This window comes from Periplaneta americana, chromosome 1, assembly GCF_040183065.1.
Source record: "Periplaneta americana isolate PAMFEO1 chromosome 1, P.americana_PAMFEO1_priV1, whole genome shotgun sequence".
Lineage (NCBI taxonomy): Eukaryota > Metazoa > Arthropoda > Insecta > Blattodea > Blattidae > Periplaneta > Periplaneta americana.
The window spans coordinates 73203407-73347585 of NC_091117.1; positions in this window are offsets into that span (position 1 = coordinate 73203407).

Consider the following 144179-nt stretch of genomic DNA (forward strand, 5'->3'; position numbering starts at 1 on the left):
CCGGAATTATGTTTCGTGAAATGTGAGGTGTCCCAAACAAAATAAAAATGTATGTCAATCTCAACTGCGTTATTTCTATTATTCACCATACGTCATAATATGTTCCATTTCAACGTTGAGGAATATAAATTATATTTAGGGTAGGAGGAAATTAAACGTCAATTTTTTCTTCTTATACCCAAAGCAATCGTTGGGACAACTAAGAACACAATTTTAACACAAGTTATACGTTATCACGCGTACCTCATACAAAAGATTCTTTCTCTCATAATGATTCTTTGAAATTTCGGAAATAAGGAACTGTTAAATTATAGCTTTTTTTTTCCAAATTTTCGAACTAATTTACGATTTTAAATCTGCTGCTTGTTTACATTATGAAAGTGTATTTTCGTAGAATATGCAGAACGAAACTTTGTCTTTTTATTTGAGTGCAAAATAAATATATTATTCCTCTACAATAGCACTTCAAAACGTAAATCATAAACATGAATTATGAAATGCTCAGTATATTCTGTGACTGTAACGTCATAGAGGAGATATAAATGATAGTATAATAGTAACTAAACAAGATACAGATATGAGAGAACTATTAAATGATAGAATAACTCTCCAAGCTTTTACTCTACATTCGCTGAAGTTTGATGTTGACTCTTCTGGTAGCCTGACAGATATCAAAGCAGTACTTCAATTCTTGTTACACAGACAAAGAACATAAGTTAAAGATGTGATAATTTCTCTGATTTGCTCTTTCAAATGGTTAATTTCGCCGCCAGGTAAATTACACATCTGTTGCTTTACACACACCATAAGTGAAAGCCAAATTAGTTAAGTCCGAAGAGCGTGGTGGCAATGATTTCCCTCCGCTCCTTCCGATCCATCCCTATGGAACTGTTTCACTTAGGAATTCTTGTTGAATGTTTATATTGACGTTGGGGATTCGGGGTAGCATTCTACGAACAGTTCCAACATACCGGTATAATTTTTCAAGGTTATAAAAAAAGGGACGCATCATCTTATTTCTTGCAAGATTACATCACACCACAGGAGTACTGCGTCCATATTTTACAATAGCATATGAATTTTTGTGAGTAAAGTATAAAATGTTCTTATTTTGTTGACTGTAAACAAACGATAACAATCAATCGGTAAGTAACTCGTTATGCAATAAATTACGATAGGACGAAAACGTGGAGAGATATTCTTCGATAACAATTGATGACGATCGGTAGGCAACAATAGCAATCATGATTGTACAAAAATCTGGAGTGATTTCCTTTTATTTTGCTGGCTATTTTACGAATCTGTCCTGTTTTAATGTAATCATTTAAAACCTACGAAACTTTAAAACCACAATGTATTAATAGAAATAAAAAATCAACATTATAGAGATTGTTTATTCAGTGTTACCAGACGACGGAAAAAATCCCGCAGAAGGTGAATTTTAGGTACGATGCGGAATGGCGAATGTTTCTTTTATGCAATAAAGGGTCGAATTATGGATTTTTAGTATTATAATATAATAATATATTACTTATTATTTCTTAAACATTTGCCAGTTATAATGTTACTGCAGTATAAATTTCACTTTTAGATTTTTTAAAGTTATGTATACTTTTTGTATTAATAAATTTTCTCCTTTGATCGTTTATTACAGCGATTCTGCACTACAATATTAAATTCATCTATCAAGACATTCTGTACGCGTACACAAATGGATATCGTATTCACGCTTTGGTGCAAGTACATCTTACTCTCAAGGATCACATTACACTCGAATTTTCATTACAATTCAACCAAAACAATTGTCCCTCTATTGCAATTCATCATTAGCAATTATCTCTCTATTCCATAGATGTCCAATTGTAACTCGTACGAGATAACCCCTGGCGTAAGCAACCCGCAGCGCATTTTCTTTAAGATCGTTTTTCCTATTTTATATGGAAAGTTATTGACCTTAGCAGAGCATGCTTGACGTGCAATATCTCCTGGTTCTATAGGCGTTTGGACACCTATGCTCTATTTTATATCATTTCATAATTATAAACATCCAAAAACACTTGTTAAGACCCGCTTCTCATTACACCGAAAGATACAGAAACCTGCAGAAAAGTATATTCTATTATCCATGTGCTAAAAAGGATAAATGTTCATCTTCCCTCTATCTTAAAAAAGTCCCTTGTGCAGACGCTTGTATTTCCCTATTTTGTCTATGCTGACATTTTACTTACTGACCTTTCCAGCGACAACAAAACGAAACTTCAACGTGCTCATAACTTGTGTGTACGTTTTGTAAGCAATGTTCGTAAATATGATCATATTACCCCATCCCTGGAAACAATAGGTTGGCTTAAGAAAAGAAATTTACATTCACTTCTCCTTCTCTTCGAAATCTTGAACTCTTCTATTCCTTCGTACCTGTCGTCTCGCTTCACTTACCTTCCTTCCCACCACAATCTGAACACACGCTCTCGCCAAGAAACAATACTAACAATACCATCCTATCGCACCTCCTCATACTCATCCTCTTTCACAATAACCCTGCCAAGACTCTGGAATTCGTTACCTGCTAGCATCAGGGACTGTCGAAATAAAATTGAATTCAAACGCAAACTTACTAGGCACTTGGCCAGTAATTGAAACTCGTTCAGACATGGTTTCTTGTAAATAGTTCTCTTAATCCATCATAAAATATTTCAATATCCTGTAATTTCATTACTATAGATTTTTGTTATTGTAGGTTTAATTTTTAATTCAGTAAATACAAAAATATTCTTTGTTCTTAACTTCTATGATAAAATGTCTAGCTTTCATTAATCAGGTAATCTTGTCGTACTTTAAATTTTATTGTAATTGTAATTGTAAATTTAATGTTAATTGTAATTTTATTGCTCATATTATAGTTGTAATTCCCTGGTAGAGGGGCAGAGAAGACCTGACGGCCTTATCTCTACCAGGTTAAATAAATAAATACTAAAATACTTAATAAATATATAATGTGAAATACTTGCCGAGAATTGCGAGAAATCGAAAGCATTATTTAAAATGGAATGCCACACACTACAACGAGTTTCCCGCGCGAGGTAAACACATTTCTCGCTCTGATCGCTAGCCCAGCGAATTTTCAAGACACATTTGGCGTCTGACAACGATTACGATCACACACAGAATCGGTAAAACATTTTTCAGCTGCATGCTAAGATTTTTCAGCTGTTTTAAATTCATTATCATGAAAAAATTCAATAGTATCATTTCGTTTCGTGATAAAGTGAAATACAATTAAATTATATTATGCTGCATGCGGTTTAATATAGTGAGGGAATTATAGTACTTTTCCACAAAAGCTACACCAAAGAAGGCACAATTTTCTTTTGCTTCATTGGCTTTTGCGATATGTATGTAGCGATAAACATGTGGTTTTAGTTTGCAGTCACAAATGCAAAGTCAGCCAATGAAACGGGTTTTTTTTTAAACTTTAATAGGCCTAATTATTACACTTTGAAACGGAACTTTCACTTCACATTTAAAGTATAAACAATAGCATTTACCTGTACCTCATGAAATTCTTATTTTCTGAACACTACATCCCGCAGGTGGAACTCATTTCGTTGCACACATTCTTCAAGTCTTAAGTTGTATATTTCCCATTATACTACGCAATATGTCCACAGGAATTTCATCAACTTCATGGAGAAATTTATTCCTTGAGTTCTTCGATGTTCTGTGGAGGTGGAATTTTGAAGACTATGCTCTTCAGGTATCCCCATAAGAAAAAATCGCATTCTGTCAGATCTGGAGATCTCGCAGGTCATTAAATGTCTCCATATCTTGAGACAATGTGGTTTTAAAATAAACGTCTGACTGCATCCATGGAGCCTCTAGCCGTGTGACTGGTAGTAACATCCTGTTGAAACCACGTGTCTCTGTTGATGAGATGATTATTGGCAATTAGTGGAGACAAAAATTCTTTAATCATCCGAATATATCGCTGTGATGTTACAGTAACAGATATCTAATTATCGTCCTCAAAGAAATAAGGACCGATGATTCAAAATGATGCTATTCCATACCAAACTGTGACTTTGACACTGTGTAATGGTTCCTCATGCATTTCGTGAGGCTTAGTTGGTGACCAGCATCTAAAGTTTTGTTTATTGACGTATCCAGAGAGATGAAGATGAGCTTCATCACTCATCAGCATATTGTGGACAATGTCTTCGTTAACATTTAGATCCAAGAATTGTTGGCAAAATGTCATGAGGTTTACTTTATCAGCATCTTTTAATGTCTGTACTACTTGAATTTTATATGGATGCATGTGTAAGTTCTTATGAAGAATTCTTCGAATACTGGTGTTTGACAAGCCAAGTGAAATTGCATGACGACGGGCAGAACGTTTAGGACTACGGATCATAGCAACTCTTACGGCGTTGATGTTTTCCGGGGTACGTACAGATCTTTGCTTACCTGGAGATTTCTTTTAACGCAGAACCAGTTATTTCAAAGTTATAAATCTAGATTTTTATTGAATGGGCTGATGGTATCGGATCATTGCGATGGATATTGTAATTATGTCGAAATAGCCATTGTGTAGCAATGAAACTATCATTATTTTTGTAATATGTCGTTATAGCAAAAGCACGTTGATCACCCGTCCAACGATCCATTATAAACAAATGCTATGGAGTGAAGAATAGATTGTTGCATGTAACAATTAAAATACCGACAACAGCCAAAAAGACACGAATTTGAAAATTGCCCGTTTCATTGGCTGACCTTGTACTTTCAGGATGAAAACCTTTTAATACTTGTGTATTCCAATACACTGTTGTAGCCCCTCACTTGTCAAAAAAGTTCGTTTCAGGGATGGTAGAGAAGGTAAAAACTAATATAATTTTTATGTGACAAAAACTTCTCACACTGGTTATTTCGGCGCTTTGAGTTAACAAGTGGTGTGAAGGGTTTGTGTTCAGACTCTGTTACCTGACTGCAGTGATGTGAATAAATGTTGTTCAGAGATGTGCTTCAAACTGCCTTCCGTTTAACCGAATGCACAATATTTACGCACTACAGACTGTCTAAAAACTACGCTAAAAATGTGAGGAGTTCGATAACCTCTGCAGCTTCAACAACGCGAGCAACCAGTTCTTCTCCCGTATTTATCGGGGTCTTGTAAGCCAGACATTTCATATCCTCACACAAAGAAATCCAGGTGGCCATGATACTGCTAGCAGAGTGCAAACTTACCTTCCTTAGCAATCCAACCACTGCAGGCAAAACAGTCAAAACAGAACTGACTGGTAAATGGTTTGTCGGAAGTCAAGCGACCTACCCTTTTAGGACACCTACTGCCAAAATGTTGCATTTGCGAAATTTTTGCCACATAAAAAAGACGTTTGTTTTTACCTCTTCTATCATCCCTGAAACGTTGAAAATGAGCATTTTTCACACTCTATATAAATAATAAACACAATGCTATGCATGATTTAATATATTGATACTTAGACAATATGAAACTTACAATGAACAAAGAATATAATTTGGTGTGAGGAAGTAATGTAGCTAAACACGAAGAGTTTTTATAAATAAATATTCGTTAATTTCAATCTACTTCTATACAAGCTCAATTTCGTATATAATATATCAAAATTTCTACAAATAAACGCTATAGTAGCTTTTAAAAAAATGAATGGTCACCTAAACGCCAGCAATTTGCATAAATTAGGAAAATTAGATGGGTAAAGAAAGTCAAAGCTCTAACGGAGATGGAATTATAAATGTTGAGTAGTCACACGATAACAAACTACGAAGAGTAGTCATTGAAATTAACCGAATAATTCTTAAGAGATTGAGCATAAAATGAAAAAGCTAAGGTAGGAGTTTTAAATACAAGAGCTATACTTATTATTAGTTGTGTATTATTATTATTATTATTATTATTATTATTATTATTATTATTATTATTATTATTATTGTAAACAGAGGATGCTTATAGGTTCATTATGTATTAGTTTGTGTTATATTTGTATTGAGAGTGATGGTAGATTACGAACTGGAATACATCTAATCCGCCATGACGTGAATAATGATTGATGAAATAAATAAATAAATAAAATAAATATAATATACCAAACCAATAAGCATGAAACCCTTACGAAGTCTGAGCGTGTACAATGGGTTGTGGATCGTCTAATGTCCACACAGATGCTATGGTAGTGTTCAGCCACCAAACGACGGCAATGATCATCTCTGCTGCAAGTGTCGAAATTTTTATACCTAAATTAAACAATATTTCCAAAGTTACCACAGAAAATCTGAACAAAAATTGATATCACAATATCGTCAACGAACACAAGTGGAAGTCTGTCACCAAATTTTTATTCAAAGTTGAACTCCTTAATAAAACCCATGATTTTATTCGTAAAATTTATGGACACTGAAGAAGTAACATTGTTTTGTTATTACAATGAAATAATCCTACAAATTTCAAGGAACGATAGAATTTAATTAAATGAATAAAAAACATATTACGTTTTGCGATTAAATGCAAGGTTAATTAGAATAATAAGTCGGAAGTTTCAGCAAATCTGGCAGCAACACCGCTAACACACTTCTATTTCTTCTCGTACTACAGAAGTAAGAGGTCAACGAACTTAGATCTGTCTTTCTAGGTGAACTACAGCCTACCTCCCTCTTTGGCTAAAACGTTGCAATCTGCTCGCATTGTTCAGTGGCTTAAAATTAGTGGTATTAAATTAAATGGACATGAAAACGGTCCACACTATTGAAATGCGCCCGAGGGATAAATTATTCTTTATTAAATTTTGTATCGCTATGAAAAAAAAAACATGATCCTACCCGCAATAGTCCCCGAATAACAGGATGTTAAACGTTTGGGGAAAAAATATTTTTTCTGAGTGGAAACTATGGACTTTCCACCAATATGGTATTACTCTTTTTCGTTACCTAGCATATAAGCTATTTCCTATGAAAATCTGCAGAGCTATTTCACATCCACCTTGTGTATAGTGCGCAAAACTTCAGGTAGAACAAGAGAACTGGTTTACATCGCATCCGGTCCCCCAGCTTCAAGCTATATTGACATTTGAATGTGCTAGCAAGAAGCTGCATTAAGTCCATAACAGTTCGCTGTTGAGGGGAACTGGAATGGAACGGGTATCATCAGCCGCCGCTGACTCATTGTCGCCGGTTGAAATAAACCAGCTCAGTACTTAATAAAAAAAATTGACAATTACATCACCGATAAATTCACGGTTATTTAACATTATAAAGAACTCCCCACTGAAATCATGACATATTAACATTAGGCTTGAATGGATCTACAAAGGAAACTCAAAATTTTGAATAATCATTGTCAAAATTTAGAGTCAAACGAAGTCGGAGACGAATTTTAACAGTCATTCTGACCACCGAATCCTGGCTTCTAGCTCAACGTTATATTCCTCACATTCTTCTCATCACACATTTCTTCTTCACTTTAATTATTATAATTTCCAATGTTTTCATCCTCTTCGTGGTCTTCTCACACTGCTTATCTTTCGTTCTTTTTTTTATTATTCTACGTCATAATCTTCGTAGTTTTCTTGTTCTACATATTCTTCCAACCTTTCTTAGTCCTCGTGACCACCTCATTCTACTTGTCCTTTCTACTCTTCTTTGGCCTCATAGTCTTTTCCGTTTTCGTAGTATTCTCATTCTACTCCTCCCTACTCCTCCTAATTATCGTAGTCTTCTCATCTTAGATCTTCTCCATCTACTACTCCTTCCAACTCTTCTCATTCTTCTCAGTCTTGTCGTTCAACATATAATTCGTTCTCTTCTCTTTCTTCTTATTCTCCTACTTCCTCTTACATTCATCCTCTTCTCTTTCTTCTTAGTCTTCTCGTTTCACTTTTCGTCCTCTTCTCTTTGTTCTTAGAGTTCTCGTTCTACTTATCCTTCGTCCTCTTCTCTTTCTTCTTAGTCTTCTTGTTCCACTTATCCTTCGTCTTCATGCCTTAATTTTTAATCTTCTCTTTCCAATTCCCTTTCGTCCTCTTCCCTATCTTCTTACTGATCTCGTCCCACTTATCTTTCGTCCTCTTCTCTTTCTTCTTAGTCTTCTCATTCCACTACCCTTTCGTCCTCTTCCCTATCTTCTTAGTCTTCTCGTTCCACTTCCCTTTCGTCCTCTTCCCTATCTTCTTAGTCTTCTCGTTCCACTTATCTTTCTTCCTCTACTCTTTCTTCTTAGTCTTCTCGTTCCACTTTTCGCCCTCTTCTCTTTTTCCTTAGAGTTCTCGTTCAACTTACCTTTCGTCCCCTTCTCTTTCTTCTTACTCTTTTCGTTCTACTTATCCTTCGTCGTCCTCTTCTCTTTCTTCTTAGTCTTCTCGTTCCACTTCCCTTTCGTCCTCTTCCCTATCTTCTTAGTCTTCTCGTTCCACTTCCCTTTCGTCCTCTTCTCTTTATTCTTAGTTTTCTCGTTCCACTTATCTTTCGTCCTCTTCTCTTTCTTATTAGTCTTCTTGTCCCACTTACCTTTCGTCCTCTTCTCTTTCTTCTTAGTCTTCTCGTTCCACTTCCCATTCGTCCTCTTCCCTATCTTCTTAGTCTTCTCTTTCCACTTATCTTTCATCCTCTACTCTTTCTTCTTAGTCTTCCCATTCCACTTACCTTTCGTCGTCTTCTCTTTCTTCTTAGACTTCTCGTTCCACTTACCTTTCGTCCTCTTTTCTTTCTTCTTAGTCTTCTCGTTCCACTTCCCTTTCGTCCTCTTCCCTATCTTCTTAGTCTTCTCGTTCCACTTCCCTTTCCTCCTCTTCCCTATCTTCTTAGTCTTCTCGTTCCACTTACCTTTCGTCCTCTACTCTTTCTTCTTAATCTTCTCATTCCACTTACCTTTCGTCCTCTTCTCTTTCTTCTTAGTCTTCTCGTTCCACTTACCTTTCATCCCCTTCTCTTTCTTCTTAGTCTTCTCGTTCCACTTACCTTTCGTCGTCTTCTCTTTGTTCTTAGAGTTCTCGTTCCACTTACCTTTCGTCCTCTTCTCTTTCTTCTTAGTCTTCTCGTTCCACTTATCCTTCGTACTCTTTTCTTTCTTCTTAGTCTTCTCGTTCCACTTACCTTTCGTCCTCTTCTCCTTCTTAGTCTTCTTGTCCCACTTACTTTTCGTCCCCTTCTCTTTGGTCTTAGTCTTCTCGTTCCACTTACCTTCCGTCCTCATCTCCTTCTTCTTAGTCTTCTTGTCCCACTTACCTTTCGTCCCCTTCTCTTTCGTCTTAGTCTTCTCGCTCCACTTACCTTTCGTCCTCTTCTCTTTCTTCTTAGTCTTCGCGTTCCACTTCCCTTTCGTCCTCTTCCCTATCTTCTTAGTCTTCTCGTTCCACTTATTTTCATGCTTTTTTCTTTCTTCTTAGTCTTCTCGTTCCACTTATCTTTCGTCCTCTTCTCTTTATCTTAGTCTTCTCGTTTTACTTATCCTTCGTCCTCTTCTCTTTCTTCTCAGTCTGCTCTTTCAACTTACCTCTTGTCCACTTCTATTTCTTCTTAGTCTTCTCGTTCTACTCATCCTTCGTCCTCTTCTCATTCTTCTTAGTCTTCTCTTTCCACTTACCTTTTGTCCACTTCTCTTTCTTCTTAGTCTTCTCGTTATACTCATCCTTCGTCATCTTCTCTTTCTTCTTAGTCTTCTCGTACCACTTACCTTTCGTCCTCTTCTCTTTGTTCTTAGAGTTCTCGTTCCACTTACCTTTCGTCCTCTTCTCTTTCTTCTTAGTCTTCTCGTTCCACTTATCCTTCGTCCTCTTCTCTTTCTTCTTAGTCTTCTCGTTCCACTTACCTTTCGTCCTCTTCTCCTTCTTCTTAGTCTTCTTGTCCCACTTACCTTTCGTTCCCTTCTCTTTTGTCTTAGTCTTCTCGTTCCACTTACCTTTCGTCCTCTTCTCTTTCTTCTTAGTCTTCTCGTTCCATTTATCCTTCGTCCTCTTTTCTTTCTTCTTAGTCTTCTCGTTCCACTTACCTTTCGTCCTCTTCTCCTTCTTAGTCTTCTTGTCCCACTTACTTTTCGTCCCCTTCTCTTTGGTCTTAGTCTTCTCGTTCCACTTACCTTCCGTCCTCATCTCCTTCTTCTTAGTCTTCTTGTCCCACTTACCTTTCGTCCCCTTCTCTTTCGTCTTAGTCTTCTCGCTCCACTTACCTTTCGTCCTCTTCTCTTTCTTCTTAGTTTTCTCGCCCAACTTACCTTTCGTCCCCTTCTCATTCGTTTTAGTCTTCTCGTTCCATTTACCTTTCGTCCTCTTCTCTTTCTTCTTAGTCTTCTCGTTCCACTTACCTTTCGTCCTCTTCCCTATCTTCTTAGTCTTCTCGTTCCACTTACTTTCATCCTTTTTTCTTTCTTCTTAGTTTTCTCGTTCCACATATCATTCGTCCTCTTCTCTTTCTTCTTAGTCTTCTCGTTTTACTTATCCTTCGTCCTCTTCTCTTTCTTCTTAGTCTTCTCTTTCAACTTACCTTTTGTCCACTTCTATTTCTTCTTAGTCTTCTCGTTCTACTCATCCTTCGTCCTCTTCTCATTCTTCTTAGTCTTCTCTTTCCACTTACCTTTTGTCCACTTCTCTTTCTTCTTAGTCTTCTCGTTATACTCATCCTTCGTCATCTTCTCTTTCTTCTTAGTCTTCTCGTACCACTTACCTTTCGTCCTCTTCTCTTTGTTCTTAGAGTTCTCGTTCCACTTATCCTTCGTCCTCTTCTCTTTCTTCCTAGTCTTCTCGTTCCACTTACCTTTCGTCCTCTTCTCCTTCTTCTTAGTCTTCTTGTCCCACTTACCTTTCCTTCCCTTCTCTTTTGTCTTAGTCTTCTCGTTCCACTTACCTTTCATCCTCTTCTTCTTCTTAGTCTTCTTGTCCCACTTACTTTTCGTCCCCTTCTCTTTCGTCTTAGTCTTCTCATTCCACTTACCTTTCGTCCTCTTCTCTTTCTTCTTAGTCTTCTCGCCCCACTTACATTTCGTTCCCTTCTCTTTCGTCTTAGTCTTCTCGTTCCACTTACCTTTCGTCGTTCTTTCTCTTTCTTCTTCGTCTTCTCGTTCCATATCCCTTTCGTCCTCTTCCCTATCTTCTCAGTCTTCTCGTTCCACTTATCTTTCGTCCTCTTCTCTTTCTTCTTACTCTTCTCCTTCCACTTACCTTTCATCCTTTTTCCTTTCTTCTTAGTCTTCTCGTTCCACTTATTCTTCGTCCTCTTCTCTTTCTTCTTAGTCTTCTCGTTCCACTTATTCTTCGTCCTCTTCTCTTTCTTCTTAGTCTTCTCCTTTTACTTATCCTTCGTCCTCTTCTCTTTCTACTTACTCTTCTCTTTCCACTTACCTTTTGTCCTCTTCTCTTTCCTTCTTAGTCTTCTCGTTCTACTCATCCTTCGTCCTCTTCTCTTTCTTCTTAGACTTCTATTTCCACTTACCTTTCTTCCTCTTCTCTTTATTCTTAGTCTTCTCGTTCTACTTATCCGTCGTCCTCTTCTCTTTCTTCATAGTCTCTCGTTCCACTTATCCTTCCTCTTCTTGCCTTCCTTCTTAGTTTTCTCGTTCTACTTATCCTTCGTCCTCTTCTCTTTCTTCATAGTCTCTCGTTCCACTTATACTTTGTCTTCTTGCCTTTCTTCTTAGTCTTCTCGTTCCACTTACCTTTCGTCCTCTTCTCTTCTCCTCTTTGTCTTCTCGTTCCACTTACCTTCGTACTCCTCTCTTTCTTCTTAGTCTTCTCGTTCCACTTACCTTTCGTCCTCTTCTCTTTCTTCCTAATTTTCTCGTTCTACTTATCCTTCATCCTCTTCTCTTTCTTCTTAGTCTTCTCTTTCCACTTACCTTTCGTCCTCTTCTCTTTCTTCTTAGTCTTCTCGTTCTACTTATCCTCCGTCCTCTTCTCTTTCTTCTTAGTCTTCTCGTTCCACTTACATTTCGTCCTCTTCTCTTTCTTCTTAGTCTCCTCGTTCCACTTACCTTTCGTCCTCTTCTCTTTCTTCTTAGACTTCTCGGTCCACTTCCCTTTCGTCCTCTTCCCTATCTTCTTAGTCTTCTCGTTCCACTTATCTTTCGTCCTCTACTCTTTCTTCTTAGTCTTCTCGTTCCACTTACCTTTCGTCCTCTTCTCTTTCTCGTTAGTCTTCTCGTTCCACTTTACGTCCTCTTCTCTTTTTTCTTAGAGTTCTCGTTCCACTTACCTTTCGTCCTCTTCTCTTTCTTCTTAGTCTTCTCGTTTCACTTTTCTTTCGTCCTCTTTTCTTTCTTCTTAGTCTTCTCGTTCCACTTACCTTTCCTTCTCGTTCCACTTTTCGTCCTCTTCTCTTTGTTCTTAGAGTTCTCGTTCCACTTACCTTTCGTTCTCTTCTCTTTCTTCTTAGTCTTCTCGTTCCACTTATCCTTCTTCCTCTTCTATTTCTTCTTAGTCTTCTCGTTCCACTTACCTTTCGTCCTCTTCTCCTTCTTCTTAGTCTTCTTGTCCCACTTACCTTTCGTCCCCTTCTCTTTCGTCTTACTCTTCTCGTTCTACTTACCTTTCGTCCCCTTCTCCTTCGTCTTAGTCTTCTCGTTCCACTTACCTTTCGTCCTCTTCTCTTTCTTCTTAGTCTTCTCGTTCCACTTCCCTTTCGTCCTCTTTTCTTTCTTCTCAGTCTTCTCGTTCCACTTCCCTTTCGTCCTCTTTCCTATCTACTTAGTCTTCTCGTTCCACATCCCTTTCCTCCTCTTCCCTATCTTCTTAGTCTTCTCGTTCCACTTACGTTTCGTCCTCTACTCTTTCTTCTTAATCTTCTCGTTCCACTTACCTTTCGTCGTCCTCTCTTTGTTCTTAGAGTTCTCGTTCCACTTACCTTTCGTCCTCTTCTCTTTCTTCTTAGTCTTCTTGTTCTACTTATCCTTCATCCTCTTCTCTTTCTTCTTAGTCTTCTCTTTCCACTTACCTTTCGTCCTCTTCTCTTTCTTCTTAGTCTTCTCGTTCTACTTATCCTCCGTCCTCTTCTCTTTCTTCTTAGTCTTCTCGTTCCACTTACATTTCGTCCTCTTCTCTTTCTTCTTAGTCTCCTCGTTCCACTTACCTTTCGTCCCCTTCTCTTTCGTCTTAGTCTTCTCGCTCCACTTACCTTTCGTCCTCTTCTCTTTCTTCTTAGTTTTCTCGCCCCACTTACCTTTCGTCACCTTCTCATTCGTTTTAGTCTTCTCGTTCCATTTACCTTTCGTCCTCTTCTCTTTCTTCTTAGTCTTCTCGTTCCACTTCCCTTTCGTCCTCTTCCCTATCTTCTTAGTCTTCTCGTTCCACTTACTTTCATCTTTTTTTCTTTCTTCTTAGTTTTCTCGTTCCACTTATCTTTCGTCCTCTTCTCTTTCTTCTTAGTCTTCTCGTTTTACTTATCCTTCGCCCTCTTCTCTTTCTTCTTAGTCTTCTCTTTCAACTTGCCTTTTGTCCACTTCTATTTCTTCTTAGTCTTCTCGTTCTACTCATCCTTCGTCCTCTTCTCATTCTTCTTAGTCTTCTCTTTCCACTTACCTTTTGTCCACTTCTCTTTCTTCTTAGTCTTCTCGTTATACTCATCCTTCGTCATCTTCTCTTTCTTCTTAGTCTTCTCGTACCACTTACCTTTCGTCCTGTTCTCTTTGTTCTTAGAGTTCTCGTTCCACTTACCTTTCGTCCTCTTCTCTTTCTTCTTAGTCTTCTCGTTCCACCTATCCTTCGTCCTCTTCTCTTTCTTCCTAGTCTTCTCGTTCCACTTACCTTTCGTCCTCTTCTCCTTCTTCTTAGTCTTCTTGTCCCACTTACCTTTCGTTCCCTTCTCTTTTGTATTAGTCTTCTCGTTCCACTTACCTTTCATCCTCTTCTTCTTCTTAGTCTTCTTGTCCCACTTACCTTTCGTCCCCTTCTCTTTCGTCTTAGTCTTCTCATTCCACTTACCTTTCTTCCTCTTCTCTTTCTTCTTAGTCTTCTCGCCCCACTTATCCTTCGCCCTCTTCTCTTTCTTCTTAGTCTTCTCTTTCAACTTACCTTTTGTCCACTTCTATTTCTTCTTAGTCTTCTCGTTCTACTCATCCTTCGTCCTCTTCTCTTTCTTCTTAGACTTCTATTTCCACTTACCTTTCTTCCTCTTCTCTTTATTCTTAGTCTTCTCGTTCTACTTATCCGTCGTCCTCTTCTCTTTCTTCATAGTCTCTCGTTCCACTTATCCTTCCTCTTCTTGCCTTTGTTCTTAGTCTTCTCGTTCTACTTATCCTTCGTCCTCTTCTCTTTCTTCATAGTCTCTCGTTCCACTTATACTTTGTCTTCTTGCCTTTCTTCTTAGTCTTCTCGTTCCACTTACCTTTCGTCCTCTTCTCTTCTCCTCTTTGTCTTCTCGTTCCACTTACCTTCGTACTCCTCTCTTTCTTCTTAGTCTTCTCGTTCCACTTACCTTTCGTCCTCTTCTCTTTCTTCCTAATTTTCTCGTTCTACTTATCCTTTATCCTCTTCTCTTTCTTCTTAGTCTTCTCTTTCCACTTACCTTTCGTCCTCTTCTCTTTCTTCTTAGTCTTCTCGTTCTACTTATCCTCCGTCCTCTTCTCTTTCTTCTTAGTCTTCTCGTTCCACTTACATTTCGTCCTCTTCTCTTTCTTCTTATTCTCCTCGTTCCACTTACCTTTCGTCCTCTTCTCTTTCTTCTTAGACTTCTCGGTCCACTTCCCTTTCGTCCTCTTCCCTATCTTCTTAGTCTTCTCGTTCCTCTTATCTTTCGTCCTCTACTCTTTCTTCTTAGTCTTCTCGTTCCACTTACCTTTCGTCCTCTTCTCTTTCTCCTTAGTCTTCTCGTTCCACTTTTCGTCCTCTTCTCTTTTTTCTTAGAGTTCTCGTTCCACTTACCTTTCGTCCTCCTCTCTTTCTTCTTAGTCTTCTCGTTTCACTTTTCTTTCGTCCTCTTTTCTTTCTTCTTAGTCTTCTCGTTCCACTTACCTTTCGTTCTCGTTCCACTTTTCGTCCTCTTCTCTTTGTTCTTAGAGTTCTCGTTCCACTTACCTTTCGTTCTCTTCTCTTTCTTCTTAGTCTTCTCGTTCCACTTATCCTTCTTCCTCTTCTATTTCTTCTTAGTCTTCTCGTTCCACTTACCTTTCGTCTTCTTCTCCTTCTTCTTATTCTTCTTGTCCCACTTACCTTTCGTCCCCTTCTCTTTCGTCTTGCTCTTCTCGTTCTACTTACCTTTCGTCCCCTTCTCCTTCGTCTTAGTCTTCTCGTTCCACTTACCTTTCGTCCTCTTCTCTTTCTTCTTAGTCTTCTCGTTCCACTTCCCTTTCGTCCTCTTTCCTATCTTCTTAGTCTTCTCGTTCCACTTCCCTTTCGTCCTCTTCCCTATCTTCTTAGTCTTCTCGTTCCACTTCCCTTTCGTCCTCTTCTCTTTCTTCTTAGTCTTCTCGTTCCACTTCCCTTTCGTCCACTTCTCTTTCTTCTTAATCTTCTCGTTCCACTTATCCTTCATCCTCTTCTCTTTTTTCTTAATCTTCTCGTTTTACTTATCCTTCGTTCTCTTCTCTTTCTTCTTAGTCTTCTCTTTCCACTTACCTTTTGTCCTTTTCTATTTCTTCTTAGTCTTCTCGTTATTCTTATCCTTCATCCTCTTCTCTTTCTTCTTAGTCTTCTCGTTCTACTTATCCTTCGTCCTCCTCTCTTTCTTCATAGTCTTCTCGTTCCACTTATCCTTCGTCTTCTTGCCTTTCTTCTTAGTTTTCTCGTTCCACTTAACTTTCGCCCTCTTCTCTTCTCCTCTTTGTCTTCTCGTTCCACTTACCTTCGTCCTCCTCTCTTTCTTCTTAGTCTTCTTGTTCCACTTACCTTTCGTATTCTTCTCTTCTCATCTTTGTCTTCTCGTTCCACTTATCCTTCGTCCTCTTCTCTTTCTTCTTAGTCTTCTCGTTCCACTTACCTTTTGTCCTCTTCTCCTTCTTCTTAGTCTTCTTGTCCCACTTACCTTTCGTTCCCTTCTCTTTTGTCTTAGTCTTCTCGTTCCACTTACCTTTCATCGTCTTCTCCTTCTTCTTAGTCTTCTTGTCCCACTTTCCTTTCGTCCCCTTCTCTTTCGTCTTTGTCTTCTCATTCCACTTACCTTTCGTCCTCTTCTCTTTCTTCTTAGTCTTCTCGCCCCACTTACCTTTCGTTCCCTTCTCTTTCGTCTTAGTCTTCTCATTCCACTTACCTTTCGTCGTTCTTTCTCTTTCTTCTTAGTCTTCTCGTTCCACTTCCCTTTCGTCCTCTTCCCTATCTTCTTAGTCTTCTCGTTCCACTTCCCTTTCGTCCTCTTCCCTATCTTCTTAGTCTTCTCGTTCCACTTCCCTTTCCTCCTCTTCTCTTTCTTCTTAGTCTTCTCGTTCCACTTATCTTTCGTCCTGTTCTCTTTCTTCTTAGTCTTCTCGTTCCACTTACCTTTCACCCTTTTTCCTTTCTTCTTAGTCTTCTCGTTCCACTTATTCTTCGTCCTCTTCTCTTTCTTCTTAGTCTTCTCGTTCCACTTATTCTTCGTCCTCATCTCTTTCTTCTTAGTCTTCTCCTTTTACTTATCCTTCGTCCTCTTCTCTTTCTTCTTAGTCTTCTCTTTCCACTTACCTTTTGTCCTCTTCTCTTTCCTTCTTAGTCTTCTCGTTCTGCTCATCCTTCTTCCTCTTCTCTTTCTTCATAGTCTTCTATTTCCTCTTACCTTTATCCCTCTTCTCTTTCTTCTTAGTCTGCTCGTTCTACTTATCCGTCGTCCTCTTCTCTTTCTTCATAGTCTCTCGTTCCTCTTATCCTTCGTCTTCTTGCCTTTCTTCTTAGTCTTCTCGTTCTACTTATCCTTCGTCCTCTTCTCTTTCTTCATAGTCTCTCGTTCCACTTATCCTTCGTCTTCTTGCGTTTCTTCTTAGTCTTCTCGTTCCACTTACCTTTCGTCCTCTTCTCTTCTCCTCTTTGTCTTCTCGTTCCACTTACCTTCGTACTCCTCTCTTTTTTCTTATTCTTCTCGTCCACTTACCTTTCGTCTTCTTCTCTTTCTTCTTAATTTTCTCGTTCTACTTACCTTTCGTCCTCTTCTCTTTCTTCTTAGTCTTCTCTTTCTACTTACCTTTCGTCATCTTCTCTTTCTTCTTAGTCTTCTCGTTCTACTTATCCTTCGTCCTCTTCTCTTTCTTCTTAGTCTTCTCGTTCCAATTATATTTCGTCCTCTTCTCTTTCTTCTTAGTCTTCTCGTTCCACTTACCTTTCGTCCTCTTCTCTTTCTTCTTAGACTTCTCGTTCCAATTCCCTTTCGTCCTCTTCCCTATCTTCTTAGTCTTCTCGTTCCACTTATCTTTCGTCCTCTACTCTTTCTTCTTAGTCTTCTCGTTCCACTTACGTTTCGTCCTCTTCTCTTTCTTCTTAGTCTTCTCGTTCCACTTTTCGTCCTCTTCTCTTTTTTCTTAGAGTTCTCGTTCCACTTATATTTCGTCCTTTCTCTTTCTTCTTAGTCTTCTCGGTCCACTTTTCGTCCTCTTCTCTTTGTTCTTAGAGTTCTCGTTCCACTTACCTTTCGTCCTGTTCTCTTTCTTCTTAGTCTTCTCGTTCCACTTATCCTTCTTCCTCTTCTATTTCTTCTTAGTCTTCTCGTTCCACTTAACTTTCGTCCTCTTCTCCTTCTTCTTAGTCTTCTTGTCCCACTTACCTTTCGTCCCCTTCTCTTTCGTCTTAGTCTTCTCGTTCTACTTACCTTTATTCCCCTTCTCTTTCGTCTTAGTCTTCTTGTTCCACTTACCTTTCGTCCTCTTCTCTTTCTTCTTAGTCTTCTCGTTCCACTTCCCTTTCGTCCTCTTTCCTATCTTCTTAGTCTTCTCGTTCCACTTCCCTTTCGTCCTCTTCCCTATCTTCTTAGTCTTCTCGTTCCACTTCCCTTTCGTCCTCTTCTCTTTCTTCTTAGTCTTCTCGTTCCACTTACCTTTCGTCCTTTTCTCTTTCTTCTTAGTCTTCTCGTTCCACTTATCCTTCGTCCTCTTCTCTTTCTTCTTAATCTTCTCGTTCCACTTATCCTTCGTCCTCTTCTCTTTCTTCTTAATCTTCTCGTTCCACTTATCCTTCGTTCTCTTCTCTTTCTTCTTAGTCTTCTCTTTCCACTTACCTTTTGTCCTCTTCTCTTTGTTCTTAGTCTTCTCGTTATTCTTATCCTTCATCCTCTTCTCTTTCTTCTTAGTCTTCTCGTTATTCTTATCCTTCATCCTCTTCTCTTTCTTCTTAGTCTTCTCGTTCTACTTATCCTTCGTCCTCTTCTCTTTCTTCATAGTCTTCTCGTTCCACTTATCCTTCGTCTTCTTGCCTTTCTTCTTAGTTTTCTCGTTCCACTTACCTTTCGCCCTCTTCTCTTCTCCTCTTTGTCTTCTCGTTCCACTTACCTTCGTCCTCCTCTCTTTCTTCTTAGTCTTCTTGTTCCACTTACCTTTCGTATTCTTCTCTTCTCATCTTTGTTTTCTCGTTCCACTTACCTTCGTCCTCCTCTCTTTCTTCTTAGTCTTCTCGTTCCACTTATCTTCCGTCCTCTTTTTTTCTCACATTTGTCTTCTCGTTCCACTTACCTTTGTCCTCTTCTCTTTCTTCTTAGTCGTCTCGTTCTCTTCTCATTTTTATTGGTATTTTTGTAGCCTGCAAAAGGGGCTAAATTGTAAGTTTCTAAGGAAATGCTGTATTACATAACTGAATGCATATATATATATATATATATATATATATATATATATATATATAATTTACAATATATTCTTTTTATTATGTTTTAAGGAGAATCGAAACAGCAGACTCTTTGGCTAAAAATACACAGAAATTTTAGATCCATCTAGTAATGCACTTTCATTTTAACCTCTAAAACAACCAGTCAAAAGTAAGTTCAAATCTGATCAAATCTCTAAAATTATATTTGAGCAGGGGATAATAACTAGAAATGAATTTGACTGTCCCAGACGTATTTCCCTATTTGCAATATAAATCTGTTTTTCCGATGTTTAGTTTGATGACAGATAAGTTTTTTTTTACAAGCCGCCTACACGGAATAGGAATTTACCATACATCCTCTTGTGCAGAGGTCTCCAAAAAGCGTATCGTCATTCGTGCTCTCGATACTGCCCACCGAACACAGGGTGCTGTAAGGGGGAGAGACTCGTACATCAACAGATGGAAGTGATCAGTAGGGGATCGCGGCAACAGTCTGCTTATGTATACAAATAATAACATCAAAGAATAAGGAATATTATAGTTTGTATATTATTTTGACATACTATGAAGCTGGAGCCCCGTCTGTTGCTATTGACACAAGCCATTGCAAATTCAACCTCTTCTGTTCTATGGTGCCTTTCAGTACATGGAAAAGGTCTTCTCCATTTGCATTTTGTAATTATATCTAGAAGACATTCATTAACTCCTCGGATGAAAATGGCTAGGTGAGCTTTGACATTTCTATCTGTGCTTTCGTCCAATGCAAGTGAGTAAGCTACAAACTGGTTAATTGTGGTTTCAACTTCAGATTCAATTACATTTGCAATCTTGAAATTCCTTCTCAGAACTGTAATTGGAAACAATTTAATTTTCTTAAACTTTGACTTTGTTCTGGACACAGTATTTTAGTAACGTCCTGTATGCACGATTTTATATGATGCTTCTGGAAAGGGCTTCATTGTTTTTCCAATATTCCAAGCTAGAACATAGCTAGCAAGAAGCTTTTTTTGTTTAAGACTGAGGACCGTGTGTGATTTGTGTTTGTATTTTCTTGTTTTATATTTATCAAAATATTTGTAGGCCTACGCATTTCACATATAATTAAACGAAAAACTATATGTTTGTCATGCGGAACTGAGTGTAAACGTATTGTAATATACTGATTATTATGTATAACCAACAGTTATACAGATAGCCACAAATTAAATTATTTTCACATGTCCAGCATGCCTGTAATTGTATGATATTATTTCTGAAGAGTCGAGTATTGTCGTCGCATATTGAATTTTAAGACACCCTTAAGAATATTCGAACAAAATAAGCATTTCACATTCTCCCCACTAACACAAAAAAATTTCTCTTCCTATTCATCCTTGAATGTACTACGTCCATGATTAGAAGACATTGTGAAACGGTGGAACACTCCGACCAACACAGTGATAATGGCAGTCCGCCACTGCTCTTCGTTTGCGCGTAAACATTGAGTACAGTGCAGGTGGAGATGGGTGAGGCGGAGCGCGGTCATTACGTACTGGCTTTAGTTCCGTTCAGGGGCTTATTCGCGAGTACGCTTTTGGAGACGTCTGCTCTTGTGTATAGCTTGATGAAAATGAAGAGATGAACATGGAACAAAGTTTCACTGAATTTGTACAAGAAGATGGCATCGTACAAAAATTCTGGTTTGCAAGAGGCTAATAACTTCATTGTCAAGTGTCTGGACATTGAACCAACAACAAAAATGAAAAATTTCCCTTGAATCTAAACAGCTATAAAAAGACGCTGGGCTCCTTATATTTTGCAATCAACGTCGGTTCGGTTTGGATCAGTTATTGTATAAAAGCGCTCTGTACCCTGTTAGGGGCAGCCCTGCCCAGTCAATTCAGTCCAGTAAGGAAGTCTGCTCTTTAAAAGTCAAGATGCTTATTTTTTTAGCTACAGCTTGGAGAGTTCAGCTTGTCTTCCGAACAGGAACACGCGCATGAGACATGAATGCATGGCCGGCGTAGACTGTGTCATTATCGATTCATTATCTCGCACGTATTTTTACCCGTATAACTTTCATTAAACAATCCATTCAAGTATGTCAAAGGAAAATGCAGAGAAAGATACTGGGTATCTCACTCCAAGACAGGATCTCAAACGAAGAACTACGCAACCTCTCCAGAAACGCGGATGTCTTGGAAAGGGAAAAAAAGCTAAAATGGAAGTGGGGGGACACGTGGCAAGGCTAAATCCAGAAAATGGGCGTACGCAGCTACAATGTGGGATCCATACACGGGGAAGAGAAGACAAGGACGACCAATGCGCAGATGGGCAGACATACTCGTAGCGAGGGCCGGAAAACAGTGGTCAAGAATAGCAAGAGACAGGAAAAAGTGGAGAGAACTAGAGTAACACTTAAGTGAAGTGAACATTGTACAATCTAAAGTGTAAACAGCTTGTAAGAGGAAAGTTAGTGTCAGTGATGTGTATCATAGTGCCACAAGTCTTACTTGGAATGGCTCACCAAGTAAGTTACAACGAGCCACCCCTTTCTTAGGAGGCCTTTGCCCTATACGGGACATTACCAGGCTATTCATTCATTCATTCATTCATTTTATTCATTCAACTTTCATTATTAATAGCATGTACACATTTGATTTCTATTTGGTAACGAGTATTCACCTGTGTTACAGAAGTTGTTCGAAGTGGTTTCCGTCGCCGTTCACACATTCTCGACATCATTTGAGGAAATTATTATTCACATCTAAAAATAGAGTATACAGGAGTAACTTCTTCCATATTATAAAAGAATATTAAGAGAGAAAGTACAATCATTATTATGTAATTTTGAATAAAAAACGTTGTCGAAATTAAGTTTGAGAAACGTTAAAACGAGGATAGAGCAAGACCAAGAAACATCTAAAGAGTGAGTTTTCGGAACCTAGTCGTCCGCTATTTTTACGTCAATAGTGACGTATTTGGTGACGTATGTTCATGTTCGTAAAACTTTGAAAAGAATCTTAAGGGATCGGCGAACGTATTCCTGTAACGTAAGGCTCTATTATAGATTTCCCGCTCCGTTAAAAACATTCATCACGTTGTAGGTTCTACGATAGTCAATCGCGCTGTAAATTTCTAAATTGATAGCTGAATGTAAATTTAAGGAAATTATAGACAAAAATTCGAAATTAAAATCTTTTTGAAAAGTGAAAAAACTACCAACTTCGAAGTGATCTGTTCAGAATAGACATTTACACCTACCGAAGTTGGTACGCGACAAACTTTTTTTTTATTTTTACTTTAGATGGGAGATCAAAGCGAGAGAAATGTTGAGAAAGAATGAAAATTACTTTTAAAAGTGCTCGCTACTCAAATCTTTATTGATTTCCGAGTTTCGGCGAGTTAAACAAAGAAGCGTTTCCACTTGGCGGAGAACTCACGACTCAACCTTTTGTCTGTTGGAATCTCAAAGAAAAGTTATTTCCTGAGTCATCTTGTACTTCGGCCTGAATAATTTATCCATCTTTAGCTATTCTAAATAGACGAAAATCATCCACAGCGGTAATTCTCAAACGAATGCTTTAAAACCGAATTAGGCCTATGGTAAACTTTATTCACGTCTACGTTATCCGCCTAGAGCAGGGATGTCAAGGTCAGAGCACGCGAAAGACACTACATGCTCCCAAGCCCGCACGGGTTCCAATGAATCTGTTCTACAAGCAGTAGCGGTGAACAAGAAGGGGTGAGCAAAATGAACTATATTGGCCTATCACTGCAAGATGAATTAAACTGCTCTTAAGTAATAGATAATGCGTTACGCTCATACAAGAAAACAAAAAATAAAAAGCATATTTTGCAACATGTACCTCTCTAATAAATGCATTTAATTATAAAATAGTAGGATATAACAAATAATAAACATAGATTCTCTTTAACTTACAGTTTTACATAATGAGGCCTATAATTAGCCTAGGCATAATTATTTTTATTAAATGTTACATAATCATGTACTACTTATATGAGCATCATCAAACTTCTAGAAACAAATTTAAATTCCTGACTTCTCGCGTAATTCAGGAGTGTTTTTTTTTTTTCTGATTTTTGCCGACACAAATCCAACTTGAGCTGGAGTAAGTCAATATCTTTAAATCGTCTAAGGAACTCTTCCCAGAGATTTTTTAAAACATTGCAGTATTTTACACTGTTGAACAGGAGGTCAATGACTGAAGGCGTTGAAATTATAAAAATTGTGCTGTGAGATCTGCGACATTCAAAATGAAATCTTCATCTGAAAGCTTTTAATAATATCTGGCAACACAGATTAATTGATTCTTTCCTTGCGATCTCAAATTCAAAACGTTCAGATGCTCTAATACATCCTTGAAAAAGTTATGTTCCTCGATCCATGTAGAGGTCAACTAGTTCTGGACTGTCTCCGTTTTTCTATTATGAATTCTGATAATATTCACGTAATTCAAAATATCTGGACAGAACAATATCGTAATAGTAAGAAACATCGTTAAACTGAGAATTTATGTACGAAAATCTGGACAATTTATGGACACAACTCCTAACTGACATTTAACGAATTTACGCCATTAGCAGCACACACTTTTGTTTGTACTTTATTCTGAAAATATAAATACAACAATACTGTGAGGAAGAAGCTCTACAATACATATTTACATACATTTACTGGTACTATTTAATGTCAATAAAAACAAACTAATTTGAATATTATATCATTCTGCAGATGAACTAATAATTTCAGGCGTTCGACACTGCTTGTCTTTATAACTAAATAATTTCCACAAATCAACCTCATCTTTCACTTACACAAGAAGTTAAGAGTCTAGTCAGCCTGAAACTTACTGAACGACTTCTTCATCAATGTGTAATGTACAACCCTTGTGTTCACCAGTGACTTACGTGCTCTGATCAGCGCATACGGGCTATGAGCACGTTTGCGCTCTCGTTGACACCACTGGCCTGGAGATAATGGTCCGCTATTGAAATAACGTCAGATGAATAGCTCTGATTCGCTCTTTCACGTTAACGCTCTTTTATCAATGGCATCAACATAGCATTAACCGTTTAGTGGACCAGGAGGGTGCAAAAACTCTCTAACATTTGCATTGTGTTGTCCGTAACTTGAACCTACTTTTAAACTTTTCTGAATGCAAAATCCAACAAATCGACCTCTTATAAATCAATTGACGAACTGTACATTTGTAAAAGAACTCCTGCGGAACAAAATCCCGGCACACCGGCGACGCTAATATAACCTCAGCAGTTGCTAGTGTCGTTAAATAAAACATAACATTAACATTATCTGTACATTTTTGTAAAAAAAAAGAAGCGAAGTATAAAAAGTGGAAACATCTGTCTCTTCCTATTACTGAAAAGTCTGTCTAACACAGTGATGTCAACTGATACCCATAGGAGCAAGCGCGCGCTTTAGAGCCCAGGAGAGTCTGAGCGCTTTACAGTGGAAAGGAAAGAGACAGACGAAAGAGGTAGTATATGCCGCTTGGTCGAGCTATATACAGGGATGGCCAGCATTGATTCAATGGATAAAGGGAAGAGAACTTATTAAAACTGTATCCATATTAATTTTTTAATTTGTCTGAGAAGTATAAGTGCATTATAAGTTTTAATTTTAATGTACATTTTTCACAAGTTTGCTTTTTTATTCAAAAGGAATATTTTCTCAACTTTTTTACAGAAAAGTGAAATTTTCAGATATGTTTGTTTAGTAGCCTTACAGGTAGGCCTACTAAAACAATGTGTTCGTAAATCTAATATATCGTAAATACGTATTACTGAAGATAGTGTATTAAAATGTTTGAAAATATTCGCATGGGAAATGTTTGTATGGAAATGAATTAACAAAGCAAATAGCTTACTGTTACATCACAAACAAAAGATATGTGCCTATGTGTTGGTAAAACGTCAGCTCTATAGCTTCAGCAGATTTCGAGATAATTTAATATTCTGATAACAGAAAGTTGCGCACCAATATCCCCTAAAAGCATAATGCAATAGGAGTTTTATTATGCAATATTAGTTACAGTTAAAACTTATACCTTGACAACTTTGCTCTGTACTATAATACCGTTTTGATTACTTTTATAAGGCTAAAGATACCTTCAATATCAATTTCAACTTATCATGTCATATTCAATGTCTTTCTTTGGGATAACACTTTTTTTTATGAATGATGTGTTTAATTCACTTAGTATAGTATAGTTGTAGTTATTATGGAATTTGTGTGAATATTCCTTCTTTACTCTTTATGATGTTATTAACGTTTAAAACACAACTGCAATATTAGGCTAAGGAATAGGTGTTAGTGCTTTTGTTTTACAGACAATATAGAAAATAACGTCCCGCGCCGTGGCATCGCGGTCTAAGGCATCCTGCCTAGGACTCGCGTTACGGAATGCACGCTGGTTCGAGTCCTCGTGGGAGAAGAAATTTTCTCATGAAATTTCGGTCAGTGTATGGGACCGGTGCCCACCCAGCATCGTGATGCACTTGGGGAGCTACGATAGGTAGCAAAATCCGGTTGCAAATGCCAGCTATAACGGCTGGGGGGATCATCGTGCTAACCACACGATACCTCCATTCTGGTTGGATGATCGTCCACCTCTGCTTCGGCATGTGGGCGTGAGGCCAACAGCCGGCTGGTCGGTCTAGGCCCTTCACGGGCTGTAGCACCACGGATTATTATTATTATTATTATTATTATTATTATTATTATTATTATTATTATTATTATTATTATTATTATTATTATTATTATTGTAGAAAATAACAAACAGAAAGAAGCCATATAAAAAATAACGAAATAAATTTTCACGTTCCGTTTGAAGTTTGTGCATCACTGTTTTCTTAATCCAACAGGCTGCTTATTCCTCCTAGCATACCTAGCGCTTAATGCCCGCGCACGACGTCAAGGTCAGAAAAATGCGCATGCTTTGATATCACTGGTCTAACACGTCGGTCATGTATGTTTCAGTTGTCATGAAATTATGTAAGAAAATAAAAGTGGAATGAGAAAAAATGTGATGAAAGAGCATAAAACTAGGTTCTGCTTTAATAAAATGTGATTTGTTTTTCGTAATATATTCCAAACTATGTTTCTTGAAGTTGTAAAATGCGAGATTTTCAAAATGTTTTGGTTAATAAAATTACAGAAATAGTTTCCAAGGGACAAAATAGTCAGCTGTATCTTTCTGGTAAAAGGGAAATGGACCAAAATTTGAAAGTTGAAGACTTCCACGAGTAAAGGGCATTTTGGTGAAGTTTGTGAGGACAATCAGTAACTGATTCAGACAATAATTTCCAAAAACCTGTTCCGTACAAATTGATTGTTACAGGTTTGAGTGCTTCTGCTGTAGATCAATATGAGTTACGTTCTGGAAAATACATTGTAGCCATCTATGATAATTGAAGTCTAGTGTTAAGTCACACTTCACACAAGTTTACTTACTTCGTATCTATATGCGAGTACAGTGGGTTGACACGATAAATTCGGCTATACAGAGTGATTCACGAGGATTTACCGTCTCTTACGGAGCTTATTTCGGAAGACATTCTGCGCAAAAAAAGTCGTATAAACATTTGTCCTAATCTCAATATTTTCAGAGTTACACTAATTTGAAGTTGTTTATAAAATACCATTATTCTTGAGTTTTAAGGGTGAAAGAATATCTATACTAATAATAAATCTGTAGCCGAAATTTTTCTGGTAATTTTCGATTTTCCAAAAATAATTGGTCCTAACATATATAATTAACTACCCTGAAACCGAAAATCGCTTTTTTGAAATTTTTGTTTGTATGTCTGTCTGTCTGTCTGTCTGTCTGTCTGTCTGTCTGTCTGTCTGTATGTTTGTTACCTTTTCACGCGATAATGGCTGAACGGATTTCGATGAAAATTGGAATATAAATTAAGTTCGTTGTAACTTAGATTTTAGGCTATATGGCATTCAAAATACAGTATTTAAAAGGGGGGTTATAAGGGGGCCTGAATTAAATAAATCGAAATATCTCGCTTATTATTGAATTTTGTGAAAAATGTTACATAACAAACGATTCTTTAAAAATAATTTGCGATAAATTTTATTCCTTGAAAAATTTTGATAGGACTGATATTTAACGAAATAAATGAGTTTTAAAATTAAGATAACTGCCATCTAAGGCCGTGTAATGAATTAAAAAACAAATGACTTCGTCTATAAGGGGCCTTGGATAGCAACAATCGAAAGCTATGAAAGATAGCCTACAGATAATGTTTCTGTGTTTGTGTGAAGTAATATCGGAAGCTAAATTAACCGATTTGTATAATTAATTATTAATTCACCATTGGAAAGTGTAGTTTCTCTAGATGGACATAATGCTATAATGTTATTACAGTAACTTCTGAGTGAATCGAGGACAGGTAAGATTAAAATAGCTTCTCATGCACAGAAAACTTGATAGGCTATTTATACATTCGTTTCCTGTATTTCCTAAAATAATTTTTATGACCAAATGAGTGGTCTCTGGATCAAAATGATCGCATTTTAATTATGCAAATACAATTTAAATTAAGTAACATAATAAACTATTTATCCTTATATCAAACACGAATGTTCCCTGGATCAAATGTCCTATTTTAATTATGTAATTACTTTATATTTATTTCTAACTGGTGCAGCGGAGCGCACGGGTACGGCTAGTTACAAATAAAGAATGAACTATTCAGGAGTATCATTTCTTTAATTAGCTAGTATTCTGAAGCTAAAAATGTGTTGTGAATTCCATAGTTGCTTCATACAGATTTTTTTTCGACTCTTAATTACAAAATTACATTTTCTTAAGCATTTATCACAACAATTGTTACAAATCACGCCACTCTTGTAAAATCTTTAAATCTGTACAGTAGAATGCACAATTAAACTGTAAAAAATCAAGTTCCTAAAGTTGTATTTGTAACAATTTTTGTGATAAGTGCGTAAGAATGATGTTATTTTTAGTTGAAAATTGAAAAATAAAATCCATACAAAGCAATTAACAACACATTTTAGCATCAGAACACTAGCCAATTAAAGAAATGACACTTCTGACTAGTTCAGTCTCTATTTGTAATTTTTTTTTACCCGTAAAACTAAAGAAAACAAGTATTTTACAAACAACTTCAAATTAATGTAACTTTGGAAATATTGCGATTAGAACAAATGTTTATATGACATTTTTTTCTCAGAATGTCTTCGGAAATAAGCTCCGTGTCCACAACTGTGGAGTAATGGTTAGCGCGTCTGGCCGCGAAACCTGGTGGCCCGGGTTCGATTCCCGATAGGGACAAGCTACCTGGTTGAGGTTTTTTCCGGGGCTTTCCCTCAACCCAATATGAGCAAATGCTAGGTAACTTTCGGTGCTGGACCCCGGACTCATTTCACTGACATTATCACCTTCATCTCATTCAGACGCTAAATAACCTAAGATGTTGATAAAGCGTCGTAAAATAACCTACTAAAATAAAAATAATAAGCTCCGTAAGTGACGGTAAATCCTCGTGAATCACCCTGTATAAAATATTATAAACAGTGCTTTCATTATTTATATACAGTGTATAGAACATCTTGTTATTCATCATCTTTTACAATATCCACCTCGCATCAATGGAATTCCTTGTCACAAAGTATTAGGGGCTGCAAGACAATAAACACCTTTAAGAACAGCTTAAAAGATAACCTTATTAGCATTTCACTCCAATCATACTGATTTAAACAATCACTGACTACATTGTTACTTTTTTCTTTAGACATCATCCTGATTGTGCTGTATTTTAATTGTCTCGTAATAATCTCTTTCTATTATCTAATATTATTTGAAATATATTAACATTCTATGTATTTTAGTTTAATTCTGCTACACAGTTTATTTCAGTGTTTAATTAATAGTTCATAGTATTTTGTTGTTTAATTCGTAAATAACTCTTGTATACATGTAACTCTAATCTAAATCAAATTGTTGGATTCTTTGTAAGTTCATGCATATGTATATACACTTTTTGCTGGTTGAGTGGAAGAGAAGGCCTTACGGCCTTAACTCTGCCAGCTAAAATAAATCATTATTATTATTATTATTATTATTATTATTATTATACTATTTTTATAGACTAGATTAGTACAACGAATAAGAAGCTATAGCGAATAAAAATCCCCAAGAAAATTATATGGGGAATCAAAAACTCAAAATTAAATATAAAATAATGAGCAAACTGTATGGAAATGTAAATTATGCAACAATCAGATCATATAATTTTTATTTATTTATTTATTTATTTATTTATTTATTTATTTATTTATTTATTTATTTATTTATCTATTTATTTATTTATTTATTTATTTATTTATTTATTTATTTGCTCGTTTGTTCGTTTGCTGAATTTATATTTTTCCAATTACATTACAAAAAACCCCCCATGTTGTAATTTTCGTAATGTGTTAATTTTTATGAAGACATCCGATTCTTGTCAAAGTACTGTCTTCCATACAGTGTCATTAGTCTAGTTTTAAGTTTCTTTGCTTAAAAATGAATACTGCTTTATGGTATTTTCTAACACTTCTTATTATTAAAAACTTTCTATAATTTTATCGTGAAATAATTTGGAAGCAATCAAATAACCACTGTATGGATAACGTTGTTTTCCGTAAACTATGATGATGTCACAAACTTCTCTTGCGACAGCTTCGTTTTGAACTGTTAATCATTGCACAGTCATCCTTTTTTTTTTTTTTTTGTACTTTCTAATACCACCTATTGCTTTATCAATGAAGGCAATGTCGTGATTTGAATAAGATCAGTGCATCACTTTTGCATTTCGTCATACAATATATCCACGTTGGCATGGTTTAAATAAAAGGTCTAATAGAAACATGTAGCAATTAAACTTCAAATGAATCACTAATCCCATGCTTCATTCGGAGTGATATTGCCAAACACTCCAGACGTACGCAGCGCAGCGGTTAAATTGGTAGCATTCCTTCACAAAACACAAGAGACGTAAAAATATTGAATTTCTGACCAACGAAAAACGTAGTATTACGTTCGAGGTAATACAGTATTAATACAACATGCAGAAGCACCACCTTCTCTAATTTTCCTGAATATAATATTTACCTTTATAATTTCATGACAATAGGCCTAATTGCATTCAACTATTTTGTAAAAAAAACAACATTGAACAAATAACACACGACATGTCAAAAATGAAATAATACATAGACAGTAATATAAACAAAAAGTGTAAAAACATGAAGACAATTTATTTTTAGTCTTAATTTTAGACTGACATTTTATAATTTTAATCTTTTACAATAATTTTTATCAGTGTTTAACTTCAGGAAAATTGTGATTTAGTATAACTTTAAAGGCTGGTTCACAATAAACCGGGAACGAAAGCGGCAACGAGAACGAGAACGGAAAAAAATTTTAACATAAATGTATTTAAATGTGGAAATTCACAAGAGTTAATTGTGAATGCTCACATTTAAATACATTTATTTTAACAATATTTCCGTCTCGTTCTCGTTGTCGTTTTCATTCCCAGTGTATTGTGAACCAGCCTTAAGAGTTGTTATAATACTGTGTAAAACAAATTTAATAATTCACAACATAGATACAAATACTTAAGTTATGTAGTTAGCTTCAATGTTTGTTGCACAAAGTACGTGTTCATAATAGAAAACCAGTAGCGGCTGGTGGTCAAATTAATGAGTATGCTACAATCTCTATATCGGCCTACTGTATACACTTATATGTATTTATCTTAATTTGAGATTCGCCTAGTGACGAAATTTGAAGTCCATACGACGTTCCTCCCTACTGCAGAACTTGTCAATTACCCTGGAGTTACACCCCTCCATTTTGGACATCATACTCTTTTCTATTGACAGTATTGTAAGAGCAGTGAGGCGATCCTGGGACATAGCGTTCCTTAAAAACGTTTTTATGCGTTTAAAGAAAGAAATACATCTTTCTGGCTCAGCAGTGGTCATTGGTGTTGTAACCAAAATATTTAACAACTTCGTTACTTCACAGAATGGATCCTGTGAATTGTTGGAGGCTATGTTATGTATTGTAACAATTGAACAGCTCCATCTATATTTCGGAAGTCGGGTCTTCCATATAGAACTCCAAGTTGTGTCTTTAACACTCCTTTGTTCAGTACAGTATAGCTGTTGACAACAACTTTAAGTTCGCGTTCAGGAAAATTATGCAAAAAATTGTCAAAAAATTTGCTGTTTAACAATTTTGTTGCGTCTAGGTAGCTTAAAGACTGAAACGATAAGTAGTTTCCTGAATTATACTGTCACGTAATTCCTTGGCTTCAATTTTCTGGACTGACTGATTCAAGAGGAACCTCAAAAACCAGGTAGATGGCAGCAGTGGTTGGACACTTGAATTACCAAACACATTGTACATAGTTCCGAGTTCTTCCACAAACAAGCACTCTTTCGTTACGCTTTACTTTTGCAATCTCCAAGCTGTGTTGTGCTGAAGCTGACTACAGCACTTCCCCGCGTAAAAGTAGCCAATCAGGGCAGTGATTTTAGCTTCACACATGCGCATTAGTTGTCTACATTTTCATGTAGAGTTTTGAGTAGCACAACGTACGCCTGAGGCACCAAAGAGCGAAGAGCGAAGACTAAACACTCTATAACGCGTCGTGAACATAACCACGGGAAATTGTCAAATGGCAGATCAAATACTATGGTATTGCAAATACATTATTTGAGCAAAAATTATCATTGTGCTGTAGCACTGTAGCACATAAGGACGGGCCGCCCGTGTAGAAAACATATATTATGTTATATTAATTATATATGAAAAGACCTGAAGATGGCGCAAAGTCGAAAACGAGCACAATAAACCGAATTTAAATTATGACTACTTGTTAAGTCTTCCTACAAATATATAAGCTATAGACTCAATCTACTAGCAAATATACTTGAAATTTCATAACTTATCAAACCTTAAAGCATCTTTCTGCCAGTATTTATTCTAAGCATTCCATTAATGCACTCTTGTTTTCATACATGGTATAATCAAGTCTATTGATAAAGTTCCAAAAAATGAAGGAAAACCAGGCAAATTTGCCACAAACAGCCAAAATTAGTTAATTCAGTTAATCTTATATTTTATATTAACTTGGGTGATTTATATTCAATTAGATATATGTTAAATAAACAAATCCGATCTCCATTTACCCTCTGTTAGTCTCAATTGCTATGAGAATGGGGTATATTATTCATGCATTGCTGTTTTCATTGTACTGCCTAATTGTTTTAAGGCGATGGATTTTTGAAAATTTTAATTTCTCTATTTTCAGTGCCATGAAACTGAAAATAAAGTGTTTACGTTTTGCTGATGATATGGTGTTGTTAGCAGAAGAGAATATAATACTAAGGGATATGCTACTGGAGCTAAATGACAGCTGTGAGCAGTATTGGATGACGATAAAAGCAGATAAGACGAAAACTATGGTCATAGGGAGAAAAATAAAGAAGGTAAACCTGCGAATTCTAAACGAAACAGTAGAGCAAGTGGACAGCTTCAAATACTTGGGGTTTTACTATAAGCAGAAAATATGAGCTGCTGCCAGGAAGTCAAAAGGAGGATAGTAATGGCAAAGGAAACTTTTAATAGAAAAAGGATGATCTCCTGAGGACCTCTGTAAAAAGAACTAAGAAAGAGACTAGTGAAGTGCTTAATGTGGAGTGTGGCATTGTCTGAGGCACAAACATGGACATTACGAAGAAGTGAAGAGAAACGACTGGAAGCATTTGACATGTGGATATGGAGAAGAATAGAACGTGTGAAATGGACAGACAGACTAAGAAATGAAGCTTTGTTGGAAAGAGTGGGTGAAGAAAGAATGATGCTGAAGCCGATCAGGATGAGGAAAAGGAATTGATTGGGTCACTGACTGAGAAGAAACTGCCTATTGAAGAATACATTAGATAGAATGGTGAACTGAAGAAGCGTTCAGAGAGGACGAAGATAGATGATAGATGACATTAAGATATATGAATAATATGCGGAAACTGAGAGGAAGGCAGAAAATAGGAAAAATTGGAGAATGCTGGGTTAACAGTGAAAAACTTGCACTTGGGCAGAACACGTATGTATGTATGTATGTATGTATGTATGTATGTATGTATGTATGTATGTATGTATGTATGTATGTATGTATGTATGTATGTATGTATGTATGTACAGTATGTATGTATGTATGTATGTATGTATGTATGTATGTATGTATGTATGTATGTATGTATGGACAGCATGTTCCATTACAAGGTTAGTAATACTACATGCCTTGTTGATTGTTCAATACAATTCTAATTCTAATTCTAAATTACTATTAGATAGTGCGTGTGTGCGTGAGTGCGTGCGTGCGTGTATGTGTGTGTGTTTTTATCACATATTATAGGCTATATGGACATTCATCATACAAATTTTTGTTCTGATATCTCATTGTATAAATATTGCTCTAATTTTCATAATTCACATTATTTTTCTTTTAAAAAATTGCCTCTATTCCTAGTACATGAATTAGAAAAGTGACATGATGTTTGCATTTGTGAGAAAAAATATTTAACATTGTAGGGTGGTATTCATAGACATTTCGCAGCACGCGCTACGAGCGTACTAAGCTAGCCCCGGCTATCCACTGGTTACTAGTACAGAATTCAAATCATATCCTATCGCTAACACTGGTTTATGAATATGAAAAACGCTCATCATCCACCGGAAGCCCGAGCTAAAAATGTCTATGAATACGGCCCGTAATGTTTAATTTAATTTTTTTTACCCTTATAACTTCAACAATTAAGTATTACGTTTTAACTAGTACAAGAAAATGGATATCCCAGTTTATTTATGGCCTATTCATGAACTTCTGTGCAAACTTTCAAGCCATTTGAAAAAAAAAAAACTTCATTCACTTGAGTATTTTGAAATCTAAAATGTGCCGAAAACCATACAGTTAGAAAACGACCAAAAATAAAAAACACACATCATAATATGTATTCACTTTAAAACTATCCAGGGCCATATGTAGGGCCTTAAGTGACATGGGTGTGAACAAATTACAGATTATGAAAGGCGAATCATTAAGCTATTTTTTTGGAACAATCAACGAAATATTTACTTTTTGGATAATTTTTTTAGGTTTTCAACTATCCATCGCTCTAAAGCTTTGAAGGTCCGTGAGAAAAGATTCAGAAGAGAATTATAAAAATTTCTCTACAGTCATACTTTCTATTCAACTGAGGAATAATTGTTACTGCTTGTAAATTCATTTAATCTGCTTGCTGTGATTTATATATTTTTTATGTTCCACTTCTCAAGGCTACAATGCTGGTGTAATAGTTTATGGAATAAAATAAATTATATAAGAACTACTTAATAAATGAAATAACAATGCCCGCGAATTAAGCCATATAAACGGCAATGGCCCATTGTCAAAAACGTTTGGGAACGCCTGGACTAGACAATTAAATATGAAAATAAGAGTTAAGGTTAAGGCAAAGAAACTTACCGATTTACAAAACTTGGTGCAATTCATACCGACAGTAAACCATTTCTTTTCCACTGCACTGAAGTGTACTGGCGTGTAATCCATACAGCCTGAAAAATATTATAAACACATCTCATTAATATAAAGTAAACACAATGTCTGGTTGATAATTAAAAAACTTCAGTAGGATATATCATGAGTAGGAATTGAAATACTTCATCACAATTTTTAAAGTAAACTTTTCAATATGTATTCTGACGACAAAGCCAAAACCACTTAAAAAGCAACAAGTAAACCTTAGCGGCAAAATTTTAATCAGGCCAATATTAAATGCATGCGTTCGAGAGAGTCATTTCATATATTGCAAAGAATTCTTGTGTAATTATCTACATACTACCAAATTAATTAAACATCTGCTGATGAGGGGATGGTCTCTGGCGTGGATTCGATTCCCGCTTGGGCTTATTATCTGGTTGGGTTTTTTCTGAGGTTTTTCTCAAATGTAAGACGAATGTCAGGTAACCCGAAGGCAAATCTTAGGCCTCATCTCGCCAAATACTATCTCGCTATGGCCAATTCTATCAGTGGTAAATAACCAGTTGATACAGCATCGTTAAATAATGACTAAAATAATATATCTTATAACTACAGGACTGATCTGTGTGCGTTATCCCTGAAGTTGAGTTTGCATGGACTATGTTGCTACTGCTCGCGTCGCATCTAACTTGTTTCGTTTTCTAATCGCACATAGATCCGCTCTCTACTGATAATAAATATACTAGTGAAAAAAAAATACTAAAATGTGATTTATTATGCCGGTAATTTAACTTTAAGTAGATTTATTGTAGGAATATTAAAAATATGCATAATAAAATGTTATCTCGAATTTTTTATTGTTAAGGGGTTAGGTACAGCTTACGGTAGTAAAATATTTAGAAATATTCAACTTTTTTTTCCCCTCCATTACTGTATCTTGTACTATAATAAAAATTGGTATGTGTAAAACACTGTCCTTCTGCTACATGAAAAAAATATTTTTAGATTTAAGAAAGATTATTTACATTTTTTTTTTTTTTCAAAATTCAGTTCACTGTACAGTGATGAAGTGTTTCCCTCATAACTCATAAACTTGTTAACTTTTTCATGTTCTCTCTCTTTTATTTTATTGCTGAAACTCATATTTACAATACCATGCTCTTTCAACTACATTCCTTAATAAATAATATATTTTTATTTTTGTGTTAGAAGAAAATACTGATATTTGACATTTTTAAAAATGAATTTATTTTTTATCAGATAATCTATCAAAGGTAGAGAAGTGATCTTGCATCATATTGTAGATATCACATGCATAAATACACAACAAATTTCATCACTGAATATTGGATAGTTTTTTAGTTATATGGGAAACGCTTCATTACTGCACAGTGAACTGAACTTTGAAAAATAAAAATGTAAATATTTTTTTTTAATCGCAAAACAAAATTCATATAGCAGAAGGACAGTGCTTTACACATACTAATTTTCATTATTTTACAAGATATAATAATGGAGGAAAAAAATGTTGAATATTTTTACAATGCTGTAAGCTGTACCTAACCCCTTAAATCTAATGTAAACTTGCAATGCTTTAGGTAAAATATGTCACATAATATTATCGCACATAATCTTACACTAAACTTTGCATACTATTGATTTGTTTTTGTGGTGAAAATGAAATTGTCGACCATACAATTGTATTGGGAAAGTAATAATACAAGTACATAAGACAAAATATAAATGAAAATAAGTTTCCATTTCATTGTAATTCTGAATCATGTTGCAAGTTGATTATGTAAGTTGAGATGCTGAGATTCAGCGCTCTGAATAAAAATATTAATGCAACAGCTGTTATCAAACGAGACTTGTAATATAATTAAGGCATTGTTATGTAATAGTATTTTAAAGTTACCTTTCAGATTTCATTCCATTGAATGTTTTTTATATGGTACGATTATAATATGGTATTTTTCCATGTTTGTTATAAGTACTAAGAGAAACATCCTTGATATCCATAGAAATATCAACAATGAAGCTCTAAGACTTTGTTGTTGTTTCTCTGACGCACGGCCCACTGCATGCACATGAAGTGCAAAATCAGCGTGATCATGAAGCAATACTGATAAATATTTATTTCTCCATGGCATAACTTACTGTAGCCTATTGTATAAAAACCAAAACAGAACCTCTCATATTTAATACACTCTGCCTTAGTCCTGCGTATTATATCTGCCATAATACATATGCAGATCATAAAACGAATTTCAATTTGGCCTCATAAAACAATATGAGCAGAACATAACGTACACGTAAATGAATGATTAGTTCCAGCAAGTTCATGCCCTAAAAACCTACTAAATATGCATGATAATAATTATGCCTTCATAAACCTTAAAATATGCCAGCGAATATGTACTAATAAAATTCGATATTTCCGTATATCACTAATAAATAAATAAATAATAGTAATAATAATAATGATAATAATAATAATATTAATAATAATAATATTAATAATGTAATATTATTGGTCAAACTATATGAGATTAAACTTATATTTATTATTGAGAAGTTGAACCATGCAAATCGCTGTCCAAATTATTTCCCAACCGACAGATAACGCGATAAGCATTCCCATGCTCTACATCAACGGTTCTCAACCAGTGCGCCGTGCGATCCGCGAAACTTTCAATACTTTCCTAGTAAAAATAATTGTAATAATTTCATTCAGTAGCAGTTATCTTACATATAAAAGTCAATGTGGCTATGTGTGTATGTATGTATGTATGTATGTATGTATGTATGTATGTATGTATGTATGTATGTACTCAATACAAATCTACACGCTTTGACCGATATTTGCCAAAGTTAGCACATTTAACCTCCATAACCCGGCGAAGAACACAGGCTACTTTAAAATTGGACAAATGGACGTTAAATTAATAAAAAAAATAAAAATATATAGAAATAAATACGATCAAACATTCATGTGTAATATTAAAATTCTATCTTCCATAGTCAATTGTTTTTTTATTATTGTCTTTTGTATTCAACATAGACTTTCACAAGGTCAGGGAAATTATAACACGAATAACATTGTTGGTACACATCATGAAGTCTAAAACTAGATATAAGTATCTTTACGCAGTCCAGGACTGTATTATTAATTTCTTGATGCAGTTGTAGATAGTGAGCAGGTTGTGTTTTATCCAACTGAATTCTAGAATTCTTTCAAACTACAAGGATTGCTACCACATAATTTACTAAATATTGAATAACCAGAAGCACTATTGCGAAATATTAACCCACCAAAATTATGCACCAACAAGAATTGGTGTGAAGAACTCGTGCGAAACGTAACAGAAGTGGCAATATTAACTGTAAAAACGAAAGAAGATGTTTTTATCTCACGTATTGCTATGATACCCATTCTATTTAATGCAATTGTAATTTCAGTGCGACTAGCATTTGTAATGACCATATTAAAATGAAGATCAAGAACAGTAGCTCAAAGTTGCAGACATTGACTTAAAAACTGCGTGTTTTTCACGGACTATATTTTATACAAAGGAGTGGAAAAAAATTACACATATCAAAAAGCAATTCAATGATATTTCTGTCATGTTGCTAATGTAGTATGTGAATGTACGTAAGCCGACTGAAAATAGCATTGTATTAATTCTAAAATATACGTCTCTCAAAATATTGTTGTTCACGTCCGAAAATATGATACTGCGAAATTCTATCTGCATAATCAGTTGCAAATGTAGTATGTTACGCGTTGTGGAAATAACAATCTCTTAATTTCTAAAATACCGTTAAGCCTATACATCTCTTAGAATATTAGTCATGTAAAAAAATGACTTATTGCAAGTTTATATTGTATCAATATTCTGTGTATAAAATAAGAATTAACATAATATGTTCTGAATTTGTGAGATATAGTTTTCCAAGTCATATTAAAAAACTGGGTATGATATAAGTGGGTGTACAGCGGTCAAGGGTAAAAAATCTTCCAATATAAATTAAATTATATATGTACATATTGATTCGATGCTGAAACTGATCAGAAAGAGGAAAAGGAATCATATTTTCGTTGGGTTTTACTTTGTTCATAGCTTGATTTTTATATTATTTTATTTGTATTTCTGGCGGTGTGGAAGAGAAGACCTAGCCTAATGGCCTTAACTACACTAGAATAAATAAATAAAAACAAATAAATATAAGAATTAGAAAAAAAAAACCTTGAACGTCAGGCACATGATGACATGTTTTCTTTTCGGTGCCTGATTTACAACTGTTTTAAACTGAGTTAACGCTGGCAGGCATTTCGCTGAGAAGTTAATCAATTCATGTCAGTGACGTTAAGTAAAGATTCATCTTAGCTTAGTAAAGACAGTTAGTTTTGGTTGTCTATAATTAGGTTTCCGAGATTTCCTAAAATGTAATAAGCGTTTAATTAAAAACAGAAGCAGTCCACACCTGTGGAGTAACGGTCAGCGCGTCCGACCGCGAAACCAGGTGGCCCGGGTTCGATTCCCGATCGGGGCAAGTTACCTGGTTGAGGTTTTTTCTGGGGTTTTCCCTCAACCCAATATGAGCAAATGCTGGGTAACTTTCGGTGTTGGACCCCGGACTCATTTCACCGGCATTATCACCTTCATTTCATTCAGACGCTAAATAACCTCAGATGTTGATAAAGCGTCGTAAAATAACCTACTAAAATAAAAAATAAAAAAAACAGAAGCAGAAAGGAAAACCCGTGCAACGCCGGGTGCTTTCAGCTAGTATTGAATAACCAGAAGTACTATTGCGAAATATTGACCCATCAAAATTATGCACCAACATTAATTGGTGTGAAGAACTCATGCGAAACGTAATAGAAATGGCAATATTAACTGGAAAAAGAAAGGAGAAGAAGTTTTTATCTCACGTATTGCTATGATACCCATTCGATTTTAAGCAACTGCAATTTTCAGTGCGACTAGAATTTGTAATGACCATATTAAAATGAAGCTCAAGGACAGTAATCAAAGTTGCAGACATTGACTTAAAAACTGCGTATATTTCACATCCTAGGCTATATTTTATACAAAGGAGTGGAAAAAAAAAAAAGATTTTACACATATCAAAAAGCAATTCAATGACATTTCTGTCATGTTGCTAATGTAGTATGTGAATGTACGTAAGTCGACTGAAAATAGCACTGTATTAATTCTAAAATATAGGTACTCCTCTCAAAATATTGTTGTTCGCGTCCGAAAATATGTTATTGCGAAATGCTATCTGTGTAATCATGTTGCAAATGTAGTATGTTATGCGCTGTGGAAATAACAATCTCTTAATTTCTAAAATACCGTAAAGTGGGGATATTTCGGACGCAGGGGTAACATCAGACAGTAATTCAATTTATCATATTTTATGTTGGTAACACCAGTTCACTAATGGGTCTTTAAAAATGTGCAGAAACATACGAACATAGTAAAAAGCGCGGAAAAGATGCTAAGAACTGGTGTTACCAACATAAAATATGATACATTGAATTACCGTCCGATGTTACCCCTGCGTCCAAATTATGAACGGGAAATATGGGAGGGATCTAGAGGGACAGCTGACTTTCATAGGGGCGAACGGAGGGAGTGTGATAGATTACATACTGTGTAGCATGAACTTAATCGACAGGATTGCGGATTTCTGGGTGGGGGACAGGATTGAATCACAGCACTCACCTGTGGTTTTGCAGATTCATGTTCAGTCAAATAATACAAATAAGGAAGAGATAAGAGTTTGGACGGAAAACCGGGGCAGAACTGTTAACAGATATAAATGGAAGAGCGAGCTACAGGACACATTTATCACTAACTTAAATGAACAGCTTCAGGGGGGGGGGGGCGGGGGGAATCGGCGGAGACGCTGACAAATATTTTAAGAACAGCAGCGGGTAGTATGGTGGAACGAAGAAAGAATAAGGGGAGCAAACGGGATGACTGGTATGACGACGAATGTAGGGTGGCTAAGAAGGTGGCTGAAGAAGCCCTAAGGGTATTTAGACGCGTGGGGAATGATGAAAGTAGGATAAGGTATGTTCAATTGAGGAGAAATTACAAAGATATCATTCAGCTCAAAAAGATTAACTGGGAACTCAGGAAAGCAGGTGAGCTGAGTAGAGTGGTAGAGAACGGAGATATATCTGAAATGTGGCACACTATTAAAAGAATAAGAGGTGGGGGATGGGTAAGGAACGAAATTACACCAGAAGCATGGCGGGAATATTTTAGGGGATTATGGGGAAGGAGAGATGTGGGGGGGATTAGTGATAGGACCGGAAGAATTATTGGGGTTTCCGGAGGTTCCGGAGCTGGACGCAGATATTTCACGGGCAGAAATTAGAAAAGCGGTTTCCTCTTTGAAGAATAATAAAGCACCAGGCTGGGATGGTCTGCCATCAGAAATATTTAAGGCTGCTCTTGTCAATGATAAATTTGTACAAAGGGTGCAAATTGTGTTTAATGATTTATTTAAGTATGGGAAATACCCGGAAATTTGGGCTACATCCATCATTCATCCTATCTATAAAAGTAAGGGTTCGATTGGATCTCCAGACTCATATAGAGGCGTGGCCTTACTGCCTACTATGGGTAAAATCTATTGTAAAATCTTGTATGAAAGAATGAAGGGGTGGGTGTCTCGGCATGGCAACATTTCAAAATTTCAGACGGGTTTTATGGAAGGTCGTAGCACAGTTGACAACATATTTATTTTGGATTCACTGAAACAGAAACAAATGTCTAGAAAAGGGGGGAAATTGCACTGCGCTTTCGTGGATTTTCGAAAGGCTTTCGACACTGTGGAGAGAGAAGCGCTTTGGTATAAATTATGGATGAAAGGGATGTCGGGCAAGATGATTAGGGCGCTTCAGGGGATATATAATAAAGTGGAATTTTGTGTTAAGTACGACATGAACAGAGTGTCTGAAAGCTTTTGCAGTCGCAGAGGTGTGAAACAAGGTTGCATACTGTCCCCCTTACTTTTTAACCTGTTTATTGACGATATAACAGAGATTATGTTACGAGAGGACATCGACGCACCCGTCATAGGGGACGTGAATATTCCAGTACTATTATACGCTGACGATTTGACATTATGTTCTAAAAGTGTTAAGGGATTGCAGAAAGGACTTGACAAGCTTCAAATATACTCTAGGGACTGGGGATTAAAAGTAAATACTGAAAAGACGAAGACTATGACCTTTAAGAACGGATGTGTTTACAGTAAAACGGAGACTTGGACATACGAAGGCCGAGCACTGAACAACGTGAAAAGTTTTGTTTACTTAGGGGTAACAATGACGATGAACGGAAAATGGAATAAACATATAGACACTACAAAACATAGGGCATTGATAAAAGCGATGGAAACGCTGAAGATACGTAACAAAATCCCGGAAGTCTCTCTAAATTTATTAGATAAAGTATATAACGCGGTAGTTAGATCTACAATTACGTATGGGGCAGAAATTTGGGGTTGGGGAAGAACGGAAAAGCTTAACCAGGTACAAAGCGACTATTTAAAACGGATAGCGGGAGTGGGGAGGGGAACGGCTAACAGCGGAATCCTAAGAGAATTCGGACGCCATAGAGACTCAATAGAATGCAAGATAAAAGTTTTAAAGTACTACTTGAGGATTGTGCATGGAGATCAATCTCTTATTAGAGCGGTCTGTTATAGGGAGCAACTCGAGAGGAGAGACCAAGTAACCTGGGCAGGTAGATTACGCAGAGGGTTGGAGGAAATAGGCATGGGATTTATAATCGCGGAAGATTGCAGGAACAAGCGAAATGTCTGGCGGAAAGTCAAGAAACGCCTGAAGGATATAGACAGGCAAATAACAGAAGGGGAATGTAGGGATAAGGTTGCTCTGGAGATCCAATCGATGATCAAAACAAATTGGGGGGCCGAACTATATCTCTATGGAGGTAGCAAAGATGGTAGACTGGGTTTAATCTGGTTCCGTCTAGGAGCCTGGAGGGCACTTAAAATCGTCAACGAAGAGGGGGCGAGAATATGTCCTCTTTGCGGTAGAGGCGAGACATCACACCACATTTTGTCGGAGTGTGAAGCCACAGAAGCTCTGAGGAAACGATTCCTGCCAGAGTCCTTCATTACATCTAGCAGGGGGCACTTGGCGACATACGCTGTATTAAATAACGTTAAATCCTATGACAGTGTGGGAAAATTTTTGGCAAAAGTTCGACAGTTGAGGGTGGAATTGGCCGAGGGGGAGGGAGCCGAGGGATAAGGGAAAGATTTATTAGTGTTGCAATGAGTAATATTAACATTGAGCAAATGATAGAATTAGGGGATAATGTTTTTTTTTTACTGTGTCTTTTTATTTTATTGCGTGTGTGTGTTTTTATTTATATACTGTATTACCTTTATATTTATTATTTGGATTATTTGGTGCAGCTTCAACAAGAAACTGAATTGTTTATACTGTATGTATATATATACATACATATATACATACATATATATATATATATATATATATATATGTGTGTGTGTGTGTGTGTGTGTGTGTGTGTTTGTGTGTGTGACACTGTGCGTGTCTGTTTTTCATATCTCCCTTCTATTTTATTTGTATTGTTTTTGTGAAATTTGGTATAAAGTTAGATTAGTTATAATAGTGGTAATCAATGATAACGGTAGTAATAATAATAACTGTTGTTTCACTATTTTATTATTAGTAGGCATTATTTTCGTTTTGAAGATTCAAACTGTGCATAGTTACAGCACGGATGGCCGTATGAGCTCGTGCAAAGGATCTTGTGTACATGAGTTTGTATAATTTATTATGCATCAATAAATGCACTTATCTATCTATCTATCTATCTATCTATCTATCTATCTATCTATCTATCTATCTATCTATCTATCTATCTATCTATCTATCTATCTATCTATATAAAATAAGAATTAATATAATATGTTCTGAATTTGTGAGATATAGTTTTCCAAGTCATATGAAAAAAATTGGGTAGCCTATGATATAAGTGAGTGCACAGCGGTCAAGGGGTAATAAATCTTCCAATATAAATTAAATTATATATGTAGCCTACATATTGATTCGTTGCTGATACTGATCAGAAAGAGGAAAAGGAATCATATTTTCGTTGGGTTTTACTTTGTTCATGGTTTGATTTTTCTATTATTTTATTTGTATTTCTGGTGGTGTGGAAGAGAAGACCTAGCCTAATGGCCTTAACTACACCAGAATAAATAAATAAGCAAATAAATAAATAAAAACAAATAAATATATAAATTAAAAAACCACTGAACGTCAGGCACATGATGACATGTTTTGTTTTCGGTGCCTGATTTAAAACTGTTTTAAATTGAGTTAACGCTGGCAGGCATTTCGCTAAGGAGTTCATCAATTCATGTAAGTGACGTTAAGTAAAGATTAATCTTAGCTTAGTAAAGACAATTCTTTTTGGTTGTGTATAGTTAGGTTTCCGATATTTCCGAAAATGCAATAACCAGTTTAATTAAAAATAGAAGCAGAAAAATAACCCGTGCAGCGCCGGGTTTTTTCAGCTAGTAGATAATAATATGAAGTTAATAAAATAGTACCGGTAGCTATAATTTAAAAATATTTTACGAGAGTTCTATTCTGTAATACTCTAATGTAACAGGGTTTACATTGATTATAAAACATGTAATATTCATTTCTTTCTAAAAAAGTAGTTTGAAAGTGATTTCCAGTATAAAAACCTTTGGACTACTCGGATGATATCCACCAATTCTGAAAATTATTGATGAAAATCGGACCAAACTTTAAAAAATCAGTCACCAACATGCAAGAACCTATCTAAAATCAAAATAGGACAGTATGTATTGTACTAAACTCAATTCATCCTTGAAGAATGTTATTGTTTAATTAACAAAGTATATAAAGTACTATTTTTGGTTGATTGTATATGTCAGTATTCCAGGTTCGCAGTGACTTTACGACTCTTGGTGACAGGTAATTCGTTTACAAGCCTTCAGTACCTTTTGCAAATTTCAAAATAAGCTATCGGAGAAATAATCCCAGAAGTTTGCACAGTTATTGTCAGCGCATTAAAGGAAAATATCAAGATGAATTAAATAATAGTACCAATATAATATGCTTCTTTCATGGAGATATTTTAATTACAATACAAATAATGAAATTTTGAGAGAATTGCAATTAAAACATTCGAAATATCACACCAAGGAAAATCAATAATATTTCGAAGTCGCATTGTAATAAAGAAACACGTATAATAAAACTACAAACATTTTCTTTTTTCGAGTAACCAAATTTGATTGCCAAATGATGTTTTTAATTTAAGTGTACAGTCAAAACAAGTATTTTAAATCAGCCAAAGAAAATTATTTTAAAATAAAACATAGAAATGCAAAATATATACAACAAATACTACAAAAATTGTTATTCAGTTAATTAAAAATGATAGTAAAAAAAAAGCAGAAGATATTAAACGTGCTGGTTTTGACTATCGTAGTAGCTTATGTGTTGAACATTCTGAGGACGGAGTTTTGGTTGGATGATGTTGAAGAGAGCCAAGAGACTTTGATTCAAATTCGGAAGTGACAGAGTGTAGTGTAGTAAGAATGGAATTGGAGATTTTGTCATTCTAAAGTCGACTTAAGAAAACTCTTGAGGCGGAGGACGTTGTGGTGGTTCGGGAGCTGAACCATAGGAAGTTGAGAGAGTAATTGGTTGAGTAGGTTGTCTAGGAGAGCCCATTTGGGAAGAAGACATCAAATGAAGGTGCAGATGAATGAAAACGTTGTTGTCCATAGTAAGTTGGCATTTCAAAGAAGTTTCGTTTTGCTTTCATCTGAATGTCATAAATAGCTTGCTGAATACCTTTCCTAGTAGTCGCATGATATGCTATCATTTTCGATGAAAGGAAAGCACAAAATGATTTGACTTGACATTGTTCAATAGTGATCTTTAACCTCCCAGAAGCCATCGGCGTGGTTCAGCTGGTAGCACGTTTGCCTGCTGATCCGGAATTACGCTCAAGCATGGGTTCGATTCCCGCTTGGGCTGATTACCTGATTGTTCCTCCGAGGTTTTCCTCAGCCGTAAGACGAATGTCAGGTAATCTATGGCGAATTCTAGGCCTCATCTCGTCAATTGCCAACTCGCTATCACAAATTCCATCGACGCTAAATAACCTAGTAGTTCATAGAGCGTCGTAAAAATAACCAATTAAAACAATTAACGTCCCAGCAGTGGCTTGCATAATTCCAATAGCGGTTGCCAGTAATTCTGTACCTATCATCCTGCTTTTTCGCTTATCTTAATATATAAACGTGAATGTGGGTATGTAGGCCTATGTATGTGTGTAGGCCTATGTACTCAATACAATCCACACGCTTTGACCGATATGTCCGAAAGTTTGTACATTTAACCTTCTTAACCAGGAAAAAAAGCTACATTAAAATTGTCCAAATGGAAGTTAAATTAATTAAAAATATATAAATAAATAGGATCAAATATTCATGTATCATATTAAAATGCAAAATCTTCTACAGTCAATTGTTCTTTATTATTGTCTGTTGTATTCAACATCGACTTTCATGAGACCATGGAAATTATAATACGAAATTTAATTACATTGTTGATACATATTGAAGGCTAAAGTCTAGAAGACAATTTAATACAGAGTGATTTATATAGAACTGACACATTTCTTTCATTAATTGTTTCAAAACGAATTGTGCTAGCGACAACTTATTATACCTAAAATGTAGAGGAATTTTGGAAGATTATTTACCTCTATAGCAAATGTTGAAAATGTCCTCCATCCTGCATAAGGCACAACTCAACACGTCGTTCCATGTTACTGGCCACTCGTTGGAGGACTCTGTTGTTAGCTTGAATCTCCTGTGTAATGTTGTGCTTCAGATCGTCCAATGTCTTGGGACGTGTGGCGTAAACCCTGGCTTTTAAGTAACCCCATAGAAAGAAGTCCGGCGTTGTCAAATCTGGAGATCTCGGTGGCCACAGGTTCCTGGAAATTATTCGGTCGTCACATAACCGGATAAATGGAACCATGCTGCATCTGTGAACCATGTGATGGACAATATGGCAGGATTTTGCACAATGAACGTCTGAAACCAACGACAATAATTCAATCTTTTATTCTTATCTGGTTCCTGTAGTTGATGAACAACCGTAACCCTACATGGCTTTAGGCTCTCTGACACATTGAGTAGGTGTACCCTGTCTCCTGCGACAAACGTCTTAATGATTTTTTGGGTGACTGCTCCAGTCGTGCTCTTACGTCAACAACAACCGTGGGAAGCCTAGATGAACGATGCTTACCCTTTTCATTCACCAGAGATCCAGTTGTTTCCAATTTGTTTACCAGTCCCAGTATTGTGCTTCTTTTGGGAGGATTGCGAACACCAAATTCTCTCTGGTATGCCCTTTGAGTAGCTGTGGCCACCGAGATCTCCGGATTTGACAACGCCGGACTTCTTTCTATGGGGTTACTTAAAAGACAGGATTTACGCCACACGTCCCCAGACATTGGACGATCTGAAGCACAACATTACACAGGAGATTCAAGCTAACAACAGAGTCCTCCAACGAGTGGCCAGTAACATGGAACGACGTGTTGAGTTGTGCCTTATGCAGGATGGAGGACATTTTCAACATTTGCTATAGAGGTAAATAATCTCCCAAAATTCCTCTACATTTTAGGTATAATAAGTTGTCGCTAGCACAATTCGTTTTGAAACAATTAATGAAAGAAATGTGTCAGTTCTATATAAATCACTCTGTACAATAAGTACAGTATATTTACACAGTCCAGGGCCGTATTATGAATTTCTCGATTGCAGTTATACAAAGTGAGCAGGTTGTGTTTATCCAACTGAATTTTTTGAAACCACAAGGTTTACTATCACATAATTGAATACCTAATTTTGAATCACCAATAGTACTATTGCGAAAAATATTGACCCACCAAATTATGCAATGGATTGAGAATTAGTGAGAAAAAACTCATGAAAAACGTAATAGAAGTGACAATATTAACTGTCAAAACGAAAGAAGATGTTTTTATCCCATGTATTCCTATGATAAATACTAAAATGCCTTTCGATTTTAAGCAACTGCGATTTCAATGCGACTAGCATTTGAAGAGCCCACTTGCAAGAATGATGGATGTCATTTGGAATACATTTTGCAGGAGAAACAATTGAAAGTTTGAAATGCTTAGCGCTCAAAGCTTAACTGAGATTTTGCGATCATTACTGGACAATGATTATCAGTGTTAATGCCATATAACTCTCTATGTACATTCTATATGTCTTAAGCTATGCATTGACAGTCTTAGTTCATTTTGGACAAGAAAGTGACATCCATCATTCTTGCTTCATTTGTAATGGCCATCTATTAAAATGAAGCTCAAGGACATTAGCTCAAAGTTGCAAACACTAACTTAAAAACTGCGTGTTTTTCACATACTGTATCAAAAAGCATTTCTATGATGCTTTTGTCTTGTTCCTAATGTAGTATGTGACTGTACGTAAGCCCACTGAAAATAACACTGTATTAATTCTAAAATATACTTAGGCTATTGTTATTCATGTCCGAAAATTTATTACTGTGAAATTCTATCATTATAATCACGTTGCCAATGTAGTATGTTATGCGTTGTGGAAAGAACAATCTCTTAATTTCTAAAATACCGACATGCCTCTCTCAGAATATTAGTCTTTATGTTAAAAAATGACTTATTGTGAGTTTATATTGTATCTGTATTATGTGTATAAAATAATATAATTAATATGTTCTGAATTTTTGACATACAATTTCTCAAGTCATAATTAAAAAAAACTGGGTATTATATAAGCGGGCGTACAGCGATCAAGGGGTAAAAAAAAAATCTTCCAATATAAATTAAATTATATATGTATATATTCATTCTTTGCTACGACCGATACAGAGAGAAATTTTGGCTCACGATGGCACCCACGGGTTCAAACTGGGAACAAGGGAATTCCTTGTTAAAGTTTGTGGGGCTGTAGCCTGTATATATTTTAGTTTGGTTTTATTTTATTTATAGTTTGATTTTCTATTATTTTATTTGTATTTCTGGTGATGTAGAAGAGAATTCTGGCGGCCTTAACTACGCCACAATATATATATATATATATATATATATATATATATATATATATATATATATATACACACACACACACAGAGCATATCAAAAGTCCGGTAACACTTTAAATATTTTATTACACAAAACTACTAATGATAGCACTTCAAACACACGTCAGTTTAAAGTCAAACTCTCAAAGTTCTGTTTACACCTTACAGAGATTCAATGTGTGAACCACGAATTACTCGGCAGATGTCCAAACGATAATAATCAAACTCTTCACATACCCTTTTCAACATATCCTCTGTGACCGTGGCGGCAGCTTCTCGAATTCTGGTTTTTAGTTCCTCTAAATCACGTGGCAAAGGCGGTACAAACACACGGTCCTTTAGTTAACCCCATAGAAAAAAGTCACATGCAGTCATGGTGACCTTGGTGGCCATGTCATGAAACATCTGTCCCTTACTCCAGCACGTCCTATTGAAAGTGTTACCGGACATTTGATATGCCCTGTATATACATACATACACACATACATACATACATACATACATACATACATACATACATACATACATACATACATACATACATACATACATGCCTGACCTACAGTTGTTTTAAATTGAGTTAATCTTTCCCGGCATTTGGCTAAAAAGTTCATTAATTCATGTAAATGATACTATGTAAAGATTCAACTTTATGGATGAGAAAATCTTGGTAAAGACAATTCGTTTTGGTTGTCTGTAGTTCAGTTTCTGAGATTTCCGAAAAGTCTAACAACGAGTTTAATTTAGAAGAAGAAGAAGAAGAAGAAGAAGAAGAAGAAGAAGAAGAAGAAGAAGAAAAGGACAATCCGGGGAACGCCAGGTGCTTTCAACTAGTCAAAAATATAATATGATACTTTGATTTTAAAAATCCAAATTATGTATTTTTATGCAACATAAAATCAGCTGTAATGAGCTTAAACGCGAAAATATGCCAGAATCATATAAATATCGTGAAATAGTATGTACTTATATAAAAAAGCCAATATATTGAAATATATGCAACATAAAAATTTGGTTGATACAGACAGAATAAGAAATGAAGCTGTGTTGGAAAGAGTGGGTGAAGAAAGATTGATGCTGAAACTAACCAGGAAGAGGAAGGAATTGGTTGGGTCACTGCCTGAGAAGAAACAGCCTACTGAAGGATACACTGGAAGGAATGGTGAACGGGAGAAGAGTTCGGGGCAGAAGAAAATATCAGATGATAAACAGCATTAAGATAAATTCATCATATTAGGAGACAAAGAGGAAGACAGAAAATAGGAAAGATTGGAGAAAGTTGGGTTTGCAGTGAAAGAACTGCCCTTGGGCAGAACACTAAATGAATGAAGCTTTATGCCTTCTGAAGGATGCACTGGAAAGAATGGTGAAAGGGAAAAGAGTTCGGGGCAGAAGAAGATATCAGATGATAGATGACATTAAGAGATATGTGTCATAAGCGGAGACTAAGAGGAAGGTAGAAAATAAGAAATATTGTAGAATGCTGGGTTTGCAGTGAAAGACCTGCCCTTGGGCAGAACATTATTAATGAATGATAAGCTTCAATTTTGATGATTCGTGAAAATAATTTATTAATCAATAATTAATTACAGCCAAAGGAAAAAATATATGCAAATACATAAACTTCCTGGCTCTAGAAATGACATTAACGTTGAAGGAGTGTTGTACTTGGGACTTACTGGAATGAAAATAATTAATTAATTTAAAATGGCTGTGATTTCGCTCATTTAAAGATTGTCGGCGTTAACAGAAGGGAACATTTTTGTGAACTGAACGTTCAGTGTTGTTCACTGTGAGACACGGTAATCAAAATAATACGTCATGTGGTCTTATAATGCTTGTGCATACCTATAACGTCTTTGGTGTAGGCTTTTCATTCACAACTAAAAACGTGGAAGTGGAAGTTTTGTAGATGGATGCTTTCTCTTAACGTCTATTTTGTTTTCGCTGTAATAGAAGAGAAAAATTAAAATGAATCCTTGTTTATTTGTTTTACTGTTCCATTGTTTGCCAAAGACGCATTGATTTGACAATTCAAAATAAATTAAGTCCTCCATTATTTTATAGATATTTAAGTATGATAGAAGGGCGAGAATCTTTTTGCCAGAACAGGAATTAATGCTCATTTCGGGGAGAACATTAGGTTCAAAGTCTGACAACAATGAGTTGGCGACACTGCTATACCAGTGTTGTCAGATGGCGGGAAAAATTTCACAAAACGGAAATTTTATATACTTTTACTGATGGCGGTAGTTCTTTCTTTTTACAAAGATGGTCGAATTCGAGATCCTTTGAAGTATTGTAGACGTAGCGGTATTATTATTTGAGTTTTTAAAGGAATTATTTGAAATAAATATTTAAATATGATATACCGTTATAATATGAGATTGTTACATTAATGAGCTTATAAATTCACATAATTAAACTTTAGTTGCTTTATTTACCTTCAGGTAAAGATTTGGAAATAATGACGAACAATAGCATGGGTTAAATCCCAAATCTCTCCGCAGTGCATAATATGAAGTGAAGACATGTCACTGTTGATAGTGATTCGTCCGTCGGACGGGGACGAACGTTAAGCCTGGTGGCCCCTTTGATGCTATTCGACGGGAGTAGGCTAGTGCCGGCACCGGGTTTCTCATTCTCCCTTCCTCATCATCATCATCACCACCCATTCTATACACTACACTACACGAACATTTATACATACACTCACCCTAATACACGACGTAACTCTCAACAGATGCATACCATGTACAAACGTGGTCCGCCGAAGAGGTGTGCAACTAGAAAATGGATCACAGTCCTGCCTTCCATCCGCTATATCGTCCCCCCTCTGGCAAACTAGCGAAAGTGACAAATTAGCGAATCTTCACTTAAGGTCTACACTGTACAATCTACATAAGAACTACACTCTGGCAAAGTATCGTATCTGCAGCTCCTTCTTTATGGCTACAATAAGCTGTGCTTTTTTCACCGAACTACGATGCTAGTATATTAGACTATGCAGAAGTAGCGAATCTGCACTGTTGTTAGTTTACCATAGTCATTATTGTGGAAGTCGTCAATATTCACTACGGCAAATTAACGAAAGTGCCGGCTCAGCTGTGGGATTGTTAGAATTGTCCCGCGGTTTTTGTTTGTCGCGAGTTTTTTCTGGACACATTAAATATCACCGAAGGTTTAGTGAGGGGAGCACTATGTGAAGTCACTGAACAACGAATTTTACTTCCTGAGATGAGAGGGAGACATGAACCAAAGAACAAGCTTAATACAGAAGACGAAGCATTCATTAGGGAACACATACTGTCTTTCCCGAGCGTAGAATCACACTACTGCCGGAGGAAAAGTGAATACAGATATCTGGAACCATTCTAAACATTACAGAAATGTATGAACTGTACGAAAAGAAATGTCATGACTCAGAAACAAGATATTGTGCAAGTATTGAAAAGTACAGGAGAATTTTCCGTGAATACAAAATTACCTTCCATGTTCCTAAGAAGGATCACTGGAAAACTTGTTCAATATATATATTTTTAGTAGGTTATTTTACGGCGCTTTATTAACGTCTTAGGTTATTTAGCGTCTGAATGAGATGAAGGTGATAATGCCGGTGAAGTGAGTCCGGGATCTAGCACCGAAAGTTACACAGCATTTACTCGTATAGGATTGAGGGAAAACCCCGAAAAAAAACCTCAACCAGGTAACTTGCCCCGACCGGGAATCGAACCCGGGCCACCTGGTTTCACGGCTGTAGAAAAAAAGAAAACAAGGAAATTAACTGAAAATGAAAAAGAATCGTACAAAGAACATGTGGAGAGGAAAGAAGCTGCCCGTAATTTGAAAGACGTTGGTAAAGAGAAAACAAAGAATAACAAAACAATGTTGGCATTTGAATTCGATTTGCAGGCTGTTTTAAGTACCCCAAAAGGAGCTCAGGGTCCACTTTTCTATGTAAGGACGTTGGATGTGTATAATTTAACAGTTTACAATTTAGGTGATGTTTCAGTAGAATATTTTATATGAGATGAGACTGAAGGAAAGAGAGGAAGCATGGAAATTTCAACTTGCGTTTACTCTTACCTCATGAAATACCCTAATGCTGAGACTGTAATGATGATGTCAGACAGCTGCGGAGGACAGCAAAATAAAAACACAAATTTTGTATGTATGATCAGCAGATTGATCATATTTATTTTGAATCAGGACATAGTTTAATGGAGTGCGACTCTATACATCAAAACATATTTATGTCTGCAAAACAACTCCCAGTGTACACTCCAGAAGGGTAGGTTCAACAGATAAGGAGTGCACGAAAGAATCCATCACCCTGCAATGTATCTTCATTGGTACATGATGACTTCCTTGACTTCAACCAAAACAAGAATAATTTTACAGCTGAGGAAGAGAATACTTCTTTGCCCTTCCGACAAACTGTGTGGTTTCGTTACACAAAGGATGCACCGTGTACGGTTCAGATAAAGACTGGGTATGAAGATAGCTACTTCAAAAGGTTCACTTTCAAACAACGAAGGGGCCGCCCATTAAAGTCTGAACCAGTGAAACCTTACTGTGCAAGATTATGTATATCTGATGCCAAACGGAAGGATCTGCAAGAACTTTGTGATGATCTGCAAATCTCGAAGGCATATCATGGATTTTATGAAAGTCTTCCATCATCAGCAACTGTGAGAGATGCTTTAGCAGAGCCAAATATTTCAGAGGAGTCAGACCAAGAATAGATTGGAAAAGTATTATTAAAGAAAACAAAAGTTTTTTTTTTAATTATTACTGATCAAAAAAAAGTTGTTATTTCTTGAATGTGCCCTCAACTCGTGAAGCCCACACCTGTGGAGTAACAGTTAGCGCGTCTAGCCGCGAAACCAGATGGCCCGGGTTCGATTCCCGGTCGGGGCAAGTTACCTGGTTGAGGTTTTTTCCAGGGTTTTCCCTCAACCCAATATAAGCAAATGCTGGGTAACTTTCGGTGTTGAACCCCAGACTCATTTCACCGGCATTATCACCTTCATCTCATTCAGACGCTAAATAACCTAAGCTGTTGATAAAGCGTCTTAAAATAACCTAATAAAATAAAAAAAATCAACTCGTAAATAAAATGTCCTAATAAAATATTATATACACTTCTTATTTCCTTTCAATCCCTCTAATTTCTAAGTACAAATGTAACTACTTAAATCATAATCATTAGTAAAACAATAACGGTTGTAGTGCAGATTCAACATTTTGCACCATGATGACAGATGGGATGTGTAATAATATCACTCAGGCAAAGTAACGAAACTGCCATTTCTGCCCTTAAAACAAAGAAAAGCACACAAACCGAAACTAATCTCACACAAGTTGGTAAACTATTTTTTTAACACATGAAACAAACCATGTAAGAATAATACTTGATTTTACGTGAGCAATCAAAGTTTGTTTTAGCTCTCTTGAAAAATTAACAATTTGCACTTTCGCTAGTTTGCCAGAGGAGGGACGATATGTGGAACCCGAATCACGTAAAGTGAAGTGGGTAGACATTGGATACATACATACATACACACACGCACGCACGCACACACATACATACAATAGCATCACAAAAGAGAGAGAGAGATTTTTTTAAATAGTTCAGCCAGTTCAGTTCAGAGTTAGTTTCCCTTCGTTCTGCATCTTCTTTAAGTGTCAATATGTTGTATTTTGTGAACTACTAATACTAGTCAGTAAGAATGAAGTGTGAAATAGTAGTGTTGTGAGATAGATCTGTAGGCCTACTGTATTTTAAGTGTTGGTCTCTTAAATATTATAGAACTTAGAATTTGTAAGAAACATATTTGAATTACAATATGAAACAATTTTTACTTATTGGTTGTTTAGACCTGCTATTTTAAAGTTATTGGTATGAATAGCGAAGAATCGAACACTGGGTATGGTACTCCTAAAGTTTAAACAAGTGCGAAGAATTTTCTAAAATTTAAAGGGATAAAACTTCAGGCTTTTGAGCGAATGGCTTTCACACTCTGCATTCAAAGGCTGGTTAGAATCGTAATAAATGAATTAAATATTACAGTCCAGTGTTAGAAATGGAAATAGAATGCCGAGGCTACTTTAAGATGCTGGACATTGTGGTAATGGAAGTTTCCGGGGGCGATTATTATTATGTTGATGACTATGTCTGTGTTTATTTGCATTGCATTATAATATATAAATTAAAGAGATTCGTTTCTTTGTTTATTTGCTGCATTGTTTTTTAAAGTCATGACCTATTGGCAAGACAAAATTTTCTTTACTTTATAATAAACACTATGAACTGTATTATTATAATTATTATCATAGTAATCTTCTTGGTAAGAAGCACTGCCTATTGCACTTGTTATAATTCCTAAATTGATGTTGTTGTGTTATTGCAACCTTTTCTGAGATATTTAATTTTGCTGAGAGGGAGGAATTTTTTATTCCTGAAAGGGGATTGGTTAAGGGGTTAGGTACAGCTTACAGCAATAAAATTTTTGGAAAAATTCAACATTTTTTTCTCCATTACTGTATCTTATACAACAATGAAAATTGGTATGTATAAAACACTGCCTTTCTGCTATAAAAAATATTTTTGCAATTAAAAAAAATTATATAGGGGAGAGTCGGGTAGTATCGGACAGCGGGTAGTATCGGACAGTGCGTTTCTTTCATCTACCACCATATGGTAGTACCTGAATGACATGGTTACGTTTCTCTAGGCGACATCACAGAAACGTAACCATGTCAATCAGGTACTATCATCGTGTGGTATATGAAAGAAACTCACTGTCCGATATTACCCGATGTCCGATACTACCCTATATATACTACTATATATATATTTTTTTTTTTTTTTTTTTTTCAAAATTCAATATGTTGGCAGTTAACTTTGCAGTGATGAAGCGTTTCCCTCATAACTAAAAAACTTTTTAACTTATTCATGTTCTCTTGCTTTTATTTTTTCTACTGAAACTCATGTTTACATTATCATGCTCTTTCAACTACATTCCTTAATAAATATATATATTTTTTAATTTTGTGTAACAGAAAATACTGATATTTGACCATTTTTTTTAATGTATTTTTTTTATCAAAGGTAGAGAAGTGATCTTGCATCATATTGTAAATATGACATGCACAAATACACTAAAAAAATTTCATCACTGAATGTTGGACAGGTTTTGAGAAGAAAGTTGAGTAGAGTAAAAAGAATGTAAATAATTTTTTTAATCGTAAAAATACTTTTTTCATATAGCAGAAGGACAGTATTTTACACACACTAATTTTTATTATTGTACAGGATACAGTAATGGAGGAAAAAAAAATATTGAATATTTCCAAAATTTTACTGCTGTAAGCTGTATGTAACCCCTTAAACTAGCGCTGAGTTAGTTCCCTTCCTACTCCGCTTATGCACCTTCAACTATCTTACCAGTCATACCAAAATAACTTTGGTGACAGTGTGTTTATTTCATAATTGTGCTTCCTGTTTTTCAGTGGTTATTGAATTAATACATGTTTTGCGTTTTTCACATTACATCGTAACCTTTGCTTTACTAGAAACCACATATGTCCCCACTTCCATTATCACGCACCTCTCATATCAGACATAATTTACTACATTTTCGAACAATTTCCTTCTTCAAATATTTTCCTATAAAATTCTAGACTTTTCAAATCCGTCTCCGCAAAATAATCCCTTACAAATTCAACCATTTCTACTTCCAAAATCACAGGAATACCTCAGCGCTAGTTTCTCTAGCAGTATGGAGGGAATCTGAGTTTTAAAATTCTGACAACATTGCGTTTTGTCTTGAAAATTTTGAAACAGTTCCCATAGCATTACAATATATTCTTGTACACTTCTTATAACGACAAAAACATACTAAGTTGACGTAGAGAGATAAATAAACATGACTTCATTATCCCCGTACCGGTGCCAAACATTCATCGTGCCTCAGTCACCACTTCACTGAAAACTATTGTTAACTAAATAATAACCAATCACTAACTCGTATGTGTGTAAGCAAACCAAAAGGAAGTGAAATTCCTGTTTTGCGGTGTAAAGTGTTGGTTCTTTTAACGCTAAGAACTTCCTTTACTCGATGTTATTTGCTGAATGTAGAAGCTCTTGCTAGTGCCTCCTCGTTTTAAAAAGAAACTAAGAGTAAAACAAAAGATTCACTTAACTTGCATGAAATCCCAAGGGAGTCTGAATGTCTTAATAAACTTTTTAACATTCTTTCCCCATTCTCAATCTCTGTGTGTCCCTCTGGATAGTTAAAATCTCGTTGTAGCAGTGAACCGAACAAGAAAACTCGAAGAAAAAAAAAAAGTCTCATTTCCCTTTGAGAACTACGTACGGTTTTACTGTATATCCCATCAGTATACCTGGATCGGAAAGAGTGTTAGGGTTAGTGGTTATTTTACGACGCTTTATCAACAGCTTAGGTTATTTAGCGTCTGAATTATTTAGCGTCTGAATGAGTTGAAGGTGATAATGCCGGTGAAATGAGCCTGGGGTCCAACACCGAAAGTTACCCAGCATTTGCTCATGTTGGGTTGAGGGAAAACCCCGGAAAAAACCTCAACCAGGTAACTTGCCCCGACCGGGAATCGAATCCGGGCCACCTGGTTTCGCGGCCAGACGCGCTAACCGTTACTCCACAGGTGTGGACAATCGGAAAGATGTACACCAGCAAGACGTCAGCAAAATATACATGTTGCATGTTTGTTAATTGATGAGATCGCACTTTGATCAATACTTTCCTAATTTTGTAATCATAATTCATTTAACACTCATTGGAAGAAGTTTTTAAATTTATAGATGACATCCTTCGATGTTTAACGGATTTCAGACCGATGAACCTATGTAATGTATATACGAGTGCTGTTTATAAGTGTTGTGATTTGTTAGTCTTTATAGTATTTAGCAGTCGTCCATAGATAGCAGAAGCGCATAAGTGATATTAATTTAAAATAAATAATGTGTTCGAACAGTATTAATAACAATGAATTATGTTCTCGAAAAAAAACTGAACTGTACTTCGAAATCAGAAACAGCTTTTCAAAGCGCAGAAGGTGATTTTTTATTTAATTACACTAAAAGGAGAATAGTATATTACGACACAAGTTTGGGAAGTGCTTTTTACAAAATCGAGGAAGAGTTTGAAAACGAGCAGAGTAATATTATTCCAAAGTACTGGTATAACTGCACTGTAATGGGAACTAAGTAACAATAAATGCACCCAGCCACTATAATTATTGCAGTACCAACAGGAATTAAAATTTTTAGTTGATTAGCCGCTGTATATGGATCTCAATTATCTTATAGAGCTCCTTGTTTATGATCATTGGGATTTGTATTCCTATTCAAAACATATGCTTTTCTCTAAAACTTTTTAACTTAATTATTTAAGTTATCTCAAAGTGGTTTACTATTAGGACTATGTTTAGTTATACAAACCGCTAACATCAGTTCTTATTGGATCTATTGGTGGGTTAAATCAAATTTCAATTCGAAAAATTCTCACATACTCTTCAATTAATCACATAGGGTAAATATTTGTAATGGGTGTATTTCAAATGGGTACTTTAATTATTTAAATTGTGTAAAAAATAATACACGCGAATGATAAACTAACAGTCTATAAACCCAAGTTTGTGCGATGGTGAACAGTTCCTAATGTTATGTACAGACATTTTCGTCCAATTGAATATCGTCCTTGTTTCTCCAATTGTTTCTGTTGACCTATGAGCACCGCAAGACAAACAGTTTGTATTCAGTGCAAATGGCCTCCGTGGTTACAGTCAAGTTCACTAATGGAGTCTGTTCGCAGCACTAATTGCAATGCAACACTACAAAGCAAGCAGAGAGCTCCCATGTTTTCTCCCGGGTTAATAGCAAATGATATGCAAAAGGTAATTGAGCGGCGACTGAACTTCACAAATGCATTCAACTATTCAGTCGAGAAGCTTGCCTTGGATACTAGGGTCCTCTAGCGGTGAACTGAGAAACTTGGCATCTTTTTAGACTGTATGGCGTCAGTCACTTCTGTAGCGATTACACATCCCGCCATTATGCTCTGTGGTACAGTAGGAGGCACGATGGGAATGCAAACAAATGAAAGACGTCTATTGTACAATGCGGGACAATGCTAGGACAAAATAGAAAATTATTGATGAAACGTAAATCTCACGTAGGCCTATGCCTCATTAAACAGTGATGTTTTAAAATACGAGAATCCTTTCTATCTTTCATACTTTCGTTCTATCTTTCATACTTTCGTTCAATGTTTTCATTCCGTTTGTCTCTCTCTCTCTCTCTCTCTCTCTCTCTCTCTCTCTCTCTCTCTCGCCATTCAACAAACACTGCAACGAAATCGTCCGTTTAAAATGTAACAAAATATGACGCGGACTTCAAAGTGCCATACCTCGAAAACGTTAAGAGTAAGAATGATATAACCTGTCTATAAAATGACCAGAAAACGAAGATGTTTTACAGCATCTAACGTGTTTCATTGACCTAAATACATCTTTATCGAAGGGCCACTAGGGATATTCAGGTAATTGAATTGGGACACAAAAAGTGTAAGTTTTGTGTGTAACATGCCAGGTGTCTCGTAGATCGATCCTGATGTCTGCCGAGCGGCCTGCCCTCTCTGGACTCTTACGTGAGCCCATAAAGTAAAATATAAATGTATTGAAATGTATAAAAACTATAATGATCCACTTAATAATATCTACTGCCATACATTCCGAACACGGACTGCTATTAACATAATATAGCCACCTACTTAAACTGAACCTTCTTTGTAATAGAATGTAAATTTAAACAAAGCGAAAATAAGTGAACTGCTAGTTCACAGGGCTAACAGCTTCAGCAGTTCGGTATCTGATTGTAATGAGTGCTCTGATTCTGTAATTGACATGGAGGCATGAGATAAATACTTTGTCATTACAGTTCACTCTGGTTTTACCACTATCTGATTTATTTATTTATTTATTTATTTATTTATTTATTTATTTATTTATTTATTTATTTATTTATTTATTTATTTATTTATTTATTTATTTATTTATTTATTTATTTATTTACTAGTTGGTTGACTGATTGTGATTAATAACTATAAATTTAAATTTTTTAACATTTTATTTTTGTTAATTTATATTTTTGTATTATTCAAATATTTTATTGAATTCATTTATTTAATAATTTTTATTTCTTCTTCCTTTCTCTTAAGATCGAGATACAATTCTATAAATGTCTTAGGCCTATATGTGTTTTATTTAACCACTTCTGAGCTAATCTTCGTCAAAACAAACTTTTTACGATTCTTCCCAACTTCCTTTTTTCTATATTTATTCTTATTCTTGTCCTCTTTTTCGTTCAAGTAGACCTACTTTGAAGCGAAAACTTTTACTGAATGCCATTTTTCAACTAAGTAGACAAATTAGGTTAAGATATATAAATAATTGAGCAATTAATTATTCGGAGAAAACTTTTCTTTCGTCACATAAGCTTATCGACATGACATTATTATCACAATTATTATAACAACGATGGTGTTGATGATGATGATGATGATATTTATGACAACAGTGATTAGTTGTAGATGATGACAATTATGATAATTACGACAATGATATAATGAAGATCCCAAGAACTGTGATGATAACTAGATAATTATCATGGCGATTATAGTAAGACATCATGATGATGAGGATGATGATAACATGACGGCAATGGTCCAATATAGTGACAATAGTAATGAAAGAAAAGATGACAACGTTGACGAAGATGACGGATAGGAAATTGATGATGTTTAGACTAGAGATTTTAGGGTAATTGCCTATGTTGTTCCTTGAACATCGATTTATAAAAAATTAAAACGTGTCCACGTTTCATGGAAAATCATTGAAGATTGGTAGAGCTTTTTAAAGTACTTTAAAATGCCTATTTGGATCTTTAGTGTCTATTTCATGGTTTTTAGTAGCCACCCTACCTAAAGAGCCAATTTCCACACGTTAAAAATTGAATTCTAAGCATGTTTACTAAGAGGCCTATTTAGAAGAATAAAAGACACAAACTTAACATATCTATAGGCTTACTATATACAGTCTTAGAAGAAAGTTTTGTCGCTCAGACACTTTGTAAGTCCCAGAAAGGAGGCAGTGCGCATGAGCAGACATACAACGAAATGAAACTAATATTGAATAATTTCAATCGATCCCGGGACCTTTGACTGAACGCACCATCGCTCTACCGACTGAGCTACCCAGGAACTTCATCCCATACCGTCCAGGAATCTCACCCGAATATGAGACGGTGTCAGGTGAAGTTCCTGTACGGTGTGGGGTGAAGTTCCTGGGTAGCTCAGTCTGTAGAGCATTGGTGCGTTCAGCCAAAGGTCCCGGGACCGATCGATATCCGGCCCCGGAACAATTTTTACCTTTTATTAAGGTCTGCTTCACAGGGAGCTTTACCTGAAAGCCAGATTTGCATAAAACTAGTTCTCTTACCTCAACTAGTCCTTCTCTTGTGAATCAGGTCGCTCGTTCTCTGATCATGCGCACTGCCTCCTTTCTGGGACTTACAAAGTATCTATGCGACGAAACTTTTTTCTAAGACTGTACATAGTTAAAACCAACAATTGTCATTTTAAATTATGAACAGTTTTTTTAAACTTCTCAACTTGTGAAATAATAGCAGTATAAACTTAAAACTATCAGGATTCATATGCGTTCTGTTGTCTTTTCTTAATACGTGTGTTTTAAGTGAAGTTGAAAACGTATAGAGATGTCTGGACAGAAATCATCAAATAGTACATTTGTACGACAGTGGCTCATAGAATTCTCAGGAATGGCGTTTGGCGGAAATACCATTCTCCTGTTGAAATTGAAGTTATAATTAATGTAAGTAAGTTTAATTATGCCCCTCTGACCTCTGAGTGAAGCAAACCTTCTCCGCATACAAACTGATACTGACTAACAAAAGAAACAGCTTGACAGTGGACAATTTGGAAAAGATGATTGTCATATATTGCAAAGTAAATTTATGAATGAAAGTTTTGTCATTTTTTATTGCTTAATTGTTGTTTATTAAAAAAGATTGAGGGTTTGTATTACTATTTTAAGTGCCTATTTTACCAGTACTATTTTGCAAACATATTTTAGCTGTCTAACATACAAGTACATTTTAGTGCCCTTAAATTCAAGTCTATCTTAATGGCGATGTTACCATTAAAACCCGAAATCCATCAAAACGAGTTTCAGCTAATAAAAACAAATTTAGATAGAAAACTAGTTATCGTAAGTTATAGAATCAGTGACAGGTTAGGTTTGGTTTGTTTAGACTTTTGGTAGGCCTTGCATATACACCTTTTGTTATGATTTTGTTTGCTTAAACTATTTTTTTACTAGTTGAAACTAGTTTTTATGAATTTCGGGTTTTGACGGTAACAGTGGCATACAGTACGTGAAGAAAAGATGACGAAATAAAGATGATAAATATGATTATGATGGCTGATGAAGACAATGACAATGATGGTGGAGAAAATGTCATTGACAGGACGAAGCAAGACTAAAATTATTACTAGCTTACCTACTTGCAAATGATTTTTAAGGAACCCGGAGGTTCATTGTCGTCCTCATATAAGCCCTCCATCGGTCCCTATCCTGAGCAAGATTAATCCAGCCCTAACATCATATCCCACCTTCCTCAAATCCTTTTTAATATTATTCTCTCAAACTACGTCTCGGCCTCACCAAAGGTCTTTTTCCCTAGTATTTTCCAACTGACACACTATATGCATTTCTGGATTCACTCATACATACTACATGCCCTACCCATCTCAAACGTCTGTATTTAATGTTCCGAATTATGATAGATGAAGCCCGAAATATTTTGCTAAGCACCTTATTTTAAAACATCCTTAACCTCTGTTACTTTCTCAAAGTGAGAGTCCAAGTTTCACAACCATACAGAACAACCAGTAATATAACTGTTTTACAAATTCTAACTTGCAGTTCTTTTGAAAGCAGACTAGATGACAAAAGCTTCTCAACCGAATAATAGCAGGAATTTTCCATATGTATTCTATGTTTAATTGCTTCTCGAGTGTAATTTATATTTGCTAATGTTGCTCCAAGATAGGGTATTTGAATTTTTCCATCTTTTCAAAAGATTAATTTTTAATTTTTATGTTTCAATTTCGTACTAAGTTCTGGTCTTGAGACATAATCATATAATTCGCTTATTTTGGGATTTATTTGCAAACCTAAATCTTTACTTGCTTCAAGTAAAATTCCCGTGTTTTCCTTAACGTTTGTGAATTTTCTCCTAACATATTCACGTTCATGTCATCCGCATAAACAGTCAGCTGATGTAACCCGTTCAATTCCAAATTTCTGTGTGTTATCCTGGACTTTCCTAATGGCATATTCTAGAGCAAAGTTAAAAAGTAAAGGTGATAATTAGGAACCGGATTTTTATGTAATTACATATTATATTCCTTTCAACCTAATTGTATATAAATAACAAATCTTTGCGAATCTTGTAATTACCATTAATATATTAAAATTTGATACTACATATTTTTACATATTTACCCCACATTACATATTATGGCTTGGTATTACATAAATCTACATATTTAAGGGTTTTATTCATTTTTACATCGTTCATTTCTCTAAAAGGAAAAAAAAAAACTTCTGCTGGGGAAGTTTACAGTTTGAAATACACAGATTTAAAAAGCCTTTTTACCTACCCAAGAAAGGATATATTTCGGGACGAAACATAACGTCCTTAGTTCCAGGAAGTAACAGAGGCACTCACCCCGTACCACCCATTGTAAATATGAGAGAGCAAAAGGCAACCTTTCTCATACAACTATCTTGTATTGTAAAAATCGCTCAGAAAGTAGCGTTGCCTTCATGCGGTGGAATGAGACGAGGACGACATCATTTGTCTCGAACTATAATTGTTCTGCACACGTCTTAATAAGCCGTTCCCATGCAATTTGCAACCTTACCCACCTTCTTCCTAATCCTTCCAGGGAAAACCCGTGTCAAGTCTGACATGAGCCGCAATAAAGTAGCCGACTTTTGAAAAAAAAAGCTGGAGTAAATGAACAAACTGGAAAGATGTTGAAAGATTAAAATAAATAGCTTTTCAGGTTATTGCTTGATCTCTTTACTTTAAATTTAGTAGACCTATACGGAAATGGGATTTTCCGAGCAATTAGAAAGTATGGTTCTCGTCTGGAATAATTCTACCCTTCTGAATGAAACAGGAATGTCACTTTTCAAACAACAGTTTGTAAATGCCTATAGTTTGAGATTTCAGTTGGTACTTTGTTTCTTACAGGAAGCAGCTAAAATGCATGTGTACCACATCTCCTCTTATTTTCTCCTAATCCAGTAAAGCGAAACAGTGCTTGCAGTACTGTTGTGTCATTCATTTCACTCAGTTCTCTAGTTTTAGTACTTACAGTATAAAGTGCAAGTGAGTTTATCTACTGCTTTTAACTAACTAATATGGCACCTGTATCTTCAACCCTAACGACAAAAATAAAATCATTGATTGCGATGGACGAAGCTTTTACTACAGATGGAAAAATACTGATGTGTCAAGTGTGCGGTAAAAAAGTTGGGTGCTCTATGAAATCACATCTGGAGAGTCTTACCTATCCTGTAGCTGCCAGATATTGATATTAAATATTTTCATGATTTTACATATTTTGGTACATATTCAACTTATTTTTCTTACATAAATATGTACATATTTCACACCTTGATATTACATAAAAATCCGGTCCTTAGTGATAATGCATGCAGTGAATTGGAAAAGCGTCGGACTCTGCTGTACGCTTCACTGAGACATTATTATTATTATTATTATTATTATTATTATTATTATTATTATTAGTAGTAGTAGTAGTAGTAGTAGTAGTAGTAGTATTAGTAGTAGTAGTAGTAGTAGTAGTAGTAGTAGTAGTAGTAGTTGTAGTAACATCACAGTCTACTATATAGAGTCGCGAAGCTTGAGGTGATTTTTTGCAAATCTCGTGATAAAGCGCTCCAAGCGGTTAGCAACTAGAAACAATAGACTGTCGACGGTCGACTTTGGACTGTGTCGTATTTCCATCGAGTGCTAGCTCGTTGCGTATTTCACATTGATGCTTGTGAAATGTTCGTTATTGGTTGTAATAAAAATGTTAATGGCTAAAATACAATAATTGGAATAATAATATTTTACTAGAGACGTAGAAAAATTAAGTTTGTTTTAATGAAATTTATTGATCACGTTTTATTTTCAATTCTGGTGGGATTATTATTGCTTAGGCCTACTTTTTTCTTCAAAAGATATGTTTTTAATTATAGCTGTTAATTTTGTTGTTATTTTTATTTGTTACTTTACTAGAGACGTAGAAAAAGTCTGTTACAATAAAATTTATTGATCACGTTTTATTTCCAATTCTGGTGTGATTATTATTGCTTAACTTCATCCCACTTTGTTAACTGCGTAAGCCTACACTACAAGTACCGGTACACGTAAGTTACTCCATTAATTCATATTTCCATTATTATTGTTGTAAAGGGAAATGCAAATTAATATTTATTGGTTTCATAGTTAATTATCGCTATAATCTTGAATGAGTGAAGCGATTATAGTAAATTTCAGTTCGTTTTGCACAAACAAAAATATTAACCTATTTCTTGCAGGTATCTTCGAGTTTATGGTGGAATTTAATATACTTCATTAAAATAATAAATTAACTTTATGCATTTAATATTTCAATAATGGAAGGAAGGTGTTAATTTTTCCAAAAGAACACGACAACGAAAGTGTAACATATTTTGTCGTCTGCTAGGAGAGAGATCTGCGATGATGAGGCGATAGTAGCGATCCTAGTGGTGGGAAACTACCCATGTTTGCATTTTTACTACATATTAAGCTTCGCGACTTTATATAGTAGACTGTGGTAACATCGTCTTCGGTGTCATCATCGTAGTTTAGGTGTCCCCTTATATCCACAATTTTGCGTTTTAAACGGTGTCGTCTTTTTGGAACAATCCTGCTTCTCTTACTTGAAGTTGAATTAGTACGAACTTGCCTCCACCAGCTTAATTAATCATAAGTGGGGATGCAGAACGTTTGTAAACCGACTTAGCAGCGGCGTAACGTGTCTCGAAACGATAATGCGAGTTCCCCGGTTCAAATGCAGTTACGCACAAGGCAAAAGGCCCGCGCAACAGTGACAGGTAGGAAGTCGCTCGTTATAATTAGTTGAACCCCGCCCGCGACCCGCGCCTATCGATTATACGTCCGGCGTATTGTGCAAGCTGCGACGGGAAGCCATGACCATCCACACGTAAATATCTGCCTGCATTCATTTGCACATACACATACACTGTAGCTCTCCATCGGTTTGCAAAGGAATGTCACATTACTATTGCCAGATAAGCTGTTCCAGGTCATTGATTACCAATGACGTAGGGATATACATCAACTATGCTTTAACCCGTCGTGCATTGCATCAAACATGCAAACTTCAAAGATAGTACCTGAAAGATCGACCACCGGCCGGTAAATAGGGCTGATCTCATGACTAATTTTATATTTCGCTGTAATTCCAAAAGATCGTAGGCCTAATACCACAGTCTAGTATATACAGTCACGAAGCTCAATACGTAGGAAATATGCATCCATAGATAGTTGCTAACCACTACGATCGCTACTATCGCCTCATCACAAACAATGCGAAATAGTACCGGCACAGTCTGTTGTTTCTAGTACCTTCACAACTCAAGCTTCGTTACTGTATATTCTAGACTGTGCTAATACTTCATAAGTCAAAATCAGCTAGATTAATAAAGGTCCTCGGCCTCACATCACTTCATCCCAGTTTGGTCTGATTACCTGGTTGGGTTTTTCCGAGGTTTTCCTCAATCATAAGACAAATGTCAGGTAGTCTGTTGGCGAATCCTCGGCCTCACCTCATCTCACTACATCTCGCCAAAAATGGTAAAAATTGTAAACTTAATTGTAATATTTTAAAATTTTGACTTATTCCAAATCTTAATGTAACATCTATGGAATGCAATGAATGAAATGAAAAGACAAATCAGAGACAAATTTTATTAAAATTAAGAATTCACGTCGAAACAAAGATAATTGTTTATTATTTTTACTATATATATATATATTTTTTTTTTTAATTTGCAAGGTAATCTAAGGCGAATTCTCGCCCTCATCTCGCCAAATATCATCTCGCTATCACCAATCTCATCGACGCTAAATAACCTAGTAGTTGATACAGCGTCGTTAAATAACCATCTAAAATAAAAATATATTTTAATTTCATTTTATTATGGCATAATTTTCGATAATCTCTTAAAATGGAACCAACACATTAATTATCTTTGTAATAAATTTCGTAAAATAATATATTATTTTGTTTTATTAAGGAATTACTTGTCAATAAGTTTATTATGCACAATATACTTAACTTTATTTCAATCGATAATTATGTATGGAATTATAGGATGGGGTAGCTTATTCAAATGCAATTTTAATCCACTTTATTTATTACAGAATAAAATAATTAAAACATATCTTCATAAACTCTTCATAAACCTATTGATTTTCCATCTCAAAAATTGTTTTTAGACTTTAATGTTCTTCTTAAGATAAGACAAATTTATTATATTGTATTAATAAAATTCATACATAAAAATCGAAATAATTTTGAATTGCATTCTCATAGTTATGAAACAAAAGGTATGGATCATTTAAGGTTGTTTGAACCAAAATGCAACACTGCTACAGTATTTAATCATAGTAGTAATTTAGGCCCAAGAATATATATAACAAATTTATATTTAAATGTCCTAATCTTGTCAATTCTAATAGTTCTAGTATTAAATTTAAAAAGTTATGTATGGACTTTATAAAAATTGAAAAATTGTAAATTTAAATTTATATATTCTTATTGTGTAGCAGATATAAGACAAATTGTATTATATACTTCTTAATTTCAATTCAGGAATCCGCTCCTGAGCACGAGTTCTACTCTTTCAGGGGCGAGCTAAAGTTTTCCTGTATATATTATATTTTGTTACAATTATTAGTAAAATAAATGAATAAATAAATAAATTTTGCGTTAATATAGCAACAACTTTTGAAACAAAAAGTTATTCTTTTCTGAACATGGAGCAAAAAATATATAAAACATAAAGACAAATAATTATACATCTTAATTACATAACTTCTAACACTTTATCATTTTGGAATATAAAGTATATAAATATGCTTTCACGTGTTAATTAACTAGGTTATCTTATTGACTAGGTCCAGCCGGTGAGCTATCATCAGAACTCAAATGCAATACCTACAAAAAACTTCTACATAGGACAGACAGGCAGATTATTTCAAACACGTTACAAAAAACACATCACAGCCATAACCAAATTACAAAACAGTTCCACATACGCAGAACACATCACAAATGCCAACCACATCTACAGCAACATAAACACAGACATGGAAATTCTACATCTCCAATCGAAAAACCAGAAACTAAACACACTAGAACAATACGAAATATACAGACACACAAAAACGCACCCGCATCAAATCCTCAACACATAACTCAATTTCAGAACACAAACACTCTTTGACTCCACATCACATTACACAAACACACCCTCACAAGAAACGTGATCAGAAGGCGTGAAGACCACCCAGTTCTGATGATAGCCCACCAGCTGAAACTAGCCAACAAGGTAACTCAGTTAATTAACACGTGAAAGCATATATATACTTATTATTCCGAAGACAAACAATTATATAGTACATACTTGGAAGACATATCATGACTCGGTAAATGGGGTTGAGTATATAAAAAAGATATATATGTATACCTACACCGTGTCCGGGCTTGAGGTATCATGAAATAATTGTTCATCATATATTTCAGAAGGATATTTTATTATTATATTCTGTAGTGCTCGGGAAATGTGGCACAAGTCAAAAATGTTAATTTTACTGGAGAAGGAAAAAAAAACTGCCTTCACACTGGTTTATGTCGATTTGATTTTCTTCTGTATGAATTATTGTAATGGGAGAAATACTTATGTCTCTTTTACCAAGCGAGCAGATGTTCCGTAAGTTGTCAATAAATTATTAAAAACTGTTTGTGGAAACTGACTTATGCCACTTTTCACAAGCACAGCACAAGCACAGGATGCAGACAGAAACTCTCCAATATTTTATTTCTCTACCGGTAACAACAATGCTAGAAATCTAAAGAAAAAAGCAAGAAAATTGAAGAAAACAAAAAAAGATACGATTTATCATTGCGATTTAAGTCACGAATTGCTAACAGTCAACAGTAATCATTCTAATTGAACGTAAAATGTGGAAACCACATTAAAAAGTGAAGTGCGTGCTTTGGATTGCTGAATTTAAATCTGTTACCAGAGTTCGACGACGATTTCGTCTAGAATTCAACGTGGATCTACGTCGAAATCAATTTTGCAGCAGGATAGAACTCTGAAAGAGACAGGATTCTTGATTTCACAAACAGGCAAACATCCCAAGAAAAAAAATAACCGAAGAAACAAACGGTTGATCATATACGAACTGCATTCAACCGGAGCCCAAGGTCTTCTCTAACTCTCAACCAGGAGTAAAGCTGTGTTACAAAAAACACTACAAATTTACAAAGTACAGCATACACACAAACACAACTGAAGTAGATAGTCATAATACAATGTAAACAACAAATCAGTAGGAATGAGACATAATATATTATAACATATAGAAACACGTATAACATATAGAAAAAAAGGAAAAGGCATAATAAAATGTGAACAGTAAGTCAAACTAAATGAGACAATAATAATAATAATAATAATAATAATAATAATAATAATAATAATAATAATAATAATAATAATAATAATAGTATAATAATAGTATAATAATACTAATAATAACAAAATAGTAAAATAATAATATAAACAGTTCGTAATATCGATGGTATTTAGGTTAAAGGGCTAATCTCATATTTTAATTTGATTTTTTGCTGTAATTAGTCCAATTAGTTAAAATATAATTTAAAAAATGTGAAGATATGTTATTCACAATTTATTTATTTATTTATTTATTTATTTATTTATTTATTTATTTATTTATTTATTTATTTATTTATTTATTTATTTATTTATTTATTTCATCAATCTTTGTTCACGTCATGGCGAATTAGATGTAGGCTATTCCAGTTTTTAATCCGCCATCACTCTCTATACAAACATTGCAAGAATTACTACTTATTGAACCTATAAGTATCCTCTGTACACCCTAATAATTTTATTGACAATTATGTTTCGTTATAGGGCTTTTGGTCCACTACGTTTCGTCCACATTTTCTTTTGTCCACTGACACATTTGTCCATTTCATGATTCATCCATTAAGGTTCGTCCACTGGCCATTTAGTTCATTTTTATGCTTCGTCCACTGAATATTTCGTCTACTATGACAAAAAAATAGATTACATGAAACATACGTATTTCATTTAGTGAAAATGTAGTTTATTTAAATTTATATTTATTGTAGAATGTTACTGTTTGTATCGTAAAAATGATTAGTCATTATTTTCTTCTTCCTGAAGAACTTCAGTCCACACCTGTGGAGTAAAGGTTAGCGAGTCTGACCGCGAAACTAGGTTGCTCTGGTTCGAATCCCGGTCGGGGCAAGTTACCTGGTTGAGGTTTTTTCGGAGTTTTCCCTCAATCCAATATGAGCAAATTCTGGGTAACTATCGGTGCTGGACCCCGGACTCATTTCACTGGCATTATCACCTTCATCTCATTCAGGGGCTAAATAACCTGAGATGCTGATACAGCGTCGTAAAATAACCTACTATATGTGTGTGTGTGCGTCCGTGCGTGCGTGCGAGTGTGTGTATATACAGTATATATGAAGAACTTCAATTTTTAATCTGTATGAAATTCCTCTCCGATATGTTTCCAGCCGGCCGTCGTCCTAACCATTTCCCTAATGCGTTCATGATTATTGACATATGTCTGACTTAATGATGCACGGACTCGCGTCTGTCTTCCCAACAATTTTATTGAGTAATTACCTCCTCATTTGATACCTGTTCATTCAGCAAGACTTCCAGAAACTTCCAAATGCTTCTTGCATTACAATTCTGTCGATCATCACATGTCCAATAACTTCTTCTTCCATGTTTGCTGACTGAATGGAAGTGGTAGCATTATCCATTGGTTGCCTGCGACGTGGATGTACAATCTTTGCCATATTTTTTTTAATATCCAAAGGAAAATGAAACGTATCTAAGAAACAGATGACAATAATGACAATATTTCTATTGTAGTTGTAAGTGGAAATTATGTACTCTAAGATGGACGAAAGGTTATGGACATAAAAGGCATGGATAAAATATATGGATGGACGTAAATTGTATGGACCTCGGGTTGTGGACAAGAGAACGTGGACGAAAGTAAGTGGATGAAAGGTAATGGACGAAACAAATTGTGGACGAAAGGTCCGCAAACCTTATGTTTACATTTCTTCATAAAAGATACCTACCTAATAATAATGTGTTAAAATTTAATGTATTGTTCTTCCTGAAAAATATTTTATTTTTGGGATAAGTCCTTTTATCTAAATACCATCGATATGGAATATTTATTTGTTTTCAAGTGTACGGTGCACATTATTAAGGTATAAAAAAACGAGACACTCTGTATAATAAGTACACTCGTAACACTTCAAAAGTTACCGTGTATTGTCGATTGATGCTTTCTCACGACTATTCACACCAGTGGATTTCTTCATGTGGGAATTTATAAAGAACACAGTAAACACCATCACCTGAAAGAGAGATTATTATCGATGATATCCAACCATCAGCGCCGATACTATTTAGCGTAAGGAAATCTAGTATGGTTTTCATGTCTACAAAACTTCGAAGTGTTAAAATTTAAGGCTACTAAATGGAGAAAAAAAATCTGAAAAACTTCCTACAAATGTTAGCGCCTAAATAAATTATTTTGCTAGATATTTGAGTTTGAAATTTCAGATATCTTATTCTTGTTATCCTGCATATTCCAAACAAAGATACAGTGACCATGCTCATATATTTATGGCAATCGATTTTGTTTGTAATACCAAGGCCGTCTATAAAACCCTTTTCGTGTACCACGCAACGCTCACGTTCTGTGACATAGCATCACCTTCAATATACATGAGGATAGGTGTGAATGTTAATTGGGGTTGGGACATTCCCACGAGAATACTGATGGCGCATATAAACTAAACTGATTACGTCAGTCATCCAAATGTACGTAAAAGGTAACGAGTCTGTGGCACATGCAAAGCAGCATTACATTTGTGCCTATTAGTTGGTAGTTCGTATTAAGCCTATGAGGTCTTTTTTCTGGGCTTTCTAATAAAGGAACAAATGTACTTTTCCCGACATCCTGCGATAATTTGTCTGTATAAAAACTTATTTTTACCTGAATATAAATCTTAATATATAGAGTGAACAATAAGTACGAAATATTGCTAATAATTTTTTTAATTTAATTTTACAAAAAAAAAAATATGCAAAAGCTGTTGGAGATAAACGATACAAATGTCATTTTACATTAATTACATTGTAATTGATTTGTTTCACAATGCAGAAGTAATTTTTTATACATGCAATTGTGTAATTGTATTTTTAAACGAGCACATTTTCTACGATTGACCTTAGGTGCATAAAGTTTAACCCAGATATGCCTACTGTCCTATTAAAAGGACAGTTGTCAATGTTTCAAATTACCCTCTCTACAGTCAACGCATTTGCTTTTTCACAGGTGTCACTATTACTGGTCTTAATTAGAGGCTTGCTAGGTGTGGTAAGACTGGTAATTAGAGTTCTGGTCATCGTTGAGTTTGAGATGTGGACGTGAGAGTTGTTCGTTTATTTCAGCTATGGCATCCGAGACGCAAAGCAGATAAGAATGTTAAATATTTTTACAGTTCGGAATTATTTTACAAATTGTTGTAGATTAAATGACTCCTAATAAACATAAATATAACGTGAAACCAGAATGTGTTCGAAATATCTATTCATTTCGACATGACAATGACGAAAACTTATGTGTCCTTTTAAAAGGACAGTAGGCATATCCCCATATATTTTGAAATTGTTTCGCTTTTTCAATTTTAGTGGATTTTCCTGTATGAAATGCTATCTACGTTTGAAAATTATGCTACAGGCGAAATTTCATCTCAAATACAGACATATCACTATAATGTAGCCTACAAATACCACACAGAGATCGTGTGCACTCAAAATTGGGTTTCTGGCGTCTTGTCAGCCCATTGAGGTGTGTGGATATGAAGGGAACAGTTGAGACAGAGTCGAGTGCAGTTGCTGGGTAGCTAGTCGGTAGAGCGTTGGTGCACTAAGCCAAAGGTCCCGGGATCGATACCCGGCTCCGGAACAATTTTTCCCTTGAAATTATTCAAGTCTGCTTCACAGGGAGATATACCTGAAAGTCAGATTTGCACAGCAGGATCTGTTTACAAGTGGAGGACTGGTGATGTTCTGGAGGGAGGTATTGAACGGACATAAGTTTCTATTGTTTTTCATTTAGTATTTTTGGAAGAGGTCTTATTTTCTATCTAAATTGTCATTGTCATAACAATGTAGATTTTAGAAAATGAACTGAAATCTATCTTTCGACATTGCCACAGCAATTGCTTCATTATATGTATCGTCACTTCTCTCCCAATATAACCTCCTCCTAGAAACTCCAACATTCTTTTCGCCTATTACTTATTTTTACGTATCAATAGCAATACGGTACTATTCAATGACGAAAGCATTCCAGAGATAAAACGAATTTAGCCACAATGCATCATTCTTCAGAATAATATTAGTAGTAATAATAAAGAAACTATAATAAAATAACAACGTAATAATTTGTTAATAATAATAATAACATTAATAATTGTAAATTACAACAATTACATTGTTTCCTTTCATGTAAGCATAGTATACAATTATTCCTCAAAATGTATGCTCATATGCCTACTGTCCTTTTAAAAGGACACCTGTTTCTAGCTCAACCAGTTACAACTAGAATGTTTCGACACCATACAAATACTTCAGTTATATACTGCATTAAATGAGATTTGAAAAATATATAAAAATTGCAAAAAAAAATATTTCAGGCATATCTGGGTTAATAAATGAAATAAATATATTTTTATTAAATTTCTTTCACGAGTAACTGGCAGGGCTTTAGTTGGAAAATTTGAACTATCGGTACTCATCAAACTCTTTAAAATTTTTCAGGCTGTTTTCAAGGGATGATGTTCTGCAGCCATTTTTCTTTTACGACAGGAGAATAATTCTGCTGATCGCTTCCCAGTTGACACCAAAGACTTCACATATTGCAGTGGGTCGAATTCAGAAACAGGAGGTTCAGTTAAATTGATAAACATGAACATCAGCTATGTCCCGCCAAAAGAGCATTTATTTTCTTCCTGGGGTTACAGAGTCATTCTGAAGCTAAATGACCATTCACACTCAGCTGTTGATATAGCAATAGTGTCCGAAGCGCAAAGAAGTGGCAAGATATCATCTGGCTTTCTTTCACAATTTCTATAGTATTTGTACTGTCTGAAAGCTCTAATAACTTTCCTGCAATCTGAGATTCTATATTTATTATAGAGGTGCACTATACTTTCTTCTCCATACATTACATCTAACCAGGGTGCGAATTAAGATTTCTGATGATTAGATTAGATGGAAAATACCACATAAAATTATTATTATCCTCATTCGATACGGCTCAAAGCTTGGTCGCACTGAGTTGCTTGTTTTGCAACTTGATCATAATAATTATATCCATGAGCAGGCTTAAGATAAGATGTGTAATTCCTAAGTTATTGATTGTTGTCAGCTTGCCGGTGATGATAATGCATAATATTATTTTCTTTGCTGTATGTATGTATGTATGTATGTATGTATGTATGTATGTATGTATGTATGTATGTATGTATGTATGTATGTATTAACACTACAATTTTATTGGGTATACACCCGGTGTCAGTGATATATATTATACAATAATAGCATTACAATAATTACAGTAATAGAATTACAGTAATTACAGCAATAAAAAATAAAATGTAAATGTAATTCTAACTATAAATAAATATGGTAAATTCAATGAACCTAAGACTTACTTACAAATGGCTTTTAAGGAACTCGCAAGTTTATAAATTTCGTTAGATAATGCGCTTCCACCCTCTTGTATTAATTCTGCAGGAATTTGATCGATACCTGGAGACTTGTAATTTTTCAGATTTTCTATCGCAATTTCGACTTCTGAAAGTGTGGGTTCGAGTTCGAGTATAAATGGCTCAGCAGTTTGTATTTGAATTTCGTCCCGATCATTTCTATTTGGCCTATGTACATTTAGTAGTTGCGCAAAATAGTTCTTCCATCTATTCAGGGTTGAATGAGAGTTTGCAAACAAGCCACCATTCTCATCCTTGATCACGTTCATCCTTGCCTGATATCCGTTAAGTTCCTTTATACCCTTATATAAATCTCGAATGTTTTTATTCTTACTATTTGTTTCTACCTCATTCAGTTTTTCCTTCAAGTAATCTCTCTTTTTTGTTCTTAAGTGTACGACTTGCTTCCCGTCTTTCATTGAAACAATTATCTCTCTTCTCCTCAACTGGATCCTGTAAGAATTTCAATTTTGCCTGTTTCTATTACCATGCAACAATTTTCATCAAACCACGTTTTCTTTTTCTTAGTTTCATAATAATCTATGCTCTGCTTCGCTGTAATTTTGATACTATCTCTGATATTTTCCCACACGCTATTAACATCTAACTCTTTCTCAACTTCGTCGGAACTTCCTAAAGTGGCAAACCTATTCGAAATTTCGACCTCATAATGTGCTTAATTTCCTCATCCTTTAATTTCAGAACATTGAATTTACTAATATTGACTTGTTGCTCTACTCGCTTGGCTACTGATAGTCTTTCTCTTAATTCTCGAAATACCAAATAATGGCCAGAATTACAGTCTGCCCCCCTAAAAGTTCGAATGTCTACTACACTAGTATGTCTATGAATCTAGGACTATAAATAAAAACTATGCTGTAATAACGCCTACTATAAGCAAAAGTAAACCTAACTTATAAATTCTAAAGTATATTCGTATTAAAACAATAAAATTATACTTTGTGAGGGGGCGATAGAAGTTATTCCTGGCAGGAATGTTAATATGGATTTATGAGAGGGAGATAACTTTCAAACAGAGAGAAAATCCTCCCCCCCCCTCGTTAATTCGCACTCTGCATCTAGCTCCCTAGGCCATTCGGATGGGTTTAACACAGTTAAATGACAAAGAAGATCATTATAGTTACTATTATTTTACAAATCTTCATTCATTCCTCTGTGAGATGACTGAATCTATACTAATAATAAATCTGTAGCCGAAATTTTTCTGGTAATTTTCGATTTTCCAAAAATAATTGGTCCTAACATACATAATTAACCACCCTGAAACCGAAAATCGCTTTTTTGAAATTTTTGTTTGTATGTCTGTCTGTATGTTTGTTACCTTTTCACGCGATAATGGCTGAACCGATTTCGATGAAAATTGGAATATAAATTAAGTTCGTTGTAACTTAGATTATATGCTATATGGTATTCAAAATACGTTATTTAAAAGGGGGGTTATAAGGGTTCCTGAATTAAATAAATCGAAATAACTCGCTTATTATTGATGTTTGTGAAATATGTTACATAACAAAAGTTTCTTTAAAAATGATTTCTGATAAGTTTTATTCTGTGAACAATTTTGATAGGGCTGATATTTAATGAGATAAATGAGTTTTAAAATTAAAATAGCTGCCATCTAAGGCGGTGTATTGAAATAAAAAACAAATGACTTCGTCTATAAGGGACCTTGGACACAACAATCGAAAGCTATGAAACATAGCCTACAGACAATGTTTATGTATTTGTATGAAGTAATATATCGGAAGCTAAATTAACCGATTTGTATAATTAATTATTATTTCATCATTGGAAAGTGTAGTTTCTCTGGATGGACATAATGCTATAATGTTATTACAGTAACTTTTGAGTGAAATGAGGACAGGTAAGATTAAAATAGCTTCTTATGCACAGAAAACTTGATAGGTTATTCTGTATATTCATTTCCTGTATTTCTTATAATAATGTTTATGAACATATTCATTTTTATCTCGGAGAATTAACGAACAACGAGAGTGTATTGATTTAGTATGCAGTAATAGTACGTTAGCTTAGCAATCCATTATTTTATAATTCAAATTTTAACTATGCTCAATTGAATCGTGTTAAAGTACATAAAATACATATCCAATAAATGCAATGCAAAAAAATTGGATAATGAGCCAAGCAGATTATGTTGCGCTGTTGTAAAAGTTGTTGCTCTTGAGATTCAAGAGCTCCCACAACAAATTAAAAACTTTCTAATTCGAGTACATCCGTTATCAACACACTTTTTACATAATATAATATAATATAATATAATATAATATAATATAATATAATATAATATAATATAATATAATATAATATAATGTAAATATAATAATTAATCTGTAGCCAAAGTTTTTCTGTTAATTTTCGCTTTTCCAAAAATAATTGGTAATAACAATTAAGAAACATGTTAAAGGAATTGTCATTGAACCAAATGAGTGTCTCTGGATCAAAATGATCGCATTTTAATATTTTAAATACAATTTAAATTAAGTACATGGCATATTAAACGATTTATCCTTCTATCAAACACGAATGTTCCCTGGATCAAATGTCCTATTTTAATTATGTAATTACTTTATATTTATTTCTAACGGGTGCAGCGGAGCGCACGTGTACGGCTAGTAATTAATAATGTTGATTCTAAATTGACAGCAAGACTCCTATACAACTGGCGTGCACTGATGCTTTGTATGTTATTGCGTCTTGACAGAGGCACAGATGTGAATTTACGAGTACTTAATTTAGTCATACTATTAGCTACCTTGGCGTAATGGCCTGGATTTTGCTTCAATGACTGAAATACTCTAGTAGCTATTTTTATCAATTTATCTGCTATTACTTACTTACCTACTTACTTACTTACTTACTTACTTACTTACTTACTTACTTACTTACTTACTTACTTACAAATGGCTTTTAAGGAACCCGCAGGTTCATTGCCGCCCTCACATAAGCCCGCCATCGGTCCCTATCCTGAGCAAGATTAATCCACTCTCTATCATCATATCCCACTTCCCTCAAATCTATTTTAATATTATCCTCCCATCTAGGCCTCCCCAAAGGTCTTTTTCCTTCCGGTCTCCCAACTAACACTCTATATGCATTTCTGGATTCACCCATACGTGCTACATTCCCTGCCCATCACAAACGTCTGGATTTAATGTTCCTAATTATGTCAGGTGAAGAATACAATGCGTGCAGTTCTGTGTTGTGTAACTTTCTCCATTCTCCTGTAACTTCACATCTCCTAAGCACCCTTAATGCCTGTTCCTCTCTCAAAGTGAGAGTCCAAGTTTCACAACTATACAGAACAACTGGTAATATAAATATTTTATAAATTCTAACTTCATATTTTTTCACAGCAAACTAGATGACATTATCTGTTGTTGGCAGTATCACATCTCTCTTTTGAAGATCACAAGAGAGATCAGCTAATTCTGTCAGTGCATCGAGCATTATTTCTAAATTTTCTACAAATTCTACACTCGCCAAATGTTTCCGTAGGCCTAAACCACAATATTTAGCTCTTTCTTTCTGATCTCCTGTCACATAATTCTGAGCATTTTCCAAATGGGAATATCAACTCTCAAAGTTTTCCCACACAACCTGCAGGGTTCTTTTAGTTGATGAAACCCACCGAATTGTGACAATTTTACCAATATGCAAAATTCTTTGCTCCAAACGTTTTTGTACAGGTGTTTAGTTCTCTTCTGGACACCATTAAGAGTCAGCTACAGCAATTGTGATGTTATTTATCAGCAGTTCTCGTGGCTCACATGAAGGCATTGAATTTAATTAAAGAATACATAATACAGGGTGACCAGACGTCCTCTTTTGTCCGGACATGTCCTCCTTTTTAGACCTTTGAAGCTTTGTGTCCTCTTTTTTATCGATGTGAATCCGGTCACCCTACATAATATACCTATATCCCGGACAATAACTAACAAAGAACCGCAACAAACACCCACCATGGCGGACGGACGATTCTGCATCAAGTAAACAAAAGAGATGTTCTATTTTCCGAGACGAAAATGATAACGAAAGCGAATTGTGAAGAGTCTTGGAGAAAAGATGAAGGAAAACAGGAGAACCCCGAGAAAATCCCTCACATCCTTGGCTCTGTCCCCCAGAAATACAGCTCCTCTCGCTGATATCTGAATTCAGGTCAGCAGCATCGTAAGTCGGGGCTGTGCTGTCTGAACTACCAAGGTAGCTCAAAGAAATACTGCGTGTTCAGTTCAAAGTGTGTCATGGCTCGCTGTATGCCGTCATGTGGCTAGCCGATGAGCCTAGAGAATTCAATCTTCCTACACTTCCGCAGAGGCGTATTACCTATGTGCCAGAGAAGTTGCCTAGAAAGTACGGCATTCATTCTGAAGAGTACTTATCGATACGTACGGTATTGTCATTAGTGGCAGGAATGTGAACTGTTTGGAAACACGTACTGTGGTGAGTTTATTTCTTTATGGAGAGAGGGTTAAGACGATTACTTATGTATTTGTTGATATTAACTTCGACGGTCAACATGGACACGGAGCATTTAATTTGTAATGTGGAATGTTGCCATTACCGATGATAACAAATACCCTGCGTACGATTTGCCCGCGCAAAATACAGTTCGAAAGAGGTTATGGTAGCACACAGACCGTACAGACCGCCATCTGTTGCTACGACGTTCAAGTTATACCGTACACGTTCTCAAGTTCAGATTGAACGCCCTTTAAATAATAGGCAACTTCTGTGACATAAAACCTGAAACTCGCTTCAAATCGCTGACTCACAACAGTGACGTCATGACACACTTTGAAATGAACACCCAGTACTCCATTGCATTATATTCTGTATTTTGGTAAATGTTTCCACTTACTTCATATTTCACAGTATAACATGAATTATATTTGCTGTCTGGCAAGTCAGTTACGAGCAGCAAGAAAACATAGCAAGAAATCGTGTTTGTCTCAGTAATGAAAGCCTTCAGCCCATGTCAAGGTACGTTGTCGCTGTGTTTGTGGACCTCAGATTAAATCCCCTCAGCCACTCCCCACTTCCTCCATTGTCCCGCAGCGTGTAATATCAGTATATAGTCATGGAGCGGTCTGGCTTATAAAAGAGGCAGAGCTTGCCGACGGCTGTGGAAGGACGGACTTGTTGGCTAATGGAAGCTGGGCCCACGCCATGGTCCGCCAACTCCTCCCCAACCCCAACACCGACTTCGACCCCATAACCTCCCTAATGGCACCAGGGAATGTGCATGAAGAAATGGAGGGACGAATGCGCCAGGGTGTTAAGTGAAAATGACTCGACGGAAGCAAGCACAAGAACTTTTAAAAATAGTTGGGCTTAAAGTGGATAAATTGCTTAATTATTGTTACGTATGAACTCTTTCAGGCCAGCAAACATTAAAAATGAAGCTGTTGGCTATTTCCGTGCCTACGAGACGTGGTGAATCCAATTACACTGGTTAATTCTTTGTTTATTGTCCTTTCTTGACTACACAGACCACTCAGACACGATGTAACGTTGTTGGAGCGCCTGATAATGCTATGAAATTGTATTGCAATTGCTTTTCAATACGAATTAATCAATCAGTTTTTCCACTTTTCCTTCACTCAATAATCTGCTCATTCCTTCCATTGTTCAATCATTCTTTTTGTCAACTAGTTTATCATTTATTATTCTCCTTTATTCAGTAATTCGTTCATTATGCCATTCTTTTACTTATTACTGATAACTAATTGTTGCCTTCAATATTCAATTCAGTGCTCATTGATTTAACCAAATATTTCAGTATTCATTAATTTATTCACTCAAACATTGAAACAATAATTGAGTCGCTCATTAAAATACCAAAACATTAATTCAATCGTTGATTCAAACATTGAAACATTAACTGATTAGTGTATTCAAACATTGTACGAGAACATCAATTGATTTATTGAAACATTAAAATATTCATTAATTCATTCAAACGTTTGAACATTCATTAATTTAGCCAATCAAACTTCAAAATATTTATTGATTGATTAATTCAAACATTGAAGCATTCGTTGATATATTCATTGAAATATTATTAATTTATTCAGTCAAATTGAAACATTCATCCATTCAAATATTTTGAAATTGATTAACGTATTTACTGAAACATTACTATATTTATTTACTCAACATTGAAACACTCATTGATTTCTTCACATTGAAATTATTTGTTCATTCATACATTGAAAGTAATTTGTTCATTCATTTATATATTGAAATATTCATTACTTTATTAATTTACTCATTTAGATATTCACTTGTTCATTCATCGACACATTGGAACCATCATTTGTTTATTTATTTTATTATGCACTGTAATATGTCTTTGTATTTTATTTGTATTAAGTAGCTTTTGCTCCTTCGGCTGTACTAATTTTATATGTCATCTGTATAATCAAAGAGAAATAAATTATTATTATTATTATTATTATTATTATTATTATTAATATATTTACCCATTCTATTATCGGCTCATTCACTCGTTAGTCTATTTGTGATTCCATTCGTCCGTCTTAAATCTGCTCTGTTTTCTATTGATTCATGGTTCAGATAAGTTTTTTCTTCGTTCACTTTTTTTCTTAGTGATATGAATAGTGATGATAATCGTTGTCGTCACCATCACCGTATAATTATTATCGTCATCATCAGTAACATCACCACCACCTTATATATCAGTGTTTGTATTTCTTTTTTTGTATTTATATGTGCTATCTGGTAGGATGGAAGAGAAGGCCTTATGGCCTTAATCCTGTCGGATTAAATAAATTATTATTATTATTATTATTATTATTATTATTATTATTATTATCATTATTATTATTATTATTATTATTATTATTATTATTATTATTATTATTATTATATATCAAATCCATACATTAAAAATTAGCGAAACTTGGTTGTCATATAGTTGTCACATGATGCAAGGTCACTGTTTGAGGTAACACAAAACAAGAATAACATACTACAGATTTATTGGAAATATCCTATGTAATTTTCTTATTGAAAATCGTTCCCTTGTCCTTTGGTTTAACAATGACATTTTCTCAAATTTCGAAAATCAGCTTGTGAGTCCATTCCATTCGTGGACTGCTTGTTGTTTATGACGATAGATGAGGAAGCCATTAGATTGCCTCCTTGCTGCGATTGTTGCAGTATCCTGCTGTTCTGTCATATTTATGTTCAATAAATCTCCACTGTAAAGCTTTTGTACACATCGGATGAAATTGTTTTTAGCTCCAACGCCATCTTTGATGATATGAGGTTTATCTATGTAACCTTTAATGTCTTCACTGAAGTTTATGAAGGTCGGCAGGGACTTTCAGCATTTATCAAAGAAGGCATCTTACTGACGTTTTAAGAGTAAAGTTGGTACGACTTATTTTGCGGAACTAGTGCACATAAAACAGACATTAAATATTAATATTAGAATTGTATACATCAAGACACCTAGCATGACGAAAAGAGAGAGATTTGTGATGATGCAGAAGATACATTTCGAAGTTTCTAAAGAATTGCACTCGTTTTTCAGCATCTCTGATAACGAATTTAGTTTTTAGTGATTTTTAGTATGCCGTCTGTTTGTGCGTTCGTCCGTCTGTGTGTCTAAGTGTAGCAACTTTTTCTAAACTAAAGTTCGGATAATGCCATTTTGACTTAACTTCACTGGACCCGGGACAGCTCTGTACACTAAGGAATGCTTTGGTTCATTGTTCGCTCTGTATAGGCGAAATTTGTCCAAGTCTGACAGGTATCCTGGCTGGCATTCGTGAATCCGATGCCGTCAGGTGGGCCATCCTTTTCAGTTCCTGGTAGAGCCAGGTTCTATCCGCACACGACTAACCTCATAAATTCCATTGGTCTGTGTTCCAAACCCTATCTTTATCAGCATCGGAAACCTGTATTACCCCCAAGACTTCACTTCAGCCTATTTCTACTATAACAGATGATAGATGAAATTAGGAAAAAGTGAATATTGTTGGTGGAATGATAGAGGGCATGAGAGTACCCTGAGAAAATACCTGTGCATCGTCTACATTTTCAACCACAAATTCTATCACGATCTGGCCGGGAATCAAATCAGGGCCGCCTGGATAGAAGACCAGCGCGCTAGTACTATACTACGTTTCATAATGTCTGATAGGAGAAATAAACATTGCCGGCAGAGGAGGAGAGAAGTATAATTATTTATTGCTTTCCACCAACGCCAGAGGTCTCATTCCACGCTTGACTTGAAGTTGGGCGGGAGTAGAACGCTTCAGACCGCCCAACTTCAAGTCAAACATGGAATGGTATCTCTGCCATCGGTTGATTAACAATTAAGTTATACTTCTCTCTCCCCTGCCGGCAATGTCAGACATTATGGAACGAAGTACAGAGTCATAGACACGGACGTATTATATTGATACTCAGCTTCTATATTCGCCTTGTCTATGCCTTACTCTTGTTTCCCCCTTGTTCTCCCTGTATTCCTCTTGTTTCGTATGTCTTACGTTTATTCTCCTTTTGCTCCTTTTTTCTTTTAGTCCATTTGTTTCCCTTCTCTTTTCCCTATTCTTCCCGTTTCTCCTGTTTTCCAAGTACTTTTCTTGTTTTCCTTGCCTTACATTTTTTCCTTGTTTTCACCTTCTACTTGTATTCTCTTTGTAATCCTGGTCTTCCCCTTGTACTCATAATACTCTCCTTTTTATTTTTTTCTTGTTCTTCTTATCTTTGTCTTATTCTTCCTGTCTTCACCTTGTTCCCCTTATATCCCTCTCGTTTCCCCTGTTATTATATTTTTCTCCTTGTCGCCCCCTTGTTCTCCTTATCGTTCCCTTGTTCTCCTTGTCGTCCCCTTGTACTCCTTGTCGTTCTCTTGTTCTCCTTGTCGTCCCTTTTTCCTACTTACCTTCCCCTTGTTCTCCTTGTCATTATTTTGTTGTCCTTGTTGTCCCCGTGTTCTCTTTGTCATCCCTTTGTTCTCCTTGCCTTCCCATTGTTCTTCTTGTCGTCCCTTTGTTTTCCTTGTCCTCTTTGTCTTTCCGTTGTTTTCTTATTCTCGTTGGGTTCATCTTGTTGTCCTTGTAATTATATTTTGTGTTTTATCTGATCTTAGTTCTCTCTATTTTTATTATTTTGTTTATATTTCTTGCTTCGTTGGCTTACTTTTTACCCTTTACTTTCCTTCCAGCCATATTCCTTGTAATTTTTTTATTCACTGAAACTTACCTGTTATCTGTTTCTTGCGTTTCTCTTTGAATCCCTCTGTCTTGATATGTTTACTGTTCTCCAACCAGGAGATCAACCGGGGAAGGAATGTGCTTACTATTGCGTCATCTATTGGAACGAAGTAGATAAATAATATAACCGTTATAACGCCAGTTTAAAAACCATGCGCTCTCCTGCATATGTTATTTCCTGTATGAAGAGATTAAAAGACCAGGAGATTAACTGTGATCTAATTTTGTAACTAGGGTAGTATCAATATGTCTGTATCAATGTTATGATTTGTGCTGTGAGAGCTAGCCAATAGAGATAAGAGTACCCACGTGAGTGACCTTATGACACCTTATGACATCAACATTCATTCACAGCATTACCCCCCTTCGTCTCATCCGGCAGAGACTTTCTCGTGGTTAGAGCACAGTATTGTCTCCATTTTTCCTTTCTTTTTATTTGTTATTTTATACTGTCTAAATGAATGGAAGCCGTAAACCCGCTCATTTATGGAGAGAGTAGTAGCAACAAATCTTTTAGCTCTGTTTCTCATTTGCGATAGCACCAGGATGACCAATATTAGGAGAGAAATAAAAGTGAGAAGTGGGCGGCACAAACAGGTGAACCCTCCTTTACGACCTCAGGAGTGTTCCGGTGACAAAACGCGAATTGTTATGGTTCCACATCTCAAAACTGCAAGTGGATGCGCCACACCCCACTTACCACGGCTTTATGATTGCTGAAATTTCCTTCCCTCTCGTAACGTTTTCAATTCGTATAATTGAAGTCATTACAAAAACTGTTAAAAGGAGCGGAAACCACGTACCAGATAACAAGGCGACGACATTACGCCGGTTGTAACCTTGATAGCACTCAATTGTTTCCTTTTCTGCTGGAAACTTCCTTACCCTCACACCGGCCATCTTTTCTCCATCCTGAACACAAAATAGTGCCATTTGGGAAATAGCTTAGAGGTTTTTCTACGTCTGTGTTGATGAGAGTCTCTGTGCTATAGTAATCGTATTTGATTCTTTTTCTTGTTTTCAAGGATTTCTAAAAAAGAGAGTGGTTAAAGCCGACAGAATTTATTTACGTAGAACTCTGTCTATTTTGAATTTAGTTGTAAGTTATGTTAGAAATAGTAACTTTATTGTATTCTTATTTATTGTTCGCCAAGATTTTAAAATCCAAATAACCTTTCGAGCATAGTTATAATCATTTCATAAGATATTAGCGGCTTCACCGCATAACAAAAGACAAATGCTATTATTAAATATAATTCAAACTAAACGCATGCAAAGTCTACAATTAGAATACCTATTTGGTTCAAACAGAAGACATATATAGTAAATATAGATATCGGACAAAGCTTTAGCATTTTCAAGTACTTCAGTGTGTAGGCCTATACACTTATTTCTATGTTCGTACATATTGTCCTATTTGTACAGTACCTATGCATTATATATATATATATATATATATATATATATATACACACACACACACACACACACACAGTGTAGCCTATATATACAGAGTGATTCATAAATACCTGTAAAAACTTTGTGAGTGTAATGTAGAGGTAAAAATAAAACTAAAAAGTTCTATACAACTTTTCCCGCAAATCCTTACTTTCAGAGTTATGATGCATAGTGTCATATCTTGCCAGGCATAAAAAACATGGTATAACAATGTACCGAAGTCCATATGATATTTCCATCGTTATAGTATGATATGTGAAAATAATCACTTAGTGACTTAAGACGGCACTCATGCCGTCGGATCCCGGCCACTTAGTCACTCGTAATGAGTGCACCTCTGCACATTAAGGTGTTGGACATTGTGCCACGGTCACACATCTGTGATGCAGTGCATGAGGGTTGGCCACTAGAGTGAACCTAAGAGGTGGAAGTTAAACTGAGAGGATTCAATTCGGCATCGGAATGGGAATCCGGTGTGGCTTAGTGGATAGAGCGTTAGCACGTAGAACTGAAAACCCGGGTTCAAATCCCGGTGCCGGAAAGAATTTTTCTCCGTTCCACTCATCCTTCATCATAAAAAACATGGGCCAGTAAAGCCTTCGCCTGTGTCACGTTCGCATACATAGCGACTGCGGTAGATGTTTCTTATTCGTACACCCTACTACAGTTTATTTCGACCTGATAGGACTTTGTTCACTGTAAGTAAGTATGTTTCATTGTATGGCACTTTTGCAATTCCTACAGTCATCACGTCCCGTAGGTACAAATTCATTTTGTCGTTAGTTCAGTAGGCTTCAGTTGTGTACGGTAAGATAGATTGTGCAACACCCGTTGCTTGGCCAGCCAGATCACAAGACTTCTACCTTTGGGGTCGTCTGAAGGCGCTCGTTTATGCCACTCAAATTCTGAACGTAGCATAACTACAACAGTGACATCAAAATAGCTATGAAACAGTTCGGAATGAGTTGAACGGAGTCTGTAAAATTCTAATATCAGTGCATACCTACGTACTGCAAACGAAGTCTTATCAGGTCGAAATCAACTGTACGTAGTAGGGGTGTACGAATAACAAACATCTAATGCAGTCACTTTGTGGGCGAGCATTACACATCCAAAGGCTTTACTGGTCCATGATTTTATACTTAGCAAGATAGGGTATTTTGCATCATAACTCTGAAAGCAAGTATTTGCGGGAAAAGTTGTATAGAAAATTTTAGTTTTAGTTTTACCTTTATATTACACCCACAGAGTTTTTACAGGTGTGTATATATATATATAAAATGTGTGTACTTTTGAATGCGTTTTTGGATGTCCTGTATGTTTCTGCGTGTCATACGTATGTTTTCATTGTCTGTTGCCTTTTTATTGATTTATTTTGTTTACTTATTTATTTAGTTATAAACCTATTTATTTATTTACTTGTTTATTTATTTATTTATTGTTCCATGCATAAGGGCTATTCCATATGAAATCGATCAGTAAAAAACCTCGCATTTTTTTATACTCTAATTTTCTCCCTATTTATACAAGGTGCTGAGGAGAGTGCATTTGCAAAAATATACTATCGAAAGTCAAACGGTTTTCGTATTGTTGAGCGACAAATTTAGCGTATTTTAGAAAAACAAGCCTCTTTCAGCGCTCAGAACTCTGGAATCATTTACTGCAGAACATTGAACGAGAGCTCATTTTGAAGCTGACATTTGGTAGGTTATGATAAGAAGTAATCCTTATTTTTATTGTATACAGAGAGACAAATAATCTGATTCTACTTACTTTTAGGCTTTTTGCCCATTTGTACAAATGTAAAAAAAATATTGAGAAAAAACCTTGCATTATTAAGAGGGATTCGGCAATGTTTGCTTAGTGTCATGGCAATAATTTTCGGGGGTATTAAATAAATTATATTCACACGCCAGACTTGAAAGGCACAACACAGCAAGCACTGGCCGAGAGATGAAGATAAGCGAGCTTTGGGCGTCATTTTACTCCTGTGTTTATGAAAACCTGTGATAAGCTAGCCCAGCTATGCGCTACTAGACGAAACATCACGTGTTTATGTCTCCTGGCCTTACTTGCCTAGGCTAGCTCCCCCTCACAGTCAGCTGGTTAGCTCACGCGCGTACTATTTATTTTCTGTATTTGATTTTTCAATACTTTCTTATTAACGTTGCACCAGTAAAAAATACGTGTTTATTTGTACTTTCAATGCGGAATCTAACCATATATTTTAAAAAATATTTTTTCGTGGGCAAAGGTGTCTTAATTAAGGTAAAAGGTAAAAAAGGTAAAGGTGTCCCCGTAACATGCCATGAAGGCACTTGGGGGGCATGGAGGTAGAGCCCCATGCTTTCCATGACCTCGGCACTAGAATGAGGTGGTGTGGTCGGCACCACGCTCTGACCGCCTTTTACCCCCGGGAAAGACCCAGTACTCAATTTTATAGAAGGCTGAGTGAACCTTGGGGCCGTTCTGAAAGTTTGGCAACGAGAAAAAATCCTGTTACCACCTGGGATCGAACCCCGGACCTTCCAGTCCGTAGCCAGCTGCTCTACCAACTGAGTAGATTTTTCTTAATTAAGAAAAATCTAAATTTCTCCATTTCCACAAAAAGTAAGAAAAACTGTTTACATGTCAATATAAACTTTAACTTTTCACCATCAAAATAAACCATGATTTTGATCATTGGGTGACAGGGTTTCGGAGCCACAACAGTTTAAAGTTGTTAATTTTATGAAAATACGATAAATTAAAATATTTTTAATTGAAACACTATGAAGTTCTGATGCCTCAAACTTTGCACAAAGCACTGTATCATAGTTGTCTACGGACAGAAAAAGTTTCATTGTATTTAAAAATTTCAAGGTCAATTTTCTCTATATTTCGGTCGATTTGAGATGGAATAGCCCATATGTATAAGTCAATGTAGTGTATAAACAATATAATTCAGATAATAGTAAGAGCATTCCATTCTACTGTCTGCAGATTCTTCTTGCTAGCGATAGGACACTTAATGCTCAATACGTTATCGACATGTACAGACGCAAAGTACACACTGTTATCTCTATCAGTTCGTACGTACTATTGTGCTCGTCAAGAGCGGAATAGCAATTAGGTCGAACTTACACGGAATGCTTCCTCCAATTGCTGAAACAAAAGACTCCACAGAAGCATGACGAATCTGGAATGTGTGACGTCAATACAAGTGTCCGTTATCTTGCAGAACAATGCCAGACTTTACAGGTCCTTATCAGTGTCTACCTTCTGTGTACGAGAGTACAAACATGCCATAATCTAAACCATGTGTATAGCTATCTGCCATTTATTGTCCAGATATGTACTGTAATTTTTATTTGCTGATCTGTTGTTACAAGCATCATAATTTATGATCGATCCAGATGTTATTCCGGTGAAGGGGAAATTTCCCCTGGGGCTCAGAATTTTCCACCGAGTATTTCAAGTGCATCAAAACCATTTTGCTTTAATAATAATAAAAATTTTACTTGAAGCAAGTAAAGGGATAGGTTTGGACGTAAATCCTGAAAAGACAAAGTATATGATTATGTCTCATGACCACAATATTGTAAGAAATGGAAACATAAAAACTGGAGATATTTTATCCTTCGAAGAGGTGGAAAAATTCATATATCTTGAAGCAACAGTAACACATATAAATGACACTCGGAAGGAAATTAAACGCAGAATAAATATGGGAAATGCTTGTTTTTATTCGGTTGACAAGCTTTTGTCGTCTAGTCTGCTGTAAAAAAAATCTGAAAGTTAGAATTTATAAAACAGTTATATTACCGGTTCTTCTGTATGGTTGTAAAACTTTGACTCTCACATTGAGAGAGGAACAGAGATTAAGGATGTTTGAGAATAAGGTTCTTAGGAAAATATTTGGGCCTAAGAGGGATGAAGTTACAGGAGAATGGAGAAAGTTACACAACGCAGAACTGCATGCATTGTATTCTTCACCTAACATAATTAGGAACATTAAATCCAGACGTTTGAGATGGGCAGGGCATGTAGCACGTACGGGCGAATCCAGGAATGCATATAGAGTGTTAGTTGGGAGACCGGAAGGAAAAATACCTTTGGAACGGCCGACACGTAGATGGGAGGATAATATTAAAATGTATTTGAAGGAGGTGGGATATGATGGTAGAGAGTGGATTAATCTTGCGCAGGATAGGGACCGTTGGCTGGCTTATGTGAGGCCGACAATGAACCTGTGGGTTCCTTAAAAGCCATTTGTAAGTAAGTAAGTATATTCAATATTATTATTATTTTACAATTATTTTAATAATGTGTGAACAACAAGGGCGGGTAGTTGTCCACCTTCTTTAAGATCTACCCTTCAAAATTAAAAATGATGTAGGCAACGTCTTTATCTAACTTCAAAGTTTCAGGCATCTGTTCCTTCCATTTTCTCTCTCTCTCGTGCTGAAAGTAAACACATTGTCAGAGTTGCGTCTAATCTGATAAAAAGCACAACTACTACGCACTAGCTCGCATAAAAATGTACACTACAATTGCACAATGCTGATATCTAAAGGTTTCCATTGGAATTGCGTTGCTTTCATTCTTATCAGCATCTTAGAGTCAGTTTTTCGTCACAAACTTTACATTAGACAACGACAAAACGTCACATACCAAATTTGTCACAAGAATAGTCACCTTTCGCAGTTTAGAGTTCTGATATTTGTCAGCATTAATTTCCATTTCGTTTAGATTCTTGAGATAGGTTTAGCCGTCGAGTCTTGCGTAGAGTTTTTGGACAGATTCCATTTTATTATTATTATTATTATTATTATTATTATTATTATTATTATTATGGATTTATTCATAATCACCTTTAATTATGGTTAATTATGGAACCTTTTTGTGGGGCAATCATTCTTCAACCAAAAGAGAGCTGTCAGTATTATGTAGAACTGGTTTTAGAGATTACTGTCGATCGCTCTTTGCTGATAAAGGTATTCTTACTGTAGCGTCTATGTTTGTCTTGACATGTCTCCTACATGTTAGAAAAAATATTGGAAATTACAAGTCGTGTTCTGATATTCATAATTACTATACTCATAATAATAACATAGATAGAGGTCAGTAGCATAGACAAGACTAATGGAGGAAATGCAAGAGAAGATATGATAAGAACGAGTGAAGGAATGAAACGACTACCAGATATTAGTGATTGTGAGGACAGAATAGACAGGGCTTTGGAGAGGTTATTAGCGAAGAAAAAGAGTGCTAAAAAGTGAGTGCAAGAAAGTTAGGGGTGGCAAAAGTGTAAGAAAAGGAACAGAGGAAAAAGTATTAAGTGTAAGAAGATAGTGTAAGAGTGTAATAAGATAGACTATCAAATAATGAATACAAGAGAATTAAAGTGAAAAAAGAACAAATGTGAAGTGGAATGAGAGAGAAATTGCAAGTGTAATTAAGCGAATTAGATATTTGATGTTTTTCAATGCTATGGGTTGAGAGTAGTATGAGGAGTATTATAACTGTAGGAGTATTATAGAAATAAATATATGGAAAGAGGAATAAAATAGGAAATTTAGGAGTGAAGCGAAGAGAAAGGGATCAATACGTAAATAAACAGAGGGTAGGAAAAAAAAGTGATGTAAGTGTTGTAAAATAGAGTAAACGAAAAAGTCAGCAAGTAATGTAGGAGAAAATAGCTGGAAAACAATGATGAAGAGTAGGTAGGATTTGAGGGTAGAGAAGAAAATAAATAAATAACGCAAATTATTAAGGAAGGAATATCCAATATTTAATAGGTGAGCGAGAAATGGAAGGGAGACAGTCTAGGTAGGAGGGAGAGAATAGAAGAGGATAGAGGGGGAAGGACATATAGCAATTCAGTCTTAACAGAACATTAGAAAGTAATCAAGAAATTCTCGGCAAAGAATACACTAATAGAAAAGAGTTGTATGTATTAAAGGGATGGTGGATCGAAAAACAGAAATGTGAAGGTCCACCATAACTGTGAATTGTAAAGTTGACTGACAAATAAATCATAAATATCATAAATAAATAACATAGATAACAAGAAATATAAATAGAGTAATATTCAGAACACTTTTGACAATGTTTCATTTAATTTATATAACAGACTCCCTCTGAATATGAGAAGTTTATCTAATCCTGCTTTTAGGAGAGCTGTCAAGTCGAAATTGATAAATAACCCATTGTACAGTGTTGATGAATTCTATTGTACGGTATTAATGTTTAATATTATTTGATGACGACATTCACATGTATTTATCTTGATTATATTATATATCTATCTATATATGAAGTTTAATATAATTGCTCCTTCACTCGAGACCCTTCAGAGATGTTGTAGAATAATGTGTGATGGAGATCGCCTATGTGCTAGCTTTGGTCCTCACTGATTTTAACTCTTAAATTGACAAAGTATCCTATAGGATACAACAGGTTAATAGGCTATATATAAATTTGAACTGGTAATGGAAATTACGGGTAAACGGCAGAACGGATTTTAATAAATGAACCCTTATTTTGAAGCTTGGCATCCAAGGATTTTCATAAAAATAGTAACTTTCAGTGAAGCGTTAGTTTTCCTTCATAATTTTCCTATTTTCCAAAATCCATCTTTCGTCAGTTTTGAGACTAATTGCATTTTAGAATAAAACAAAACACACACTACAATAAAGAATAGGCTATTACACGAAGGCCATGACCTGCAGGATTGCTAAGATATTTAGAGCTCAAATTCAATTGGTTATTAAAAACTTCAAGACTTACTAAAATAATTTATATGTCTGATTCTGCGGTGTGTAATTTTCTGAGTACAGCTATGTATTGGATATTAAAATCTACAAAATTTGAGGTGGTTTGACATTATTACTATTAGAAACTAAATATTATTATAGTTAATGCCACGATGTGACTATTCTTCATTAATTATACATATTACTGCTATATTGATGATATGAAAGTGAAACGTTTTGGGGTTATATAAGTAGATGTAGAGAATATCTTAAATTAGATCTTCATTCCTATAATTTTACTGAATGTCGGCTACAAAACTTAAGTAAGGTAATAATATTGTTATTAAAATCAAATATTTTTATAATTATTAATCAAATGGGGTTGGGTCGTTTTCATATACTTAATGGCGGTGTGGTGTAGATATTTATATGCGTCATTTTCTTCAGTATTTGCTCCAGAGAGGGCAAAAATTATAGTTCCTAAGGAAAGACCAAAAGAGACATTACTTATTGATAAAATAAGAGGCCTACAAAATTTTGTATTCTTCCGATCATTCCAGCAAGATCTCTTAGCAGGATAAAATGATTTTACCCTCTACATTTCAAGCTCTACATGCAGCAACTATATCAAGATGCTATGTCTATTGTTCGAAAGCATAGCAAACCTGACCTTTTTTTTTTTAATTCTCACTTACAAACCACAATGACCTGAAATAGCTAGGTGCTTTACTCCCACATGAAAAACTCACTGATGTCCTGATATTGTTACTTGCGTTTTCACGTTGAAACTCAAAAATTGAAGATGGATAGGTTGAAGAAAAAGTATGTGCTATAAAAAACACTCGGAGTATGTTTAATGATTATGGAAGCAAATAACTTTTAAAATGTCTTGTATTCTTCATTGAAAATAAATCTGAAAAAAATTTATTTGAACGTCTAATGAACTTAGTTTGCAGCATTTGCTGCCACAATATGCAATAATTTTAATAGAACAATAGAAAAAAATTGGTAGGAAAATAAAATTGCACATACTATAATATTTTACAGCATATAAATATGTACATTGCGATAGTTGTTTTCTTTACAGTCCGACAAGGTTTAATAAACTAGTGTGAGAAATGAAGTTTTGCCAATTTAAGGGTTAAATACTTTGTTGATAAAAACGTTCTCTGATAGTCCTTTAACTAAGCTTCTATATGTTGTGAAGTAACTATTTTGTTTCATAATGTCTGACAGGAGATGTAAACATTGCCGGCAGAGAAGAGAAGTATAATTGCTATTCAACCAATGGCAGAGGTCTCATTCCACGCTTGTTTTGAAGTTGGGTGAGGGTAGTACGTTTCAGACCGCTCAACTTCAAGTCAAGTGTAGAATGAGACCTCCACTATTGGTTGATTAGCAATTATATTTCTCTTCTCTGCCGGCGTTGTTTACATCTCCTGTCTGACATTATGGAACGAAGTACATGTAGTTTAGCATGGGTGTCCAAACGCCTATAGAACCATGAGATATTGCACGTCAAGCATGCTCTGCTAAGGTCAATAACTTTCCATATAAAATAGGAAAAACGACCTTAAAGAATATGCGCTGCGGGTTGCTTACCTCAGGGGTTACCTCAAACGAGTTACAATTAGACATCTGTGACCTATGTACAGATACGGAATTAAAATTTGGAGCGAGTCTTGATGGGAGTCCACCTGTAGACCTGTGTAGGCAACAATTTCGCACGACTGTTCAGAAGTAGCATATATACAGGGGCTATTGTTTACTGCACATAGAAGGGAGCTCCAAATTTTATTTCTGTATCTGTACATGCATAATTTATTTTTTTATTTTAGTTGGTTGTTTAACGACGCTGTATCAACTACTAGGTTATTTAGCGTCGATGAGATTGGTGATAGCGAGATGATATTTAGCGAGATGAGGCCGAGGATTCGCCAGAGATTACCTTGTATTCACATTACGGTGGTGGAAAACCTCGGAAAAAACCCAACCAGGTAATCAGCCCAAGCGGGAATCGAATCCGCGCCCGAACGCAACTTCAGACCGGCAGGCAAGCGCCTTAACCGACTGAGCCACGCCGGTGGCTACATACATAACAAAGCCACTTAATACCATATCTTTGTACTCTATATTTTGTGAGCACGTTGGTCAACACCACATCAATTTTTGTTAATTTGATTTCTTTCTTCTTAATAAAATTTATTTAACTCAGCCAAAATATGTTTTTCAGTACTGAATAAACAACTTTGGAAATATTTTGCGACACTACGAAAGTTAAAACCATTGAAATGGTAGGAAATGTGTCATGTAACACAAAATCTTGTGATAGAAGTTCTTATAACATGCAATGCTATGACGAAAATGTAATGTGTAACGAGCATACAGGCCTATGTGCCCCATATGGCTAATTATCCGGACACGTTAGCATTATTCGGTAGATACCACGAGGAGGAAAACTGCTTAGGGTTGTAACGGTTGTACATTAAATATTTATTTTAACAGGGTCTCCATTTGAAACTAATACAAGTTCAAAAAAGAATGGATTAGTTAGGCCTAGATGTTGCGATAACATATACAGTACACTACTTCTACAAAAGACCTTTCCGGTTTCGAACACATGTAATTTACGTTCTATGGACCTGAGGTGCATAAAAATAGTGCCAATGGAAAGATAAACTCAAAACGTTTAGTTGCTTACCTTAAATATGTTCAATGTGTCCTCCCTTGGTAACACGGCACTCATCAAGCCTATAGTCATGTTTCACGTAGGTACGCGGAATTTCCGACCCCCAGATTCTGAGGTTGTCTGTTCACCTTACCAGAAAGATGGAAAGTGGCTTCTTCAGAAAACACTGCGGAACGAGTAAATACATCATCGTTTTCAATTAAAGTCTGCATACTTATGCAGAAATTTCTTCCTAACGCTTTGTCTTCTGGTTTATGGCTTGCAGCAACTGTAGTTGGTACGGAAGAAATCGCAACAGCTTACGAAGAATCTTGCCTTAAAATCAGTGTACCATTTACGGATTGTAGGCCCACTGGATGGATTCTCACCAAACTTTGTTCGTTAAAACCGTTGCACCTTAATAACCGACTGGTTCACATGAAAATCAAGCTTTTCCGTCCTCTATAGCAGCCATTTCTCCTCAACAATGAACAAATTTGTTTATATTCGCTATTATGAGACCGTTTCACGAACTACGAAAATAATGTTGCCACAACTAAACTTTTTGAATTTCCCTTTCCATTGGTGCTATTTTCATGCACCTGGGATTCATAGAACGTATATTATTAACCTACATGTGTCCGAAATCGGAAAGATCTTTTGAAGGAGCCCTGTACATATAGATTTATTTATTTAACCTGGCAAAGATTTAAAGGATATCAATCCTTCTCTTACTCTCTACCAGGTGATTACAACTAGACTTGTGAATATAAATGACAATTTTATTAATACTAAATGTAGATTACAATTACAGTGGGATCTAAGTACACGTGCTAAAATATTACCTGATTAATACAGACCAGACAATTAATTACTGAATTCATGTAGGCCTATACAGATTTTTGTCAGAAAAGGCTTTCCCTCAACTGTGTTCATTTGCAAGACATTTACTTTGTATGTTTGGCTCTATCTATGCATGTGAGCAATATTTCCTGAAATAATATGAAAAGCTAGCATAACAGATTCTCATATGATTTATACTTTGAGAATAAGTTCATGTTACATTCTATTGGATATTAACAAACTGATGAAGAGAAAAAGATGTCAGAAATATTTAGTACACCATGATAACTAACTCCGATCTGTTTATTTATCTATGTATCTATCTATTTGTTTATGTTTTTGTCTATTTATATATTTATTTATCTATTTACTTATTTATCTGCTTACCTATTTACTTTTTTCTCCATGTATTTACCTATTTGTCTATTTTTTATTTTATTTGTTTATTTATTTATGTTTTTATTTATTTATTTAATTATTTATCTGTTTATGTATTTAGCTATTTATTTATTTATCTGTTTACCTATTTATCTTTTTAACTATATATTTATTTACCTATTTATCTATTTACGCTTTTATTTATCTATTTACCCATTCATTTACCTATTTATTAATGTATTTATTTACCTATTTATCTATTTACGCTTTTATTTATCTATTTACCCATTCATTTACCTATTTATTAATGTATTTATTTATTTACCTATTTATTTATTTACTTATTTATTTTACTGTTTAACATTTCATTTTTTATTTCTCTATTTATGTATTTACCTAATTATTTATCTATTTATGTAGCCTATTTACCTATTTATCTATTTACCTATTCATTTATTTACTTATTTATTTATTCACTTTGTTATTTATTCAATCTTATGTCATTACTTTGTTGTTGTCGGTCTGGTTGGTGCAATTGGTGTAGCGCCGACCATCTATGCCCGAAGTTGCGGATTCGATCCCGGCCCAGGTCATGGCTTAAATGCGACAGGCTCATGTCAGTAGATTTACTGGCATGTAAAAGAACTCCTGCGGGACAAAATTCCGGCGCACCGGCGATGCTGATATAGCCTCGGCAGTTGCAAGCGTCGTTAAATAAAACATAACGCCTTTTTATTTTGTTGTTTGTAATGTTCATTTATTATCATGTATGACTCGCCTACTCGTGTACTATTGCAATACTTCTGCTTGAAAATAAACATGCCTCCAAATTCATTCATCATTGTGACATACGACTGCCGAGGTAAAACTACACCATTATGGGTAGCCTAGAGGGATTAGTTTTTCGCACTTGCTTTTGATCGCTGTGCATTTATTTATGAACGTTCTGTATACAGAGCCTTTGTTTCCGACGTCACTTGTGCATCCAGCCATTCACCCGTCCTGAATAGGAGTCTGTCGACCTTGGCCTCGAAAGCGTCTTTTTTAATATTGATATTTTAACCTCTGACCTTTCCCGATATGTGATACAAAAAAACCTGTAATTAACAAAACTAGATCTAAATGATTGCGAAATAACGGACAACTGAAAATACAACTTCAATTAAACTCCCAGAGGCGACTGGTAGCGTTGGATTGTAAGTTAACTTTATTTTACAGGTTTACCGTCTGTTGTAATTCAGGAAGCAGTTTTGAATGCTTTATATAATATTTCGTATCTAACTTTTATATTGGTTTAGGACTGAGCGAAGCCTTCTAAATGACAATTTCTGTATACCATGAGTGAAATAGGGAATAGGTATGGAAATACGAAAGACGGTGAGACAGTAAAAAACGGATGGAGAGAATAATGTTAATGTTAAGTTTTATTTAACGATACTCGCAACTGCCGAGGTTATATCACCGTCGCCGGTGTGCCGTAATTTTGTCCCGCAAGAGTTCCTTTACATGCTAGTAAATCTACTGACATGAGCCTGTCGTATTTAAGCACACTTAAATGCCATCGACCTGGCCAAGGATCGAACTCGCGACCTCGGGCATAGAAGGCCAGCGCTATATCAACTACGCCAACCAGGCCGACTGGAGAGAATATTATAACTAAATGGAATATAAATATAGGCTAATTATGTTAGTAAGAAGAAACGAATAGGCAATACGGATAAAGAGTGATTCACGAAGATTGTGCAATACTCTAGGATGTGATTTCTGGCATCATTCTGATGAAAAAAGTTCATATAAACATATATATTTTTTTTTAAATTGAGTGAGTTACGCCTTCCTGGATGTTAAACATAAACGTAGATATTATGAAGGTTTAAGTATTTAAATTATTTACAACAATGGTACTGAGTGTATTATAAATTCACTAAAGAACATTTACGTTATTACTCACCTGAAAAATCTGTATTAAAACCTGTTTTGAAATACCCCATCTTCTGCAACAATACACGTAGCCGCCCGAGTGTGAACTGCGCGCGCCACATTCCCTAACTTCCGTTGTTAGGATGCTAGGTAGATACGTTGTACCGGTGTTGATTTATCTCTAACCGTGACCCTGATGTCACGAGATTTTGTGTCGCTGCTATAAGCTGTACTGTAATACATACAGTTCCAGACGTCCAAAGAGAGATAAGTTCACGAGAATGCGTGTTACAGAAGAAAGAAACGTGATTTTATCCGAAACTATTCAAAATAGTACACATGTATGTATGAACTTTTTTCATCAGAATGATATCAGAAGTCACATCCTAGAGTATTGCACAATCTTCGTGAATCCCTATATATAAAAAAGAAAGGGTTTGTAAAGGCGAAATTAGACAAGAAAATGAAGGAAGAAAGATAGACAGACAGCAAAAGAAGTAAATGTTAGAAGAAAATTAAAAATTAAAGCAAGAGAGAAAGAGGAAGAATGAAGATTAAAGTTAATGAAAACGAATGAAAAAATACAGGTGAAAGAAGTAAAAAATAAAAGAAAGGGAGAAAGAAGACGAAAGATAAAATGTAAGGGGAATTAAAGATAAAAGTTTAAGCAAGAAACAAAAGAGAGAAGAAAGAAAGGAAAAGTTTGAAGTAAACAGAGAAATATAAGTGAACGGAAAATAAAAGGCGAAAACAAGAAAAAATGATAGACCTCTCTACGCTGTATCAGGGACACACTAGCACGTATAATATGCCACTCAGTTTCGGAAATGAAGGTAGATTTGTATTGGTTTGAATGTTTTATTTTTGTTTCAGTTTACAATTGCAAAGTATGGTTCTATGGTAAGTAAGGTTCGGATAAAGTAGATGTATCATGATAGGCTGTATAGCTGTATAGGATAGGGTCTCGACTTGCTTCAGACTAAGTAAACACTATCCCCCTTCCACTAGCTAAAACTCTACTTCCTGGAAAGCGCGTTCCCCACTCCCTAGCTAAAACATCAGTGAATGGACAGTACATCCGATTGGAACTGAATATGCTGTATGTATGTCGTCACTACTATAGGCTGCTGACTACGAGAAAGACAGGCTACGGTGCGACGTCACATTCTTAGTCATAACATGGCAACATTGAACAAGTTTATATATAAATGCACGTTTAACATGAGTTTAATATAACAATTCCTTTGTTTTTTAGAACTTTGAACATGTCTTTATATTAGGCGATTGTCAACATGGCCATGACTAGACCATGATAATCACGTGACTCCGATTCCTGCCGAAGCCTGTCTTTCTTGTTAACCACGTGTAGGCTGGAGGACACGCGACAACTAGTTAATGTTTGTAAAAAAAATGCACTGACCAAGGATGCCTATCCTGATACAGCTACTTTATCCGAACCTTAATGATAAGAGAAGTAATTGCTGACGGGTATGCAATATATTTTCTGTTCATATGAAGCGACATTTCGAATTTAGTGCCAACTTAGAATAAATTTTGCACTATAGTTTACTCAAAGTGTATCGGACGTGTCTATTATCACTTTAATATTGGCGAAGTAGCGATTAAAAATCAAACGAGTTGCACTCCAGTTCTGTAGTTGCTATCCCTTTTCCCGAATACTACTTTCCTGAATATTAATAATCCCAAATGTATAATGTTAAATTTTAATGATTTGAAATATTCAATGTTGCTTAATAAATTTCAATAGACAAAAATAATTATTACTGGTATAATAACAAAATAAAAAGTGAACAGAATAATTACATATTCATTCTGGAACATATAAAGTGACTTACTTTCGTTTTGTAGAGTGAGTTTGTTTTGAATATATAAAGATTTAATATGCGGAAATTGCAACCTATCCTACGCAAATAAGATAGTCTATCTTTTTATTCTTAGGCACTAAATTGTTGATAATACAATCATATTCACTACTCGAATTCTTTCTTTCCAAGCTGTTTCTCTGTTTGTTGCATGTGTGTGTATTAACTTATGTAGGGTAGACTACCTATTATTTTAATTAAGAAGCAATTTTGGCTATCAAGTAGTAGGCCCTAGTAGATATAATTTTTGGTTCTGAATCCATTTTGTAAATTTTGATCGTGTAAATGAACGAACTATGGTTACAAAGCAAGGGCATCAAAATTGTTTATAAAATTTAGTAACTTACCTAGTTTTCACTTGGTAACCTTGTTCCTGCAAGTTAAAAAGAAGTAGGCCTATCTTATAAAAAATAGTAACTTTACTCTGGTAACCTTATTCGGAAAGTTTAAAAGAATACCTTATAAAAATAGTAACTTATCCAACTTTCACTCCAGAACCTTATTCCGGAAAGCTTAAAAAAGAATATTATAAAAATTTGTAACTTTCCCAGCTTTCACTCTGGTAACCTTATTCCGAAAAGTTAAAAAAAACTAGGGCTACCTTATAAAAATTAGTAACTTATCCAACTTTCACTTTGGTAACCTTATTTCGGAAAGTTTAAAATAATACCTTATAGAAAATAGTAACTTATCCAGCTTTCACTCTAGTAACCTTATTTCGTAGAGTTTAAAAAAGTAGGCCTACCTTATACAAAAATTAGTAACTAAACCAACTTTCACTCTGGTAACCTCATTTCGGAAAGTTTAAAAAAGAATCTTATAAAAATTAGTAACTTACCCAGCTTTCACTCTAGTAACATTACTCCGGCAAATTTAAAAAAGTAGGCCTACCTTATACAAAAATTAGTAACTTAACCAACTTTCACTCTGGTAACCTTATTCCGAAAAGTTAAAATAGTAGGCCTACCTTATAAATTAAGTATAAATAATTAGTAACTTATCCAGTTTTCACTCTGGTAACCTTATTCCGGGAAGTTATAAAAAATTAGTTACTTACCCAGTTTTCACTCTGGTAACCTTATTCCGGAAAGTTTAAAGGAATACCTTATAAAAATTAGTAACTTACCCAACTTTCACTCTGGTAACCTTATTCAGGAAAGTTGAAAGGAATACCTTATAAAAATTAATAACTTACCCAGCTTTCACTCTAGTAACCTCAGTCCGGAGAATTTTTTTTTTAAGTTCATATGCATTGGGGTTATTGGACATTCAGGAAAAATAATTCGGGTAAGTAGATTCGGGAGAAGTCCATTCGTGAAAAGACCATTGGAGGTATTAGATTCAGGAAAGACAATCTGGGAAAACAGTAAGGAATGTATCCAATCAATTGTCCTATATAGTCCCTTAATCCTAATTCCTTAGAATTTTGGTTGTAAAGATATGTAATAAAATCTATGACTTTAATATATTTTCATGAACGGATTTTGAATCCTCAGTGGATTCTTTAGCAACTAGGAATTCTCGAATAAACTATTATTTCTGTGAATATGTAAAGTCGATATGTATGAAATAAAAGTGAATCGTCTTATCTTAATCCTACATATCGACATTGACTTTGGAACCAGTCTGTAGTGAGTATAGCTTTAAGGCTTAAGCGATAGTTCCCATATCTGCCTCCGTGCCAAGTGGTTTCCATTGTACGAAGGTGCTTTACGTGTTTGGAATGTGGAAATTCCATCCCGCATCTGGAATAAATGCTCCATTATACATCGTGTAAGGCGATCAAGAAATTTCAGACACAACTCGGAAATACCGCATCACGATGTAACACACAGCGTAGTGAGAGTGACAAACACAGAACTAGCGTTTCCACTCTCCACAATTAGCACATACGAATGATTTGTTTCACAATCTGAAACCACTATAGTAGTAGTAGTAGTAGTAGTAGTAGTAGTAGTAGTAGTGGTGGTGGTGATAGTATCAATAGTATCTGTAGTAGTAGTAGTATTGTCAATAGTAGCTGTAGTAGTAGTAGTATCAATAGTATATGTAGTAGTAGTAGCAATAGTAGCTATAGTAGTAATAGTACCAGCAGCAGCTATAGTAGTGTCAACAGCAGCTGTAGTAATATTAGTCGTACCAGCAGCAGCTGTAGTATTAGTAATAGTACCAGCAGCAGCTGTAGTAGTATCAACAGCAGCTGTAGTAATAGTAATAGTACTACCAGCAGCCGTAGTAGTATCAACAGCAGCTGTAATATTAGTTATAGTATCAGCAGCAGCTGTAGTAATAGTACCACCAGCAGCTGTAGTAGTATCAACAGCAGCTGTAGTGTTAGCAATAGTACCAGCAGCAGCTATAGTAGTGTCAACAGCAGCTGTAGTAATATTTGTCGTACCAGCAGCAGCTGTAGTATTAGTAATAGTACAAGCAGCAGCTGTAGTAGTATCAACAGCAGCTGTAGTAATAGTAATAGTACCACCAGCAGCTGTAGTAGTATCAACAGCAGCTGTAGTATTAGTAATAGTACCAGCAGCAGCTGTAATAGTATCAACAGCAGCTGTAGCAATAGTAATAGTACCAGTAGCATCTGTAGTAGTGTCAATAGGATCTATAGTAGTAATGGTACCAGCAGCACCTGTATAGTATTAACAGCAGCTGTAGTAGTAACAATAACAGCAGCAGCTGTATAGTATCAACAGGAGCTGTAGTAATAATAATAGCATCAGCAGCAGCTGTAGTATTAGTAATAGTACCAGTAGCAGCTATAGTAGTGTCAATAGGATCTATATAGTAGTAATGGTATCAGCAGCACCTGTATAGTATTAACAGCAGCTGTAGTAGTAACAATACCAGCAGCAGCTGTAGTAGTATCAACAGCAGCTGTAGTAATAATAATAGTATCAGCAGCAGCTATAGTAGTGTCAACAGCAGCTGTAGTAATGGTAATAGTACCAGCAGTAGCTCTAGTAATAGTAATAGTACCAGCAGCAGCTGTAGTAGTATCAACAGCAGCTGTAGTAATAGTACTAGCAGCAGCTATAGTAGTATCAACAGCATCTTTAGTAATAGTAATAGTACCAGCAGCAGCTGTAGTAGAGTCAGTAGCAGCTGTAGTAATAGTAATAGTACCAGCAGCAGCTGTAGTAGTATCAACAGGAGCTATAGTAGTAATGGTACCAGCAGCACCTGTATAGTATTACCAGCAACTGTAGTAGTAACAATACCAGCAACAGCTGTATAGTATCAACAGGAGCTGTAGTAATAGTAATAGTATCAGCAGCAGCTATGGTAGTATCAACAGGAGCTGTAGTAGTAATAGTACCATCAGCAGCTATATAGTATTAACAGCAGCTGTAGTAGTAAAAGTACCAGCAGCAGCTGTAGTAGTAATAGTACCAGCAGCAGCTGTATTGTATTAACAGCAGCTGTAGTAGTAATAGTACCAGCAGCAGCTGTATAGTATTAACATCAGCTGTAGTAGTAATAGTACCAGCAGCACCTATATAGCAATCAACAGTAGCTATAGTAATAGTACCAGCAGCACCTATATAGCATCAACAGTAGCTATAGTAATAGTAATAGTACCAGCAGCAACTACAGTAATATCAACAACAGCTGTAGTAATAGTAATAGTATCACCAGCAGCTGTAGTAGTATCAATCAGCAGCTGTAGTATTATCATCAGCAGCTGTAGTAGTAATAGTACTAGCAGCAGCTGTATAGTGTTAACAGCAGATGTAGTAGTAATAGTATCAGCAGCAGCTGTATAGTATCAATAGGAGCTATAGTAGTGGTAGTGGTAGTGGTAGTAACATTTAGTAGTAGTGCTATTGAGTAGTAGTAGTAGCAGCAGCACCTGTAATAATATCAGCAGCAGCTGTAATAGTGTCTTCGGCTGTATCCGCACGCGATTGATAGGACGCGATGGACCAACCGAGTGGCCACTGCAATCTCCGTACATAATCCCTCTGGATGTTTTAGTGTGGGGTTATGTGAAAGACAGGTAGTACGCTACACCAGTACATGACCTTCATGATCTCCATAGAATAATTTTTATACCAACACTCCAGCATCTCTACAATCATGGTTCAAGCGTTTATCTCTTGTTTTTGGAGTTAAGTCAGTGAAGTGTAAAAAAGCTTGAATGATGTTTTCCGTACACTACACTTGCAGACGACTGTGATACCCTTCCGATAAATTTGTTTGTACGATGTTCGTTGCTTATAGTGTAGTAATATCATACTGATTCCACAACTCCAATATCGTATTGTGCGGTGGCAGCCCACCTTCTGCTATGAGCTTGTATTCCAGAGATGTCTGTAAAATGGAAGTAATCAAACATAGGAAGTAAATGGATGCAAATGCTAGTGCCAGAAACTTATGGGTCTCGTTTTAATATTGCGGTGTCAAAAACCCCACCTGGTCTTTCTCTACATTACGAGTGTGGGTATAACGAGATTCAGTTGGCCCTCTCAATACTGCCACATTATGAGGGGGGTCCAGACGCTATTTTTTGGAACACACCTTATTAGATTAAAATCCCAGAGAATTTTATCCCTTCACCCTCAAATAAACTCAACCACCGAACAAGAGTTTCTTTCCACCTTGAGCTGATATAATAATAATAACAATAATAATAATAATAATAATAATAATAATAATAATAATAATAATAATAATAATAGTAATAATAATAATAATAATAAAAATCTGCTGTCAAAAAATCTTAAAGTTAGAATTTATAAAGAGTTATATTACCGGTTGTTCTGTATTGTTGTGAAAATTAGACTCGCACTTTGAGAGAGGAACAGAGGCTAAGGATGTTTGAGAATAAGGTTCTTGGGAAAATATTTGGTGCTAAGAGCGATGAAGTTACAGGAGAATGGAGAAAGTTACATATCGCAGAACTGCACGCACCTGATATAATTAGGGACATTTGAAGGGTTCAGAGCCATAGCGGGCCAAGCGCCATTTATTAAAAACGGAGAAAGCAAGGGTTAAAGTTAAGTGAATACCATAGTTTAATAAAGATTGACATATCATTTAATTTCAATGCGCATACTTTATAGTATTTGCTATACGTTTCGTTAAATAATGGTAATCACTTAATTTTAACCCTTGTTTTCTCCCTTTTTAATAAATGGCGCTTGGCCCATTATGACTCTGAACCCTTCAAATCCAGACTTTTGAGATGGGCAGGGCATGTAGTACGTATGGGTGAATCCAGAAATGCATATAGAGTGTTAGTTGGGAGGCCAGATTGAAAAAGACCTTTGGGAGGCCGAGACGTAGATGGGAGAATAATATTAAAATGGATTTGAGGGAGGTGGGATATGATGATAGAGACTGGATTAATCTTGCACAGGATAGGGACCAATGGCGGGCTTATGTGAGGGCGGCAATGAACCTGCGGGTTCCTTAAAAGCCATTTGCAAGTAAGTAAATAATAATAATAATAATAATAATAATAATAATAATAATAATAATAATAATAATAGGTCTATCAGTCATGCTGAGTTTAGAAAAAATCCGTTGTCAACGAATGGCATTGCCCTTTTCGGGAATTTTTGGACATATTCGTGAAAGTGAATACGAAACGAAATTCGGGAACTTGTAATCGGGAACATAGATTCGAGAAGCAAACTTTCAGGAAAACGATTTTTCGGGAAACCGGATATTCGGGAATGTGGATTCGGGGAAATGAGTATGAAATCTTGCTTCTAAGTCCATTCCTTTACGTAAAACGGTGTATGAGTCATTACTTGCTTGCGTTGCTATACTATCTGACCCATTTTAGAGATAAGTAATCAGCTTTTATCGATAGAGGTTAGACATTTGTAGGTTTAACAGCATGCTACTTTCATCACAAGGTGCATTTGGATAACTGCTCTTGAAAATGGGTGGTAATTGCAAGAGCTTCGCTTTTAATGTGATAATAACGGATACAAATCAAAGTGAATTGTGAGGTTAAGTTAATAAAGAATTCACATGCAAACTTGCGTTGTATCACAACATTTCTCCTTCGATCATAATGAAAATGCGTGACGTGAACCTATAACTACATCACGGTTATTTGAAAGCTTCTGCCATGTAGCAGCATACGTGTGTAATTCTGTGCTACTTACTTTCAAATTCAGTCTTAGGTGTTTTAAATCAAAATAATTTATGGAAACATAGAACTTCAAAGTACAGATTGTACAAGTTATGTAAATTTGGATTAGCTAGAACAGATCTCTGACCTTTGATAAGAATATACAGTAGTTGTGGAACGTACTCGTACACATATAAAGCTATAAACGATGAAATTTCACTTGTGTATTTATTTGTTTTTCCATAACAAATATTCTTCCTGTTCCTAGATCAAATGCATTTAGCCTCTATTTCCCCATTGCGCGCTTTAAACTGGCTCTTTCACAAATACACAAGCAGACTACTCTAAGGTTCGCTGAATTACAAACAGGCAACCCCATTCACTTTTAGACCAGACGGCGATCCGGAAAGCTGACATGATTGGTCATACTTATTGCCAATCATACTGACATTGTATTGTATTTATTTACATTCCATGAGATTCGTACATCGCTTTACAGCTAGAATATGGAACAAGTCAAAAAAATCTTCTTTGTAGTCACAGTCTAGTGGAAATATACACAAAGGGCCGTATTCATAGACATTCTTAGCGCGGGCTTCCGGTGGAAGATCAGCGAATTAACGTTTTTCGTATTCATAAACCAGTGTTAGCGATATGATATGATATGAATCCTATACAAGTAACCAGTCGATAGCCGAGGCTAGTTTAGCACGCTCGTAGCGCGGGCTAGCGAAATGTCTATGAATAGCACCCATAAGAGTTTACAATATAATCTACTAGTACAGCACAAAGGTTTAGTATCAATACTTAATACAAGACAGTAATATTCATAAAGCGTTGTTGAATGTCATAAATTCACCTACAGAATAGAAGGCGTGAGAAATTAGGTAGGTTTGGCCCTAAATAATCTTATGTTTTGAGTTTGACTTTTTATATCCATAGAGAGACTAGTAAAGAGTTTTACTGTCATATAACGCAGTCTTTTTTGATAGCATGATAGACTTACTGATGGAGTATGAAAGTCATATTTTAGTTACAAAGTTTTCACTATTATATATCGGGAAGTTTATTAATGAAAAAATATACTGACAAGCCATGGCATAAATTACATTTGGATAATGAACATTGATTTACTTCTCAGCCATTTCAGTAGGAAGCTACACAAAAGCTAAGGATCAAATTTCAAACATTTGAACTAAATGAATTTTGAGTAAATTATTTCGACATTTACTCGAAAGTCCTTCAATAACTTTTGAAACTGCTTTTTCAATCCTTCTGCAGTTACATCTGTTAATCTAGATTTTTAACTGTTGGGACCTTTGACGAATTTGATCTTAAATGATTTAGGATGTGGTTTGTCAATTTTAAACCAAAAATCATCAGAGAACTTGTTGAAGATAAGCAGCTCCACCTATCTTTTCAATGTAGTTTATGTGAAAGAACATTTTTCTTTGCCATGTGATTCTTTTTTTTTTTTTTTTTTGTAACTTTTAAAGGAAAAAATATAAAGCGATGTCTTACATAGTACTGCTTTTGACATAAATATGTTGTTCTATAAGATATAAATATGTTTCTGCATTAGTGTTAATCCAGAGTTCAGGTTAAACAATTTAACTTAACTTAATCTTTTCTTTTTCTTCTCCATCATTTTCAGTTATATTTTTAAATACATCATAATCTAAATGCTTCAGTTATATTTGAAGACATTATTACGAAAACAACTCTTGTCAAAATTGCTATTTTTCAGAAGAACAATAAAAGATAAAAGAATAACACATGTTAGCTGTTTCCGTTCAACTGGTGTTTTATCCTTGTGTCTATTGAACTTGACATGGGCCGTTTTTGGAGCCTATAAACATTTAAAATAGTAGCAAATGTGTCCTTAACTCAATTTCATTAAAATTGACTAGGGTTTTGTAATAATATGTTCATTTGTAATATGTATGTAATTGGAGAAAATATTTTACCGGAGGGAAAGGGGCGCAGAATTTCCAAGATGCCCCAAAGGAAGAGTAGGTTAAATAACAATGGGAACCACTGACCTAACGTAACCCAACTTCAATTAACCTAAACTCATTTAGGGGAAGCACGTATCATACCACATCAAAACCCACGATTTAAATATAATTAATTATGTAATCCGATGTTTATGAACAAAAAATTTGTAGTATTGTTCAATTTTTCGTTACGAGATGGTGAGTGTGCTAGTGGCAAAAGTGCACAAGCGACTATCATTTCGTTGCAATAGTGCAAAACCTAGTAAGTCCTGAGAACTTTCTGGGGACTTAAAAAAGATCTTGCACCTTTACAATGTGCTTTTAAATCCGACAGCCATTTCTGATTGACGATGTCAACTTATAAGGCCTTGATTACTGTGGCAATGGATGTAACTTGAAATACATAACTATTCGGAATAAAATGCGTGAAACAACGGATGACTTATATTGCAGGTCCGCTACCTATTGGAAAGTAATAGATGTTCCCGTACCTTGTGTGCTGCTGGCGTTACACCAAATTCTTCGATAATTGCAATCATGTAGGCATCCACACAATCTGGAGCCCACCGTAGTCTCTGGCAGCATCATGGACAGATTTTGTTGAAGATACTTTCCCAGAGAAAATTCTGCAGATGCTTCGAGAGTGAGCTGAACATTGAGTACCATGAGTTTTATGTATTATTGTCTGTTCTTCATAACATAGGAAAGAGCCAAACTTTCGTTATGTTATTTTCTTTTGTATTTGTGAGTATTTATTTATTTATTTATTTATTTATGTATTTATTTATTTATTATTTATTTATTTATTCATTCACTCATTCATTCATTCATTCATTAACTTATTCTTCCATTTATTTTATTATTTATTTAGTCATATAGTTGTTCTTACATTTTTTAATTCGTTCCTTTCCTTTTGTATTGGTAATTTGTTTGTTTGTTTTTCTTTCTTCCTTTCTTTCTCTATTTATTTATTGTTTCATCTGGGGAGATAAGGCCATCAGGCCAGAAACACAAATACAAAAAGCAAATACAGAAAAAAGAAATATATAGGAAAATAAATAAAAGAATGAATCAAGTACAAAATAATACAAATAAAGAGATGCTATCACATGAAGTTCAGATGCAAAAGAGAAGTATTAAATTGCATAATATATTTAGTGATTATTTAAGTAACTAAACATCTTAAGTTACGTACAGAAACTCACTGATTATACAGTACAGTACAATTTTGAAGCGAAACAAAATAGTACCGCTTTCGAAACTTTTGATTGATTTATTGATTGATTGATTGATTGATTGATTGATTGATTGATTGGTTGATTGATTGATTGACTGATTAACTGATTCACTCATTCATTCATTTATTTATTTATTTATTTATTTATTCGTTTATTTATTTATCTATTTATTTATTTATTTATTTATTTATTTTGCTGTAAACATTAGTGCATGCACAGAAACGTCATAAGATATAATAAAATTATTCAACTATAATAATAATTCTATACATATAAATTATAAAATTCAGTTATGCTATACAAAAGCAGAGTTATTAAAGTTTGATGTTCCTCCTGTTGGACATGAGAGACCTTCAATTATTACCGGAAGGCTTTTAAACAATTGGCGAATAGGAACTTGAGAACTGTTTTTTACAGTGGCATACCTGCATTTATTAATATAAATATTTGAATTATTTCGAGTAGAATAGTAATGTATTTGTGAGCAAACTTAGATAATTGACATTAGATTTAAAAACACGTGAATTATCTTTACATTATGTATTTCAATATAATCAAACCTATACTTACAACTACTAACAACGACGAAGTACTCGCGATGAATCGTAAGACTAGAATAAAATATTTTTCATGAAATGTGATCATAACATCACATTAACACAAAAGAGAAATAATACATTTTTATTATGCTGCATTCGTTAATTTGACACCCAACTGTAACATGATTTACCGCGTTAGACTGTCACTTCGCAGACTGGATTTAAAAAGTGGAATGGGAAGTTGTGTCATATAACTTTACTACCAGCATAACAAAATAATATGTTTCTACAAGCGGCTCAGCGCATTGTGCTGCTAGATATGTGGCTCAAATCCGTTTCCCTGAAGGTATTACACAAACACGACAGCGAGATAGTGAGTTATGACGAATACGTTTCTTTATGCAAATTCCTAGGGACGATTGAGTTGCCTACTCGAAACCTGGGTATGCAACAAACCTAGTGCATTCAGCCAGTATGGGTTGGGATTCAGTAAAATTTTAGGATCATCTAGATCTCACAAGGTCGTAGTGCTGGGTTGTTGTGCCTCCTACCGAAATTCGATTCAAATTATCTTATGGTATGATCAGTATATAACAAATATAAATGGCACTCGGGAGGAAATTAAACGCAGAATAATTATGGGAAATGCCTGTTATTATTCGGTTGAGAAGCTTTTGTCATCCAGTCTGCTCTCAAAAAATCTGAAAGACTTTATAAAACAGTTATATTATTAGCAGTTCTGTATGGTTTTGAAACTTGGACTCTCACTTTGAGAGAGGAACAGAGATTAAGAGTGTTCGAGAATAAGGTGCTTAGGAAAATATTTGGGGCCAAGAGGGATGAAGTTACAGGAGAATGGAAAAAATTACATAATGCAGAACTGCAAGCATTGTATTCCTCAAATTACATAATTAAGAATATTAAATCCAGACGTTTGAGATGGGCAAGGCATGTAGCACGTATGGGCGAATTCAGAAATGCATATAGAGTGTTAGTTGGGAGGCCAGAGGGAAAAAAAGACTTTTGGGGAGGCCGAGATGTAGATGGTAAGATAATATAAAAATGGATTTGAGGGAGGTGGGATGTGATGGTAGAGACTGGATTAATCTTGCTTAGGATAGGGACCGATGGCAGGCTTATGTGAGGAAGGCAATGAATGTCCGGGTTCCTTAAAAATCATTTGTAAGTAAGTAAGTATGACCAGTATACGGCTGTTTTGAATGCGTACATGGACTTGAAAAAGAGGACAAGGAAATGGAAATTCCTTCGATCGTTAAGCCAAAGCCAGTTCCGAGTTTGGAAGGATGAGGTAATGAGGTCAGCTTAATGGATATTACAGACGAAGCGAACATAAAAATTATGAACACATAGTCTTTACTCTGGTTGACATTGAGGTCGATCGGTAGAAAATCACAATACAATCAAAATGGGGCATTAGTATTATTTGCACAATTTTTTATCAGTGTTAGCAACAAATATTTTTAACGCTGTTTAAGAAATGGAGTATGGAACATGTTTTGACTATTACACTTTTACTACGTCATACTACCTTTGATCAATAAAATGGTACGAAAGGACGTGTTTCAACCAATCATGCCTGTTTATCGCTATAATTTTATCACTTCTCTAACATTTGTTTTTTTATCACTTCTCTAACATTTGTTTGTTTTATCACTTCCATAGCATTTGTTTCATTGTTTGCCAACATTTCAATCTGCAAATTCTTTACGTTACTATAAAACATATTTTGCGATCGTCATTTGTTTCCTACATAGATAGTCGACTGAAAATGGCGGCTCCATTCAAACGTTTTGGTGACGGTAACATTAGTGAAATAGAATTTTAGTAAGTCAAATAATATGTATTTTATTGTATTAGAGTACTTTATTTCTTCAAATCTTTATATACTTTCTTCTAATCGTGTAATAGTCAATTAAATCGCACTTGAGTTTTGATTTTCTCTAGATAAATCAAAATCTCTAGTGAGATTACTCTTGATAATATGAGTTACTTGAGTAATCCAATTTAAATACATTACCAAAGTAAACTCTAATGTTTTTAATACGGCAAGCAAATAAGATTATTACATCGTTTAATGTGACTGGAAGAATGGAGGTAATGTTGCATAATAGACATTGATGTCCCATTAAGATTGCTTGAAATTTCCGTGTACTAAGAGTCAGTCCGAAATGTCTAGTCGAGGCAGATACAGATTCAAGATTCCCTTTAAGATTTCGGTTAATTGTTATATCATTCTCTCTTTGTATATTCCTTTCTCCTTTCCTTCGTTCTTCATTTGCTTTCCGTTCTTTTATGAATGTATATTTAGTGTGAAATTGCAAGTGTGTGCGTGCGTTCGGAAGTGCATTAGCATGCGTGCCTGTCGACCGAGGTAATTGACATCAAATGTGAAGCATAGACCAATGGAAGAAAGTTGTACATAGGATGTAAATGATACCATGACAAACTAAATTCTACCGTAATGCACAAAATGTATGAATCTGAAAGTAGCTACAGTCAGTCCCAGCGAACGTTCTTGGTGTTTCTGTCAGTCGACCAGCGACAGAATCCCCCAGCCCCGTTTCCGCCGCTGCTAGCATCCGCGAACTTGCGGCTCTTTGCCAGATTAAAATTTAGTAGCTATATTATATTAATGAATTTAGCAAGTTTTACGAGTAACCAATTAAATATGTCGATTCGATTATTCTCAAGAGCTCGTCTCCTCTTATCTGCAGAGACAGAGACCACTGCGTGAAAGTTGCATGGTTGGTGAATCCCCGTTCTCCGAAATTAGCTTGTCTGTCTGCACTAAAGGAGCGCATTGAATCATCTAAAAATAAGTGCAATTTATAACGTTGAGTTGTGTTTTGCAATGGTTACATATTCAGTGCGTGAACGTGTACACATATTTTGAAAACGTAGATAGGGAAAAAGAAATCATGTGGTGGAACAAGAGAAAGCTTTAGATGTAAATTTCCTGGCCGCCCACTTCCGTGTAGAAAAAATAATACTAAATTAGTGAATAGGTTAAATGAAACAGATTCTGTAAAATTATTATATGATGTGAATTATATTTCACACAATCTTCCAGCAGCTACTGTATGAAGGGTTAAGCCTTGGTTATTCTGAACCGACGCATGCGACGTGCGAGGTGCGAGGCCCGCCTCGCACAAATCTGGACTACACGAGAGATATTAAGCGGTTTCTATTAAGCCTTGGTTTTTCTGAACCGACGCATGCGACGTGCGAGATACGAGGCCTGCCTCGCACAAATCCGGACTACACGAGAGATAGTGGGTGGTTTCTATAACTGCGAGATGCGAGGTCTGCGTACCTCGCAGCCATAGAAACCACTCACTATCTCTCGTGTAGTCCGTATTTGTGCGAGGCAGGCCTCGCATCTCGCACGTCGCATGCGTCGGTTCAGAAAAACCAAGGCTTAACTACGAGATGCGAGGTCTGCAGTTACAGAAACCACTCACTATTTCTCGTGTAGTCCGTGTTTGTGCGAGGCAGGCTTCGCATCTCGCACGTCGCATGCGTCGGTTCAGAAAAACCAAGGCTTAAGTGTCGAATGTTATTAATATAATATAGTACGGTACGCAAGTTTTAATCCGACGAATCACCTTAGGTTCGCAGGTGCCGCGGCGGAGAGGGGGGGAATTCTACCGGTGGTTGGCATACAGAAACACCGGGAACGTTGGCTGGAACTTGGTGTATGTGTCATCTTTGTGACATTGTTTATTCAAGTTTTTATTGACGCAGACTGTAACGTTATTCATCGGAAAATTTTTTGTTCTTATATGAATTTTAATACTACGGCCTGCGTGTTCAATTCAGATTTCCCCCGATTAATATTACGAATTTATATATTATTGGGATAATCATCTTGTTCTGTTCTGAGGACAATAGGAATTTCAAGATTGCTACACGAAGTGGAAATGCGAACAGTGCTCTGTATTGTTTCATAAACTTTGTATTGAACTGTACTGAAGGTATATTCTAAGATTACGTTTCCATTTTGTTAACTAATTTTGTGCCTGAAGCATTTCTACTTCCGCTTTCTTTAAAGTTTGGAATATCTGTCGATAAAATTTAAAAACCACCCACCCATGTCCTACAATGAGAAATTAATTGCCTTTCAAGAATATCTTGTCAATGCTTTGTGCATACACGTACCTCCATTAACTGCAAAAATGAATTCAAACAAAGAAATTCTATTTACTTGAAGCCTGAGGCAAGTAGCTGGTATTTCAAGTTTTCAGAAATAACTTTTCTTAGAGTTAGACGTGTATAACATTTCCACAGAAAGGAAGTTTACACAAATAGACTAAATCTTTCTCTTCAAAATAAATGAAACTAATATCAAGGCATTGAACATTTGGCAACACGACAACACTCGTTTCATTTATTGTTTATCATTCAACAAGAGATTATTAATAAATGTAATGAAGCTCTGGAAAAGTAGATTGTGCAATTTTATTGCAGTTAATATAACATCTTAATGTTATCCTGTTTTGTTTTTGTTATTAATATTTGAATTTGAAGAGTTAAGATATTTAGAGTTCAGTAAAGAAAAATAGTATCGTAAAATTCTACTTCCAGGACAGATTTCGTCAACGTAAACTAGTCCAATGTCCTGCGCAGTGACATTGTGGCCTAAGGCATCCTGCCTAGGACTCGCGTTACGGAAGAAATGCGCGCTGGTTCGAGTCCTCATGAGAGATGAAATTTTCTCATTAAATTTCGGCCACCCAGCATCTTGATGCACTTGGGGAGCTACGATAGGTAGCGAAATACGGTTGCGAAAGTCAGTTCTAAAGGCTGGGGGATCATCGTGCTAACCATATGATACCTCCATTCTGGTTGGATGATCGTGCATCTCTGCTTCGGCATGTGAACGGCTGGTCGATCTGGTTGGTCTGGGTCCTTCAAGAGCTGAGGCGCCACGGATAAACTAGTCAAATGTGACGTAGTATGAAACAAAATTCTTTTGCGATTTTAAAAACTTTACAGTATTAAATCTAGCAATACTTACATTTGACTTTTTTTTTTACTTTTCGATTATGGATTTCATCTTAGAAAGAAGTTTCACATCTACAGTAGAAACTTACTGTAAATAAAGAATAAATGATGAAAGGAGAACAATCTATAGACCTATGTTAACTTCTGTGTTACGGAGTAAGAATAGATTACATTAAACGAAAAATTTGATACATCAGATTTTAGTACGACATTTTGTTATATTGTGCAGAAAAATACATCATTAACACACAAACCAAAAAATTATTCCAAACAAATATGGACTTATAGGCCTATCTAACTCTTAGAAGGTAAGAAGTACTAAATAGTACTGTAAAGAAAAATTGTGGAGATTAGAAAGAATAATTTTAGAAATAGTGGCCAGTTTCTGTCAGATGATTTTCCAATTCACTGAGAGCTAAAGCAAGGAGATGCACTACCACCTTTACTTCTTAACCTTGCTCTAGAATATGACATTAGGAAAGTCTGGGATAACAGAGAGGGTTTGTAATTGAACGGGTTACATCAGCTCCTTATTCATGCGAATGACGTGACTATGTTAGGAGAAAATCCACAAACTATTAGTGAAAACATGGGAATTTTACTTGAAGCAAGAAAAGAGATAGGTTTGGAAGTAAATCCCGAAAAGGCAGAGTATGTGATTATGTCTCGTGACCAGAATTGTACGAAATGGAAATATAAAAATTGGAAATTTATCTTTTGAAGAAGTGAAACAATTCAAATACCTTGGAACAACATTAACAAATATAAATGATACTCGAGAGTAAATTAAACACAGAATAAATATGGAAAATGTGCAGGGTTACCAGATGTCCCGATTTAGCGGGAAATGTCCCGATTTTCATATAAAAATCCCGAGTCCCGCTTCGATTCCAGGCGGGACGCAAAAAGGCCCTCCATTAGAAAATTAACATCAATTGTATAATTTTATCGTTACCTAGTAACTATTTTCTACTCGACCTAAATAATAATTACATTAAATATAAATTAATTTTTAACAATGTAGGATTGCACATTGGAAAAAAAAAAACTAATACACTCAGGGACAAAAAAAACCGGACACTTTAATATTTGCTGGTATTTTGCAAAACATTACCTTCTCATGCAATATTATGGTAGCCATCTGTTGTTATGGAGACGTGTTTACATTGTTGATTGTTTTTTGTTTTATAAACAAGCCATTACAACCAAAAATTCCAATTTTGCTTTAGGAGTCTCAGCTATAACAATTTTGTCTCAACCATTTTGTGCTTCATTATCGTTATCATTCGTTATTTCTTTATTTTTACATTTTCTGAGTTTAAGTGGGGTTGTAACATTTGTCTTAAAACAAGATGCGACCTGAAGATGTGGCTCGAGCTGTAACCCTTTACGATGATGGACGCAGTGTACGTTACATTGCAAATGTTATGAATATGGTTAGAAGCACAACCCATAAAACGGTATAGAGAGACCCTAGAATATACCAGAAGACCAGGTTCGGGTCGTCCAAGAGCTACAAATCCAAATGAAGACAGGTATATGGTGTTGAGAGTTCTTAGGGAGCGCAACCTGCCAGCTACTAGTGTAGCCCAGCAATTTGTTAACATGCATGGACGCCCAATTCGGCCAAAACAGTTAGAAGGAGGTTCAAAGCAAGTGGACTGATATCAAGTAGACCTGCAACTGGTCCCAGACTTCTCAGGATGCATCGAGTTGAACGACTGCGTTTTGCAAATGATCACAGAGATTGGAGAAATGGACAGTGGAGCTGTGTTCTGTTCACCGATGAGTCCCGTTTCAATCTGTGCTCACCTGATGGTCGTGAAAGAGTTTGGAGAAGAGGAGGAGAACGATTTTCACAGTGTTGCATTTCCGAAAATGTGCCGTATGGAGGTGGTGGAGTGATGGTTTGGGCAGGAGTGTGTACGGATGCTCGTACAGAGTTGGTTTTTGTTGAAAATGGAAGACTAACAGCTGATAGGTATATAAATGAATGTTTGGCTGATCATGTTGTGCCATTTGGCCAATTTGTAGGCGATAATTTTGTTTTAATGCATGATAATGCACGGCCGCATATTGCCCATGTGGTCGGAGATTATCTCCAAGAAGTGGGAATCCATGTTCTTCCATGGACAGCAAGGAGTCCAGACATAAACCCAATTGAACACGTGTGGAACATGCTGGGACGGCGTGTTAAGAATAGACGACCGAGACCAGACTCGTTACAAGAGTTGAGGTGAGCACTTGGCGAAGAATGGGAACTTATTCCTCAAGAAGACATTGCTAACCAAATTGAGAGCATGCCAAGACGTATGGATGCATTATTCAAGCCAGAGGGGGTAATACCCGTTACTAAAAAGAGTTTTTAATGTTTAAGGCACCATAAAATGAAAAAACAGTTAGACCAAACGATGCCATAGTTATACGCCCTTTGTAATTTTTTGTAAATTTTCTCATCAGAGATTTTTTTCAAATGTTGTCGTATAAGGTGCTAAATGAAACATTATTTTGTTTAAATGGGTTTTGTTTCATTTTGAAATAATTCGCAACAAAATACAAGCAAATATAGAAGTGTCCGGTTTTTTTTTTGTCCCTGAGTGTATTTTGACAAGTGTAAGGTTTGTGACAGCTAATTCAGTTGTGAATATGATATTGCTGAACATTTAAAAGAGACGTTCATCAGAAATGCATGGCACAGAGAATGGAAAAAAAGGTTGGTTGAAAATGCTAAATTACAGTAACTATTTCGTTTATGTGACGTCATTCCATTTTCGACCAATGAAGTGTAATGAAATTTTGAATTCCAACCAATCACAGTCAGACTTTGCGATAATTTCTGCAGCTAGATTTATCGCTCTCAATTTATCGCATAGTCATTCTTTTGTTTAGTCATTGTCGCCAACTGTTTCCCCGTAAATTAATGATCATGAATACATTAAGATGCAACTACACGGTTAAACTTTTGTTTCAACTTTAAAGCAATGAATGCAAGATTGATATTTAATATTAATTAATATATTTACGCAGTGAAGACCACGTTCAAAACGGCGCACCATGTAGACACTAAATCTTTATGCATCTTAATTGAACGTACCTTTTAAACTTGATTCTTTTAATATTCTTCCCAGATTGCACGCATACGCGATTGGAATATTGAACTGTGTAGATGCAGCTTTAGTTCCGTTACACACTACAGCGAGAATGCGTTTGTCGAGCTATAAAAAATGCTTTCGTGTAGCACTCATTGTAAGTAACGGTCGAAACAAGGCACAGCTGACATTGGTCCTGCTTCCACAGGAGGCCTAACGTAACCTACAGTATAAAATTGTAGCTTATAACATTTGTATTGAAATTAAACAATTAATAGACGTTCAAATTTATGTAACATCATCGCATATCAAACTCAAAGACCTGGAATAGTAATAATGTCTTTGATCAAACTGTCTTTCGTATGGCGTAATAAAATTCGTGTTTTAATTAGGCCTATCTATACCGAGATGACTTCACTGTGTAGCAACATGTCTCGCTGTGAATACATAAGCATTGTTACTGTTAAAATAAATTATGATTTCAGCAGATAATGAAAATGTATTTGTTATAATAATAACAGAAAAGTGCAGTACATGTAATTAACATTGTTAAACCTATATTTCGCTTTTCGCAATTGGCATTACTGAATAATAACATCGAATTTCTTTATTGCAATAATCAATATTCATCTACGAGTATTTCAACTTCACAATGTCTGAATAGGTTAAGTATTCTTTAATATACAATTATTAACATTTTGTGATCGAATTTTAGGGATATATTATTTAAATTTTTATTTTATTCACGAAACAGTCCTAATAAATGTCACTCGAGGTCTGAGATTTCCCAGATAAATCCACTCGCTTCGCTCGTGGATTTATCGGCAGATCTCAGACCTCTAGTGACATTACTACAGATAAATATGTATATAAGCTCTGAAAATGTATACTGTATAATAAATGATGGGTTTAGAACGGTAATATGTTAAGTCACAAAATAAATATGAATTTAGCTATCATTATAATCAATGAAAAACATTGAAATTTAAATATTTTGTCACATGTGATGCTATTTTATGGAATTTGTGCTGTGCAATAATTAATAATAAACAGCTGGGGAAATCTATGAGACAGAACTACTATTAAGTCTTTGAGTTAATAATAATTTGGCGTAACATATTACTGTCACAAGCCCTTCAGAAAGACGCCAGACAAATGTGGTGTAACTTATAGTCAGATAAATACTGTTTTGCGCTTGGAAACCTGTACCTACAATATTTTTTTTTATTAAAATTGCAATTTTGATATTCATATTAGCTATTAGTTTCTTTAACTGCAAACAAAGGGATCATTTTTAATAAATTTTCGCGGTCACGAAAATTTCAATTCTGCCCCATTCATATCATTCTTCCTTTAAGATTAAGTACTGTATGTGATGGAAGAAGGATGTCCCTCCTTAGTAGATCTAAAATCTGACAACCCTGGAAATGTGTCTTATTATTCGATTGAGGAGCTTTTATCATCCAGTCTGCTCTCAAAAAAGCTGAAAGTTGGGATATATAAAACAATTATATTACCGATTATTCTGTATGGTTGTGAAACTTGGACTCTCACTTTGATAGAGGAACAGAAGTTAAGAGTGTTTGAGGATAAGATGCTTAGGAAAATATTTGAGGCTAAGGGCGATGAAGTTACAGGAGAGTGGATAAAGATACATACTGCAGAACTGCACGCATTGTATTCTTCATCTGACATAATTAGGAACAATAAATTCAGACGTTTGAGAGGAGCAGGGCATGTAGCACGTATATGCGAATCCAGAAATGCATATAGAGTGTTAGTTAGTGTTAGTTGGGAAGCCGGAGGAAGAAAGACCTTTGGGCATACCGAGACGTAGATGGGAGGATAATATAAAAACGGATTTGAGGGAGGTGGGATATGATGGTGGAGACTGGATTAATTTTGCTCAGGATAGAGACCAATGGCGGGCTTATGTTGGGGCGGCAATGAACCCCCGGATTCCTTAAAAGCCATGAGTAAGTGGAAGAGTAAATGGTTAGGATATATAAAATAATGTAAAATAGAGTTTACCAAGGAAAATTTTAGTGTTCGCCAGGAGGAAAGAAGAAGAAATATATAGGCCTATACCAATATAATCAAGTTTGATTGTGCTGGAGGGCTTTACGTTGGAATAAAAGTGAATTTCGATTCTGGACGGCTCAGCACAAGTTCGACAAACGAATTCGAAAATAAGTTCGGCCGCGGCTTCTTTCTTGCGCTCTTAAAATCGTTTATTACGCTCAGTGATCGTGATTTTTGGCTTGTGCGATTCCTTTTGAACTACTCTTGCCTTCTGGTGATATTTTCGGCATTTCTCGTTAATCTACGTAAAGATTAAATTTTTGGTCCTACAGAATTATCTGTTATTTCTTGTTAAGTTCATAAGCGATATTACGTTGTATCTTCAAAGTGAATATTTCTTCTTGAAAAAAAAAAGGTATAAAATTAATTTCGCGTCGAACGAGGTAAATTCGCTTTTCATCACGTAGATCCTTTTGAGCGCTTTAGAACGACACTAAACACGAAAATGTTATGTCAATCACATGCCGAGATAAATTGAGTGGAATGTTACCGCGCGGCCAGAACATGACATCATTTTCGATCGTCACCCGGGAGTGAAGGGGATGTACTCGCGACTTCGTTGGGCATTATCACTGCGGGACTTCTTACTCTATAATATTATAGTAGCATCGTTGCAAGTCTGTTACTTTAAGAAGCATAGTGGTTTTCGCTATATATCATTATTTGCCTTTACTTCATAGCCCGAAGTGCAGCCCGTATACTGCTGATTGAGTTCATAAATGCAGATGTCAAAATAAAAGAAATTATACATTTTCTTCACTCAGAATAGTTACAATCTACAGAGTTCATTGACCGAATGCAACAGTAGTGAGATGAGAATGTTCTAAGCCTAAGCCAGCTCTACGTCTCGAAGACTATAGTCCAGTCGCTGTTATTTCCGGTAGTAATCACGTTGCAGGTCGGCTACATTTAAACGTGTGCGTCTTGTGAGTCGCTCCTGATAACGTTATGCATTCCCTAATGCTCGATAAATACTTAATATAATAGCTCGCCATTTTGGCTCTTTCGTTGGCGTTCGCAGAAAACATACAAGGACGTTATTTGCCGCTCAATTATTTGCTCAATTGCAGTGCGTTTGATTTATTATCTAAGGAGCTACGACATGATAATTTTTAACGGTGCGGCAAATAGATTCCTCGTCTGTTAGCTCGGCAACGAAAGAACAAAAATGGCGAACGATACTACGTACCTACATTGTATAGAGCCTTCACTTCCTAAGGCGTAAGCAAAGAGGAGTCATGCCGGGAATAACAGCGTCACGACTATAGATATGTAGCTAGTTTTGAAAATAACGAATTTCTGTCTGCTACCAAAAATGTTCAGTTAGGCCTTCAACTTCAATCCTCAATATCGAGGCAGTTGAGCAAATGATACGTGACGATAGGCGTGTCAAAATTGATGACATTGCAAATGAGTTTAATATTAGCAACGGCTCAGTGTTTTCAATTAACAACGAGTCAATAAAGTTTAAAAAAGTCTCAACTCGCAGAGTTCCACGTAAATTGACACACGCTTATAAACAGAATTGTTTTCATATTAATTCTATTATAAATAAGTTAACAAATATGGAAGAGTTCAACAAATGTAAACAATGTTGGGAACAATTAATAAGAGATTGAGAAAAATGATTGTTTAGTTAAATGAGGTTAGTGTGAATAAGATAGATAACTAAAATTTTTTTTTACCTTGGGGAATTTAATGGCAGGCAGAGTAACTATCTCATGACCCCATGTTTTAAATTGCTACCATTGCACTTCATTAGAACCAGGTACCCAGCTTCGAAGCCGTTAGCCCTGTGAACTTACAATATATTTATTTTCCCCTATTATTATAATACAGGGTTGTTATCTAAGAAATTAGCAAGTTCTTTGTGATAGTAGAAGAGAAAGAGTGGGGGAAGGGAAGTGGTCCATGGCCCATTTCTTTTAGGGTTCATCCCGACATTTGTCTTATTGCTCAAGGGAAACCACGGGAAAACCTTGAGCAGGGTGAGGTGTTGTGCTGACGACAAGCCAATTGGCTATAGTGGGGTCTGAATATATTGAGGTGGGAGGTTGTGTTTTAATCATTATTCAAAGTACATATAGATTAAAAATACATAAAATTGTTTACAAGGAAATACAATTCAACTATACAGCCAATAAGGTGATGACCCTGAAACAGAGAAATAACATTATTAGTGCATTAATTGACATGTATGTCTGTGGAGTCAAATGGTTGTTCAGTGTTGGAGTTGTTATTCGTCTAGTACGTTGTCGTTCCAAGCTAGAGGGTGGAGTACGCTCTTAGGTCTTTTATGTTTATCTAATGCAGGATTGTAATTTCCTAGTGGGTTTATGCTGCTGTACGACTTGGTATACTTGCAGAAGGCTTGGTTTGAGATATATTCTTGAATTGTGCAAATTTCTAGTTCTGTATGAATCAATCTAACTGGTGTAACTCTAGGTAGTCCTGTAATTAATCTTAAACGTTTGTTCTGGAAAACCTGTAATTTTTTAAGAACTGTAAAAGGTGCGTGTCCCCAAGCAGGACAAGCATATAATATTACTGATCTGATTAATGTTTTATACAAAATTAAGGCTGTATGTATGAAGGGTAAATAGAAAAAGAAGGTAGGGAAACAGAGGTGAGTGACGTGATAGAAAAGTGACCAGGGTCATTTATATGTAATAGCCGGATGTTCAAAAAAAGCGTAAGCAGAAAATTATGTATCCAAGAGAGTGATGGCACTGTATGCAGAAATGTGAAGGGCCATCACGACCGATGTAAGCTGGTGGAATAAATATATCATATCATATGAGGCGTGTAGTTGCAAAATCTGATACATCACTTTTTTTTTCGAAACGAGTTAATGTTATATTTCATATCTTCATATGATTCTACAAATGCTATAGCACTGTTATACTCCAAAGTTAGATACATCACATAGATTTGTATGATGAAAAATGGTATTGGTTGCAAATCCTTGATTACTTGCAAACGTTTTTCCTTCATACTGAAAAATTATGTTTTAGTGATGTATCTGATTTTGCAACTAAACGCCTCATATCTAAACATCATTTGGTACTCTGTGAAGATAAGATGGCCTGCTTTCTGACACGTTTAATGATGTTGTTGACTATACACAGTGTCCCAAAAGTTACGATGGGTTTTCAGAGGATTATATTGTTGAATGAATAGAGGTAAAAATGTAGTAATGGTGCCAGATGAAAATAAAACTGTCAAAGTTTTTCGTCTATAAGTTTGAGGCACTGAAGGAAACAAAAGACGGTAACAATCGAACAAAAGCAATAATTATAATTTTTAGAATTAATTATACAAGATGGATGTCAAAAGAAAAGTGGAGTGTGGTTTGTGGCCGGCAAGATTTGAATCTGTAACTCATATACGACGTGAATTTCGTCGCGTATTTAACGAAGAACCACCACATGGTTATCTTAAAGTTAGGAGGAGGTAGAACGCTTCAGACCACCTAATTTCAAGATAAGCCTGGAATGTGGCCTTTGCATTGGTTGATTAGCAATTACACTTCTCCCTTCCTCTGTCGGAAATATTTACGTCGGCTGTCAGACGTTATGGAACGCAGTACAATTGAGCAGGTGATTTACAAAACTATCCTCTTCCTAGGGTGACCAGACGTCCTCTTTTGTCCGGACATATCCTCCTTTTTAGGCCTTTGTCCGGGGTCCGGGCGGATTTTTTAAAAAATCAAGAAATGTCCTGCTTTTCGTAACTTGCATGTCTGATATTTTGAAATTATATGATTTGACACGTTTTTCAAGTAATTTGCCTGTAGGTGGAAGCAGCATCAACGGAATATACTCTTTGCCAACGATCAAAACTCTATTTGCTTACAAAGCAATATTAAATTCGCATTTTGTGCGGTCTTTTTATGTGTTTCGATAATAATTATAGTTCCCTTGGCTTTCGTGTAGTTAACTGTGAAATCATTTTATAATATTAAGTTTTATCGTAAGTACACTGTAATAAAATAGATATTGACATAATTTTAAGGATAATATAGACGTAAGCCTAAATCTAAATAGATGTTTTCTGTCCTCTTTAATAATTACAGTTCCCTTGACTTTCATATGTAAAATCATTGTTATCAAGTTTCATCGTAATTATTTTGTAATATTAACATACTTTTAAGTATGGTATAAGCCTAAATCTGTACAGTAAATATTTTTTAAGAAAATAGATATTGACGTAATTTACAGTAGACTATAATATAGATCTAGTCCTAAATCTCTAAGTACATATTTTTCGTCCTCTTTTTTCAAACAATTTCCTCCTTTTTTAAGCGTTGTGTTCTCTTTTCTATCGATGTGAATCTGATCAACCTACCTTTTCCACAAATGAAAAAGAAATAGTTTTCATATGATTTTGTTAATATTGGTACACATGCATCTTGAAATGGTGATAATTAATTTATGTCAAAACCATATCTTTCCTAAAATATATCTTTGCCATGAAATACGAGTGCTGCTACAAAACTCTCCATTTCCAACTCCCTGTGAACAGCAGAACTTCCCTTTTCCATTAAGCAGTTTTGTAACCAAGCTCCTCTTTTCTCGTAATTGTTGTGTGTTATTCATGTAACCTGAAATTTGGCCTTTCCCTTCCCAACTATCAGTGATTGAGTTGTTATAATTATTAAAGAGTACAAAAGTGAATCATTAATCGAAATCACTGCCGAGAATGTCGCAGTGCAGACACAAAAAAGACACAGAGAACATCTCGAGCAAACGTGCCAAACAGTTCCCGTAAAACATCAGCAAAAAGCCCATGTAAGGTCAAGGTCTCCATGGATTGGATTCTAAATCTAAGTCTTCATGATCTGATTTGAAAACGGCACTAAAATACAACACACTCGGGAAGGCACAAAATTTGTGTGTTTAATGAAAGAAACCTTCTCGTGGTGTATTGTAATGAAAGGAATTGAGGACATGGCCCGAATAAGGTCGTAAAACGAAAAATTGTGTTTTCAGATAAACGTGATTTACATGTTAAGGAGCTTGCTACGCCGATCGAATTCAAGATAACCAATATTTATTAACACATCCTTATTTAAATTCATTTTGAAATAAATGTAATGAAGGAAACTGTTGAAAAACAGCATCACGTTTCTGTAATAAAAACGTTTTGTGAAACTTTTATACCGTCTTTTTCGGACAACAATGTTATTTGTAATTAATATGCTTAACAAACTTGTAAATCTCTACAAAACTGGACATAATATTTTTTACATCAGTTATGCCGCAGTTTCTTAAATCTTATGTCCCCTTTGCATTTATTGTACTTCAGTAATTGCACTCTCTGATGGAAATAAAGAATACATAACTTAAACATGTATAAATACCAATATGTTTATTGTTTACTTTTCTTTCTTCTATTTTTTTGTTAATATGCGTCATCAGACGTGTTTTCTGCTGCTGTTGATGCTGTTGTCATTTGTTCAAACACTGTAGGCTATCATACCACACTTTTCCTTCTTCATTCAAGAATGGCTAGAAACTTCTTACGTCCTTTTCTTTGGAGGGGTTAATAGGCAGGTACTGGTTTCATTTGTGGTAGATTCAAACTTTTCATCTCTAACAATCAATGCTGTCATGGTAATTTTTTTCTTGGCCATACGCCCCACCCCTTGTTTTCTCCCTTGAAATATATTTTATTCTCCTCTCTCTATCTCTCCGACTGTCATTTAATTATTTTTTTTTTAATACTAAGGAAGAAGTAAAGAAATTGTTTTGCTTTACATTTTAATTGTACAACAAGTTTGATTTAAAGAATACACCATGCAGCACCACCGTAGATGCACACTTGTCTCGATTAATCTTGGAGGTGTATTTATAGCACTTCTTGTTTTTAAATCATTATTGTATGTAATTATGGATTCCAGTGCTACAGAGGTGTACAATTTTTGTTTATGAACATCAAACAAAATACATTAGGAACAGCAAGAGATGATCTAAGATCTGTACAGATCTTCGCGTACAAAACTTAGGCACCGAAATGCTGTATGGCTCCATAGAGACAAAATTTTCTTTTCCTCATATGATTAATTAAAAAAATTTTAGGTTCCTATACAATGTATGGCACCGTATGGCCTCCATGGCAGCACTCCTAACAATTCCACTGGAGTTCTCCAGAAGTTGAAATGAATTAAAGATGATGAGTGCGAACTGACGCTGAAACTACGCCAGATAGACTATATAGAAACTGTTGGTATTTTTGCATCAGAAAGAGCACTCGTTTGCAGACAAGAAGGAAGAAAGGAATCTTGTTGAATTTTAGCACCCATATCCCAAAATAATCTAAAATGGATTGTTGATCATCTTCAGACATGTTGTGATGACAAGTTTTATTACAACACTTTCTTATTGAAACAAATTATTTTCCTGCTATTTGAGTTCCTTTACAAGTCGTGTATGATTTTTCCATTGTTTCTATTAGTTTTCTGTTCGTCTCTTTTCCACTTGTTTTTGTCCACAGCTTTCTTTTTTCCTTTTTTTTCAGACATAGTTTACCTGTAGCACAAGGAACGCACTCTTGAATAACCTGACTCGCTAAACAGACTGAGGTTCCCAGTTACACTGACGTACGCGCAGCACTGCCTAGAGATACAAAACTTTACTACAATATACTGCAGACACCCTACTTACAAATCAGCAATAATCGGAAAAGGGGCGTATAGCGGTAAACGCCCTTATTCGGGCCATGTCCTCAATTATTGTCTCCACAAGTTTCATAAATATAATTTGAAACACATTTCTCTGAAGTGCGGGCAAGAAAAATGACATTCAATTAATGGAAGTCTAGGGATGCAGGATATTCGGCTCTTCTGTCACTATTTTTATGCAAATTCAAACAATCGGAGCTGTGATTTTGGAACTAGAGTCAGAGTCGGCACGCATTGTATTCTTCACCTGACATAATTATAAATATTAAATCAGGAGTTTGAGATGGACACGGCATCTACACGTATTAGCGAATTCAGAATTTCATATAAACTTCTGACGACGAGGAAAATATACGTACCACTACTGTAGATCGACTGACATTTCTTTCACCCAGCCGCTAAGTCCCAACCAGCCCTGAGCCATAAGCTTGAAACGGTGAAACCAAAAAGTTGTACTATTATGGCCGTCAAATTACCCGGTGTGTTTATCAGCTATTTTGTTCATATTATTACGATTACAAATTGTTTCGTGTTGTTGTGAATATTTCAGATGTGTAGTCAAGTTCAGCAAGTGTTATTATTATTATTATTATTATTATTATTATTATTATTATTATTATTTTATTTATTTTTTTTGTAAATGAGCTAATATTCTGTTCGGCTCGACTGTAGAATATGTCCGTTGATATGTCACCCTATGCTTTAACATATGAAGAACTGCCAACTTCCTTCTTCATAAAAGAAAGAATGTGGAAATGAAGTGTTCGGTTCATGTTACAATCATAGCACTTTCAATAAATATACAGTGAAATGTACATTGATATAATAATCTGCTAATACTCCTGTTACCTCCACATCCATTATAACTGTTTACGTATGACCGAAACCGATAATAGCAATAATTGAATATTTGGCGATTGGCGGTATTTCGCGGAGGATTATGGGGCATAGAAGGTGTAGTTTGACGTCATATCTGTCGCACCGATTTCAAGCATATTTGCTTGGATTGCTCCTTCCTCTCTTTTTATCTTCTCAGGTCCCAACTCGTCATTATCAGCTTGTTGAATTTCTCTCAGGTTCTCCAGTGTTAACACCTACTCTCAATTATTGATCGACATAACATAGTTTTCACCATCCTTAATGATGATTTCATCAGACGTGGCAACACATTAACTGACACAATCATGAGAATCGCACTCCAGTTCCAAGTAAGTTGGCACCCCTACGCCCCAGTGGTAGATGATAAGTACTGCACTAGCGCTCGATTTTCTAGGTCAAAGCCACAGAAGTTTTTGATAGTAGAGTAAAGAGTTAGTTGGGAGGCCGGAGTGAAAAATACCTTTTGGGAGGCCGAGACGTAGATAGGAGGATACTATTAAAATGGATTTGAGGGATGTGGAGTATGATGGAGAAGACTGGATTAATCTTGCTTAGGATAGGGACCTATGCCCTTATATGAGAGCAGAAATGAACATCCGGGTTCCTTAAAAGCCATAAGCAAGTAAATAAGTCACAGTCGGAAACAGTGAGAAACCTATCACAGCGTATCGACAGAATCCTCAGGTCTTCAAATCACACTCAGACACTACTTTAAAATTTTCAGGATTAAGAAAGCCTCTGGCAGGTTTGTTACATCATTTTCACAACTGCACACTAAGGTAGTTCTTATAGCTGCCCTCCTAAGACGCACACATGCCGACCCCTGGTTTATGCTAACGTATTTTGTAGTATAATGAATGTAAGACATTGGAATAACAATAATAGTAAATCAAGCTGGGTTGCTAGTGCAGTGGCTGCATCTTCATAGCGAGCTTGGTCTTCCCACGCTGCCTTGCTACGCTCTGTGGTTTAACAGAATATGTATGTACAGCTATTATTCAATGTACCCTTTAGCAGTATTCCAGTATGGCGTGCCCATCCTTGTTTTACTATTCATTAGTATACAATGTGACCAACAATACTCGTACGCCCCCTCTTAACATGGACTGAAGCCAAGTCCATTTTCTGAACAAGAGTCGTCTAAGATTTGAGCTGCTTAACCCTTAAATTGAGAAAACTTCATTTCTCACACTAGTTTATCAAACCGTGTCGGACTGTAAAGAAAACAACTATCGCAATGTCCATATTTTATATGTTGTACAATATTATAGTATTGTGAAATTTTAATTTTCTATTGTTCTATTAAAATTATAGCATATAGCCTATTAACCTGTATCCTATAGGATACTTTGCGAATTTAAGATTTAAGAAACTTTTTGTCCCAGCAACTTACCCTAGTGCAAACCCTAGTAATGCCGCACTTCGATTATTGTGACGTTCTGTTAAATGACCTAAATTCTGAACAGTCAGACAAGCTACAGTGTGTTCAGAATATGTGCGTCAGATACGTATGCAATATCCGGCAATATGAGCACATATCACCGTCCCTCTAGTCTTTCGTGGCTCCGACTCTAGGAACGTAGAACTTTACACTCTTTGTCTTTGCTTTTTCGAATTCTGCACACCTCATCACCAAATGACCTTTCGTCTCTTTATCTTATTACAACGATTAAATACCAGATCACTATCTGTATTCTCTGATTGAAGTTCTTGCTGATATGTAGATCTATTATCAGGCAGTACATCTCACTTGACGATATGTGTCAGAGGAAAAACAATTGTTTGTATGCATCTGAAGTCTGATTAGTGTAATATGTAGCTAATCGGCGATGTATGCAATGGAGGAGGAGAGGAACTACCCCATTATCTCCTGGCTTAGTTGCCTCATAAATGGTGCCTCCTTGGTATCACTTGGGAGGTTCAGACCTGTCTTCGGACAGTTGACTAAAGAACAATCACTATCTGTGGCACGCTAAGTATACCTCTTCATAGAACGTCTTATTACTCCTCATCTTTTACAGTCTCCACCTCACGACAATGTAATTCCTTCTCATAAAGTATTAGGGACTGCAAATAATTTAAAGGATAATCTTCTTAGCAATTCATCTAATTATACTGACCTTAACGTTCACTGACTACATGGTAATTTCGTTCTTTAAACATTCATCCTGATGACGCTGAATATTCACAATTATTCTCATTATGATTTCTTATTATTATCAAGCATTATTTGAAATGAACGGGATAAGAGTTCGGGGCAGAAGAAGATATCAGATGATAGACGACATTAAAGCCTTGGTTTTTCTGAACGACGCATGCGACGTGGGAGGTGCGAGGCCCGCGTCGCACAAATCCGGACTACACGAGAGAGAGAGTGGTTTCTATGATTGCAAGATGCGAGGTCTGTACACCTCGCAGCCATATAAACCACTCACTATCTCTCGTGTAGTCCGGATTTGTGCGACGCGGGCTTCGCACCTCCCACGTCGCATGCGTCGGTTCAGAAAAACCCAAGGTTTTAGATATGTGGATCATATGCGAAGACTAAGAGGAAGGCAGAAAGCAGGAAAAATTGGAGAATGCTGAGTTTGAAGTGAAAGACTTGCTCATGGGCAGAACGCTTATGTATCTATGTCTACGTTCTGTATCTCATTGTTTAATTAATAGTTCATAATAGTTTACTGTTTAATTCAAAAGTAACTCTTGTATATACGCAACTTTTATCGAATTAAATTTATTGTTGTGATCTTTGTAACTTGTAGGTTCATAAATATGTATAATGTTTGCTTGTTGAGTGGAAGAGAAGGCCTTACGGCCTTAACTCTGCCAGCTGAAATATAGCTAAATATATTATTATTATTATTATTATTATTATTATTATTATTATTATTATTATTATTATAAGATCGACTTATATCAGAAACACTGCGAAGGAGATTTTCTTCAAGCACTAAGTTGATTAAAAATGTTTTAGACACTGTTAGAACGTAACACTGACTTAACACTGAATTAATTAAAGACATATTGATAAAATGGACAAATTCCAACTTTTGGAAATAATGGTAAATAGGAAAATCCAGTAGCATCTTATCAAGCGCTTGATTTAGAAGTGTTTTGAAACGAATTTCCCGAATTCGGTTCTATAAAAATCACTCTTTCTAATATATGAGGCGCGTCCATAAGGTAACTTTCCCACTCGTCCCACAGCTAGAAAACCATACGTTGCGCGAAGCGACTGCGTGTACGTGATAGAGTATTGTCCTGGCATGGCGCATGCGTAGCAGAACTTCCCGAGTGCTCTCAGTAGCTTCGTTGCATTGGTTGAAGATGGGCATTCCTATTCCAGCTCCCGCCGCGAGAAGTTCGGTCAGTGATAAAGTTTTTGAATGCACAGGACATAGCGCCGATTGAAATTGATCGTCGGCTGTGCCAGGTCTATGGGCAAGCAGATGGTGCGTTGCTGCTGTAGATAATTTTCAGCAGAACGCAAAAATGTGCATGACGAGGAGCGCAGTGGGAGGCCAACCATCATCACAGACGACCTTGTGGAGCAACACACCATTTGCTTGCTCATGACGTTAGGACCAAAGTTCCGTAGAAAATGTTCCTTTTCTTATTAAAAGATTCCTTTGTCCATTGCTATCCTCCTTTTGACTTATCCAAGGATTAAGATATTATAATCTGCACAGTTTTATTACTTCAACCCTCTATATCATGGGTGTCCAAACGCCTATAGAACCTGGAGATAATGCACTTCAAGCATGCTCTGCTAAGAGCAATAACTTTCCATATAAAATAGGAAAAACGACCTTAAAGAATATGCGCTGAGAGTTGCTTACGCAGGGGTTACCTCGTACGAGTTACAATTGACATCTATGCTCTATGTCAGTGGTCGTCAGCACTGGCTGAAATGTGCAAAGGGTAAGCGGTGCCGTCCCGTGTGCACCGCCGTGCAGCAGGAAAAGGTACAGAGCATACTCGCTAGCAGCTACGAGTGCACCATGGTGCACTGCGTCCTCCGCGGGTAAGAGATGCTAGCCCCAGGGTGCTCTGTGCTGACGACCCCTGCTCTATATACTTAGGCTATATTGATATCAGTTTAGTGTTACAAGCCAAGAATAAGAATATCAGAAATAACATGAGAGTGAATGATGGAATGGAAGAATCAGAAATTAAGGGCAATACTGTATCTATAGACATGGATAATTTTGAAGGAGAATAATTAACGAGAAATTAACCTGAAACATGAAGAGTCAGAAATGAGGTAACTGTGAAAGAAACAACTATCGAAATTACTGTTGAATTATGTACAGGCTATATATCCGTAATTGTTTTTAAAAATACACGTATTTATTTTATAATTAATATTTTAATATAATAACCAAGGAAAGTAAGTTCATGCCCTAAAAAGTGAAAAATATGTATGCATTTATGCTGTAAAAATAGATAAATATGCTACAAAATATGCATTATCAGTCCGAGATTACTTTAACAGAATAATAAGGTATAGGTAACTTACGTTTAGTCTATGGATTTTGAAGTGCTTGCCTCATTACTGAATGCTCCATTTATGCTGTTATAGTTCACAACTAAGCAGTGACGTATATTTTCTGTTGTCATTTTCGCCTGTTGTCTCTCAGCATAGCTTTGTAGCGCGAAAAACTTCGTTGTACGTCACAAGAAGTAAGAGGGGCTTGCACAAAAGCTGTGAGCTGTTCTATAGAAAATTTTGTTGGTTTTTTTTTTTTTCGTTGTTGGTAACTCTATAGCATCTATTAGATGTTTTATGGTTGTGCTAACAGATGGAGTTACTTGTCAATAATGTGACCCTGAAACGTGTGTTCAGGTTACTGCCCAGCGACAGTCATGATGTATTTTTATATTTGTGATGATTGGTTAATTAATATTAACCTGGCACACTCACAATCACACTCACATTCAAACAAATTTCCGGACTCTAGACACCCAGGGAATTCTTCTTCTTCAAGAAAAATTCACCGAGAGCTGAGCCCGGTCCTCCTGATCTGGAAGCCAGCATGCTAACCAATAGACCACGGAGGCACTCTGGTTGGTTTTTGGGGTGTTTTTCCTTCGAAAATATCTTGAATTTCCTTAAATTGATAATAGCCAGGTTGTTTGGAAAGAATATTTGCTGTTTTCTCGTTCACTTTATATCCTACATTTCCTGGAACTGATGTTAAACTGGATATTGTTCTATCGAAATCAGCTAAAGACTGCAGTAGAGGAACACCAATTGCTAACTTGAGAGGCTCCCTATGAGGGCGTCATCGTTACATTCAAAATTCATAAATATAATTTAGTCGTGTTTACGAGGTTACACACTTTTAAAAATGAGGGAAAGACAAATAAACATACATAATATGCAGTTTCCCTGCACAAATATTAAAATATACTGCTTTTATAAATAAAGGTAAAATATGCACTTTTATGCACAATAAAAGTAATATCATTGTATTCAGAAATTTGTGATTTATGTAGATAATCTTTCAGAATATTCACACAACGATAGAAAACAAATATACAAATGCATGAACTTCCTTTCCCTAGTAATAACGTTTCATTATCAACAATAATACTATATTAAACTACAGTACATGTAATTAATAATATTCGTGTCTATTTCAATTTATAAATGTAAGCTTACTCTGAAACTTGAAAGTAAATTTATGAAAATTAAAGAACCTATTAAATAAGTGGAAAGAGGGAAACAGTAAATGTGAGTTTAGATAAATATCTTTTTCGTGCGCTATTCCTTGCTAACCAATCTCAAGAGCTGTCGTTAGAAACACTCAGGAAATCCGATGTCAATTAGTAATACCAACTTCGAGCCTCTAAAGCGGTACGACGAAGCGAAACTGTCTTTCCGCTTCAAGAAGGAATGCTCGACTAATAGCGCTTTCCCGTCACACCGCGCCGCTTTCCATTACTGATACAAAACCTCACGCTCTCTCTTCTGCGATAAAATATCTCTGAGGGTTTGCATAAAAGAGAGACGGGAGGAGAGGGGACGTGAGGATAAGCTCCTTCTCTTATTGGAAGTGGATTGAAGGGCCAAACTTTCAACTACTTTAACTGCTCCAAGTCTGTGGTTGGTGACGGGGTAGAGGCTGCCAGGCGAGTCAATACATCGTCGGGACAGTCTGCAACGAAAATCTGTTTGATTTTTCTGATATCACTAGAACTCTAGGATTTGCTTATGATTTCCACTTTTGTTTACTTGACACACACGTGTCTACGAATAACATTTAAGTAACACAGAAGAACATTTTCAAGATGTGAGTCGGAGTTCGGTAATATGGACGACATTGATATTCGAAGTGAAGGAGAGAAGATAGAAGAAGAGTGAGTATAACTCGGACGGTAAGACCTGAACCAAACAAACGGGTTGCGCAGACGTCTACGATGACTAATCTCGATTTTCCTGACATGATATCCATTCTCTTCTACCCCTACTCCTCTCTCTCGCTACCGGCGGAAGAGAATCTAGCTGCGCGAGTTTGGTTCCGATCTTACCGTCCGAGTAAATACATGAGATCAAACCGAAAGTAAGAAAAGGGAGAAAGGAGAGCAGAAAATGCGGAAAGATGCAATATGAAAGTGTGGAAAGCGGAGAAAGGCGGATTAGAAATGGAGAAGAGAAAAGAGAACTGACAAGACGAGATTGTTAATGACGAAAGGAGAGAAAAAGATGGAGAAAAGTAGATGGCACAACAGGAGAAATCACGAGACAGGAGAAAAAACTGAGAGGACAGTGGACTTTAGGAGAGACGAGAGTAATGAAACAGGCGTAGGCAGTTGTAAATCACATGATGGATGTCGTATGCAAAAAGATAACAGAGTTGGAGAAAGACGACTAAGAGAGAAGAAAGGGAAGGCCGGGAGAAAATAGAATAGTAAAGGAGATGTAGGACAAAAAGTGTAGGAGAGGAGAGGAGAGGAGAGGAGAGGAGAGGAGAGGAGAGGAGAGGAGATATTAGATATGAGATGAAGTGAGATGACATGAGATATGAGAGACGAGAGAGAATTGAGGTATGATATGAGATGACATGGCATGAGGTGAGGTGAGGTGAGGTGAGGTGATATATGAGACGAGAGATGAGATGCAGATATATGAGATATGAGATGATGTGTCATACGAGAGACGAAAAATGTGAGGAATTAGACATGAGATGAGTTGAAGTGAGGTGATATGAAGGATTCAGAGCCATAGTGAGCAAGTGCCATTTTTTAAAAACGGAGGAAAAAAGGGTTAAAATTAAGTGATTACCATAATAATTGAACGAAACATATAGCAAATACTATAAAGTATGCACATTGAAATAATAATAAAATGAAAACAACTTGGAACATAATAAAAAAAGAAACTGGAAAGTTTAGAAGTAAAGAACAAGGTTACACTCTTGTAACAGATAATAGAAAAACATCAGATACAACAGAAGTTGCGAACATATTCAACAATCATTTTCTCTCAATAACTGATAACCTAAACATCCCACAGAATAATAATAATAATAATAATAATAATAATAATAATAATAATAATAATAATAATAATAATGCCATCGATTGTTTGAAAATATCTATTCCTATAATTTTCCCAAATATTCAATTTTTTCCAATAAATTCACGAGAAATAATTACAATTCTAAAGCAATTAAAGTCTAAAAATTCCTCGGGATATGATTAAATTACTAGCAAAATATTAAAAGCCAGTTCACAAATAATTGCCAAGCCCCTGTCTTATTTATGTAACTTTTCAATGTTTAATGGTGTATTTCCAGAGCGACTGAAATATTCAGTTGTTATTCCTTTATTCAAGAAAGGGGACAGAACCTCGCCCGAAAACCACAGGCCCATATCTCTTCTACCAGTCTTCTCAAAGGTCTTCGAAAAAGTTATATATAAGAGAGTATATCATCATCTTGATAGATACAACATTCTCATTCCGGAACACTTTGGATTCAGAAAGAATAAATCAACTGAGCAAGCGACGTTTAATTTAACTGATAAAATCCTGGAAGCTATTAATAAAAAATTACAAGTAAGAGGGATATTCTGTGATCTCTCCAAAGCTTTTTATTGTATTAACCATAAAATTCTACTACAAAAATTAGAATACTATGGTATTAAAGGCATTGCATATCAGTGGTTTGAGTCATATCTCCATATCAGGAAACAAAAAATGAAAATCAATGCATTTAATAACTCCTTTAAATCTACTTCAACATGGGGAAATGTTCATATAGGGTTCCCACAAGGATCTATATTAGGGCCCCTTCTTTTTCTAATTTTTAAAAATGACCTGGGCCCCATAATAAAAGGAATAGGTTATCCTACTCTATTTGCGGATGACACACGTATCATAATTACAGACAAGAACTTTGCCACATTCAAATACAAAACAGAAATAATTCTCCTTAAAATTTATGACTGGTTTACAACCAATAAACTAGCATTAAACATTAATAAAACTAACATAATTCAATTTAAAGCCACTTCAAATTTAATCTCTGAAACATTGGACACAACTATCAACAATATACCTCTACTAGAAATATCAACAACCAAATTTCTTGGTTTGCATATTAATAATACAATAAATTGGAAAAATCATATCAAAGAAATAACCCCCAAACTTAGCTCAGCATGCTTCGCAATTAGGTCGTTACAATAATTTCTAAACAGCAGTATCTTAAAGACAATATATTTTGCCTATTTTCATTCCATTATGTCCTACGGAATAATATTTTGGGGAAATTCTGCAGATAGTAAAAATATATTCTTATTACAAAAAAAAAGCCATTAGAATAATAGTTGGAGCAAAGGCTAGAGAATCATGTAGATTATTTTTTTTAATTAGAGATTCTAACCTTAACAAATCAATACATATACTCTACAATAAATTTCCTCTTATGTAATAAAGAAAATTTTCCAACTAACTCAGCCATACATAGTATAAATACCCGCAGAAGGAATGATTTTCATACGCCATCATCAAATGTATCATGCTTTCAAAGGGGAGTACGTTACATGGCGATAAAAATGTTCAATAGTTTTCCTGAAGACATTAAGAATCATAGCCAAAACCCTGCATTATTTAAGGTAAAACTAAAAAATTACTTAATATCTCACACTTTCTATTCTGTAGATGAATTCTTGACATTTCACAGTACTGTGTAAATATTATAATACTATTAAATGGTAAACATACTGCATTGTATAAAATATTACTATTATTAAGGTATTAATTCTGTACATATTTCATATTTGCATTTTATATGTACTGCATCTTATTGTTAAACGTAAGAATTGGACATGTTCTTTATTCTATGCTATAAATCAAATGTAAGAATATTATGGAACGAATAAATCTATCTATCTATCTATCTATCTATCTATCTATCTATCTATCTATCTATCTATCTATCTATCTATCTATCTATCTATCTATCTATCTATCTATCTATCTGTCTGTCTGTCTGTCTGTCTGTCTGTCTGTCTGTCTGTCTGTCTGTCTGTCTGTCTGTCTGTCTGTCTGTCTAAACTAAATGATAAGTCAATCTTCATTAAACTACGGTATTTACTTAACTTTAACCCTTGCTTTCTCCGTTTTTAATAAATGGCGCTTGCTCCGCTATGGCTCTGAACCCTTCATATATGAGATATGAGATGAGATGTCAGATTAAATGGTGTCACATGTGAAAGATGAGAGGGGAGAGGTCTGAGATGTGATGTGTGATATGAGATGTGAGATTAGATAATGTGATATATGGAAGATGAGAGATGAAAGATGAGGTGATATATGAGATATAAAATTAGATGAGAGGCGAGAGATATGAACGAGATAAAATGTGAGGTGATATATTATGAGATACAAAATGAGACGTAAGATGAGATGAGGTGATATATTATAAAATATGAAATATGAGATATAAGATGAGATGTTGGATGATGTGATATGTATGAGATGAGAGACGAGAGATATTGGAGAGGTGAGATATCTGCTGAAGTGAGGTGATATAATAAAAGGTGAGATATAAGATGAGACATGAGATGAAATGAAGTACTGAAATATGTTATGATATGAGAGGTGATAGGGCTATATAAGTTAGATGTGGTACGAAGCTACGTAAGGTGAGGTAATATAAACAGAGTGGACCGTAAGTAATGTCATTAATTTCGGGGGGGGGTATTTTTTTAGATATTTCAATAATAGACTACAATTTTTCTCGATTTTGCTTCCTTTACGAGATAAAAATTGTTTTATATGAAATATTTAATGACGTGTTTTGGAAAAGACATTGATTGAATTCCTAATATGCTCAATCAATTTAAATGAGCAATGTATTATGATAATAAATGATCGAAAGAATTTTAGTTTTGTCCTTTAAATGTACAGAATTTTGTTAAAACAAATATAACTTTTAGATTTGCAAAAGAATATTTCAGTGTTAAGGTGAGATGTGAGATGAGGTGATATATGAGATGAGATATGTAAGGTGATATGAGATGGGATGAGATATGGAGAATGAGAGATATGAGATAAATGAAGTGTGAGATGAGGTCAAGTGATCTGATATATGAGAGATGAGATATGAAATATAAGATGAGACATGAAATATAAGATGAGACATGAGATTATGTGAGATGAGGTGATATATTAAAGATGATATATGAGAATAGATGATATGAGGAGGAAGGAATTTGTTTGTCTCACACAAATCAAAGTTCTGTAACACAGCGACCTGGGATATGATACGTCTGTTGCGAAATATGTTTGAATAATTCGGAGCTTATGCAGATTTGCCATATTATCTATGAATGTTGTTAATATTGGTCAATTAAACGAATTTACGGAAAATTATGTAGGACTATATTATATTAACTTCGTCAGTGAATATCTTGTGATCGCTTACAATTTACACATTTTCACAGCGTATATTATTGTTCTCGAAGCTCTTTCATGGGCTGGCAAACTGCAGATTTAAGCCTTAATTTTCGAATAAATTTTCGGATCATTAAAAAGTCATAAAAGCGCAATCATCGTAATTAAAAACATAATGGGTTAATTTAGATGCCTGTTCGTTCTTCAAATTAAAGCTGATCTCTTCAGCGTCTCTTCGCCTCCTCGGCCTATAGCACTGTTAATAACTCTATAATTCTGCCTAAAGAGTTTCTCCTAATGCCATTAACTGGCCAGGCAATAAAATAATTATTTTCTATATTTATGAAGTACAGTTATCTATGTAATAGTCAGCTAGTTTCTTATGTTTGTGTTTCTTTCATATCTTAACGAGTAGTTTGCGAAGGGTTTTTGTAGATACATTTCTGTTGCCCTTATCCTTTTAGAACGTGTATTGAGCAGAACTCAGATTTTGATGGCATAATATTGGATACGTCTAAAAGTTCGGTCCAGTACTAGGATGTCATCCCAGAAAGCCGACCTACACATATTCAGGACAGTTTTGTCGCGCCTATAATTTCTAAACTGTACGACATATTCCAATAAAGTAAACGGCGATCGACAGACGAAGGATGAATGAATCCAAGTGACCTTGAGTTAGAGGGGGTGATGTCATCTAGCGATGTGAGAGAGGGAACTTGAGGCACGAATTGGTGATTCTCGCGGCAGCCGAGGCAGTGTAATTCAAGAATGCGCAGCAATAGAACGTTCGCAGTGGTGTCAAACGATTCACAACGAATCAGGATAGAATCTCAATTGAACAACAATCAGTAGTCAACAAGTTAAATTGAAAGAATTCGCAAGTGAAGTTGAGTGAAGAAAGAAAATTCACGATGTCGAGGCCTGTGCAGTTCATTGGGATAGAGCGTAAAAGCGCGGGTAACAAACGATAGATCATGATGGTTACTATAGCAACCAACATGTTTACTCTGAATGCATAAATGATGGCTACTCCCAGAAGTCCCAGCACAGCGAAAATATACTGAGTTTTCAGGGTAGCCTATGTGGAGAGAAGAGATGTTGATTGTCAGCGATGACGTTTACTTTAACAGCAATTCTATCAGCGACATATTCACGCAAAAAACTTGCGGATGTGTCTTCAATACAGCCAACCCCGATTTTTTATTGGTGTATTAGAGACTAACAAGCAAACATTCTCATGAGGGCAGATAAAAAAGTTAATTTTTTTCTTCCACCATGTTAATAATGTCAAAACAAGTGTTTATACAAATTGTGGCCACTCCACCACAATTACGAGACCGTCCAGAAAGTGATTTTCTCTGGGGCCATTTACAGAAAAAATGCACAATTTCATGGAAAGATTTATTGGAATAGATACAACAATTGTTGCGCTATTTTTTAACATATTCCCTACCAGAAATGAGACATTTGTCATACCGTGGGATCAACAGAGAGGTGCACAACACGACACAAGGATACAAATATTGATACCATGGTATGAAAAATGTCTGAATTCCAGTGGGGATATGTTGAAAAATAGTGCAACTATTGCTGTATCTGTTTCAATAAATCTTTCCATGAAAATGTGTTTTTTTTTGTAAACGGTCCCAGGGAACATCACTTTCTGGACGGCCTCGTAATTGTGGTGGAGTGACCAAAATTTTTATAAGCGCTTGTTTTGACATTATTAACATGGTGGAGGAAAAAAAATTACTTTTTTGTCTGCCCAGATGAGAATATTTGCTTGTAAGCTTATAATAATATGTGCTTAGACTCTTCATAATCTCACGCTTATTGAAATGTAAATTGTAATATTGTTCTCGACAACTTTTTATTATTAGGTCTTTTTTTTTTAATTTTGTGTAATTATTTAATCATATTCTGGGAATTTCTGTTATACCTTATGTTATTTTTCTTACTCTTCTTTTCAGTGATCAACATTCTCCCAGTGCTTATGTACCACTACACGTAAAATTATGGTTTAGCTCATAGTCACATTTTTTTTAGTTAAATAGTAATTAATGGTCAGTGATAGCAATGGTGTAAATAATAATAATAATAATAATAATAATAATAATAATAATAATAACAATAATAACAACAACAACAATGAAGGATCCGAGTCATGAAAAATATTACAGTGTCAAATAAAAACATAAGCTTAATGATAAGTGGTAACATATCATTATCTTACTTATTTAATTGACACTACATGTCACAATTCTCCTCCCATAACCTGTTAATAATTATGTTGAACTCAGGAATCTCTTCTCCATTGAAAACATTCCGAGTGCTTTGAATCTGTCTTTTTAAATACTATTTCTTAAATATATATTAATTAATTTTATGATAGAGAAACACCTCTCAGATTCACAAGTCTGCATCTGTAATGTAACTACCGGTATGTAATATTTTAAGTGTTTTAATAACTTAAAGCCACTGGAGTACTAAACCAAATTGAAGTAAAACCTTTAGCGTCTTTAAACAGCCACACATCTCATTTAAATAAAACTCTTTGTGTTCGTAAAAAAGTTCAGAAAACATTGTCAAATGTTAACGTAGGTACCGAATAATTCAGTGACTCATAACTTCATGAATAAATTCCGGGAGATGGTAAGTGTTATAGAAAAACACAGAAGACGACGTAATGTCCTCGTCGATGACATTGAACATCATTTGGAAAATTTCCGTAAAAATCGATTCGTCGCCTTTCTCAGGAAGCGAGTAATGACGTGTCGTAGAGTTATGTGCGAATTTCTACAAAGCTATTGACGAAAAAAACATAAATTGCAGTGGAAAAAAAAATACGATTCGGTGATCCCGTAATCAGTCGTGATTTTGTGAATGGAATGTACAGTAAGCACTGGCGCCAACTTATATGGGCCCGTGGGGCCCGAGCCCACCCAATAATTTGTCGTCTTATAAATTTATCATTATTATTATTATTATTATTATTATCATCATCATCATCATCATTTCCTTTTCCATTCTTTCCTGACTTAGTTATCTCATGAGTGATGCCTTACTGGTGTCATGAGGTACAAACCTGTCTTCGGGCAGTTGACTAAACAAGAACACGATATGTGATGGTTGCTTATTGAAATCAGTAAATTACAATAAGTAAGAATGCATTGTTGGTGTGCACTTCATTCATTTATTCTAGTGTCACATAAGTATCGTGCTGAAAAGTTAGATTTATGTTTGTGACGAATTTATAGGGAGAAACACATTTACATCACTCCGTGCTACGTAATAGTGAGTCCACTTTCGTATTATCAATTTATAGTTAGAAATAATTCAAGTCCCCAAGTTAAAATGTTTATATAAATGTAACGTTCTATGTAATTACTAAAAATCGATAATTGTGCAGAATAGCTACGCACAAGATAATGAGGGGATTTTATATATATATATATATATATATATATATATATATAGTAATTACTAGTATGAAGGAACAAATTGGTATTCACATAAAATCGAAAAGAATGTTACCTACAAGTAAATGGAACATAGCCCCTGGACCTTATACTAGCTACATACATTACAAAATCATTCTTAGATCTCCATTTTGTTATTTTTATCGTTCTACTGTATAGTATATTGTATAGGTTTATACTATTCGTAGTTACATCAATATTACGAAAAATAATATCGTTAAAGGGAGGATTTATGAGATTATTTTGGGAAATTATGATCAAGTGTTTAGCGCCACTGGTTGTAAGTACAATTAATGACGACGAAATTGCCTCTAGGTTCCTTCTGTATTCGGACTCAACTTTTTCCAAGATATGGAAATAAGAGTACGCCTACGATAATGTATGAACTGTGAGAGGATAATATAATAATAATAATAATAATATTAATAATAATAATAATACTTTTTGTCAGAACAAAGATACATATTGATTTTTATTAATATTTTATAATTTATAATTTTTAATATTCATATTTTTTATTAATATATGCCTTATTCCTTTAACAAACTGTTAATGCTCAAAGGTATGTGAAAATTATATTGCGTCCCTTGCGTCCGGTCGCTGATAACATGCTCTCTTCGTAACCAGCGCGTGAGAACACATCGGCCCAGCAGTCATATTACCGTTTTTGTAGTCGGGAGATAACACACTGGGCCAGTATTTAACAATGTGGTAAAAAAAGGCATCAATTTAAATCACTCTTGCTATTTCCCTTAGTTCGTGACATCTATAATAGGAACACAAATCGCATTAAATGCAATTGTATTTTTTCACTGTATAACAATGTTGACTATAAATGTAGAAATGTTGTATTTATATTCGTTGCTATGTAATAAAAATGTCTGTTTTGTGGAGTATAGACGTGTAGAATTTTCGAACTTCGCAGATACGTTGCTTTAAATTGTAAACTAGGACACCAAATGCACGAAATACGGACGCCACGCCGCGCCGTTTCGCTTACTTTTCTCCCACACAGCGGTCATCAGCTATCCCTCCCTTACCCTTCAACCTTCTCCTCGAACAAATGACATGCATAATTTTTGTCAGAACCTGCGGTTGGCCCCTGACAGCTCGCTCTTCGTTCAATATGTCACCGGATCAACGTAAATCCTCGGGCAGTACTCTCGGAGCAAAATCAGACACAGACTAGCCCCATGAGTGTTAAAATCCTACCGATTAGCATTATACTGTATACGTATTTGTACAAGACTAGAAAACAATTAGGACCAATGTTTTATTGACAGAAATATTAGGTTGATGCATAAATTCTTAACGTGTTTTATTACCTAATTGTAAGTTAATTATTTTACATCTTTATTACAAAATTGTTAACACTATATATCACTTCGGAAAACGTATTATATGTCTTCCTCATGTAAATTGTACTTTACCTCGTAACATGTTTCAGCCTGTTATCGGCCATTTTCAGAGCTGGTTTTTGCTGATCTTTGCGCCTTTTATTTGTTTTCCTGTGGGTGTGTGTTTGTGTAGTGTAATGTGGAGTCAAAGAGCGTGTGTGTTCTGAAATTGAGTTGTGTGTTGAGAATTTCATTTGGATGTGTGTTTTTTTTTTTTTTTTGCGTCTATATATTTCTTATTGCTCTAGTGCGTTTAGCTTCTGGCTTTTTGGTTGAATGTGTAGAATTTCCATGTCTGTGTTGATGTCTCTGTAGGAGTGTGTTCTGCATATGTGGAAGTGTTTTGTAGTTTTGTTATGGCTGTGATGTGTTTTTTGTAACGCGTTTGAAATGATCTGCCTGTCTGTCCTATGTAAAAGTTGTTGGGGGTGTTGCATTTGAGTTTGTATACGCCTGTGTGGTTGTATTTGTTTGTGTTGAGATGCTTTTGTAGCGTATTATTTGTTCTGTATGAAATGTTGTAATTTTATTTCTTGAATGAGGTTGCAATCTTGTGTGTGTTTATGTTTTCTTATGTTAGTGTGATGTATTTTTTGTTTTCTTGTGTTTGTGTTGTATTCTTATGCCTTTTGTGATTATGTTTTGTCTTTCTTATTATGTTGCCTATTATGTTGGGGTTGTATCCGTTTTTTTGTGCTATGTATTTGATTATG